Source organism: Apodemus sylvaticus, chromosome X (genome assembly GCF_947179515.1).
Source record: "Apodemus sylvaticus chromosome X, mApoSyl1.1, whole genome shotgun sequence".
Lineage (NCBI taxonomy): Eukaryota > Metazoa > Chordata > Mammalia > Rodentia > Muridae > Apodemus > Apodemus sylvaticus.
The window spans coordinates 133227976-133372154 of NC_067495.1; the positions used below are offsets into that span (position 1 = coordinate 133227976).

Sequence of the window (144179 nt, forward strand, 5' to 3'; positions counted from 1 at the left end):
TATTTGTTTTTGTCATGAAAAACCTTGCTTTCTCCTTTTATGGCAATTGAGTCTAACTTCTTGAGTTCTTTATATATATTGGATATTAGCCCCCTATCTGATGTAGGATTGGTGAAGATCTTTTCCCAATTTGTTGGTTGCCGATTTGTCCTTTTGATGGTGTCCTTTGCCGTACAGAAACTTTGTAATTTTATGAGGTCCCATTTGTCAATTCTTGATCTTAGAGCATATGCTATTGGTGTTCTGTTCAGGAACTTTATCCCTGTACCGATGTCCTCAAGGGTCTTCCCCAGTTTCTTTTCTATTAGCTTCAGAGTGTCTGGCTTTATGTGGAGGTCCCTGATCCATTTGGAGTTGAGCTTAGTACAAGGAGACAAGGATGGATCAATTCCCATTCTTCTGCATGCTGACCTCCAGTTGAACCAGCACCATTTGTTGAAAAGGCAATCGTTTTTCCATTGGATGTTTTCAGCCCCTCTGTCGAGGATCAAGTGGCCATAGGTGTGTGGGTTCATTTCTGGATCTTCAATCCTGTTCCATTGATCCGCCTGCCTGTCACTGTACCAGTACCATGCAGTTTTTAACACTATTGCTCTGTAGTATTGCTTGAGGTCAAGGATACTGATTCCGCCAGAATTTCTTTTGTTGTTGAGAATAGTTTTAGCTATCCTGGGTTTTTTGTTGTTCCAGATGAATTTGAGAATTGCTCTTTCTAACTCTGTGAAGAATTGAGTTGGGATTTTGATGGGTATTGCATTGAATCTGTATATTGCTTTTGGCAAAATGGTCATTTTAACTATATTGATCCGGCCGATCCATGAGCATGGGAGTTTTTCCCATTTTTTGAGGTCTTCTTCCATTTCCTTCTTCAGAGTCTTGAAGTTCTTGTCATAGAGATCTTTCACATGTTTGGTAAGAGTCACCCCAAGGTACTTTATACTTGTTGGCAGCCGCCTGTACCTCACCCAAAGATGGCACCGGTTTCCTGTGCATGAGTCAGCAGGACATGTCTATTGTCCATCCCAAAGGACACAGTGCGCATGACCCAAGTACGTTACAGCCCACTCTCGGGGCATGTTAATAAGGCATTGAGGCCTGCACCAATCAGGTAGCGACATGAGTCTCCTAGCATATATAAGCTGTGCCTTTTCCTCCCTCGGGGTCCCTGCTCAGAAAAGCTGTACAATAAAAGAGTGTCCACAGAAGAATCCTGTTGCCCTGCGTTATTCTTGCCGGCGAGACAATAGGCACGCGACATGTACTGTTTGTGGCTATTGTGAAGGGGGTCATTTCCATAATTTCTTTCTCAGCCTGCTTATCTTTTGAGTATAGGAAGGCCTCTGATTTGCTGGATATAGCACTTTGGGTTGGCATTTGTGTTCCCTTAGGTTCTGCATGATGTCTGCCCAGGCTCTTCTGGCTTTCGTAGTCTCTGATGAGAAATCTGGTGTAATTCTGATAGGTCTACCTTTATATGTTACTTGAACTTTTTCCTTTACTGATTTTAATATCGTTTCATTTTTTAGTACATTTGCTGTTTTAATTATCATATGAAGGGATGAATTTCTTTTCTGGTGGAATCTATTTGGAGTTCTGTTGGCTTCCTTTATGTTCATGGGCATCTCTTTCTTTAGGTTAGAGAAGTTTTCTTCTATAATTTTGTTGAAGACATTTACTGGCCCTTTCAGTTGGAGATCTTCACTCTTTTCTATGCCTATAATCCTTAGGTTTGGTCTTCACATTGTGTCATGTATTTCCTGGATATTTAGGGTCAGGAGACTTCTGCATTTTCATTTTCTTTGACTATTGTATCAATGCTTTCTATAGTATCTTCTGCATCTGAGATTCTCTCTTCTATCTCTTGTATTCTGTTATTGATGCTTGGATCCATGACTCCTGACTTCTTTTCTAGGTTTTCTATGTCCCAAGTTGTCTCCCTTTGTGATTTTGTTAGTGTTTCTACCTCCTTCTTTCGATCCGGGATTCCTTAATATCTCTTAACATCAATGGACTCAATTCCCCAATAAAAAGGCATAGACTAACAGACTGGATTCGTAAACAAGACCCAACATTTTGCTGCCTACAGGAAACATATCTCAGTGTCAAAGACAAACACTACCTAAGAGTAAAAGGCTGGAAAACACTTCTCCAAGCAAAAGGTCCCAGGAAACAAGCTGGAGTCGCCATTCTAATATCAGATAAAATAGACTTTCAATCAAAAGTCATCAAAAAAGATACAGAAGGCCACTTTATATTCATCAAAGGAAAAATCTACCAGGAAGAACTCTCAATTTTGAACATCTCCAGTACAAAGGCACCTGCATTTATAATGGAATCCTTACTAAAGCTTAAAGCATACATTGCACTCCACACAATAATTGTGGGGGACTTAAACACCCCACTTTTTCCAATGGACAGATCAGGGAAACTCAAAATAAACAGAGTCACAGTGAAATGAACAGAAGTTTTGGACCAAATGGACTTAATAGATATCTATAGAACATTTCATCCTAAATCAAAAGGATACACCTTCTTCTCGGCACCACATGGTACCTGCTCCAAAATTGAGCATATAATTGGTCACAAAACAGACCTCAACAGATTTAAGAGGATGGAACTAATTCCATATCTCCTATCAGATCACTATGGAATAAGGGTTGTCCTCATTAACAACAACAACAACAAAAGCCCACACACACATGGAAGCTTCACAATTCTATACTCAATGATACCTTGGTCAAGGTAGAAATAAGGAAAGAAATCAAAGACTTTTTAGAACTTACTGAAAATGAAGGCACAACATACCCAAATTTATGGGACACAATGAAAGAAGTGCTAAGAGGAAAATTCTTAGCTCTGAGTGCCTACAAAAAGAAGCTGGAGAGAGCATACACTAGCAGATTCACAGAACACCTGAAAGCTTTAGAACAAAAAGAAGCTAATTCCACGTCTCCTATCAGATCACTATGGAATAAGGGTTGTCTTCAATAGCAACAACAACAACAAAGAACCAAAAAGCCCACATACACATGGAAGCTTAACAATTCTCTACTCAATGATACCTTGGTCAAGGGAGAAATAAGGAAAGAAATCAAAGACTGTGGGAAATCGTCCCGAGCTATTCGGACTTATGGTTCCTGGAAACAAGCTTTAGTAGACATTCTAATTTCAAATAAAATGACTTTCAACCAAAGTCATCAAAAAAGGTAAGAAAGGACAGTTCATATTCATCAAAGGAGAATACCACCAAGAAGAACTTTCAAATCTGAACATCTATGCTCCAAATGCAAGGGCACTCTCATTCCTAAAAGAAACTTTACTAAAGCTCAAAGCAAATATTGCACCTAACACAATAATTGTGGGTGACTTCAACACTGCACTTTCCTCAATGGACCAATCAGGAAAACAGAAAGTGAACAGGGACACAGTGAAACTAATTGAAGCTTTGGACCAATTAGATTTAATAGATATATATATAGAACATTCTATCCCAAAGGAAAAGAATATACCTTTTTCTCAGCACCTCATGGTACCTTCTCCAAAATCAACCATATAATTGGTCACAAGACAGACCTCGACAAATATAAGAAGATCGAACTAATCCCATGCCTCCTATCAGAACACTATGGAGTAAAAGTGGTCTTCAATAGCAACAAAAACAACAGAAAACCCACATACACGTGGAAACGGAACAATATTCTACTCAATGATACCTTGGTCAAGGAAGAAATAAAAAAAGAAATTAAAGACTTTTTAGAACTCAATAAAAATGAAGGCACAACATACCCAAATCTATGGAACACAATGAAAGCAGTGCTAAGAGGAAAACTCATAGCCCTGAGTGCCTCCAAAAAGAAAATGGAGAGAGCATACACTAACAGCTTAATGACACACCTGAAAGCCCTGGAACAAAAAGAAGCTATTTGACCCAGGAGGAGTAGAAGGCAGGAAATCATCAAACTCAGAGCTGAAATCAATCAAGTAGAAACAAAGAGAGCCATACAAAGAATCAACAAAACCAGGAGCTGGTTCTTTGAGAAAATCAACAAGATAGATAAACCCTTAGCCAGACTAACCAAAGGGCACAGAGAAAGTATCCAGATTAACAAACTTAGAAATGAAAAGGGAGATATAACAACAGAAACTGAGGAAATTCAAAACATTATAAGATCCTACTACAAAAGCCAATACTCAACACAACTGGAGAATCTGGAGGAAATGGACAGTTTCCTAGACAGATATCCAACACCAAAACTAAATCAGGATCAAATAGATCATCTAAACCATCCCATAACACCTGAAGAAATGAAAAGGATCATAGAAAGGCTCCCAACCAAGAAAAGCAAGGGACCAGATGGCTTCAGTGCAGAATTCTATCAGACCTTCATAGAAGACCTAACACCAATATTCTCCAAACTATTCCACAAAATAGAAACAGAAGGAACTCTACACAATTCGTTCTATGAAGCCACAAATACACTGATACCAAAACCACAGAAATATCTAACAAAGAGAACTTCAGGACAATTTCCCTTAGGAATATTGATGTAAAAATACTTAATAAAATTCTTGCTAAGCGAATCCAAGAACACATCCAAACGATCATCCGCCATGATCAAGTAGGTTTCATCCCAGGGATGCAGGGATGGTTCAATATAAGGAAATCCATCAATGCAATCCATTACATAAACAAACTCAAAGAAAAAACCATATGATCAGCTCATTAGATGCAGAAAAAGCATTTGACAAAATTCAGCATCCTTTCATGCTAAAAGTCTTGGAAAGAACAGGAATTCAAGGCCCATCCATAAACATCGTTAAAGCAATGTACAGCAAACTGGTAGCCAACATCAAACTAAACAGAGAGAAACTTGAAGCAATCCCACTAAAATCAGGGACTAGACAAGGCTGCCCTCTCTCTCCATATCTTTTCAATATAGTACTTGAAGTTCTAGTTAGAGCAATTAGACAACATAAGGAGGTCAAGGGGATACAAATTGGAAAGGAAGAAGTCAAATTATCACTATTTGCAAATAACATGATAGTCTACTTAAGTGAACCGAAGACCTCCACTAGTGAACACTTACAGCTGATAAACAACTTCAGCAAAGTGGCTGGTTATAAAATCAACTCAAGCAAATCAGTAGCCTTCGTATACTCAAAGGATAAGCAGGCTGAGAAAGAAGTTAGGGAAATGACACCCTTCACAATAGCCACAAACAATATAAAGTATCTTGGTGTGACTCTAACCAAACAAGTGAAAGATCTATACGACAAGAACTTCAGGTCTCTGAAGAAGGAAATCGAAGAAGACTTCAGAAAATAGAAAAATCTTCCATGTTCGTGGATTGGCAGGAGTAATAAAGTTAAAATGGCCATCTTGCCAAAAACAATATACAGATTCAATGCAATCCCCATCAAAATCCCAACTCAGTTCTTCATACAGTTAGAAAGAACAATTCTCAAATTCATCTGGAATAGCAAAAAACCCAGGATAGCTAAAACTATTCTCAACAGTAAAAGAACTTCTGGGGAAATCAATATCCCAGACCTCAAGCAATACTACAGAGCAACAGTGACCAAAACTGCATGGTATAGGTACAATGTCAGGCAAGTGGACCAATGTAATAGAACTGAAGACCCTGAAATGCATCCACACACCTATGGCCACTTCATCTTTCACAAAGGAGCTGAAAACATCTAGTGGAAAAAAAAGATAGCCTTTTCAACAAATGGTGCTGGACCAACTGGAGGTCAGCATGCAGAAGAATGTGAATTGATCCATTCTTATCTCCCTGTACTAAGCTCAACTCCAAGTGGATCAAGGACATCCACATCAAACCAGTCACACTGAAACTAATAGAAAAGAAACTGGGGTAAAACCCTTGAGGACATAGGCACAGGGGAAAAGTTCCTGAACAGAACACCAATGCTCTAAGATCAATAATTGACAAAAGGGACCTGATAAAATTACAAAGTTTCTGTCAGGCAAAGGACAACAAAAAAAGGGCAAAACATCAACCAACAAATTGGGAAAAGATCTTCACCAAACCTAGATCCGATAGAGGGCTAATATTCAATATATACAAAGAACTCAAGCAGATAGACACCAGGGAAACAAGTAAACCTATTAAAAAATGAGGTACACACCTAAACAAAGAATTTTCACCTGAAGAAATTCAGATGGCCAAGAAGCACCTTAAGAAATGCTCAACATCATTAGCCATTAGGGAAATGCAAATCAAAACAACCCTGAGATTTCACCTCACACCAGTCAGAATGGCTAAGGTTAAAAACTCAGGAGACAGCAGTTGTTGGTGAGGATGTGGAGAAAGAGGAACACTCCTTCACTGCTGGTGGGATTGTAAGATGGTACAACCACTCTGGATAATCATTCTGGCGGTTCCTCAGAAAACTGGGCATGACACTTCTGGAGGACTGTCACGTCCACCCTCGCTGGCAAGGAATGACGCAACACAGGAAGATCTTCTTCAAGCAGTTTACTCAGGACCCACAGGAAGATCTTCTTCAAGCAGTTTACTCAGGACCCTTGTACTTCTCCTTCTTCTCCTTCTTCTGACCCCGAGAGAATCAGCCCAGCCCTTAAATACTAATAGCCAGCCAATCAGGCTTAGCCATGTGGGCATTGCTGATAGGTTGTATCCACGTGGAAGGCGCAAGACTCAACAGGCTCCACCCAAATAAGGACTTGTTAACAGTTAACGACAGTTAGCGACAGTTAACGGGCAAGCAGCTCCCTACAGTGGACCCTGTTATACCTTTCCTGGTCATATACCCAGAGGATTCCCCAGCATGCAATAAGGTCACATGCTCCACTATGTTCATAGCAGCCTTATTTATAATAGCCAGAGGCTGGAAAGATCCCAGATATCCCTCAGTGGAGGAATGGAATCAGAAAATGTGGTGTATATACACAATGGAGTACTATTCAGCAATTAAAAACATTGAATTCATGAATTTTTTAGGCAAATGGATGGAACTGGAAAATATCATCCTAAGCGAGGTAACACAATCACAAAAGAATACACATGGAATGCAATCATTGATAAGTGGATATTAATTAGCCCTGAAGCTCTGAATACTGAAGATACAATTAGCATATCAAATGATTCCCATGAAGAAGGAAGAAGAGGGCCCTAATCCTGGAAAAGCTTGATCCAGCATTGTAGGGGAGTACCAGGACAGAGAAAAGGGAGGGGGAAAGATAGGAGAATGGATGGAGAAAAGGGGACTTATGGGACATATGGGAGGTGGGGGAACTGGGAAAGGGGAAACCTTTTGGATTGTAAACAAAGAATATAGAAAATAAAAATATATAGCAAAAAATAAAAATAAAGAAATGAAAATGTAAATAAAGAATATATCGCATTAAAAAAACAAGCAATATATGTCTATTCAGACATAGTTTAGGCAGATAGATGGTCATCAAACAATTCAGAAATCTGCAGAACATGATATTTAAGATGTTTTAATGACATAAAGCTTTTCATCACAGTGAGACAGAAACATCAGATCCTGGCAGCACCCCCATACTACTTCAGGCACATGAAGTTAGTTTGTTTGTGGCAAAGTTGCCACCGGGCAAAAAGCTGTCCTTACCTCTACAGCTGACAGCATGCTGTTCAAACTGTGGACATGCAGGACACTGATGAACTTTGCAAAAGCAAGCTAGGTCTGTCCTTCAGTAATTTCTGTTTCACAGACAAGTCTGTCAGATATTCTGGACCCAGATGACTCCACCTTTCTGTCTGCCTGGATGTCCCAATGTTGTAGAGAATTCCTTGGTGCCTGTTTAGGTGTCCAGCAGTCTCTAAAATTTCTATAGTTGTGGAAGCTGCGTGCTCTATACTTTGTGTTTACTCAGGCAGTATTTATCCTTCTCAGGTCTTTTGTGGAGTTGAAGACTACATAATTATAGTCCATTTAGCTTAAGCTGTTTAGTATTTAAGAAATAGTTTTAAGGTCTAAGAATACATTTTTAGGTTGATAAATGCAAATAGAAAGTGATTTAGGTAGAGAACTTTGAACTCCCCAACAGAGGATAGATAATGGAGTACTTTCTCCAAGGTTGCCAAATACATGTGAACGGGGCATTGTGAATACAGTTCTTGCATGATGGTTCTCATAAGTATTCTTAATGTATATAATTTATTGATGATAGAGAAAGTACATTTTATTGGACTAAAAGGGAGAGCAGTCTGGATAACATTTTTGCATACTATGTAAAGGTGTGTCTCTGTCACTCTTCACCTGCCTAAGGCATCCTCTGATTGGCTTTAAGGAAGATATGGTAGCCTATAACTTGGCAGGAGAGGAGAGGCAGGACTTTCTGGCAGAGACAGGAACTATGGGAGATAGGCACAGGAGGTTCATCAGCCAGACATGGAGGAAGGAACAGATGTCAGGACCGAAGGATAATGGGTCATGTGGGAAAAGTGGATTAGTATAAAATGGGTTATTGAGTTCTACATGCTAGTTGTAAGACTAAGCATTCATAAATAATTATGTGTCTGTGTCCTTGTTGGAAATTGGTGGAGACAGTCCAGAGATACTACATTATTGTGCGAACATTAAGGAAAGAGTTTTTACATGTGTAAATGGGAAAATGAGAAAAAGACCCCCAGATAAAAGGTCACAAAATAACAAAGAAAAGGATATTTGTCTCCAGTGTGTGTGCGTGTACGTCTGGGTGTGTGTGTGTGTGTGTGTGTGTGTGTGTCTAGACATTGCCGAGTGTTCATTGGACTTAGATGACTCCATCTTTCTGTCTTTGTGGAGGATAATTATAGGAACTGCTTCAACCCTGAAACAATACCCTACAGTTTGTTGGAGTCACTGAGGAAAGAAGATTATATGCAATGGGGCATGATGTGAAGAACATACCATATCAAACCTATCTACACCCTATTGGCCTAATAGCTCAGGTGGATAAACTTCTGGTTGCCTTTAAAAGTTCCTTGGTCTACATGCTCAGGGTAATACTTGAGTCCACAAGTGTGGCTGCCCGCAACCACAGGTGAGCTGGAGACCTGGAAGAGAATTCTGGGGATAAATGGGGAGGAAACGAAACAGAAATGTTTCAGGACTTCATTTGCCGATTAAGACCGAACTTTACTATTATTCTAGTCAATATATAGCCTTTAAAGTATAACCCTGCCGCCCCCTCTTCTCAGTTGGGGTTAAAGGACTTCATGTCTCACAAGTCCCAGGATGTTTCCAGGTGAGACTGCCCTGAGGCAGCCTTGATTTCCAGGAGAAAGCAGCTGTATTGTTCTCAGAAGAACTAAGGCCAGGGATAACACAAGCAGAAGGCTGGGGGTGGTGACCAGGAATGTAGCAGGTGATGGGATGGGCTGAGAAGTCCAGCTCAGTGCTGTGGGGGAAGGGACACACAAGTCCCTTAGTGTAGTCCTGGCTGTCCAAAATAAAATCTTTCAATTGGCTATAAATTGTTTCTCTTTTTTCCAAGCCTAACTGTACCCAGCTTTAGTAAAGATACTTTTCACAAACAATCATGGGATTTCAGGCAGGACATGGGCAGAAATTAACAATATACAAGAATTTCACATTCCCTTCTTGCATAGACTACCAAAATCAGAAAGCCACTATAAAGCCCAGTGAAGTCTCCATTCAATGTTTTGAAAAGGGGAAAGTAGCTAAGATTGAGAGTTGACATTTCACATTAAGTTTAACAACTTTTCACAAGCTGACCCTGACTTTCAGGAAACAAACATCACAGAATTATCAATCTGAAGACCCACAATAATTAAATAAAGGAACCAGAACTCTTCGGGAGATATTTGATGAAGTCACTGCAAAGTTCACATCCCCCAGAAGACTGGAAAACCAATTTTGGGGGCCAGGTTCCACAGGTCTCTGGTTTTAAGTGAATTAATCTTTGTTGATGGTATAGGGGAAGAGGATATAAAAATGTATTTGGAGCTTTCCCAGACCACAAGGCATTTTGTGCCTTGGTGGCCACCTTTGTCAAGACCAGGATGTCTCTCCTGGGAGCCAACAGGAGCCTTTCAAAATTATCAGGGAAAGAGGATGTCTGTCCTCGATCCAGCTTGAGAGATATTTTGTTTGTGACACAGGATCCTTCCATCCCAATAATGAAGCGTTCTGCGTGCTAACAATATAGCTTTACAAAAAAAAAAAAAAAAAAAAGAGGAAAAACAAAATTCTGCATTTTTATAAAACATGTAAAAATAGTAATTCAAAGGGTACAGTGACCAGAAGGACATAGTTATAAAAAATGCACATGTCACATGGCATCTCCAGCACCTTAAACTTCCTTCCTGTGTCAGGTCTGTTTTGGAGTCTCCATTTTCTGCAGGATGATGCGCATCCTTACCTGTGTCAGCCTTTCCCTTCTTCCCCTGGGTACCTGCTCTCCCTTCTTCGCAGGGGCCATATTAGGCTTGGGCTCTGGCTTTGGAGGAGCAGGTTTAGCAGACAACCATGCTGATCTTCTCTTTGACTCGTCCTTCACCTTGGCTTTGTATCCTTTAGCGCCCCTTCAGCCTTTCTTCTGGTCATGCAGGCGCCAGTGGATGTCTGAGCTGAACAAGGGTTTACATTCTCTCTTGGGTTTGGTCTGTCTGGGGGTCATCCTCGATGCTTCTTGCTATAAATTGTTTCTAATTTATCATCTTTGGTGGGTTCACTGTAACACTCATAGACAGGCCTGTGCCAGGCAGCAAATTATTGGTCATATGGGCTTTTCCAGCTAAGTAATCCTTTTCCTGCTCGATGATGTCTACTATGAGCCTGAAGAACAACACATTGAAATAAGGCAGGATGCCTTTCCCATGCAAGAGCAGATATTTGGAATTTCCAGGGGTCAAAGTTTTTTGTATCCTGTGCTATACAGAGGAACTTTTTAGGGACTGTTATCAAACTTGGGGGTTACAACCTGAGCTTCAAGTCAGCTACAGCTAATCATCCTCAAATAAACCAATTAAAAGAACCACCCTAAAAGTAGAAAAATGATTTATTTAGTGGAGCCATATGGGGAGTAGGACAAAGATATCCAAAGATATCTCCCAGGTCCATTTTCAGGGCCTGGAAGTGAGATACAAGTTTAGATACAAGTCTCAAGATATGTACATCTAAGCAGTCCCAGTCAAGATTTGGGCCTGCATACTACTGACCCATCACTGTCTAGGCTTTAGTATTATTGTCCTGTGAAGTAGGTGGCCAAAATGTTGGAACTGAGAAATCCCTGACTGGGAGATAACATCCCACTCTGGATGGGGCCATTTTCTTCTCTCAGCATGAGATTCCTGGGAAAATTCCCATTTGGGGGGAGTTCATTGTTTCCACTGTCTGATAGTCAGACAAAGAGACACAAGTATCCTGTTAGAATATCTTCACTTCTGCCAGGCCAGTTATAGACTTTATATTTTGGCCTCAGTACAGCTCTGGTGGTCTGGTTCCCTCCTCAATCAATAATCTAAGCATGTATCCCAAAAGAATTTTACTTCACCTTGGGAAGATAGCCTAACTTACAATGTTTTACCCTCTGTCTGTGAGTATTGGCATGTGTACCAAAGAACTAGGAAAACAACTCTACTTCAAATTATAAAGTGAATCATATTAAACAATAGGAATGCAATCTCTAAAATGTTTTATTTCTCTCCCCCACCTCTCTGACACACACTATTATTGGAATCTAACAACGGTGGCTAGTGCTTTTAAAAATTATTTTATATGTACACATAAGGTTTTGTTTTTTTGTTGTTGTTTTGCTTTGTCTTGTTTTGTTGTGATAGGGTCTCACTGTGAAGTTTTGTCTGGCTTACAACTTGGTATGTAGACAAGGCAAGCCTCAGACACATAGATACCTCTTGCCCCTGTCTCCAGAGAGCTGCCATTAACAGCACTGATGGCATGAGCCACCATTTTCTGCTTGTATATGTGTGTTTTGCACCACTCGAATTCCTGGTATGGGATAGGCCAGAAGAGGGCGTTGGAACAAATATAACTAGAATTTAGAGAGTTGTGAGCTGCCTTGTGGTTGCTAGGGACTGAACAGGGGCCTTCGCTAAAGGCAAAAAAAGTGCCTTAACTAGCCAGCCTCCTGGCTACTGCTTATATCCACCACCAAGCACTATTTTTAGTGGGCAGAGCAGGGACACCAGTTTCTGCTACACTTCCTAAGACAAATTCCTGACTCTCTCATGAAAATGTAGAAAACAGCCAGCCCCTTAAAACCAAACTGAATACCCAAGGGCACAATTGCAAGTGGCTTTTCCAGAGAACTTCCTGTTGGTGCCCTCATAATGGGTGGGCAGGACTGAGCGCCCTTCCCTGGTGCCTCTCATTGGCTAGAGGCAATGACATAAGCAGTGATGTAAACACACCGTTGTTTCTCATTGGCTGGCCAGTGGAAAGAGGTGGGCTCTCCCTGGAGACGGAGGTTTAAGGGAAGCTGGCAGGGACCAGGGAGGCACACTGTCCCTGGCTTTCCTGAGAGCCTCCCTTTAGCCATATACTTTCATCTCACAGAGGCTAGGGAAGAGGACCATATACCAAGAGTCAGAAAAAGGAAGCCTGCTGAGTCATCTGTAAGCCTTCGGCATTGCCCAAGCTGATGGTGATACCACCATGCTTAAACTTCTACGGTGGGCATCTGCATTCTTTCTAAGGAGGAACATGTCTGAAGAAACATCACAGGAACAGCCTCTAGGTAATCTGGGAACCACCTCCACAATACACCCACTCAAGGAGATTCCTCATAAAGGCTATCCTCCATCTTAAGGTGCAAATAGCCGAGGGGGACCCTGGGTGGCCGTTCATCGTGAGGATGTGCCTGAGTTTCCACATTAGGCCAGCACTTAACTGTGTGCCAAGCTCCTCCCGTATGCCAAAGCCGGAGGGTGTTTGCACACACTCACAGAACAGGTGACACAGGCTTTGTGGGCTGTCCTGTCTCTGCCTTCGCATCTTGTCCTCGAAAGTGCCTCTGTCTATCCCCCAGAGAAGGGGGACCTCTCACTTTGAGAGGGAATTTAGCCTTGTTTTTCAGGCACACAAGTATCTGAAGCAGCCAGGAGGCAGGGTTGTAAGGGGGCCACCATAAAGGACGGTGGCCGGCTGTCCCAGCAGGGTACTGGAGCCACATCCCCAAACATCACTTACCCATTATTCACGTGAAGCACACAAGAAAGTTTGGCCAAGCGTCCTGACATCTGCAGGCGTCTTTTAGTGCTTTGTCAGAGGGAGGTTGGAGGATCTAGAGCTCCGGCTCCACACGTGCTCCTGCTGCCGACTCAGGCGTATGCATACTAGGCATAGTATACCAGTTTAAAGGGGCTTCCTGAGCAGGTGGATAAACACACGTTACAGTCTCACTGGGACAGGTCACCCACAGCAGAAAGAGATGACACGGAGGTGCCATTCAGCAGTCACAACCTTAGGATGCAGGGATGGCTGTTGTCTACTGGTCAGAGAAGTGATGCTGTGTGCTCATTATCTACAGGGGTGGTGAGAGTAGAACTTGTGTGTAGGGGATGCTTGCATTTGACATGGACCAGTGTGACCTTGTTTTCCTGTGTCGTAGATAACTCCAAGTTTAAGTCCGTTCAGGGTGTTGTAACCTCTCTGTGTATGGACTACGGCTGGATTAATGAAACCATCCTCTTCAATATGGACGTAATCAGTGACAACACACCTCTGCAAATCGGGACAAATGTCCTTGCACTTGTGGGAGAAAACCAAAGAACTCATATCCCGAAAGCAATCAAGGTATGGCTGAGGTTCTGTAGAGGCTCTTACTGTATTGCTTGCTGTTGTGTTGCTGTGATAAAATGCCGTGACCAGAGTAACTTACGGAAGAGTGTTTTACTTGCGCTTATGGTTCTAGAAAAGTAAGAGATCATCATGACCGAGAGGCATAGGGGAAAGCAGCAGGTATGGTGACAGAAACAGGAAGCTGAGTGCTCACCTCTTCAAATACAATTACAAAGCACAGAAGCAGAACTAGAAATGTTGCTAATCTCTAAAATTCTCAATTTTTTTCCAGCAAGCTCACACCTCCTAAACCTCACTTAACAGTGTCTCCAACTGGGAACCAAGGGTTCAAATATCTGAGCTTGTTAGGCAAGTCCTACATTGGGTGAGCATGGTGGTGCATGGCATTAATCCCAGCACTCCAGAGTCAGAAGCAGGTGACTTTCTATGAGTTTGAGCCCAGCCTTGTCTACATAGTTCCATGCCAACCAGAGTTACAAGGGGAAAACCTAATTTTTTAAAAAAGATTCCAACAATGTTGGTATATGGTCAAAGTTGACAACCCACTTCTCTGAGAGTAATGGATTTAATTTTCTAATATTTAAATGCAGTGATGCTTCTTTGCTTACTAGATATTTTGTCTTCTGTTAACATTTCAACAATATGTAAATGATGATTCTGTATAATCCAGCAACTTCTATCATATAGTGACCAGCTATTTTCTATTCAATGTCCAAACTACCAGAATTAATGTGACAGTATATCTTATACACTTTTCCATGTCAGCTAAAGTGTGCATCATTGATTAATTTTTAGATTTATGTTTATTTATGTGTGTGAGTGTTTGGCCTGCATCTGTCTTCCACATGTGGGCCTCTTGGCAGAAGAGGTAGGAAGCCTCCAAGTAGATGCAGTGTTTTTTACCTGGGTCCCTTGCAACAACACCAAGTGCTCTTCAACACTGAGCTAACTTTCTATCCCTGAAATAAAGTATATTCAACATAAATCAAACTTTTAAATACTACTATAAGTTTTGGAAGGCTAACAATTCTGTATCACTTCAGTTCTGCTATTTATATATTGATGGCTATTGTCAAATTATTTTTAGTTATACTGTCTCAATTGAGAGTCTCAAAGGCAGGCAACAGAAGATCCCTTTGCAAGTATTTTTAAACAGACATTATTATTATTATTATTATTATTATTATTATTATTATTATTTATGGTAAGATTGAAAACAGAAGCAGAGTCTAATATTATTTTGATTTTTAACATCTAAATGATACAGTTATAATTTTTACATCTTGTTCTTCTTATAAATAGATTCCCGATAGGTCTTTCCATAATCACAAAAATATATTTACTAGGAAATTAGTTATGTGTTCTCTCACAACTTTTTTAATCTAGGTTTTTGCTTTCTGAATATTTTGGAAATATCAATTCTGCCATAAGTGCACTCTGTCAGGAACATAGGAAAACACTCATGCTTACCCACAAAGTCAGAATTTGTCGAATAACAATAGATTGGTAAAACAGTGATTTCTATTTTAATGAATATTTTATTCGATATATTTTTTATTACATTTCAAATGATTTCCCCTTTTCTGGCCCCCCACTCCCCGAAAGTCACATAAGTCCCCTTCCCTCCCCCTGTTGTCCCATATACACCTTCCCACTTCCCTGTTCTGGTTTTGCCTTATACTGTTACACTGAGTCTTTCCAGAACTCCTCCATCATTCTTGTACCTCATTTGATGTGTGGATTAGGTTTTGGGTATTCCAATTTTCTAGGTTAATATCCACTTATTAGTGAGTGCATACCATGATTGAGCTTTGAGACTGGGTTACCTCACTTAAAATCAGTGATTTCAATGGTGGCAGTTTACCAGAAAATCCTGCTTTCTTTGGTAATCTGGACAAGAATATACAGCTTCTTTTATTACAATCTTAATCACTATCCATTTTTTATGATTTATTTATGTATGAGTACACTGTTGCTGTCTTCAGACACACCAGAAGAGGACATCAACCCTAATTACAGATGGTTGTGAGGTACCATGTAGTTGCTGGGATTTGAACTCAGAACCTATGGAAGAAAGAGCAGTCAGTGCTCTTAACTGCTGAGTCATCTCTCCAGCCCCCTTAATCACTATTCCTAAATCTCATCACAATCAATATGTAAAGGAACAAAAACTACAGGTTACATAATGCACACACAGGGTTAAAGAGGCCTCAGGAGATTGTCAGGAACATTCAGAAATAGGATGATAACAATGTAAATAGAGTCTTCGTTGATGAGATTAGAAACTGAAACAGACTGTAGTAAAGGAACTGCTTCTGTAGAGTCAGGTGCTGTGGATCATCATCATACAGATCTATGTCCAGATGCAGAGCCAAAGAGCAGGACTTTCTCCACGGTCAGGAACGGGTGGGCTGATTGAATGAGGGCCACAGGGGTAATCTACAGGACTGGAAAAAGCAGGTAAATAGAACTTATCAGCAACAAGGAATGAGCTCAGGTGAAGAGCCAGGACCATTCTTTGCTTGTCCCTGACAATCTTTAACTAAACCATCATCTGTCAGAAAACAGGTCACTGGGGGCCATTGCCATCAAAGTGATAGTTGTACACCTCTTTATGAGGTTAAAATGAGGGAGTTGCACATCACCTGGGTCTGGTGTGTCTGACAAGGTCGTAGGCCTGGTTTTCCTGTTTACTTAAAAATGTCTTCATAACCTGTAGATTTGATGCACTTCAATACAGATATGATAGCACCCCTTCTATGCCCAGGAGTAGATGCTATTGTTTTGATGGGGAATCCATGGTAAGGGTGCAATCACCTGTGTGTAATTTTTATTTCACCTGCAGTCATTGTCTTCTCTTATAGGTGAAAGCTATGAATGATCTTCCTGAAGGCAGTGAACCATCAAAACTTGGCAGAAAACTTTGCATTAGCTGTGTCACCTCAGTAACTGAAGAAGATGTGTACATAAGCAAAGAAAAGTGCTTCCCATTGTACATGTTTTCAGGAGGTAGGAGTTATAGCTTTAAAAACAGAGCAAGAAATATAAGTATTGAGCTTGGGTTTTAAGCTGGAAAGAGTGTGGGAGTGTCCTTGAAATTGAAAGTAAGTTACAATACAGGGGGAAATGCCAGCATTTTAAACATTGCCTATAGATCCTGTCCCCTGTGACCACCATCACCACGTGACCTTGTGGTTTTCCTGCCTCAGTCGATTGATGGCTGAGTGATTTTTTAATTTTGGTTTTTCACATACGGTTCCTCAAAACTACTGGAAACTCACATGTAACAGAGCATTGCCCATGAGAGTAGGAAACCCATCCATTGCATTTCTGAATGCAGAGAGTCTAATCTTTGTGTCACTGCCCAAGGATACATTCAAAATCTAATCAATGATGGCACTGCGTAAGTGTAAGTGATGTATCTTGAAAATACTTGCACCACACATGTCTTTCTCAGTGCCTGACAAAAGCATCATTGTAAAAGAACCAGTGTTTACAGGGCTTTCTTCTTTTCTTCCTCTAGGAAGAAGTTTAAGTTGATTAAGTATTTGGGAAATTACTTTACACGCAGGAAAAGTTACTCAACTTATGGAAGTGAGGAAGGACATAGGATATGTGATGTGACCAGACTGTATTAATACTGAATCATTCTCACTTTCTTGGCTGTTTTAGCATTTAAGCCTTTCAAAGGAGACTTACTGCTTGTTGAGTATTCCACCAATCCAGGAACGTCAAAGATCAATATCCACTCTGTGAGCCCCCTAAACACTCAATATATGGAAGAGGTAATTCACCTCCATGTTGTCTTGTCATGGGTAGGCAGCTGCCTCTCCTTCTTTCTTTTCTTGTCCAGGATTTTGTTTAGTATGTTTGGCAGTATGTCCCCTGCCAGAGTGGACACCTGTGTTCACTGACTGAAAAGGAAATAAGCAGAGAACAATGTAGTGTGTGTGTGTGTGTGTGTGTGTGTGTGTGTGTGTGTGTTTGTGTGTGTGTGAGTGTGTGTTTTTAATTCCTAAATGTGTGCTTAATTCTAAGTTGTGTGTTTTCCTTGATGTTAGGCTGTGCTGTTGACAACAGTTAGAAAATCATCTTGGCTATGAGGAAATTGTGGGGAAACATTCAGTGCTTTGGGTTTGTTCAGCCTACTGATTAAGGCAGGTCAGACCTTGGTTAGGACAGCCTGAGACTGAGTTGTAAAGTCAGGGAGGTAGAGTGTGAGGTCATGATGTGGTGAGAGACCTGCTGATTGGAGCTGGGAGTCTGGGGGTGTGGAGGGCCATCTGTGGTGGGTTACATTGCTTCCCCAGACTCACTACCATTGTTTCTCATCATAGGTTTATGTTACTAGCATTGATGGAAGAAATGGCATGGTGGAATCCAGCATATTTTTTACCCTTGATTCTCTCCATATGCCTTCTGGGTATACACCCAGATTAAACAACATAGTGGACGTGGTCACTGTGGAAAGTATACAACCACAATGTTCATGGAGAGCTGTGTCAATGACCCCGGTGGAAACTGAGAATTAAGGAGACCTTGTAATTCATTTCGACCTTATGTCTAAGGTTCTGGTGTATTAAAATAATATTGACAGGTAATCCAAAGTTCTGTGTGCTATGACTCTTTTTTTTTTTTTTTTGAACACCCTGGTAATTTCATTGACAACCTGACTCACTTTAGGCAGGTAGCTTGTCAGTTCAAAAACATGTGCTATTGGATAGTGATTTAACAAGCAAACACCCCCAATGTCAGGTAAATGCATTATTCTCATAAACCGGAGCAGATTCTCTACTGCCAATGGCCTTTGGGCATCCAAGCACCACGTGGGAGAAATGTATTTAGCTCAATATCCCAGGAGTGAGCAGGCAAATGTAACCAGGTATGATTTCACCTTTCAGCTTGCCTTCCAATTTGTGTGTCTTTGAGCCTTTCCAAAGTTTATTTCTCAATGAAAATTTTCATTCACTACCAGCACTTCATTTGGTAAATATTGTGCTTATCTATAGATCCCCTTCCTATGGTAGTGTACAAAATAGTCAATTCAGAGGAATGAAAGATCAAACTCAGCTTTACTGTAAACAGAAAGATGGAACAAACTTTTATTAGGCTCAGAGGTGGTGCCACAAGTATTGATTTCATGTTGTTGTTCTTGTCTGAAGTTAGCTTTCTTTCCTTCATCATTTTCTGGCCTTCAGAAAGAATTCTGGACCTGGCCACCAGAGGAAGATTTAGGGTTGCCTGCACTGAAGACCAAGGCCACCTGAAAAGTTGCTTTATGTCAGTACTGGGTATGGCCCTTCACCCCCATGACAGGGTTCAATTCCATGCCCTTTAGGAATCCACTTTTATACTACCCTTTCATAGTTTCAACCATGCCAAAGCCAGGTAGATGATCAAGATACAGAACATCCACTGTATACCCTTTCTTCTGGGTATGACCATCCCCACCCTCAGAATCCAGAAACCCAAGCTCCAATGTTTGTTTTATATTCTTCTGGCCACCCAAAGAAAGCTCATACCAAAGCTGCTATTGGATCCATTGACCACAGACCACTAGAGGAGATCTCTCACCTCAGATGGCTTAAGGTCCAGATGCCTTGAAGACTTCTGTTGCTCTTATTCCTGTTGTATCAATCTCCAAGGTCAGCCAGTCTCCAGAAAGATGGGATTCGCAGACTAATCCCAGTCCCATAAGTTTATCAGCCATTCACCACTGTTGATATCCCTAACTATTGACATCATACCGTACCATACGCAGAGCAGCCATAAGTTGTGATCAACTTTCTGGCCACCATTATGCTTAGCCACCACCCTATTTGAGACAACTGTCAACAACTCCTGACTGCCCCCCTTTTTATTACTGCAGATGAAGTATATATGATCTTACGGGCAGCAACTGCTTGCTTGGTCATTAAAGCACCACACACACACACAGACACACACACACACACACACACACTACTAATGTAGAGTGATTTACTGATATCTTCAGTACTGAATGTCCCGAATGTAACCCCAACACACCAAAAGGTCTCCAGGCCTTTCTCAGAATGAGAAAAGTCATCCCGGAGGAGTTCAGGATGGAGATTTTGCAAGTCACAAATCTTTTCATAATTTCAGAAGTCACTCAGGAGTCCCCAAACAATTCCAGGATCCGCGTGGTGACACTTAAAGATAGGATACACATTTTGACCCAGAAGCCCATGTGCATTGGTCAATAGTCAACACAGCTTTGCCCAACAGTTGGCACTTGATGTTATCTGAAAGCTCTAAAAGCAAAAGTGATTCACACTAATGAATACTGAACAGGACATCAACATCACCATCAAAGTAGTTGCTAACATGGAAGAGGCTAAAAATAAACAGAAATGTAATTAGAGAAAAAAGCTAAAAAGGATGGTGTTCACATTGGCTATTGGAGAAAATTTAGACACTCAGCAACCTAAAAGATAAGGAGATCACCAGATGCTATTACAGGGGGACAAATGTTCTTACTGCAAGGAAGAAGGACACTAGAACAATGACTATCACAGAAAGAGAGAACCAGGAGCCAAAGATAAAACCCCGCAAGGAAAAAAAGGCCCCTGCACCAGCCACAGAGAAACAAAAGGCCCCACAGTGGGCTGAAGCTGCCACTTGGGATATAGACTCAGATTGAAAGTTAAGAGACTCCATTGAGATCAACCCTCAGGAGCCTGTGGTCAAAATAGATGTTGAGGGCTAAACAGTGTACTTTATCTCAGATGGAGAAGCAGTCATGTCCATGGTAACTTCTCCCACAGGGAAACTCATTAAAGAATCTCTGAACAATGTTGGAGCCATAGGTAGCATTAAATATTGATTCTTCAAGCCCTTTGGCTGCTCTGCGGGAGGGCACAGTGGTAAGCACCAATCTTTATATGTGCCAGTATTCCCAGGCCCCCTCCTTAGAAGACACTTATCAAAACCTGAAAACAGTGTGATGATCATCTTTAATCCCAAGGGCGTCTGCTGATGTGTCTGGAGGAGGGATGGTGGCCTCACTTTGAATCCATGGATTGAAGTACCAATAGAGCAGCTCCCCTTAAATAGTTCATAGAGTGGTTTCCTCATGGTTGGACACTTGAGGAGAAACCAGAATACCATAAGGAATGACACCCCCTAAGACTGCACCATACTGCAGTAGAAGGATGATCTTTTACTGGCTGCCCCATCATAGAGAAATAGAGAAAACTGCAGGTTTAAAAGGCTAGCATGTGTCTATTTGGGAGAAGAATATAGATTCTAGACAAATCAACTAGAGATAGCAAGAAAATTATTAGATGGCTGTTAGACAATGTAGATTGCTAGCTAATTGTCAAAATAAATCAGGTCCAAAGTCAAAACCAAAAGACCTTAGTGGGTTAGTCCTGAGCCTCCTGAGGCCTTGGCTGCCCTTCCTGGGCTGACCATTGACTCTTTTTCTCCTGATCTTATTGTTTGGTCCATGCCGTTTAAATCTTGCACCACCAGAAACAGTATAGAAGCAGTTAGTCTTCAGTTCTTCCACCAGCATAAGAAGATTCCTTTAGAAGGGTTATAAAGGTTTCTGACAAAGAGGAGAGAATGTGGTATAAATTCCCCAAAGTGCTACATATCAAACAAAGAAAATTCCCCAGTGCCACAGTTACTGTAACTTCAAGAAAGATAGGTACTGTAGGATAGTGTGATTTCCCCCTGCCCATCCACTGTCATTTATAGCCACATATATGCTGTTGTCCTTGTACTTACCCTTTGCTCAATTCTCCTCCTCCAATTATAAAATGCTTCTGAACTTGAGGCTGCTGAACTTGGAGTACAAGGTAATGTACTCCACTACATGTGGACGCGGTACACGTTCCTTTCCTGGACTGAAAATAGGGTCATTATTCAGATTCCCAGAAATTCCAACAATTGGCTTCCATGTGAAGGTTGAAAGTGACTGACTCTTTTTGCATCAGGGAGCCGAGAGACTCCATAGCCTTCTGTGCACAGCCTGCAAGAAGAGATCACAAGAAATCTGGCAGCAGCACTTTCACTTCTGAGCCCAGAGGTGAGATCTCCACCTTCTCTCTGGAGGGGACCAGCTAGGAGCATACAGGGCATAAGATCAGTGGAGCAGCTAGGATGGAAGCCTTTCCACCACTATTTGCACCAGGGAGCCAGGAAACTCCACAGCCTTCTGTGCATAGCCAACCAGGAGAGGGAGAGAGAGATCTCCCAGCAGGGCTCAGAGGAGTAAGGACACAGGCTTGCAGGCCCACAGAAGGAACAAACTCCAGCCAGAGACAACAATACCAACTAGCACCAGAGATAACCAGATGGTGAAAGCAAACACAAGAACCCTACCAACAGAAAGCAAGGCCACATGGCAGCATTCGAACTCAGTTCTCCCACCATAGCAAGTCCCCAACACACCAGGAAAAAAAGGGTTAGGGTTAGGGTTAGGGTTATGGTTATGGTTATGGTTAGGGTTAGGGTTAGGGTTAGGGTTAGGTGTTTGGGTTAGGGTTAGGGTTAGTGTTAGGGGTTAGGGTTAGGATTAGGGTTAGTGTTTAGGGTTAGGGTTAGGGTTAGGGTTAGGGTTAGGGGTTAGGTGTTTGGGTTAGGGTTAGGGTTAGGGTTAGGTGTTTGGGTTTGGGTTAGGGTTAAGGTTAGGGTTAGGATTAGGGTTAGGGGTTAGGATTAGGGTTAGGGTTAGGGTTAGGGTTTAGGGTTTAGGGTTAGGGTTAGTGTTAGGGTTAGGGTTAGGGTTTGGGAAACGCTACAGTTGGATTTAAAAACCTATCTCATAATGATGATAGAGAGCTTCAAGAAAGACTTAAATAACCCCCTTGAAAAACACAGGGGAGCATGGCTCAACAGGTCAAAGCCCTTAAAGAGGAAACACAAAAATCTCTTAAAGAAATAAAGGAAAACACACAAGGTAAATTGGTCTGAAGTTCTCTTTCTTTGATGGATCTTTGGATGGTTTTGGTATCAGTGTAATTGTGGCTTCATAGAAGGAGTTGTTTAGTGTTCCTTTTGTTTCTATTTTGTGGAATAGTTTGAAGAATATTGATGTTAGGTCATCTTTGAAAGTCTGATAGTATTCTGCACTGAAACCATCTAGTCCTGTGCCTTCTTTGATTGGAAGACTTTCTATGACTACTTCTATTTCTTTAAGGATTATGGGACTGTTTAGATGATCTAAATGATCCTGATTTAATTTTGGTATTTGAAATTGTCCATTTCCTACAGATTCTCCAGTTGTGTTGAGTATAGGCTTTTGTAGTAGGATGTGATAATTTTTTTTTAAATTTTCTCCATCTGTGGTGATTGAGAGTTTTGCTGGGTATAGTTGTCTTGGCTGACATTTGTGTTCTCTTAGAGTCTGCATGAGATCTGCCCAGTATCTTCCAGCTTTCATCGTCTCTGGTGAGAAGTCTGGTGTGATTCTGATAGACCTGTCTTTATATGTTACTTGCCCTGTTTCTCTTATTGCCTTTAATATTCTTTCTTTATTTAGTACATTGGGCATTTTGATTATTATGTGACAGGAGGTATTTCTGCTCAGGTCCAGTCTGTTTGGAGTTCTGTAGGCTTCTTGTATATTCACGGGCATCTCTGTCTTTAGGTTAGGGAAGTTTTCTTCCATAATTTTGTTGGAGATATTTGCTGGCCCATTCAGTTGTAAATCTTCACTCTCATCTATACCTATAATCTTGATCTTCTCATTGTGTCCTCGATTTCCTGGGGATTTTGCGCTACAAGCTTTTCGCATTTTACATTTTCATTGACTGTTGAGTCCGTGATTTCTGTGGTCTCGGCAGCATCTTCTGTCTCTTGTATTTTGTTGTTGATATTTGCATCTATGGCCCCTGAATTCTTCCCAAGATTTTCTATCTCCTAAGTTGTCTCCCTTTGTGATTTCTTAGTTGTTTCTACTTCTGTTTTTAGATCCAGGATGGTTTTGCTCAGTTCCTTCATTAGTTTGTTTGAGTTTTCCTTTAATTCTTTAAGAGATTTTTGTGTTTCCTCTTTCTTGACTTCAGCCTGTTGACTTCACAATAGCCACAGACAATATAAAGTACCTTGGTGTGACTCTCATCGAACAAGAGATAGATCTGTATGACAAGAACTTCAAGTCTCTGAAGAAGGAAATGGAAGTCCTCAGAAAATGGAAAAATCTGACATGCTCATGGATTGGTAGGATTAATATAGTTAAAATGGCCATCTTGCCAAAAGCAATATACAGATTCAATGCAATACCCATCAAAATCCCATCTCAGTTCTTCATAGAGTTAGAAAGAGCAATTCTCAAATTCATCTGGAATAAAAAAAACCCAGGATAGCTAAAACTATTCTCAACAACAAAAGAAATTCTGGGGGAATCAGCATCCCGGACATCAAGCAATACTACAGAGCAATAGTGTTAAAAACTGCATGGTATTGGTACAGTGACAGACAGTCATATCAATGCAATAGGATTGAAGATCCAGAAATGAACCCACACACCTAGGGCCACTTAATCTTCGACAAGGGAGATGAAAGTATCCAGTGGAAAAAAAAGATAGCCTTTTCATCAAATGGTGCTGGTTCAACTGGAGGTCAGCATGCAGAAGAATGAGAATTGATCCATCCTTGTCTCCTTGCAGTAAGCTCAACTCCAAGTGGATCAAGGACCTCCACGTAAATCAGACACACAGAAACTAATAGAAAAGAAACTGGGGAAGACCCTTGAGGACATGGGCACAGGGGAATACTTCCTGAACAGAAAATCAATAACTTATGATCTAAGATCAAGAATTGACAAGTGGGACCTCATAAAATTACAAAGATTCTGTAGGGCAAAGGACACCATCAAAAGGACAAATCGGCAACCAACAAATTGGGAAAAGATCTTCACCAACCCTACATCTGACAGAGGCCTACTATCCAATATACACAAAGAACTCAAGAAGTTAGACCCCAGAAAACCAAATAACCTTATTAAAAATGGGGTACAGAGGTAAACAAAGAATTTTCACCTGAAGAACTTCAGATGGTTGAGAAACATCTTAAAAAATGCTCAACATCATTAGTCATTAGGGAAATGCAAATCAAAAAAAACCTGAGATTTCGCCTCACAACAGTCAGAATGGCTAAGATCAAAAACTCAGGAAAAAACAGGGCCTGGTGAGGATGTGGAGAAAGAGGAATACACTCCTCCACCTCTGGTGGTGTTGCAAATTGGTCCAACCACTCTGGAAATCAGTCTGGCAGTTCCTCAGAAAACTGGGCACATCACTTCCTGAGGACACTGCTATACCACTCCTGAGTATATACCCAGAGTATTCCCCAGCATGTAATAAGGATACATGCACCACTATGTTCATAGCAGCCCTATTTATAATAGCCTGAAGCTGGAAAGAACCCAGATGACCCTCAACAGAGTAATGTAGTATATATACACAATGGAGTACTATTCAGCCATTAAAACAATGAATGCATGAAATTTTTAGACAAATGGATGGAGCTGGAGAACATCATACTAAGTAAGGTAACCCAGTCTCAAAAGATCAATCATGGTATGCATTCACTAATAAGTGGATATTGGCCTAGAAACATTGAATACACAAAACATAATCCACATGTCAAATGATGTCCAAGAAGAAAGGAGGAGTGGCCCCTGGTTCTGGAAAAACTCGGTGCAGCAATATAGGGCAATACCAGAACAGGGAAATGGGAAGGGGTGGATGGGGGAACAGGGGGAGGGAAAAGACCTTATGTGACTTTCGGGGAGGGGGGAGCCAGGAAAGGGGAAATCATTTGAAATGTAAATAAAACATGTATTGAATAAAAAATAAACACAGGAGATCATAGGTCAACTGGCAGAAGCCCTTAAAGAAGTAAAACAAAAATCCCTTAAAGCATTATAGGAAAAAGCATGGAGATGGTGGCACACGCCTTTAATCCCAGCACTTGGGAGGCAGAGGCAAGTGAATTTCTGAGTTCTAGGCCAGCCTGGTCTACAGAGTAAGTTCCAGGACAGCCAGGGCTACACAAAGAAGCCCTGTCTCTAAAAAAAGCCAAAAAAGCCAAAAAAAAAAAAAAAAAAAAAAAAAAAAAAAAAAAAAAAAGAATTACCTGAAAACATAAACAATCAAGTGAAGGAACTGAACAAAACCATCTAGGATCTAAAAGTAGAAGTAAAAACAATAATGAAATCACAAAGTGAGACTTCTCTGGAGATAGAAAAACTTGGGTAGAATTCAGGAGCCATGGATGCAAGCAAGCATCAACAACAGAATACCAGGGATAGAAGAAAGAACCTCAGGTGCTGATGAAACCATAGAAAACATTGACTCAACAGGCCAAGAAAATGCAAAATGCATAAAGCTGGTAACCCAAAACATCCAGGAACTCCAGGACACAATGAGAAGACCAAACCTAAGGATTATAGGTATAGACAAGAGTGAAGATATCCAACTTAAAAGGCCAGTAAATATCTTCAACAAAGTTATGGAAGAAAACTTCCCTAACCTAGAGAAGAGATGTCCATGAACATACAAGAAGCCTTCAGACTGTTAGTCTATGTCTTTTTATTGGGGAATTGAGTCCATTGATGTTAAGAGATATTAAGGATTAGTGAGTGTTGGTTCTTGCTGTATTTTATGTAATTTTTATGTTTGCGTGGTTATCTTATTTTGGGTTTGGTAAAAGGAGATTACGTTCTTGCATTTTCTTGTGTGTAGTTTCCCTCCCTTTGTTGGTGTTTTCCATTCATTATTCTTTGAAGGGCTGAGTTTGTGGAAAGATACTGTGTATATTTGTTTTTGTCATGAAAAACCTTGCTTTCTCCTTTTATGGCAATTGAGTCTAACTTCTTGAGTTCTTTATATATATTGGATATTAGCCCCCTATCTGATGTAGGATTGGTGAAGATCTTTTCCCAATTTGTTGGTTGCCGATTTGTCCTTTTGATGGTGTCCTTTGCCGTACAGAAACTTTGTAATTTTATGAGGTCCCATTTGTCAATTCTTGATCTTAGAGCATATGCTATTGGTGTTCTGTTCAGGAACTTTATCCCTGTACCGATGTCCTCAAGGGTCTTCCCCAGTTTCTTTTCTATTAGCTTCAGAGTGTCTGGCTTTATGTGGAGGTCCCTGATCCATTTGGAGTTGAGCTTAGTACAAGGAGACAAGGATGGATCAATTCCCATTCTTCTGCATGCTGACCTCCAGTTGAACCAGCACCATTTGTTGAAAAGGCAATCGTTTTTCCATTGGATGTTTTCAGCCCCTCTGTCGAGGATCAAGTGGCCATAGGTGTGTGGGTTCATTTCTGGATCTTCAATCCTGTTCCATTGATCCGCCTGCCTGTCACTGTACCAGTACCATGCAGTTTTTAACACTATTGCTCTGTAGTATTGCTTGAGGTCAAGGATACTGATTCCGCCAGAATTTCTTTTGTTGTTGAGAATAGTTTTAGCTATCCTGGGTTTTTTGTTGTTCCAGATGAATTTGAGAATTGCTCTTTCTAACTCTGTGAAGAATTGAGTTGGGATTTTGATGGGTATTGCATTGAATCTGTATATTGCTTTTGGCAAAATGGTCATTTTAACTATATTGATTCTACCGATCCATGAGCATGGGAGTTTTTCCCATTTTTTGAGGTCTTCTTCCATTTCCTTCTTCAGAGTCTTGAAGTTCTTGTCATAGAGATCTTTCACATGTTTGGTAAGAGTCACCCCAAGGTACTTTATACTTGTTGGCAGCCGCCTGTACCTCACCCAAAGATGGCACCGGTTTCCTGTGCATGAGTCAGCAGGACATGTCTATTGTCCATCCCAAAGGACACAGTGCGCATGACCCAAGTACGTTACAGCCCACTCTCGGGGCATGTTAATAAGGCATTGAGGCCTGCACCAATCAGGTAGCGACATGAGTCTCCTAGCATATATAAGCTGTGCCTTTTCCTCCCTCGGGGTCCCTGCTCAGAAAAGCTGTACAATAAAAGAGTGTCCACAGAAGAATCCTGTTGCCCTGCGTTATTCTTGCCGGCGAGACAATAGGCACGCGACATGTACTGTTTGTGGCTATTGTGAAGGGGGTCATTTCCATAATTTCTTTCTCAGCCTGCTTATCTTTTGAGTATAGGAAGGCCTCTGATTTGCTGGATATAGCACTTTGGGTTGGCATTTGTGTTCCCTTAGGTTCTGCATGATGTCTGCCCAGGCTCTTCTGGCTTTCGTAGTCTCTGATGAGAAATCTGGTGTAATTCTGATAGGTCTACCTTTATATGTTACTTGAACTTTTTCCTTTACTGATTTTAATATCGTTTCATTTTTTAGTACATTTGCTGTTTTAATTATCATATGAAGGGATGAATTTCTTTTCTGGTGGAATCTATTTGGAGTTCTGTTGGCTTCCTTTATGTTCATGGGCATCTCTTTCTTTAGGTTAGAGAAGTTTTCTTCTATAATTTTGTTGAAGACATTTACTGGCCCTTTCAGTTGGAGATCTTCACTCTTTTCTATGCCTATAATCCTTAGGTTTGGTCTTCACATTGTGTCATGTATTTCCTGGATATTTAGGGTCAGGAGACTTCTGCATTTTCATTTTCTTTGACTATTGTATCAATGCTTTCTATAGTATCTTCTGCATCTGAGATTCTCTCTTCTATCTCTTGTATTCTGTTATTGATGCTTGGATCCATGACTCCTGACTTCTTTTCTAGGTTTTCTATGTCCCAAGTTGTCTCCCTTTGTGATTTTGTTAGTGTTTCTACCTCCTTCTTTCGATCCGGGATTCCTTAATATCTCTTAACATCAATGGACTCAATTCCCCAATAAAAAGGCATAGACTAACAGACTGGATTCGTAAACAAGACCCAACATTTTGCTGCCTACAGGAAACATATCTCAGTGTCAAAGACAAACACTACCTAAGAGTAAAAGGCTGGAAAACACTTCTCCAAGCAAAAGGTCCCAGGAAACAAGCTGGAGTCGCCATTCTAATATCAGATAAAATAGACTTTCAATCAAAAGTCATCAAAAAAGATACAGAAGGCCACTTTATATTCATCAAAGGAAAAATCTACCAGGAAGAACTCTCAATTTTGAACATCTCCAGTACAAAGGCACCTGCATTTATAATGGAATCCTTACTAAAGCTTAAAGCATACATTGCACTCCACACAATAATTGTGGGGGACTTAAACACCCCACTTTTTCCAATGGACAGATCAGGGAAACTCAAAATAAACAGAGTCACAGTGAAATGAACAGAAGTTTTGGACCAAATGGACTTAATAGATATCTATAGAACATTTCATCCTAAATCAAAAGGATACACCTTCTTCTCGGCACCACATGGTACCTGCTCCAAAATTGAGCATATAATTGGTCACAAAACAGACCTCAACAGATTTAAGAGGATGGAACTAATTCCATATCTCCTATCAGATCACTATGGAATAAGGGTTGTCCTCATTAACAACAACAACAACAAAAGCCCACACACACATGGAAGCTTCACAATTCTATACTCAATGATACCTTGGTCAAGGTAGAAATAAGGAAAGAAATCAAAGACTTTTTAGAACTTACTGAAAATGAAGGCACAACATACCCAAATTTATGGGACACAATGAAAGAAGTGCTAAGAGGAAAATTCTTAGCTCTGAGTGCCTACAAAAAGAAGCTGGAGAGAGCATACACTAGCAGATTCACAGAACACCTGAAAGCTTTAGAACAAAAAGAAGCTAATTCCACGTCTCCTATCAGATCACTATGGAATAAGGGTTGTCTTCAATAGCAACAACAACAACAAAGAACCAAAAAGCCCACATACACATGGAAGCTTAACAATTCTCTACTCAATGATACCTTGGTCAAGGGAGAAATAAGGAAAGAAATCAAAGACTGTGGGAAATCGTCGAGCTATTCGGACTTATGGTTCCTGGAAACAAGCTTTAGTAGACATTCTAATTTCAAATAAAATGACTTTCAACCAAAGTCATCAAAAAAGGTAAGAAAGGACAGTTCATATTCATCAAAGGAGAATACCACCAAGAAGAACTTTCAAATCTGAACATCTATGCTCCAAATGCAAGGGCACTCTCATTCCTAAAAGAAACTTTACTAAAGCTCAAAGCAAATATTGCACCTAACACAATAATTGTGGGTGACTTCAACACTGCACTTTCCTCAATGGACCAATCAGGAAAACAGAAAGTGAACAGGGACACAGTGAAACTAATTGAAGCTTTGGACCAATTAGATTTAATAGATATATATATAGAACATTCTATCCCAAAGGAAAAGAATATACCTTTTTCTCAGCACCTCATGGTACCTTCTCCAAAATCAACCATATAATTGGTCACAAGACAGACCTCGACAAATATAAGAAGATCGAACTAATCCCATGCCTCCTATCAGAACACTATGGAGTAAAAGTGGTCTTCAATAGCAACAAAAACAACAGAAAACCCACATACACGTGGAAACGGAACAATATTCTACTCAATGATACCTTGGTCAAGGAAGAAATAAAAAAAGAAATTAAAGACTTTTTAGAACTCAATAAAAATGAAGGCACAACATACCCAAATCTATGGAACACAATGAAAGCAGTGCTAAGAGGAAAACTCATAGCCCTGAGTGCCTCCAAAAAGAAAATGGAGAGAGCATACACTAACAGCTTAATGACACACCTGAAAGCCCTGGAACAAAAAGAAGCTATTTGACCCAGGAGGAGTAGAAGGCAGGAAATCATCAAACTCAGAGCTGAAATCAATCAAGTAGAAACAAAGAGAGCCATACAAAGAATCAACAAAACCAGGAGCTGGTTCTTTGAGAAAATCAACAAGATAGATAAACCCTTAGCCAGACTAACCAAAGGGCACAGAGAAAGTATCCAGATTAACAAACTTAGAAATGAAAAGGGAGATATAACAACAGAAACTGAGGAAATTCAAAACATTATAAGATCCTACTACAAAAGCCAATACTCAACACAACTGGAGAATCTGGAGGAAATGGACAGTTTCCTAGACAGATATCCAACACCAAAACTAAATCAGGATCAAATAGATCATCTAAACCATCCCATAACACCTGAAGAAATGAAAAGGATCATAGAAAGGCTCCCAACCAAGAAAAGCAAGGGACCAGATGGCTTCAGTGCAGAATTCTATCAGACCTTCATAGAAGACCTAACACCAATATTCTCCAAACTATTCCACAAAATAGAAACAGAAGGAACTCTACACAATTCGTTCTATGAAGCCACAAATACACTGATACCAAAACCACAGAAATATCTAACAAAGAGAACTTCAGGACAATTTCCCTTATGAATATTGATGTAAAAATACTTAATAAAATTCTTGCTAAGCGAATCCAAGAACACATCCAAACGATCATCCGCCATGATCAAGTAGGTTTCATCCCAGGGATGCAGGGATGGTTCAATATAAGGAAATCCATCAATGCAATCCATTACATAAACAAACTCAAAGAAAAAACCATATGATCAGCTCATTAGATGCAGAAAAAGCATTTGACAAAATTCAGCATCCTTTCATGCTAAAAGTCTTGGAAAGAACAGGAATTCAAGGCCCATCCATAAACATCGTTAAAGCAATGTACAGCAAACTGGTAGCCAACATCAAACTAAACAGAGAGAAACTTGAAGCAATCCCACTAAAATCAGGGACTAGACAAGGCTGCCCTCTCTCTCCATATCTTTTCAATATAGTACTTGAAGTTCTAGTTAGAGCAATTAGACAACATAAGGAGGTCAAGGGGATACAAATTGGAAAGGAAGAAGTCAAATTATCACTATTTGCAAATAACATGATAGTCTACTTAAGTGAACCGAAGACCTCCACTAGTGAACACTTACAGCTGATAAACAACTTCAGCAAAGTGGCTGGTTATAAAATCAACTCAAGCAAATCAGTAGCCTTCGTATACTCAAAGGATAAGCAGGCTGAGAAAGAAGTTAGGGAAATGACACCCTTCACAATAGCCACAAACAATATAAAGTATCTTGGTGTGACTCTAACCAAACAAGTGAAAGATCTATACGACAAGAACTTCAGGTCTCTGAAGAAGGAAATCGAAGAAGACTTCAGAAAATAGAAAAATCTTCCATGTTCGTGGATTGGCAGGAGTAATAAAGTTAAAATGGCCATCTTGCCAAAAACAATATACAGATTCAATGCAATCCCCATCAAAATCCCAACTCAGTTCTTCATACAGTTAGAAAGAACAATTCTCAAATTCATCTGGAATAGCAAAAAACCCAGGATAGCTAAAACTATTCTCAACAGTAAAAGAACTTCTGGGGAAATCAATATCCCAGACCTCAAGCAATACTACAGAGCAACAGTGACCAAAACTGCATGGTATAGGTACAATGTCAGGCAAGTGGACCAATGTAATAGAACTGAAGACCCTGAAATGCATCCACACACCTATGGCCACTTCATCTTTCACAAAGGAGCTGAAAACATCTAGTGGAAAAAAAAGATAGCCTTTTCAACAAATGGTGCTGGACCAACTGGAGGTCAGCATGCAGAAGAATGTGAATTGATCCATTCTTATCTCCCTGTACTAAGCTCAACTCCAAGTGGATCAAGGACATCCACATCAAACCAGTCACACTGAAACTAATAGAAAAGAAACTGGGGTAAAACCCTTGAGGACATAGGCACAGGGGAAAAGTTCCTGAACAGAACACCAATGCTCTAAGATCAATAATTGACAAAAGGGACCTGATAAAATTACAAAGTTTCTGTCAGGCAAAGGACAACAAAAAAAGGGCAAAACATCAACCAACAAATTGGGAAAAGATCTTCACCAAACCTAGATCCGATAGAGGGCTAATATTCAATATATACAAAGAACTCAAGCAGATAGACACCAGGGAAACAAGTAAACCTATTAAAAAATGAGGTACACACCTAAACAAAGAATTTTCACCTGAAGAAATTCAGATGGCCAAGAAGCACCTTAAGAAATGCTCAACATCATTAGCCATTAGGGAAATGCAAATCAAAACAACCCTGAGATTTCACCTCACACCAGTCAGAATGGCTAAGGTTAAAAACTCAGGAGACAGCAGTTGTTGGTGAGGATGTGGAGAAAGAGGAACACTCCTTCACTGCTGGTGGGATTGTAAGATGGTACAACCACTCTGGATAATCATTCTGGCGGTTCCTCAGAAAACTGGGCATGACACTTCTGGAGGACTGTCACGTCCACCCTCGCTGGCAAGGAATGACGCAACACAGGAAGATCTTCTTCAAGCAGTTTACTCAGGACCCACAGGAAGATCTTCTTCAAGCAGTTTACTCAGGACCCTTGTACTTCTCCTTCTTCTCCTTCTTCTGACCCCGAGAGAATCAGCCCAGCCCTTAAATACTAATAGCCAGCCAATCAGGCTTAGCCATGTGGGCATTGCTGATAGGTTGTATCCACGTGGAAGGCGCAAGACTCAACAGGCTCCACCCAAATAAGGACTTGTTAACAGTTAACGACAGTTAGCGACAGTTAACGGGCAAGCAGCTCCCTACAGTGGACCCTGTTATACCTTTCCTGGTCATATACCCAGAGGATTCCCCAGCATGCAATAAGGTCACATGCTCCACTATGTTCATAGCAGCCTTATTTATAATAGCCAGAGGCTGGAAAGATCCCAGATATCCCTCAGTGGAGGAATGGAATCAGAAAATGTGGTGTATATACACAATGGAGTACTATTCAGCAATTAAAAACATTGAATTCATGAATTTTTTAGGCAAATGGATGGAACTGGAAAATATCATCCTAAGCGAGGTAACACAATCACAAAAGAATACACATGGAATGCAATCATTGATAAGTGGATATTAATTAGCCCTGAAGCTCTGAATACTGAAGATACAATTAGCATATCAAATGATTCCCATGAAGAAGGAAGAAGAGGGCCCTAATCCTGGAAAAGCTTGATCCAGCATTGTAGGGGAGTACCAGGACAGAGAAAAGGGAGGGGGAAAGATAGGAGAATGGATGGAGAAAAGGGGACTTATGGGACATATGGGAGGTGGGGGAACTGGGAAAGGGGAAACCTTTTGGATTGTAAACAAAGAATATAGAAAATAAAAATATATAGCAAAAAATAAAAATAAAGAAATGAAAATGTAAATAAAGAATATATCGCATTAAAAAAACAAGCAATATATGTCTATTCAGACATAGTTTAGGCAGATAGATGGTCATCAAACAATTCAGAAATCTGCAGAACATGATATTTAAGATGTTTTAATGACATAAAGCTTTTCATCACAGTGAGACAGAAACATCAGATCCTGGCAGCACCCCCATACTACTTCAGGCACATGAAGTTAGTTTGTTTGTGGCAAAGTTGCCACCGGGCAAAAAGCTGTCCTTACCTCTACAGCTGACAGCATGCTGTTCAAACTGTGGACATGCAGGACACTGATGAACTTTGCAAAAGCAAGCTAGGTCTGTCCTTCAGTAATTTCTGTTTCACAGACAAGTCTGTCAGATATTCTGGACCCAGATGACTCCACCTTTCTGTCTGCCTGGATGTCCCAATGTTGTAGAGAATTCCTTGGTGCCTGTTTAGGTGTCCAGCAGTCTCTAAAATTTCTATAGTTGTGGAAGCTGCGTGCTCTATACTTTGTGTTTACTCAGGCAGTATTTATCCTTCTCAGGTCTTTTGTGGAGTTGAAGACTACATAATTATAGTCCATTTAGCTTAAGCTGTTTAGTATTTAAGAAATAGTTTTAAGGTCTAAGAATACATTTTTAGGTTGATAAATGCAAATAGAAAGTGATTTAGGTAGAGAACTTTGAACTCCCCAACAGAGGATAGATAATGGAGTACTTTCTCCAAGGTTGCCAAATACATGTGAACGGGGCATTGTGAATACAGTTCTTGCATGATGGTTCTCATAAGTATTCTTAATGTATATAATTTATTGATGATAGAGAAAGTACATTTTATTGGACTAAAAGGGAGAGCAGTCTGGATAACATTTTTGCATACTATGTAAAGGTGTGTCTCTGTCACTCTTCACCTGCCTAAGGCATCCTCTGATTGGCTTTAAGGAAGATATGGTAGCCTATAACTTGGCAGGAGAGGAGAGGCAGGACTTTCTGGCAGAGACAGGAACTATGGGAGATAGGCACAGGAGGTTCATCAGCCAGACATGGAGGAAGGAACAGATGTCAGGACCGAAGGATAATGGGTCATGTGGGAAAAGTGGATTAGTATAAAATGGGTTATTGAGTTCTACATGCTAGTTGTAAGACTAAGCATTCATAAATAATTATGTGTCTGTGTCCTTGTTGGAAATTGGTGGAGACAGTCCAGAGATACTACATTATTGTGCGAACATTAAGGAAAGAGTTTTTACATGTGTAAATGGGAAAATGAGAAAAAGACCCCCAGATAAAAGGTCACAAAATAACAAAGAAAAGGATATTTGTCTCCAGTGTGTGTGCGTGTACGTCTGGGTGTGTGTGTGTGTGTGTGTGTGTGTGTGTCTAGACATTGCCGAGTGTTCATTGGACTTAGATGACTCCATCTTTCTGTCTTTGTGGAGGATAATTATAGGAACTGCTTCAACCCTGAAACAATACCCTACAGTTTGTTGGAGTCACTGAGGAAAGAAGATTATATGCAATGGGGCATGATGTGAAGAACATACCATATCAAACCTATCTACACCCTATTGGCCTAATAGCTCAGGTGGATAAACTTCTGGTTGCCTTTAAAAGTTCCTTGGTCTACATGCTCAGGGTAATACTTGAGTCCACAAGTGTGGCTGCCCGCAACCACAGGTGAGCTGGAGACCTGGAAGAGAATTCTGGGGATAAATGGGGAGGAAACGAAACAGAAATGTTTCAGGACTTCATTTGCCGATTAAGACCGAACTTTACTATTATTCTAGTCAATATATAGCCTTTAAAGTATAACCCTGCCGCCCCCTCTTCTCAGTTGGGGTTAAAGGACTTCATGTCTCACAAGTCCCAGGATGTTTCCAGGTGAGACTGCCCTGAGGCAGCCTTGATTTCCAGGAGAAAGCAGCTGTATTGTTCTCAGAAGAACTAAGGCCAGGGATAACACAAGCAGAAGGCTGGGGGTGGTGACCAGGAATGTAGCAGGTGATGGGATGGGCTGAGAAGTCCAGCTCAGTGCTGTGGGGGAAGGGACACACAAGTCCCTTAGTGTAGTCCTGGCTGTCCAAAATAAAATCTTTCAATTGGCTATAAATTGTTTCTCTTTTTTCCAAGCCTAACTGTACCCAGCTTTAGTAAAGATACTTTTCACAAACAATCATGGGATTTCAGGCAGGACATGGGCAGAAATTAACAATATACAAGAATTTCACATTCCCTTCTTGCATAGACTACCAAAATCAGAAAGCCACTATAAAGCCCAGTGAAGTCTCCATTCAATGTTTTGAAAAGGGGAAAGTAGCTAAGATTGAGAGTTGACATTTCACATTAAGTTTAACAACTTTTCACAAGCTGACCCTGACTTTCAGGAAACAAACATCACAGAATTATCAATCTGAAGACCCACAATAATTAAATAAAGGAACCAGAACTCTTCGGGAGATATTTGATGAAGTCACTGCAAAGTTCACATCCCCCAGAAGACTGGAAAACCAATTTTGGGGGCCAGGTTCCACAGGTCTCTGGTTTTAAGTGAATTAATCTTTGTTGATGGTATAGGGGAAGAGGATATAAAAATGTATTTGGAGCTTTCCCAGACCACAAGGCATTTTGTGCCTTGGTGGCCACCTTTGTCAAGACCAGGATGTCTCTCCTGGGAGCCAACAGGAGCCTTTCAAAATTATCAGGGAAAGAGGATGTCTGTCCTCGATCCAGCTTGAGAGATATTTTGTTTGTGACACAGGATCCTTCCATCCCAATAATGAAGCGTTCTGCGTGCTAACAATATAGCTTTACAAAAAAAAAAAAAAAAAAAGAGGAAAAACAAAATTCTGCATTTTTATAAAACATGTAAAAATAGTAATTCAAAGGGTACAGTGACCAGAAGGACATAGTTATAAAAAATGCACACGTCACATGGCATCTCCAGCACCTTAAACTTCCTTCCTGTGTCAGGTCTGTTTTGGAGTCTCCATTTTCTGCAGGATGATGCGCATCCTTACCTGTGTCAGCCTTTCCCTTCTTCCCCTGGGTACCTGCTCTCCCTTCTTCGCAGGGGCCATATTAGGCTTGGGCTCTGGCTTTGGAGGAGCAGGTTTAGCAGACAACCATGCTGATCTTCTCTTTGACTCGTCCTTCACCTTGGCTTTGTATCCTTTAGCGCCCCTTCAGCCTTTCTTCTGGTCATGCAGGCGCCAGTGGATGTCTGAGCTGAACAAGGGTTTACATTCTCTCTTGGGTTTGGTCTGTCTGGGGGTCATCCTCGATGCTTCTTGCTATAAATTGTTTCTAATTTATCATCTTTGGTGGGTTCACTGTAACACTCATAGACAGGCCTGTGCCAGGCAGCAAATTATTGGTCATATGGGCTTTTCCAGCTAAGTAATCCTTTTCCTGCTCGATGATGTCTACTATGAGCCTGAAGAACAACACATTGAAATAAGGCAGGATGCCTTTCCCATGCAAGAGCAGATATTTGGAATTTCCAGGGGTCAAAGTTTTTTGTATCCTGTGCTATACAGAGGAACTTTTTAGGGACTGTTATCAAACTTGGGGGTTACAACCTGAGCTTCAAGTCAGCTACAGCTAATCATCCTCAAATAAACCAATTAAAAGAACCACCCTAAAAGTAGAAAAATGATTTATTTAGTGGAGCCATATGGGGAGTAGGACAAAGATATCCAAAGATATCTCCCAGGTCCATTTTCAGGGCCTGGAAGTGAGATACAAGTTTAGATACAAGTCTCAAGATATGTACATCTAAGCAGTCCCAGTCAAGATTTGGGCCTGCATACTACTGACCCATCACTGTCTAGGCTTTAGTATTATTGTCCTGTGAAGTAGGTGGCCAAAATGTTGGAACTGAGAAATCCCTGACTGGGAGATAACATCCCACTCTGGATGGGGCCATTTTCTTCTCTCAGCATGAGATTCCTGGGAAAATTCCCATTTGGGGGGAGTTCATTGTTTCCACTGTCTGATAGTCAGACAAAGAGACACAAGTATCCTGTTAGAATATCTTCACTTCTGCCAGGCCAGTTATAGACTTTATATTTTGGCCTCAGTACAGCTCTGGTGGTCTGGTTCCCTCCTCAATCAATAATCTAAGCATGTATCCCAAAAGAATTTTACTTCACCTTGGGAAGATAGCCTAACTTACAATGTTTTACCCTCTGTCTGTGAGTATTGGCATGTGTACCAAAGAACTAGGAAAACAACTCTACTTCAAATTATAAAGTGAATCATATTAAACAATAGGAATGCAATCTCTAAAATGTTTTATTTCTCTCCCCCACCTCTCTGACACACACTATTATTGGAATCTAACAACGGTGGCTAGTGCTTTTAAAAATTATTTTATATGTACACATAAGGTTTTGTTTTTTTGTTGTTGTTTTGCTTTGTCTTGTTTTGTTGTGATAGGGTCTCACTGTGAAGTTTTGTCTGGCTTACAACTTGGTATGTAGACAAGGCAAGCCTCAGACACATAGATACCTCTTGCCCCTGTCTCCAGAGAGCTGCCATTAACAGCACTGATGGCATGAGCCACCATTTTCTGCTTGTATATGTGTGTTTTGCACCACTCGAATTCCTGGTATGGGATAGGCCAGAAGAGGGCGTTGGAACAAATATAACTAGAATTTAGAGAGTTGTGAGCTGCCTTGTGGTTGCTAGGGACTGAACAGGGGCCTTCGCTAAAGGCAAAAAAAGTGCCTTAACTAGCCAGCCTCCTGGCTACTGCTTATATCCACCACCAAGCACTATTTTTAGTGGGCAGAGCAGGGACACCAGTTTCTGCTACACTTCCTAAGACAAATTCCTGACTCTCTCATGAAAATGTAGAAAACAGCCAGCCCCTTAAAACCAAACTGAATACCCAAGGGCACAATTGCAAGTGGCTTTTCCAGAGAACTTCCTGTTGGTGCCCTCATAATGGGTGGGCAGGACTGAGCGCCCTTCCCTGGTGCCTCTCATTGGCTAGAGGCAATGACATAAGCAGTGATGTAAACACACCGTTGTTTCTCATTGGCTGGCCAGTGGAAAGAGGTGGGCTCTCCCTGGAGACGGAGGTTTAAGGGAAGCTGGCAGGGACCAGGGAGGCACACTGTCCCTGGCTTTCCTGAGAGCCTCCCTTTAGCCATATACTTTCATCTCACAGAGGCTAGGGAAGAGGACCATATACCAAGAGTCAGAAAAAGGAAGCCTGCTGAGTCATCTGTAAGCCTTCGGCATTGCCCAAGCTGATGGTGATACCACCATGCTTAAACTTCTACGGTGGGCATCTGCATTCTTTCTAAGGAGGAACATGTCTGAAGAAACATCACAGGAACAGCCTCTAGGTAATCTGGGAACCACCTCCACAATACACCCACTCAAGGAGATTCCTCATAAAGGCTATCCTCCATCTTAAGGTGCAAATAGCCGAGGGGGACCCTGGGTGGCCGTTCATCGTGAGGATGTGCCTGAGTTTCCACATTAGGCCAGCACTTAACTGTGTGCCAAGCTCCTCCCGTATGCCAAAGCCGGAGGGTGTTTGCACACACTCACAGAACAGGTGACACAGGCTTTGTGGGCTGTCCTGTCTCTGCCTTCGCATCTTGTCCTCGAAAGTGCCTCTGTCTATCCCCCAGAGAAGGGGGACCTCTCACTTTGAGAGGGAATTTAGCCTTGTTTTTCAGGCACACAAGTATCTGAAGCAGCCAGGAGGCAGGGTTGTAAGGGGGCCACCATAAAGGACGGTGGCCGGCTGTCCCAGCAGGGTACTGGAGCCACATCCCCAAACATCACTTACCCATTATTCACGTGAAGCACACAAGAAAGTTTGGCCAAGCGTCCTGACATCTGCAGGCGTCTTTTAGTGCTTTGTCAGAGGGAGGTTGGAGGATCTAGAGCTCCGGCTCCACACGTGCTCCTGCTGCCGACTCAGGCGTATGCATACTAGGCATAGTATACCAGTTTAAAGGGGCTTCCTGAGCAGGTGGATGAACACACGTTACAGTCTCACTGGGACAGGTCACCCACAGCAGAAAGAGATGACACGGAGGTGCCATTCAGCAGTCACAACCTTAGGATGCAGGGATGGCTGTTGTCTACTGGTCAGAGAAGTGATGCTGTGTGCTCATTATCTACAGGGGTGGTGAGAGTAGAACTTGTGTGTAGGGGATGCTTGCATTTGACATGGACCAGTGTGACCTTGTTTTCCTGTGTCGTAGATAACTCCAAGTTTAAGTCCGTTCAGGGTGTTGTAACCTCTCTGTGTATGGACTACGGCTGGATTAATGAAACCATCCTCTTCAATATGGACGTAATCAGTGACAACACACCTCTGCAAATCGGGACAAATGTCCTTGCACTTGTGGGAGAAAACCAAAGAACTCATATCCCGAAAGCAATCAAGGTATGGCTGAGGTTCTGTAGAGGCTCTTACTGTATTGCTTGCTGTTGTGTTGCTGTGATAAAATGCCGTGACCAGAGTAACTTACGGAAGAGTGTTTTACTTGCGCTTATGGTTCTAGAAAAGTAAGAGATCATCATGACCGAGAGGCATAGGGGAAAGCAGCAGGTATGGTGACAGAAACAGGAAGCTGAGTGCTCACCTCTTCAAATACAATTACAAAGCACAGAAGCAGAACTAGAAATGTTGCTAATCTCTAAAATTCTCAATTTTTTTCCAGCAAGCTCACACCTCCTAAACCTCACTTAACAGTGTCTCCAACTGGGAACCAAGGGTTCAAATATCTGAGCTTGTTAGGCAAGTCCTACATTGGGTGAGCATGGTGGTGCATGGCATTAATCCCAGCACTCCAGAGTCAGAAGCAGGTGACTTTCTATGAGTTTGAGCCCAGCCTTGTCTACATAGTTCCATGCCAACCAGAGTTACAAGGGGAAAACCTAATTTTTTAAAAAAGATTCCAACAATGTTGGTATATGGTCAAAGTTGACAACCCACTTCTCTGAGAGTAATGGATTTAATTTTCTAATATTTAAATGCAGTGATGCTTCTTTGCTTACTAGATATTTTGTCTTCTGTTAACATTTCAACAATATGTAAATGATGATTCTGTATAATCCAGCAACTTCTATCATATAGTGACCAGCTATTTTCTATTCAATGTCCAAACTACCAGAATTAATGTGACAGTATATCTTATACACTTTTCCATGTCAGCTAAAGTGTGCATCATTGATTAATTTTTAGATTTATGTTTATTTATGTGTGTGAGTGTTTGGCCTGCATCTGTCTTCCACATGTGGGCCTCTTGGCAGAAGAGGTAGGAAGCCTCCAAGTAGATGCAGTGTTTTTTACCTGGGTCCCTTGCAACAACACCAAGTGCTCTTCAACACTGAGCTAACTTTCTATCCCTGAAATAAAGTATATTCAACATAAATCAAACTTTTAAATACTACTATAAGTTTTGGAAGGCTAACAATTCTGTATCACTTCAGTTCTGCTATTTATATATTGATGGCTATTGTCAAATTATTTTTAGTTATACTGTCTCAATTGAGAGTCTCAAAGGCAGGCAACAGAAGATCCCTTTGCAAGTATTTTTAAACAGACATTATTATTATTATTATTATTATTATTATTATTATTATTATTATTTATGGTAAGATTGAAAACAGAAGCAGAGTCTAATATTATTTTGATTTTTAACATCTAAATGATACAGTTATAATTTTTACATCTTGTTCTTCTTATAAATAGATTCCCGATAGGTCTTTCCATAATCACAAAAATATATTTACTAGGAAATTAGTTATGTGTTCTCTCACAACTTTTTTAATCTAGGTTTTTGCTTTCTGAATATTTTGGAAATATCAATTCTGCCATAAGTGCACTCTGTCAGGAACATAGGAAAACACTCATGCTTACCCACAAAGTCAGAATTTGTCGAATAACAATAGATTGGTAAAACAGTGATTTCTATTTTAATGAATATTTTATTCGATATATTTTTTATTACATTTCAAATGATTTCCCCTTTTCTGGCCCCCCACTCCCCGAAAGTCACATAAGTCCCCTTCCCTCCCCCTGTTGTCCCATATACACCTTCCCACTTCCCTGTTCTGGTTTTGCCTTATACTGTTACACTGAGTCTTTCCAGAACTCCTCCATCATTCTTGTACCTCATTTGATGTGTGGATTAGGTTTTGGGTATTCCAATTTTCTAGGTTAATATCCACTTATTAGTGAGTGCATACCATGATTGAGCTTTGAGACTGGGTTACCTCACTTAAAATCAGTGATTTCAATGGTGGCAGTTTACCAGAAAATCCTGCTTTCTTTGGTAATCTGGACAAGAATATACAGCTTCTTTTATTACAATCTTAATCACTATCCATTTTTTATGATTTATTTATGTATGAGTACACTGTTGCTGTCTTCAGACACACCAGAAGAGGACATCAACCCTAATTACAGATGGTTGTGAGGTACCATGTAGTTGCTGGGATTTGAACTCAGAACCTATGGAAGAAAGAGCAGTCAGTGCTCTTAACTGCTGAGTCATCTCTCCAGCCCCCTTAATCACTATTCCTAAATCTCATCACAATCAATATGTAAAGGAACAAAAACTACAGGTTACATAATGCACACACAGGGTTAAAGAGGCCTCAGGAGATTGTCAGGAACATTCAGAAATAGGATGATAACAATGTAAATAGAGTCTTCGTTGATGAGATTAGAAACTGAAACAGACTGTAGTAAAGGAACTGCTTCTGTAGAGTCAGGTGCTGTGGATCATCATCATACAGATCTATGTCCAGATGCAGAGCCAAAGAGCAGGACTTTCTCCACGGTCAGGAACGGGTGGGCTGATTGAATGAGGGCCACAGGGGTAATCTACAGGACTGGAAAAAGCAGGTAAATAGAACTTATCAGCAACAAGGAATGAGCTCAGGTGAAGAGCCAGGACCATTCTTTGCTTGTCCCTGACAATCTTTAACTAAACCATCATCTGTCAGAAAACAGGTCACTGGGGGCCATTGCCATCAAAGTGATAGTTGTACACCTCTTTATGAGGTTAAAATGAGGGAGTTGCACATCACCTGGGTCTGGTGTGTCTGACAAGGTCGTAGGCCTGGTTTTCCTGTTTACTTAAAAATGTCTTCATAACCTGTAGATTTGATGCACTTCAATACAGATATGATAGCACCCCTTCTATGCCCAGGAGTAGATGCTATTGTTTTGATGGGGAATCCATGGTAAGGGTGCAATCACCTGTGTGTAATTTTTATTTCACCTGCAGTCATTGTCTTCTCTTATAGGTGAAAGCTATGAATGATCTTCCTGAAGGCAGTGAACCATCAAAACTTGGCAGAAAACTTTGCATTAGCTGTGTCACCTCAGTAACTGAAGAAGATGTGTACATAAGCAAAGAAAAGTGCTTCCCATTGTACATGTTTTCAGGAGGTAGGAGTTATAGCTTTAAAAACAGAGCAAGAAATATAAGTATTGAGCTTGGGTTTTAAGCTGGAAAGAGTGTGGGAGTGTCCTTGAAATTGAAAGTAAGTTACAATACAGGGGGAAATGCCAGCATTTTAAACATTGCCTATAGATCCTGTCCCCTGTGACCACCATCACCACGTGACCTTGTGGTTTTCCTGCCTCAGTCGATTGATGGCTGAGTGATTTTTTAATTTTGGTTTTTCACATACGGTTCCTCAAAACTACTGGAAACTCACATGTAACAGAGCATTGCCCATGAGAGTAGGAAACCCATCCATTGCATTTCTGAATGCAGAGAGTCTAATCTTTGTGTCACTGCCCAAGGATACATTCAAAATCTAATCAATGATGGCACTGCGTAAGTGTAAGTGATGTATCTTGAAAATACTTGCACCACACATGTCTTTCTCAGTGCCTGACAAAAGCATCATTGTAAAAGAACCAGTGTTTACAGGGCTTTCTTCTTTTCTTCCTCTAGGAAGAAGTTTAAGTTGATTAAGTATTTGGGAAATTACTTTACACGCAGGAAAAGTTACTCAACTTATGGAAGTGAGGAAGGACATAGGATATGTGATGTGACCAGACTGTATTAATACTGAATCATTCTCACTTTCTTGGCTGTTTTAGCATTTAAGCCTTTCAAAGGAGACTTACTGCTTGTTGAGTATTCCACCAATCCAGGAACGTCAAAGATCAATATCCACTCTGTGAGCCCCCTAAACACTCAATATATGGAAGAGGTAATTCACCTCCATGTTGTCTTGTCATGGGTAGGCAGCTGCCTCTCCTTCTTTCTTTTCTTGTCCAGGATTTTGTTTAGTATGTTTGGCAGTATGTCCCCTGCCAGAGTGGACACCTGTGTTCACTGACTGAAAAGGAAATAAGCAGAGAACAATGTAGTGTGTGTGTGTGTGTGTGTGTGTGTGTGTGTGTGTGTGTGTGTGTGTGTGTTTGTGTGTGTGTGAGTGTGTGTTTTTAATTCCTAAATGTGTGCTTAATTCTAAGTTGTGTGTTTTCCTTGATGTTAGGCTGTGCTGTTGACAACAGTTAGAAAATCATCTTGGCTATGAGGAAATTGTGGGGAAACATTCAGTGCTTTGGGTTTGTTCAGCCTACTGATTAAGGCAGGTCAGACCTTGGTTAGGACAGCCTGAGACTGAGTTGTAAAGTCAGGGAGGTAGAGTGTGAGGTCATGATGTGGTGAGAGACCTGCTGATTGGAGCTGGGAGTCTGGGGGTGTGGAGGGCCGTCTGTGGTGGGTTACATTGCTTCCCCAGACTCACTACCATTGTTTCTCATCATAGGTTTATGTTACTAGCATTGATGGAAGAAATGGCATGGTGGAATCCAGCATATTTTTTACCCTTGATTCTCTCCATATGCCTTCTGGGTATACACCCAGATTAAACAACATAGTGGACGTGGTCACTGTGGAAAGTATACAACCACAATGTTCATGGAGAGCTGTGTCAATGACCCCGGTGGAAACTGAGAATTAAGGAGACCTTGTAATTCATTTCGACCTTATGTCTAAGGTTCTGGTGTATTAAAATAATATTGACAGGTAATCCAAAGTTCTGTGTGCTATGACTCTTTTTTTTTTTTTTTTTGAACACCCTGGTAATTTCATTGACAACCTGACTCACTTTAGGCAGGTAGCTTGTCAGTTCAAAAACATGTGCTATTGGATAGTGATTTAACAAGCAAACACCCCCAATGTCAGGTAAATGCATTATTCTCATAAACCGGAGCAGATTCTCTACTGCCAATGGCCTTTGGGCATCCAAGCACCACGTGGGAGAAATGTATTTAGCTCAATATCCCAGGAGTGAGCAGGCAAATGTAACCAGGTATGATTTCACCTTTCAGCTTGCCTTCCAATTTGTGTGTCTTTGAGCCTTTCCAAAGTTTATTTCTCAATGAAAATTTTCATTCACTACCAGCACTTCATTTGGTAAATATTGTGCTTATCTATAGATCCCCTTCCTATGGTAGTGTACAAAATAGTCAATTCAGAGGAATGAAAGATCAAACTCAGCTTTACTGTAAACAGAAAGATGGAACAAACTTTTATTAGGCTCAGAGGTGGTGCCACAAGTATTGATTTCATGTTGTTGTTCTTGTATGAAGTTGGCTTTCTTTCCTTCATCATTTTCTGGGCTTCAGAAAGAATTCTGGACCTGGCCACCAGAGGAAGATTTAGGGTTGCCTGCACTGAAGACCAAGGCCACCTGAAAAGTTGCTTTATGTCAGTACTGGGTATGGCCCTTCAACCCCATGACAGGGTTCAATTCCATGCCCTTTAGGAATCCACTTTTATACTACCCTTTCATAGTTTCAACCATGCCAAAGCCAGGTAGATGATCAAGATACAGAACATCCACTGTATACCCTTTCTTCTGGGTGTGACCATCCCCACCCTCAGAATCCAGAAACCCAAGCTCCAATGTTTGTTTGATATTCTTCTGGCCACCCAAAGAAAGCTCATACCAAAGCTGCTATTGGATCCATTGACCACAGACCACTAGAGGAGATCTCTCACCTCAGATGGCTTAAGGTCCAGATGCCTTGAAGACTTCTGTTGCTCTTATTCCTGTTGTATCAATCTCCAAGGTCAGCCAGTCTCCAGAAAGATGGGATTCGCAGACTAATCCCAGTCCCATAAGTTTATCAGCCATTCACCACTGTTGACATCCCTAACTATTGACATCATACCGTACCATACGCAGAGCAGCCATAAGTTGTGATCAACTTTCTGGCCACCATTATGCTTAGGCACCACCCTATTTGAGACAACTGTCAACAACTCCTGACTGCCCCCCTTTTTATTACTATAGGTGAAGAGTATATGATCTTACGGGCAGCAACTGCTTGCTTGGTCATTAAAGCACCACACACACACAGAGAGACACACACACACACACACACACTAATAATGTAGAGTGATTTACTGATATCTTCAGTACTGAATGTCCCGAATGTAACCCCAACACACCAAAAGGTCTCCAGGCCTTTCTCAGAATGAGAAAAGTCATCCCGGAGGAGTTCAGGATGGAGATTTTGCAAGTCACAAATCTTGTCATAATTTCAGAAGTCACTCAGGAGTCCCCAAACAATTCCAGGATCCGCGTGGTGACACTTAAAGATAGGATACGCATTTTGACCCAGAAGCCCATGTGCATTGGTCAATAGTCAACACAGCTTTGCCCAACAGTTGGCACTTGATGTTATCTGAAAGCTCTAAAAGCAAAAGTGATTCACACTAATGAATACTGAACAGGACATCAACATCACCATCAAAGTGGTTGCTAACATGGAAGAGGCTGAAAATAAACAGAAAAGTAATTAGAGAGAAAAGCTAAAAAGGATGGTGTTCACATTGGCTATTGGAGAAAATTTAGACACTCAGCAACCTAAAAGATAAGGAGATCACCAGATGCTATTACAGGGGGACAAATGTTCTTACTGCAAGGAAGAAGGACACTAGAACAATGACTATCACAGAAAGAGAGAACCAGGAGCCAAAGATAAAACCCCGCAAGGAAAAAAAGGCCCCTGCACCAGCCACAGAGAAACAAAAGGCCCCACAGTGGGCTGAAGCTGCCACTTGGGATATAGACTCAGATTGAAAGTTAAGAGACTCCATTGAGATCAACCCTCAGGAGCCTGTGGTCAAAATAGATGTTGAGGGCTAAACAGTGTACTTTATCTCAGATGGAGAAGCAGTCATGTCCATGGTAACTTCTCCCACAGGGAAACTCATTAAAGAATCTCTGAACAATGTTGGAGCCATAGGTAGCATTAAGAAATATTGATTCTTCAAGCCCTTTGGCTGCTCTGCGGGAGGGCACAGTGGTAAGCACCAATCTTTATATGTGCCAGTATTCCCAGGCCCCCTCCTTAGAAGACACTTATCAAAACCTGAAAACAGTGTGATGATCATCTTTAATCCCAAGGGCGTCTGCTGATGTGTCTGGAGGAGGGATGGTGGCCTCACTTTGAATCCATGGATTGAAGTACCAATAGAGCAGCTCCCCTTAAATAGTTCATAGAGTGGTTTCCTCATGGTTGGACACTTGAGGAGAAACCAGAATACCATAAGGAATGACACCCCCTAAGACTGCACCATACTGCAGTAGAAGGATGATCTTTACTGGCTGCCCCATCATAGAGAAATAGAGAAAACTGCAGGTTTAAAAGGCTAGCATGTGTCTATTTGGGAGAAGAATATAGATTCTAGACAAATCAACTAGAGATAGCAAGAAAATTATTAGATGGCTGTTAGACAATGTAGATTGCTAGCTAATTGTCAAAATAAATCAGGTCCAAAGTCAAAACCAAAAGACCTTAGTGGGTTAGTCCTGAGCCTCCTGAAGGCCTTGGCTGCCCTTCCTGGGCTGACCATTGACTCTTTTTCTCCTGATCTTATTGTTTGGTCCATGCCGTTTAAATCTTGCACCACCAGAAACAGTATAGAAGCAGTTAGTCTTCAGTTCTTCCACCAGCATAAGAAGATTCCTTTAGAAGGGTTATAAAGGTTTCTGACAAAGAGGAGAGAATGTGGTATAAATTCCCCAAAGTGCTACATATCAAACAAAGAAAATTCCCCAGTGCCACAGTTACTGTAACTTCAAGAAAGATAGGTACTGTAGGATAGTGTGATTTCCTCCTGCCCATCCACTGTCATTTATAGCCACATATATGCTGTTGTCCTTGTACTTACCCTTTGCTCAATTCTCCTCCTCCAATTATAAAATGCTTCTGAACTTGAGGCTGCTGAACTTGGAGTACAAGGTAATGTACTCCACTACATGTGGACGCGGTACACGTTCCTTTCCTGGACTGAAAATAGGGTCATTATTCAGATTCCCAGAAATTCCAACAATTGGCTTCCATGTGAAGGTTGAAAGTGACTGACTCTTTTTGCATCAGGGAGCCGAGAGACTCCATAGCCTTCTGTGCACAGCCTGCAAGAAGAGATCACAAGAAATCTGGCAGCAGCACTTTCACTTCTGAGCCCAGAGGTGAGATCTCCACCTTCTCTCTGGAGGGGACCAGCTAGGAGCATACAGGGCATAAGATCAGTGGAGCAGCTAGGATGGAAGCCTTTCCACCACTATTTGCACCAGGGAGCCAGGAAACTCCACAGCCTTCTGTGCATAGCCAACCAGGAGAGGGAGAGAGAGATCTCCCAGCAGGGCTCAGAGGAGTAAGGACACAGGCTTGCAGGCCCACAGAAGGAACAAACTCCAGCCAGAGACAACAATACCAACTAGCACCAGAGATAACCAGATGGTGAAAGCAAACACAAGAACCCTACCAACAGAAAGCAAGGCCACATGGCAGCATTCGAACTCAGTTCTCCCACCATAGCAAGTCCCCAACACACCAGGAAAAAAAGGGTTAGGGTTAGGGTTAGGGTTAGGGTTAGGGTTAGGGTTAGGGTTAGGTGTTTGGGTTAGGGTTAGGGTTAGGGTTAGGGGTTAGGGTTAGGATTAGGGTTAGGGTTAGGGTTTAGGGTTAGGGTTAGGGTTAGGGTTAGGGTTAGGGGTTAGGGTTAGGGTTAGGGTTAGGGTTAGGGTTAGGTGTTTGGGTTTGGGTTAGGGTTAGGGTTAGGGGTTAGAGTTAGGATTAGGGTTAGGGTAGGGTTAGGGTTTAGGGTTAGGGTTAGGGTTAGTGTTAGGGTTAGGGTTAGGGTTTGGGAAACGCTACAGTTGGATTTAAAAACCTATCTCATAATGATGATAGAGAGCTTCAAGAAAGACTTAAATAACCCCCTTGAAAAACACAGGGGAGCATGGCTCAACAGGTCAAAGCCCTTAAAGAGGAAACACAAAAATCTCTTAAAGAAATACAGGAAAACACATAAGGTAAATTGGTCTGAAGTTCTCTTTCTTTGATGGATCTTTGGGTGGTTTTGGTATCAGTGTAATTGTGGCTTCATAGAAGGAGTTGTGTAGTGTTCCTTTTGTTTCTATTTTGTGGAATAGTTTGGAGAATATTGATGTTAGGTCATCTTTGAAAGTCTGATAGTATTCTGCACTGAAACCATCTAGTCCTGTGCCTTCTTTGATTGGAAGACTTTCTATGACTACTTCTATTTCTTTAAGGATTATGGGACTGTTTAGATGATCTAAATGATCCTGATTTAATTTTGGTATTTGAAATTGTCCATTTCCTACAGATTCTCCAGTTGTGTTGAGTATAGGCTTTTGTAGTAGGATGTGATAATTATTTTTTAAATTTTCTCAGTTTCTGTTCTTATATCCCCCTTTTCATTTCTCAGTTTGTTAATCTGGATACTGTCTCTGTGCCCTTTGGTTAGTCTGGCTAAGGGTTTATCTATCTTGTTGATTTTCTCAAAGAACCAGATCCTGGTTTTTTTTTGATTCTTTGTATGGTTCTCTTTGTTTCCACTTGATTGATTTCAGCCCTGAGTTTGATGATTTCCTGTCTTCTACTCCTCTTGGGTGAATTAGCTTCTTTTTGTCCCAGAGCTTTCACGTGTGCCTAAAAGCTGCTAATGTAAACTCTCTCTATTTTCTTTTTGGAGGCACTCAGGGCTATGAGTTTTCCTCTTAGCACTGCTTTCATTGTGTTCCATAGATTTGGGTATGTTATGCCTTCATTTTCATTAAATTCTACAAAGTCTTTGATTTCTTTCTTATTTCTTCTTTGGCCCAAGTATCATTGAGTAGAGTATTGTTCAGCCTCCATGTGTATGTGAGCTTTCTGTTGTTTTTGTTGCTATTGAAGAGCACTCTTACTCCATAGTGATCTGATAGGAGTCATGGGATAATTTTGATTTTTTTCATATTTGTTGAGATCTGTCTTGTTACCTATTGTCAATTTTGGAGATTGTACTATGAGGTGCTCAGAAAAAGGTATATTCTTTTGCTTTGGGATGAAAAATTCTATAAATATCTGTTAAATCCAATTGGTCCAAAGCTTCAATCTTACTGTGTCCCTGTGTAGTTTATGTTTTCCTGATAGGTCTATTGAGGATAATGGAGTGTTGAAGTCACCCACAATTATTGTGTTAGGTACAATGTGTGCTTTGAACTTTAGAAGAGTTTTTTTTTTTTTTTTTATGAATGAGGGTGCCATTGCATTTGGAGCATAGGTATTCAGAATTTAGAGTGCTTCTTGGTGGATTTTCTCTTTGACCAGCAAGAAGTGTCCTTCCGTGTCTCTTTCGATGACTTTAGGTTGAAAGCCAATTTTATCTGATATTGGAATGGCAACTCAGGCGAGATTCCTGGGACCATTGGCTTGTAAAATTGTCTTCCAGCCTTTTACTCTGACTTAGTTTTTTTCTTTGACACTGAGGTGTGTTTCCTGTATGCAGCAAAATGCAGGTTCCTGTTTCTTTATCCAGTCTGTTAGTCTATGTCTTTTTATTGGGGAACTGAGTCCATTGATGTTTAGAGATATTAAGGAATAGTGATTATTACTTCCTGTCATTTTTGATGTTACTTTTATATTTGAGTGGTTATCTTCTTTGGGTTTTATGAAAGAAGGTAACTATATTGTTTTTTCCAGAGTGTAGTTTCCCTTCTTGTATTGGAGTTTTCCTCCTATTGTTCTTTGCAGAGCTGGATTTGTGGAAAGATATTGTGTATATTTGGTTTGTCATGGAATATCTTGGTTTCTCCATCTGTGGTGATTGAGAGTTTTGCTGGGTATAGTTGTCTTGACTGACATTTGTGTTCTCTTAGAGTCTGCATGAGATCTGCCCAGTATCTTCCAGCTTTCATCGTCTCTGGTGAGAAGTCTGGTGTGATTCTGATAGACCTGTCTTTATATGTTACTTGCCCTGTTTCTCTTACTGCCTTTAATATTCTTTCTTTATTTAGTACATTGGGCATTTTGATTATTATGTGACAGGAGGTATTTCTGCTCAGGTCCAGTCTGTTTGGAGTTCTGTAGGCATCTTGTATATTCACGGGCATCTCTGTCTTTAGGTTAGGGAAGTTTTCTTCCATAATTTTGTTGGAGATATTTGCTGGCCCATTCAGTTGTAAATCTTCACTCTCATCTATACCTATAATCTTGATCTTCTCATTGTGTCCTCGATTTCCTGGGGATTTTGCGCTACAAGCTTTTCGCATTTTACATTTTCATTGACTGTTGAGTCCGTGATTTCTGTGGTCTCGGCAGCATCTTCTGTCTCTTGTATTTTGTTGTTGATATTTGCATCTATGGCCCCTGAATTCTTCCCAAGATTTTCTATCTCCTAAGTTGTTTCCCTTTGTGATTTCTTAGTTGTTTCTACTTCTGTTTTTAGATCCAGGATGGTTTTGCTCAGTTCCTTCATTAGTTTGTTTGAGTTTTCCTTTAATTCTTTAAGAGATTTTTGTGTTTCCTCTTTCTTGACTTCAGCCTGTTGACTTCACAATAGCCACAGACAATATAAAGTACCTTGGTGTGACTCTCATCGAACAAGAGATAGATCTGTATGACAAGAACTTCAAGTCTCTGAAGAAGGAAATGGAAGTCCTCAGAAAATGGAAAAATCTGACATGCTCATGGATTGGTAGGATTAATATAGTTAAAATGGCCATCTTGCCAAAAGCAATATACAGATTCAATGCAATACCCATCAAAATCCCATCTCAGTTCTTCATAGAGTTAGAAAGAGCAATTCTCAAATTCATCTGGAATAAAAAAAACCCAGGATAGCTAAAACTATTCTCAACAACAAAAGAAATTCTGGGGGAATCAGCATCCCGGACATCAAGCAATACTACAGAGCAATAGTGTTAAAAACTGCATGGTATTGGTACAGTGACAGACAGTCATATCAATGCAATAGGATTGAAGATCCAGAAATGAACCCACACACCTATGGCCACTTAATCTTCGACAAGGGAGATGAAAGTATCCAGTGGAAAAAAAGATAGCCTTTTCATCAAATGGTGCTGGTTCAACTGGAGGTCAGCATGCAGAAGAATGAGAATTGATCCATCTTGTCTCCTTGCAGTAAGCTCAACTCCAAGTGGATCAAGGACCTCCACGTAAATCAGACACACAGAAACTAATAGAAAAGAAACTGGGGAAGACCCTTGAGGACATGGGCACAGGGGAATACTTCCTGAACAGAAAACCAATAACTTATGATCTAAGATCAAGAATTGACAAGTGGGACCTCATAAAATTACAAAGATTCTGTAGGGCAAAGGACACCATCAAAAGGACAAATCGGCAACCAACAAATTGGGAAAAGATCTTCACCAACCCTACATCTGACAGAGGCCTACTATCCAATATACACAAAGAACTCAAGAAGTTAGACCCCAGAAAACCAAATAACCTTATTAAAAATGGGGTACAGAGGTAAACAAAGAATTTTCACCTGAAGAACATCAGATGGTTGAGAAACATCTTAAAAAATGCTCAACATCATTAGTCATTAGGGAAATGCAAATCAAAAAAACCCTGAGATTTCGCCTCACAACAGTCAGAATGGCTAAGATCAAAAACTCAGGAGAAAACAGGGCCTGGTGAGGATGTGGAGAAAGAGGAACACACTCCTCCACTGCTGGTGGTGTTGCAAATTGGTCCAACCACTCTGGAAATCAGTCTGGCAGTTCCTCAGAAAACTGGGCACATCACTTCCTGAGGACACTGCTATACCACTCCTGAGTATATACCCAGAGTATTCCCCAGCATGTAATAAGGATACATGCACCACTATGTTCATAGCAGCCCTATTTATAATAGCCTGAAGCTGGAAAGAACCCAGATGACCCTCAACAGAGTAATGTAGTATATATACACAATGGAGTACTATTCAGCCATTAAAACAATGAATGCATGAAATTTTTAGACAAATGGATGGAGCTGGAGAACATCATACTAAGTAAGGTAACCCAGTCTCAAAAGATCAATCATGGTATGCATTCACTAATAAGTGGATATTGGCCTAGAAACATTGAATACACAAAACATAATCCACATGTCAAATGATGTCCAAGAAGAAAGGAGAAACTGGTTCTGGAAAAACTCGGTGCAGCAATATAGGGCAATACCAGAACAGGGAAATGGGAAGGGGTGGATGGGGGAACAGGGGGAGGGAAAAGAGCTTATGTGACTTTCGGGGAGGGGGGAGCCAGGAAAGGGGAAATCATTTGAAATGTAAATAAAACATGTATTGAATAAAAAATAAACACAGGAGATCATAGGTCAACTGTCAGAAGCCCTTAAAGAAGTAAAACAAAAATCCCTTAAAGCATTATAGGAAAAAGCATGGAGATGGTGGCACACGCCTTTAATCCCAGCACTTGGGAGGCAGAGGCAGGTGAATTTCTGAGTTCTAGACCAGCCTGGTCTACAGAGTAAGTTCCAGGACAGCCAGGGCTACACAAAAAAGCCCTGTCTCTAAAAAAAGCCAAAAAAGCCAAAAAAAAAAAAAAAAAAAAAAAAAAAAGAATTACCTGAAAACATAAACAATCAAGTGAAGGAACTGAACAAAACCATCTAGGATCTAAAAGTAGAAGTAAAAACAATAATGAAATCACAAAGTGAGACTTCTCTGGAGATAGAAAAACTTGGGTAGAATTCAGGAGCCATGGATGCAAGCAAGCATCAACAACAGAATACCAGGGATAGAAGAAAGAACCTCAGGTGCTGATGAAACCATAGAAAACATTGACTCAACAGGCCAAGAAAATGCAAAATGCATAAAGCTGGTAACCCAAAACATCCAGGAACTCCAGGACACAATGAGAAGACCAAACCTAAGGATTATAGGTATAGACAAGAGTGAAGATATCCAACTTAAAAGGCCAGTAAATATCTTCAACAAAGTTATGGAAGAAAACTTCCCTAACCTAGAGAAGAGATGTCCATGAACATACAAGAAGCCTTCAGACTGTTAGTCTATGTCTTTTTATTGGGGAATTGAGTCCATTGATGTTAAGAGATATTAAGGATTAGTGAGTGTTGGTTCTTGCTGTTTTTGATGTAATTTTTATGTTTGCGTGGTTATCTTATTTTGGGTTTGGTAAAAGGAGATTACGTTCTTGCATTTTCTTGTGTGTAGTTTCCCTCCCTTTGTTGGTGTTTTCCATTCATTATTCTTTGAAGGGCTGAGTTTGTGGAAAGATACTGTGTATATTTGTTTTTGTCATGAAAAACCTTGCTTTCTCCTTTTATGGCAAATGAGTCTAACTTCTTGAGTTCTTTATATATATTGGATATTAGCCCCCTATCTGATGTAGGATTGGTGAAGATCTTTTCCCAATTTGTTGGTTGCCGATTTGTCCTTTTGATGGTGTCCTTTGCCGTACAGAAACTTTGTAATTTTATGAGGTCCCATTTGTCAATTCTTGATCTTAGAACATATGCTATTGGTGTTCTGTTCAGGAACTTTATCCCTGTACCGATGTCCTCAAGGGTCTTCCCCAGTTTCTTTTCTATTAGCTTCAGAGTGTCTGGCTTTATGTGGAGGTCCCTGATCCATTTGGAGTTGAGCTTAGTACAAGGAGACAAGGATGGATCAATTCCCATTCTTCTGCATGCTGACCTCCAGTTGAACCAGCACCATTTGTTGAAAAGGCAATCGTTTTTCCATTGGATGTTTTCAGCCCCTCTGTCGAGGATCAAGTGGCCATAGGTGTGTGGGTTCATTTCTGGATCTTCAATCCTGTTCCATTGATCCGCCTGCCTGTCACTGTACCAGTACCATGCAGTTTTTAACACTATTGCTCTGTAGTATTGCTTGAGGTCAAGGATACTGATTCCCCCAGAATTTCTTTTGTTGTTGAGAATAGTTTTAGCTATCCTGGGTTTTTTGTTGTTCCAGATGAATTTGAGAATTGCTCTTTCTAACTCTGTGAAGAATTGAGTTGGGATTTTGATGGGTATTGCATTGAATCTGTATATTGCTTTTGGCAAAATGGTCATTTTAACTATATTGATCCGGCCGATCCATGAGCATGGGAGTTTTTCCCATTTTTTGAGGTCTTCTTCCATTTCCTTCTTCAGAGTCTTGAAGTTCTTGTCATAGAGATCTTTCACATGTTTGGTAAGAGTCACCCCAAGGTACTTTATACTTGTTGGCAGCCGCCTGTACCTCACCCAAAGATGGCACCGGTTTCCTGTGCATGAGTCAGCAGGACATGTCTATTGTCCATCCCAAAGGACACAGTGCGCATGACCCAAGTACGTTACAGCCCACTCTCGGGGCATGTTAATAAGGCATTGAGGCCTGCACCAATCAGGTAGCGACATGAGTCTCCTAGCATATATAAGCTGTGCCTTTTCCTCCCTCGGGGTCCCTGCTCAGAAAAGCTGTACAATAAAAGAGTGTCCACAGAAGAATCCTGTTGCCCTGCGTTATTCTTGCCGGCGAGACAATAGGCACGCGACATGTACTGTTTGTGGCTATTGTGAAGGGGGTCATTTCCATAATTTCTTTCTCAGCCTGCTTATCTTTTGAGTATAGGAAGGCCTCTGATTTGCTGGATATAGCACTTTGGGTTGGCATTTGTGTTCCCTTAGGTTCTGCATGATGTCTGCCCAGGCTCTTCTGGCTTTCGTAGTCTCTGATGAGAAATCTGGTGTAATTCTGATAGGTCTACCTTTATATGTTACTTGAACTTTTTCCTTTACTGATTTTAATATCGTTTCATTTTTTAGTACATTTGCTGTTTTAATTATTATATGAAGGAATGAATTTCTTTTCTGGTGGAATCTATTTGGAGTTCTGTTGGCTTCCTTTATGTTCATGGGCATCTCTTTCTTTAGGTTAGAGAAGTTTTCTTCTATAATTTTGTTGAAGACATTTACTGGCCCTTTCAGTTGGAGATCTTCACTCTTTTCTATGCCTATAATCCTTAGGTTTGGTCTTCACATTGTGTCATGTATTTCCTGGATATTTAGGGTCAGGAGACTTCTGCATTTTCATTTTCTTTGACTATTGTATCAATGCTTTCTATAGTATCTTATGCATCTGAGATTCTCTCTTCTATCTCTTGTATTCTGTTATTGATGCTTGGATCCATGACTCCTGACTTCTTTTCTAGGTTTTCTATGTCCCAAGTTGTCTCCCTTTGTGATTTTGTTATTGGTTCTACCTCCTTCTTTCGATCCGGAATTCCTTAATATCTCTTAACATCAATGGACTCAATTCCCCAATAAAAAGGCATAGACTAACAGACTGGATTCGTAAACAAGACCCAACATTTTGCTGCCTACAGGAAACATATCTCAGTGTCAAAGACAAACACTACATAAGAGTAAAAGGCTGGAAAACACTTCTCCAAGCAAAAGGTCCCAGGAAACAAGCTGGAGTAGCCATTCTAATATCAGATAAAATAGACTTTCAATCAAAAGTCATCAAAAAAGATACAGAAGGCCACTTTATATTCATCAAAGGAAAAATCTACCAGGAAGAACTCTCAATTTTGAACATCTCCAGTACAAAGGCACCTGCATTTATAATGGAATCCTTACTAAAGCTTAAAGCATACATTGCACTCCACACAATAATTGTGGGGGACTTAAACACCCCACTTTTTCCAATGGACAGATCAGGGAAACTCAAAATAAACAGAGTCACAGTGAAATGAACAGAAGTTTTGGACCAAATGGACTTAATAGATATCTATAGAACATTTCATCCTAAATCAAAAGGATACACCTTCTTCTCGGCACCACATGGTACCTGCTCCAAAATTGACCATATAATTGGTCACAAAACAGACCTCAACAGATATAAGAGGATGGAACTAATTCCATATCTCCTATCAGATCACTATGGAATAAGGGTTGTCCTCAATAGCAACAACAACAACAAAAGCCCACACACACATGGAAGCTTCACAATTCTATACTCAATGATACCTTGGTCAAGGTAGAAATAAGGAAAGAAATCAAAGACTTTTTAGAACTTACTGAAAATGAAGGCACAACATACCCAAATTTATGGGACACAATGAAAGCAGTGCTAAGAGGAAAATTCATAGCTCTGAGTGCCTACAAAAAGAAGCTGGAGAGAGCATACACTAGCAGATTCACAGAACACCTGAAAGCTTTAGAACAAAAAGAAGCTAATTCCACGTCTCCTATCAGATCACTATGGAATAAGGGTTGTCTTCAATAGCAACAACAACAACAAAAACAACAAAGAACCAAAAAGCCCACATACACATGGAAGCTTAACAATTCTCTACTCAATGATACCTTGGTCAAGGGAGAAATAAGGAAAGAAATCAAAGACTGTGGGAAATCGTCCCGAGCTATTCGGACTTATGGTTCCTGGAAACAAGCTTTAGTAGACATTCTAATTTCAAATAAAATGACTTTCAACCAAAGTCATCAAAAAAGGTAAGAAAGGACAGTTCATATTCATCAAAGGAGAATACCACCAAGAAGAACTTTCAAATCTGAACATCTATGCTCCAAATGCAAGGGCACTCTCATTCCTAAAAGAAACTTTACTAAAGCTCAAAGCAAATATTGCACCTAACACAATAATTGTGGGTGACTTCAACACTGCACTTTCCTCAATGGACCAATCAGGAAAACAGAAAGTGAACAGGGACACAGTGAAACTAATTGAAGCTTTGGACCAATTAGATTTAGTAGATATATATATAGAACATTCTATCCCAAAGGAAAAGAATATACCTTTTTCTCAGCAACTCATGGTACCTTCTCCAAAATCAACCATATAATTGGTCACAAGACAGACCTCGACAAATATAAGAAGATCGAACTAATCCCATGCCTCCTATCAGAACACTATGGAGTAAAAGTGGTCTTCAATAGCAACAAAAACAACAGAAAACCCACATACACGTGGAAACGGAACAATATTCTACTCAATGATACCTTGGTCAAGGAAGAAATAAAGAAAGAAATTAAAGACTTTTTAGAACTCAATGAAAATGAAGGCACAACATACCCAAATCTATGGAACACAATGAAAGCAGTGCTAAGAGGAAAACTCATAGCCCTGAGTGCCTCCAAAAAGAAAATGGAGAGAGCATACACTAACAGCTTAATGACACACCTGAAAGCCCTGGAACAAAAAGAAGCTATTTCACCCAGGAGGAGTAGAAGGCAGGAAATCATCAAACTCAGAGCTGAAATCAATCAAGTAGAAACAAAGAGAACCATACAAAGAATCAACAAAACCAGGAGCTGGTTCTTTGAGAAAATCAACAAGATAGATAAACCCTTAGCCAGACTAACCAAAGGGCACAGAGAAAGTATCCAGATTAACAAACTTAGAAATGAAAAGGGAGATATAACAACAGAAACTGAGGAAATTCAAAACATTATAAGATCCTACTACAAAAGCCTATACTCAACACAACTGGAGAATCTGGAGGAAATGGACAGTTTCCTAGACAGATATCCAACACCAAAACTAAATCAGGATCAAATAGATCATCTAAACCATCCCATAACACCTGAAGAAATGAAAAGGATCATAGAAAGGCTCCCAACCAAGAAAAGCACGGGACCAGATGGCTTCAGTGCAGAATTCTATCAGACCTTCATAGAAGACCTAACACCAATATTCTCCAAACTATTCCACAAAATAGAAACAGAAGGAACTCTACACAATTCGTTCTATGAAGCCACAAATACACTGATACCAAAACCACAGAAATGTCTAACAAAGAGAACTTCAGGACAATTTCCCTTATGAATATTGATGTAAAAATACTTAATAAAATTCTTGCTAAGCGAATCCAAGAACACATCCAAACAATCATCCGCCATGATCAAGTAGGTTTCATCCCAGGGATGCAGGGATGGTTCAATATAAGGAAATCCATCAATGCAATCCATTACATAAACAAACTCAAAGAAAAAACCATATGATCAGCTCATTAGATGCAGAAAAAGCATTTGACAAAATTCAGCATCCTTTCATGCTAAAAGTCTTGGAAAGAACAGGAATTCAAGGCCCATCCATAAACATCGTTAAAGCAATGTACAGCAAACTGGTAGCCAACATCAAACTAAACAGAGAGAAACTTGAAGCAATCCCACTAAAATCAGGGACTAGACAAGGCTGCCCTCTCTCTCCATATCTTTTCAATATAGTACTTGAAGTTCTAGTTAGAGCAATTAGACAACATAAGGAGGTCAAGGGGATACAAATTGGAAAGGAAGAAGTCAAATTATCACTATTTGCAAATAACATGATAGTCTACTTAAGTGAACCGAAGACCTCCACTAGTGAACACTTACAGCTGATAAACAACTTCAGCAAAGTGGCTGGTTATAAAATCAACTCAAGCAAATCAGTAGCCTTCGTATACTCAAAGGATAAGCAGGCTGAGAAAGAAGTTAGGGAAATGACACCCTTCACAATAGCCACAAACAATATAAAGTATCTTGGTGTGACTCTAACCAAACAAGTGAAAGATCTATACGACAAGAACTTCAGGTCTCTGAAGAAGGAAATCGAAGAAGACTTCAGAAAATAGAAAAATCTTCCATGTTCGTGGATTGGCAGGAGTAATAAAGTTAAAATGGCCATCTTGCCAAAAACAATATACAGATTCAATGCAATCCCCATCAAAATCCCAACTCAGTTCTTCATACAGTTAGAAAGAACAATTCTCAAATTCATCTGGAATAGCAAAAAACCCAGGATAGCTAAAACTATTCTCAACAGTAAAAGAACTTCTGGGGAAATCAATATCCCAGACCTCAAGCAATACTACAGAGCAACAGTGACCAAAACTGCATGGTATAGGTACAATGTCAGGCAAGTGGACCAATGTAATAGAACTGAAGACCCTGAAATGCATCCACACACCTATGGCCACTTCATCTTTCACAAAGGAGCTGAAAACATCTAGTGGAAAAAAAAGATAGCCTTTTCAACAAATGGTGCTGGACCAACTGGAGGTCAGCATGCAGAAGAATGTGAATTGATCCATTCTTATCTCCCTGTACTAAGCTCAACTCCAAGTGGATCAAGGACATCCACATCAAACCAGTCACACTGAAACTAATAGAAAAGAAACTGGGGTAAAACCCTTGAGGACATAGGCACAGGGGAAAAGTTCCTGAACAGAACACCAATGCTCTAAGATCAATAATTGACAAAAGGGACCTGATAAAATTACAAAGTTTCTGTCAGGCAAAGGACAACAAAAAAAGGGCAAAACATGAACCAACAAATTGGGAAAAGATCTTCACCAAACCTAGATCCGATAGAGGGCTAATATTCAATATATACAAAGAACTCAAGCAGATAGACACCAGGGAAACAAGTAAACCTATTAAAAAATGAGGTACACACCTAAACAAAGAATTTTCACCTGAAGAAATTCAGATGGCCAAGAAGCACCTTAAGAAATGCTCAACATCATTAGCCATTAGGGAAATGCAAATCAAAACAACCCTGAGATTTCACCTCACACCAGTCAGAATGGCTAAGGTTAAAAACTCAGGAGACAGCAGTTGTTGGTGAGGATGTGGAGAAAGAGGAACACTCCTTCACTGCTGGTGGGATTGTAAGATGGTACAACCACTCTGGATAATCATTCTGGCGGTTCCTCAGAAAACTGGGCATGACACTTCTGGAGGACTGTCGCGTCCACCCTCGCTGGCAAGGAATGACGCAACACAGGAAGATCTTCTTCAAGCAGTTTACTCAGGACCCTTGTACTTCTCCTTCTTCTCCTTCTTCTGACCCCGAGAGAATCAGCCCAGCCCTTAAATACTAATAGCCAGCCAATCAGGCTTAGCCATGTGGGCATTGCTGATAGGTTGTATCCACGTGGAAGGCGCAAGACTCAACAGGCTCCACCCAAATAAGGACTTGTTAACAGTTAACGACAGTTAACGACAGTTAACGGGCAAGCAGCTCCCTACAGTGGACCCTGTTTTACCTTTCCTGGTCATATACCCAGAGGATTCCCCAGCATGCAATAAGGTCACATGCTCCACTATGTTCATAGCAGCCTTATTTATAATAGCCAGAGGCTGGAAAGATCCCAGATATCCCTCAGTGGAGGAATGGAATCAGAAAATGTGGTGTATATACACAATGGAGTACTATTCAGCAATTAAAAACATTGAATTCATGAATTTTTTAGGCAAATGGATGGAACTGGAAAATATCATCCTAAGCAAGGTAACACAATCACAAAAGAATACACATGGAATGCAATCATTGATAAGTGGATATTAATTAGCCCTGAAGCTCTGAATACTGAAGATACAATTAGCATATCAAATGATTCCCATGAAGAAGGAAGAAGAGGGCCCTAATCCTGGAAAGGCTTGATCCAGCATTGTAGGGGAGTACCAGGACAGAGAAAAGGGAGGGGGAAAGATAGGAGAATGGATGGAGAAAAGGGGACTTATGGGACAAATGGGAGGTGGGGGAACTGGGAAAGGGGAAACCTTTTGGATTGTAAACAAAGAATATAGAAAATAAAAATATATAGTAAAAAATAAAAATAAAGAAATGAAAATGTAAATAAAGAATATATAGAATTAAAAAAACAAGCAATATATGTCTATTCAGACTAGTTTAGGCAGATAGGTGGTCATCAAACAATTCAGAAATCTGCAGAACATGATATTTAAGATGTTTTAATGACATAAAGCTTTTCATCACAGTGAGACAGAAACATCAGATCCTGGCAGCACCCCCATACTACTTCAGGCACATGAAGTTAGTTTGTTTGTGGCAAAGTTGCCACCGGGCAAAAAGCTGTCCTTACCTCTACAGCTGACAGCATGCTGTCCAAACTGTGGACATGCAGGACACTGATGAACTTTGCAAAAGCAAGCTAGGTCTGTCCTTCAGTAATTTCTGTTTCACAGACAAGTCTGTCAGATATTCTGGACCCAGATGACTCCACCTTTCTGTCTGCCTGGATGTCCCAATGTTGTAGAGAATTCCTCGGTGCCTGTTTAGGTGTCCAGCAGTCTCTAAAATTTCTATAGTTGTGGAAGCTGCGTGCTCTATACTTTGTGTTTACTCAGGCAGTATTTATCCTTCTCAGGTCTTTTGTGGAGTTGAAGACTACATAATTATAGTCCATTTAGCTTAAGCTGTTTAGTATTTAAGAAATAGTTTTAAGGTCTAAGAATACATTTTTAGGTTGATAAATGCAAATAGAAAGTGATTTAGGTAGAGAACTTTGAACTCCCCAACAGAGGATAGATAATGGAGTACTTTCTCCAAGGTTGCCAAATACATGTGAACTGGGCATTGTGAATACAGTTCTTGCATGATGGTTCTCATAAGTATTCTTAATGTATATAATTTATTGATGATAGAGAAAGTACATTTTATGGGACTAAAAGGGAGAGCTGTCTGGATAACATTTTTGCATACTATGTAAAGGTGTGTCTCTGTCACTCTTCACCTGCCTAAGGCATCCTCTGATTGGCTTTAAGGAAGATATGGTAGCCTATAACTTGGCAGGAGAGGAGAGGCAGGACTTTCTGGCAGAGACAGGAACTATGGGAGATAGGCACAGGAGGTTCATCAGCCAGACATGGAGGAAGGAACAGATGTCAGGACCGAAGGATAATGGGTCATGTGGGAAAAGTGGATTAGTATAAAATGGGTTATTGAGTTCTACATGCTAGTTGTAAGACTAAGCATTCATAAATAATTATGTGTCTGTGTCCTTGTTGGAAATTGGTGGAGACAGTCCAGAGATACTACCATATTGTGGGAACATTAAGGAAAGAGTTTTTACATATGTAAATGGGAAAATGAGAAAAAGACCCCCAGATAAAAGGTCACAAAATAACAAAGAAAAGGATATTTGTCTCCAGTGTGTGTGTGTGTGTGTGTGTGTGTGTGTGTGTGTGTGTGTGTCTAGACATTGCCGAGTGTTCATTGGACTTAGATGACTCCATCTTTCTGCCTTTGTGGAGGATAATTATAGGAACTGCTTCAACCCTGAAACAATACCCTACAGTTTGTTGGAGTCACTGAGGAAAGAAGATTATATGCAATGGGGCATGATGTGAAGAACATACCATATCAAACCTATCTACACCCTATTGGCCTAATAGCTCAGGTGGATAAACTTCTGGTTGCCTTTAAAAGTTCCTTGGTCTACATGCTCAGGGTAATACTTGAGTCCACAAGTGTGGCTGCCCGCAACCACAGGTGAGCTGGAGACCTGGAAGAGAATTCTGGGGATAAATGGGGAGGAAACGAAACAGAAATGTTTCAGGACTTCATTTGCCGATTAAGACCGAACTTTACTATTATTCTAGTCAATATATAGCCTTTAAAGTATAACCCTGCCGCCCCCTCTTCTCAGTTGGGGTTAAAGGACTTCATGTCTCACAAGTCCCAGGATGTTTCCAGGTGAGACTGCCCTGAGGCAGCCTTGATTTCCAGGAGAAAGCAGCTGTATTGTTCTCAGAAGAACTAAGGCCAGGGATAACACAAGCAGAAGGCTGGGGGTGGTGACCAGGAATGTAGCAGCTGATGGGATGGGCTGAGAAGTCCAGCTCAGTGCTGTGGGGGAAGGGACACACAAGTACCTTAGTGTAGTCCTGGCTGTCCAAAATAAAATCTTTCAATTGGCTATAAATTGTTTCTCTTTTTTCCAAGCCTAACTGTACCCAGCTTTAGTAAAGATACTTTTCACAAACAATCATGGGATTTCAGGCAGGACATGGGCAGAAATTAACAATATACAAGAATTTCACATTCCCTTCTTGCATAGACTACCAAAATCAGAAAGCCACTATAAAGCCCAGTGAAGTCTCGATTCAATGTTTTGAAAAGGGGAAAGTAGCTAAGATTGAGAGTTGACATTTCACATTAAGTTTAACAACTTTTCACAAGCTGACCCTGACTTTCAGGAAACAAACATCGCAGAATTATCAATCTGAAGACCCACAATAATTAAATAAAGGAACCAGAACTCTTCGGGAGATATTTGATGAAGTCACTGCAAAGTTCACATCCCCCAGAAGACTGGAAAACCAATTTTGGGGGCCAGGTTCCACAGGTCTCTGGTTTTAAGTGAATTAATCTTTGTTGATGGTATAGGGGAAGAGGATATAAAAATGTATTTGGAGCTTTCCCAGACCACAAGGCATTTTGTGCCTTGGTGGCCACCTTTGTCAAGACCAGGATGTCTCTCCTGGGAGCCAACAGGAGCCTTTCAAAATTATCAGGGAAAGAGGATGTCTGTCCTCGATCCAGCTTGAGAGATATTTTGTTTGTGACACAGGATCCTTCCATCCCAATAATGAAGCGTTCTGCGTGCTAACAATATAGCTTTACAAAAAAAAAAAAAGAGGAAAAACAAAATTCTTCATTTTTTTTTCAAGTTTTTTTTTATTCGATATAATTTATTTACATTTCAAATGATTTCCCCTTTTCTATCTGCCCCCACTCCCCGAAAGTCCTGTAAGCCCCCTTCTCTTCCCCTGTCCTCCCTCCCACCCCTTCCCAGTTCCCCGTTCTGGTTTTGCCAAATACTGTTTCACTGAGTCTTTCCAGAACCAGAGACCACTCCTGCTTTCTTCTTGTATCTCATTTGATGTGTGGATTATGTTTTGGGTATTCCAGTTTTCTAGGTTAATAACCACTTATTAGTGAGTGCATACCATGATTCACCTTTTGAGTCTGGGTTACCTCACTTAGTATGATGTTCTCTAGCTCCATCCATACAACCACTCTGGAAACTAATCTGGCGGTTCCTCCGAAAACTGGGCACCTCACTTCCAGAAGATCCTGCTATACCACTCCTGGGCATATACCCAGAGGATTCCCCACCATGTAATAAGGATACATGCTCTACTATGTTCATAGCAGCCCTATTTATAATTGCCAGATGCTGGAAAGAACCCAGGTATCCCTCAACAGAAGAGTGGATGCAAAAAATTCTGCATTTTTATAAAACATGTAAAAATAGTAATTCAAAGGGTACAGTGACCAGAAGGACATAGTTATAAAAAATGCACACACGTCACATGGCATCTCCAGCACCTTAAACTTCCTTCCTGTGTCAGGTCTGTTTTGGAGTCTCCATTTTCTGCAGGATGATGCGCATCCTTACCTGTGTCAGCCTTTCCCTTCTTCCCCTGGGTACCTGCTCTCCCTTCTTCGCAGGGGCCATATTAGGCTTGGGCTCTGGCTTTGGAGGAGCAGGTTTAGCAGACAACCATGCAGATCTTCTCTTTGACTCGTCCTTCACCTTGGCTTTGTATCCTTTAGCGCCCCTTCAGCCTTTCTTCTGGTCATGCAGGCGCCAGTGGATGTCTGAGCTGAACAAGGGTTTACATTCTCTCTTGGGTTTGGTCTGTCTGGGGGTCATCCTCGATGCTTCTTGCTATAAATTGTTTCTAATTTATCATTATTGGTGGGTTCACTGTAACACTCATAGACAGGCCTGTGCCAGGCAGCAAATTATTGGTCATATGGGCTTTTCCAGCAAAGTAATCCTTTTCCTGCTCAATGATGTCTACTATGAGCCTGAAGAACAACACATTGAAATAAGGCAGGATGCCTTTCCCATGCAAGAGCAGATATTTGGAATTTCCAGGGGTCAAAGTTTTTTGTATCCTGTGCTATACAGAGGAACTTTTTAGGGACTGTTATCAAACTTGGGGGTTACAACCTGAGCTTCAAGTCAGCTACAGCTAATCATCCTCAAATAAACCAATTAAAAGAACCACCCTAAAAGTAGAAAAAATGATTTATTTAGTGGAGCCATATGGGGAGCAGGACAAAGATATCCAAAGATATCTCCCAGGTCTATTTTCAGGGCCTGGAAGTGAGATACAAGTTTAGATACAAGTCTCAAGATATGTACATCTAAGCAGTCCCAGTCAAGATTTGGGCCTGCATACTACTGACCCATCACTGTCTAGGCTTTAGTATTATTGTCCTGTGAAGTAGGTGGCCAAAATGTTGGAACTGAGAAATCCCTGACTGGAAGATAACATCCCACTCTGGATGGGGCCATTTTCTTCTCTCAGCATGAGATTCCTGGGAAAATTCCCATTTGGGGGGAGTTCATTGTTTCCACTGTCTGATAGTCAGACAAAGAGACACAAGTATCCTGTTAGAATATCTTCACTTCTGCCAGGCCAGTTATAGACTTTATATTTTGGCCTCAGTACAGCTCTGGTGGTCTGGTTCCCTCCTCAATCAATAATCTAAGCATGTATCCCAAAAGAATTTTACTTCACCTTGGGAAGATAGCCTAATTTACAATGTTTTACCCTCTGTCTGTGAATATTGGCATGTGTACCAAAGAACTAGGAAAACAACTCTACTTCAAATTATAAAGTGAATCATATTAAACAATAGGAATGCAATCTCTAAAATGTTTTATTTCTCTCCCCCACCTCTCTGACACACACTATTATTGGAATCTAACAACGGTGGCTAGTGCTTTTAAAAATTATTTTATATGTACACATAAGGTTTTGTTTTTTTGTTGTTGTTTTGCTTTGTCTTGTTTTGTTGTGATAGGGTCTCACTGTGAAGTTTTGTCTGGCTTACAACTTGGTATGTAGACAAGGCAAGCCTCAGACACATAGATACCTCTTGCCCCTGTCTCCAGAGAGCTGCCATTAACAGCACTGATGGCATGAGCCACCATTTTCTGCTTGTATATGTGTGTTTTGCACCACTCGAATTCCTGGTATGGGATAGGCCAGAAGAGGGCGTTGGAACAAATATAACTAGAATTTAGAGAGTTGTGAGCTGCCTTGTGGTTGCTAGGGACTGAACAGGGGCCTTCGCTAAAGGCAAAAAAAGTGCCTTAACTAGCCAGCCTCCTGGCTACTGCTTATATCCACCACCAAGCACTATTTTTAGTGGGCAGAGCAGGGACACCAGTTTCTGCTACACTTCCTAAGACAAATTCCTGACTCTCTCATGAAAATGTAGAAAACAGCCAGCCCCTTAAAACCAAACTGAATACCCAAGGGCACAATTGCAAGTGGCTTTTCCAGAGAACTTCCTGTTGGTGCCCTCATAATGGGTGGGCAGGACTGAGCGCCCTTCCCTGGTGCCTCTCATTGGCTAGAGGCAATGACATAAGCAGTGATGTAAACACACCGTTGTTTCTCATTGGCTGGCCAGTGGAAAGAGGTGGGCTCTCCCTGGAGACGGAGGTTTAAGGGAAGCTGGCAGGGACCAGGGAGGCACACTGTCCCTGGCTTTCCTGAGAGCCTCCCTTTAGCCATATACTTTCATCTCACAGAGGCTAGGGAAGAGGACCATATACCAAGAGTCAGAAAAAGGAAGCCTGCTGAGTCATCTGTAAGCCTTCGGCATTGCCCAAGCTGATGGTGATACCACCATGCTTAAACTTCTACGGTGGGCATCTGCATTCTTTCTAAGGAGGAACATGTCTGAAGAAACATCACAGGAACAGCCTCTAGGTAATCTGGGAACCACCTCCACAATACACCCACTCAAGGAGATTCCTCATAAAGGCTATCCTCCATCTTAAGGTGCAAATAGCCGAGGGGGACCCTGGGTGGCCGTTCATCGTGAGGATGTGCCTGAGTTTCCACATTAGGCCAGCACTTAACTGTGTGCCAAGCTCCTCCCGTATGCCAAAGCCGGAGGGTGTTTGCACACACTCACAGAACAGGTGACACAGGCTTTGTGGGCTGTCCTGTCTCTGCCTTCGCATCTTGTCCTCGAAAGTGCCTCTGTCTATCCCCCAGAGAAGGGGGACCTCTCACTTTGAGAGGGAATTTAGCCTTGTTTTTCAGGCACACAAGTATCTGAAGCAGCCACGAGGCAGGGTTGTAAGGGGGCCACCATAAAGGACGGTGGCCGGCTGTCCCAGCAGGGTACTGGAGCCACATCCCCAAACATCACTTACCCATTATTCACGTGAAGCACACAAGAAAGTTTTGCCAAGCGTCCTGACATCTGCAGGCGTCTTTTAGTGCTTTGTCAGAGGGAGGTTGGAGGATCTAGAGCTCCGGCTCCACACGTGCTCCTGCTGCCGACTCAGGCGTATGCATACTAGGCATAGTATACCAGTTTAAAGGGGCTTCCTGAGCAGGTGGATGAACACACGTTACAGTCTCACTGGGACAGGTCACCCACAGCAGAAAGAGATGACACGGAGGTGCCATTCAGCAGTCACAACCTTAGGATGCAGGGATGGCTGTTGTCTAGTGGTCAGAGAAGTGATGCTGTGTGCTCATTATCTACAGGGGTGGTGAGAGTAGAACTTGTGTGTAGGGGATGCTTGCATTTGACATGGACCAGTGTGACCTTGTTTTCCTGTGTCGTAGATAACTCCAAGTTTAAGTCCGTTCAGGGTGTTGTAACCTCTCTGTGTATGGACTACGGCTGGATTAATGAAACCATCCTCTTCAATATGGACGTAATCAGTGACAACACACCTCTGCAAATCGGGACAAATGTCCTTGCACTTGTGGGAGAAAACCAAAGAACTCATATCCCGAAAGCAATCAAGGTATGGCTGAGGTTCTGTAGAGGCTCTTACTGTATTGCTTGCTGTTGTGTTGCTGTGATAAAATGCCGTGACCAGAGTAACTTAAGGAAGAGTGTTTTACTTGCGCTTATGGTTCTAGAAAAGTAAGAGATCATCATGACCGAGAGGCATAGGGGAAAGCAGCAGGTATGGTGACAGAAACAGGAAGCTGAGTGCTCACCTCTTCAAATACAATTACAAAGCACAGAAGCAGAACTAGAAATGTTGCTAATCTCTAAAATTCTCAATTTTTTTCCAGCAAGCTCACACCTCCTAAACCTCACTTAACAGTGTCTCCAACTGGGGACCAAGGGTTCAAATATCTGAGCTTGTTAGGCAAGTCCTACATTGGGTGAGCATGGTGGTGCATGGCATTAATCCCAGCACTCCAGAGTCAGAAGCAGGTGACTTTCTATGAGTTTGAGCCCAGCCTTGTCTACATAGTTCCATGCCAACCAGAGTTACAAGGGGAAAACCTAATTTTTTAAAAAAGATTCCAACAATGTTGGTATATGGTCAAAGTTGACAACCCACTTCTCTGAGAGTAATGGATTTAATTTTCTAATATTTAAATGCAGTGATGCTTCTTTGCTTACTAGATATTTTGTCTTCTGTTAATATTTCAACAATATGTAAATGATGATTCTGTATAATCCAGTAACTTCTATCATATAGTGACCAGCTATTTTCTATTCAACGTCCAAACTACCAGAATTAATGTGACAGTATATCTTATACACTTTTCCATGTCAGCTAAAGTGTGCATCATTGATTAATTTTTAGATTTATGTTTATTTATGTGTGTGAGTGTTTGGCCTGCATCTGTCTTCCACATGTGGGCCTCTTGGCAGAAGAGGTAGGAAGCCTCCAAGTAGATGCAGTGTTTTTTACCTGGGTCCCTTGCAACAACACCAAGTGCTCTTCAACACTGAGCTAACTTTCTATCCCTGAAATAAAGTATATTCAACATAAATCAAACTTTTAAATACTACTATAAGTTTTGGAAGGCTAACAATTCTGTATCACTTCAGTTCTGCTATTTATATATTGATGGCTATTGTCAAATTATTTTTAGTTATACTGTCTCAATTGAGAGTCTCAAAGGCAGGCAACAGAAGATCCCTTTGCAAGTATTTTTAAACAGACATTATTATTATTATTATTATTATTATTATTATTATTATTTATGGTAAGATTGAAAACAGAAGCAGAGTCTAATATTATTTTGATTTTTAACATCTAAATGATACAGTTATAATTTTTACATCTTGTTCTTCTTATAAATAGATTCCCGATAGGTCTTTCCATAATCACAAAAATATATTTACTAGGAAATTAGTTATGTGTTCTCTCACAACTTTTTTAATCTAGGTTTTTGTTTTCCAAATATTTTTAAAATATCAATTCTGCCATAAGTGCACTCTGTCAGGAACATAGGAAAACACTCATGCTTACCCACAAAGTCAGAATTTGTCGAATAACAATAGATTGATAAAACAGTGACTTCTATTTTAATGAATACTTTATTCGATATATTTTTTATTACATTTCAAATGATTTCCCCTTTTCTGGCCCCCCACTCCCCGAAAGTCACATAAGTCCCCTTCCCTCCCCCTGTTGTCCCATATACACCTTCCCACTTCCCTGTTCTGGTTTTGCCTTATACTGTTACACTGAGTCTTTCCAGAACTCCTCCATCATTCTTGTACCTCATTTGATGTGTGGATTAGGTTTTGGGTATTCCAATTTTCTAGGTTAATATCCACTTATTAGTGAGTGCATACCATGATTGAGCTTTGAGACTGGGTTACCTCACTTAAAATCAGTGATTTCAATGGTGGCAGTTTACCAGAAAATCCTGCTTTCTTTGGTAATCTGGACAAGAATATACAGCTTCTTTTATTACAATCTTAATCACTATCCATTTTTTATGATTTATTTATGTATGAGTACACTGTTGCTGTCTTCAGACACACCAGAAGAGGACATCAACCCTAATTACAGATGGTTGTGAGGTACCATGTAGTTGCTGGGATTTGAACTCAGAACCTATGGAAGAAAGAGCAGTCAGTGCTCTTAACTGCTGAGTCATCTCTCCAGCCCCCTTAATCACTATTCCTAAATCTCATCACAATCAATATGTAAAGGAACAAAAACTACAGGTTACATAATGCACACACATGGTTAAAGAGGCCTCAGGAGATTGTCAGGAACATTCAGAAATAGGATGATAACAATGTAAATAGAGTCTTCATTGATGAGATTAGAAACTGAAACAGACTGTAGTAAAGGAACTGCTTCTGTAGAGTCAGGTGCTGTGGATCATCATCATACAGATCTATGTCCAGATGCAGAGCCAAAGAGCAGGACTTTCTCCACGGTCAGGAACGGGTGGGCTGATTGAATGAGGGCCACAGGGGTAATCTACAGGACTGGAAAAAGCAGGTAAATAGAACTTATCAGCAACAAGGAATGAGCTCAGGTGAAGAGCCAGGACCATTCTTTGCTTGTCCCTGACAATCTTTAACTAAACCATCATGTGTCAGAAAATAGGTCACTGGGGGCCATTGCCATCAAAGTGATAGTTGTACACCTCTTTATGAGGTTAAAATGAGGGAGTTGCACATCACCTGGGTCTGGTGTGTCTGACAAGGACGTAGGCCTGGTTTTCCTGTTTACTTAAAAATGTCTTCATAACCTGTAGATTTGATGCACTTCAATACAGATATGATAGCACCCCTTCTATGCCCAGGAGTAGATGCTATTGTTTTGATGGGGAATCCGTGGTAAGGGTGCAATCACCTGTGTGTAATTTTTATTTTACCTGCAGTCATTGTCTTCTCTTATAGGTGAAAGCTATGAATGATCTTCCTGAAGGCAGTGAACCATCAAAACTTGGCAGAAAACTTTGCATTAGCTGTGTCACCTCAGTAACTGAAGAAGATGTGTACATAAGCAAAGAAAAGTGCTTCCCATTGTACATGTTTTCAGGAGGTAGGAGTTATAGCTTTAAAAACAGAGCAAGAAATATAAGTATTGAGCTTGGGTTTTAAGCTGGAAAGAGTGTGGGAGTGTCCTTGAAATTGAAAGTAAGTTACAATACAGGGGGAAATGCCAGCATTTTAAACATTGCCTATAGATCCTGTCCCCTGTGACCACCATCACCACGTGACCTTGTGGTTTTCCTGCCTCAGTCGATTGATGGCTGAGTGATTTTTTAATTTTGGTTTTTCACATACGGTTCCTCAAAACTACTGGAAACTCACATGTAACAGAGCATTGCCCATGAGAGTAGGAAACCCATCCATTGCATTTCTGAATGCAGAGAGTCTAATCTTTGTGTCACTGCCCAAGGATACATTCAAAATCTAATCAATGATGGCACTGCGTAAGTGTAAGTGATGTATCTTGAAAATACTTGCACCACACATGTCTTTCTCACTGCCTGACAAAAGCATCATTGTAAAAGAACCAGTGTTTACAGGGCTTTCTTCTTTTCTTCCTCTAGGAAGAAGTTTAAGTTGATTAAGTATTTGGGAAATTACTTTACACGCAGGAAAAGTTACTCAACTTATGGAAGTGAGGAAGGACATAGGATATGTGATGTGACCAGACTGTATTAATACTGAATCATTCTCACTTTCTTGGCTGTTTTAGCATTTAAGCCTTTCAAAGGAGACTTACTGCTTGTTGAGTATTCCACCAATCCAGGAACGTCAAAGATCAATATCCACTCTGTGAGCCCCCTAAACACTCAATATATGGAAGAGGTAATTCACCTCCATGTTGTCTTGTCATGGGTAGGCAGCTGCCTCTCCTTCTTTCTTTTCTTGTCCAGGATTTTGTTTAGTATGTTTGGCAGTATGTCCCCTGCCAGAGTGGACACCTGTGTTCACTGACTGAAAAGGAAATAAGCAGAGAACAATGTAGTGTGTGTGTGTGTGTGTGTGTGTGTGTTTGTGTGTGTGTGAGTGTGTGTTTTTAATTCCTAAATGTGTGCTTAATTCTAAGTTGTGTGTTTTCCTTGATGTTAGGCTGTGCTGTTGACAACAGTTAGAAAATCATCTTGGCTATGAGGAAATTGTGGGGAAACATTCAGTGCTTTGGGTTTGTTCAGCCTACTGATTAAGGCAGGTCAGACCTTGGTTAGGACAGCCTGAGACTGAGTTGTAAAGTCAGGGAGGTAGAGTGTGAGGTCATGATGTGGTGAGAGACCTGCTGATTGGAGCTGGGAGTCTGGGGGTGTGGAGGGCCGTCTGTGGTGGGTTACATTGCTTCCCCAGACTCACTACCATTGTTTCTCATCATAGGTTTATGTTACTAGCATTGATGGAAGAAATGGCATGGTGGAATCCAGCATATTTTTTACCCTTGATTCTCTCCATATGCCTTCTGGGTATACACCCAGATTAAACAACATAGTGGACCTGGTCACTGTGGAAAGTATACAACCACAATGTTCATGGAGAGCTGTGTCAATGACCCCGGTGGAAACTGAGAATTAAGGAGACCTTGTAATTCATTTCGACCTTATGTCTAAGGTTCTGGTGTATTAAAATAATATTGACAGGTAATCCAAAGTTCTGTGTGCTATGACTCTTTTTTTTTTTTTTTGAACACCCTGGTAATTTCATTGACAACCTGACTCACTTTAGGCAGGTAGCTTGTCAGTTCAAAAACATGTGCTATTGGATAGTGATTTAACAAGCAAACACCCCCAATGTCAGGTAAATGCATTATTCTCATAAACCGGAGCAGATTCTCTACTGCCAATGGCCTTTGGGCATCCAAGCACCACGTGGGAGAAATGTATTTAGCTCAATATCCCAGGAGTGAGCAGGCAAATGTAACCAGGTATGATTTCACCTTTCAGCTTGCCTCCAATTTGTGTGTCTTTGAGCCTTTCCAAAGTTTATTTCTCAATGAAAATTTTCATTCACTACCAGCACTTCATTTGGTAAATATTGTGTTTATCTATAGATCCCCTTCCTATGGTAGTGTACAAAATAGTCAATTCAGAGGAATGAAAGATCAAACTCAGCTTTACTGTAAACAGAAAGATGGAACAAACTTTTATTAGGCTCAGAGGTGGTGCCACAAGTATTGATTTCATGTTGTTGTTCTTGTCTGAAGTTAGCTTTCTTTCCTTCATCATTTTCTGGCCTTCAGAAAGAATTCTGGACCTGGCCACCAGAGGAAGATTTAGGGTTGCCTGCACTGAAGACCAAGGCCACCTGAAAAGTTGCTTTATGTCAGTACTGGGTATGGCCCTTCACCCCCATGACAGGGTTCAATTCCATGCCCTTTAGGAATCCACTTTTATACTACCCTTTCATAGTTTCAACCATGCCAAAGCCAGGTAGATGATCAAGATACAGAACATCCACTGTATACCCTTTCTTCTGGGTGTGACCATCCCCACCCTCAGAATCCAGAAACCCAAGCTCCAATGTTTGTTTTATATTCTTCTGGCCACCCAAAGAAAGCTCATACCAAAGCTGCTATTGGATCCATTGACCACAGACCACTAGAGGAGATCTCTCACCTCAGATGGCTTAAGGTCCAGATGCCTTGAAGACTTCTGTTGCTCTTATTCCTGTTGTATCAATCTCCAAGGTCAGCCAGTCTCCAGAAAGATGGGATTCGCAGACTAATCCCAGTCCCATAAGTTTATCAGCCATTCACCACTGTTGACATCCCTAACTATTGACATCATACCGTACCATACGCAGAGCAGCCATAAGTTGTGATCAACTTTCTGGCCACCATTATGCTTAGCCACCACCCTACTTGAGACAACTGTCAACAACTCCTGACTGCCCCCCTTTTTATTACTATAGGTGAAGAGTATATGATCTTACGGGCAGCAACTGCTTGCTTGGTCATTAAAGCACCACACACACACAGAGAGACACACACACACACACACACTAATAATGTAGAGTGATTTACTGATATCTTCAGTACTGAATGTCCCGAATGTAACCCCAACACACCAAAAGGTCTCCAGGCCTTTCTCAGAATGAGAAAAGTCATCCCGGAGGAGTTCAGGATGGAGATTTTGCAAGTCACAAATCTTGTCATAATTTCAGAAGTCACTCAGGAGTCCCCAAACAATTCCAGGATCCGCGTGGTGACACTTAAAGATAGGATACGCATTTTGACCCAGAAGCCCATGTGCATTGGTCAATAGTCAACACAGCTTTGCCCAACAGTTGGCACTTGATGTTATCTGAAAGCTCTAAAAGCAAAAGTGATTCACACTAATGAATACTGAACAGGACATCAACATCACCATCAAAGTGGTTGCTAACATGGAAGAGGCTGAAAATAAACAGAAAAGTAATTAGAGAGAAAAGCTAAAAAGGATGGTGTTCACATTGGCTATTGGAGAAAATTTAGACACTCGGCAACCTAAAAGATAAGGAGATCACCAGATGCTATTACAGGGGGACAAATGTTCTTACTGCAAGGAAGAAGGACACTAGAACAATGACTATCACAGAAAGAGAGAACCAGGAGCCAAAGATAAAACCCCGCAAGGAAAAAAAGGCCCCTGCACCAGCCACAGAGAAACAAAAGGCCCCACAGTGGGCTGAAGCTGCCACTTGGGATATAGACTCAGATTGAAAGTTAAGAGACTCCATTGAGATCAACCCTCAGGAGCCTGTGGTCAAAATAGATGTTGAGGGCTAAACAGTGTACTTTATCTCAGATGGAGAAGCAGTCATGTCCATGGTAACTTCTCCCACAGGGAAACTCATTAAAGAATCTCTGAACAATGTTGGAGCCATAGGTAGCATTAAGAAATATTGATTCTTCAAGCCCTTTGGCTGCTCTGCGGGAGGGCACAGTGGTAAGCACCAATCTTTATATGTGCCAGTATTCCCAGGCCCCCTCCTTAGAAGACACTTATCAAAACCTGAAAACAGTGTGATGATCATCTTTAATCCCAAGGGCGTCTGCTGATGTGTCTGGAGGAGGGATGGTGGCCTCACTTTGAATCCATGGATTGAAGTACCAATAGAGCAGCTCCCCTTAAATAGTTCATAGAGTGGTTTCCTCATGGTTGGACACTTGAGGAGAAACCAGAATACCATAAGGAATGACACCCCCTAAGACTGCACCATACTGCAGTAGAAGGATGATCTTTTACTGGCTGCCCCATCATAGAGAAATAGAGAAAACTGCAGGTTTAAAAGGCTAGCATGTGTCTATTTGGGAGAAGAATATAGATTCTAGACAAATCAACTAGAGATAGCAAGAAAATTATTAGATGGCTGTTAGACAATGTAGATTGCTAGCTAATTGTCAAAATAAATCAGGTCCAATGTCAAAACCAAAAGACCTTAGTGGGTTAGTCCTGAGCCTCCTGAAGGCCTTGGCTGCCCTTCCTGGGCTGACCATTGACTCTTTTTCTCCTGATCTTATTGTTTGGTCCATGCCGTTTAAATCTTGCACCACCAGAAACAGTATAGAAGCAGTTAGTCTTCAGTTCTTCCACCAGCATAAGAAGATTCCTTTAGAAGGGTTATAAAGGTTTCTGACAAAGAGGAGAGAATGTGGTATAAATTCCCCAAAGTGCTACATATCAAACAAAGAAAATTCCCCAGTGCCACAGTTACTGTAACTTCAAGAAAGATAGGTACTGTAGGATAGTGTGATTTCCCCCTGCCCATCCACTGTCATTTATAGCCACATATATGCTGTTGTCCTTGTACTTACCCTTTGCTCAATTCTCCTCCTCCAATTATAAAATGCTTCTGAACTTGAGGCTGCTGAACTTGGAGTACAAGGTAATGTACTCCACTACATGTGGACGCGGTACACGTTCCTTTCCAGGACTGAAAATAGGGTCATTATTCAGATTCCCAGAAATTCCAACAATTGGCTTCCATGTGAAGGTTGAAAGTGACTGACTCTTTTTGCATCAGGGAGCCGAGAGACTCCATAGCCTTCTGTGCACAGCCTGCAAGAAGAGATCACAAGAAATCTGGCAGCAGCACTTTCACTTCTGAGCCCAGAGGTGAGATCTCCACCTTCTCTCTGGAGGGGACCAGCTAGGAGCATACAGGGCATAAGATCAGTTTTGCATCTGGGATGGAAGCCTTTCCACCACTATTTGCACCAGGGAGCCAGGAAACTCCACAGCCTTCTGTGCATAGCCAACCAGGAGAGGGAGAGAGAGATCTCCCAGCAGGGCTCAGAGGAGTAAGGACACAGGCTTGCAGGCCCACAGAAGGAACAAACTCCAGCCAGAGACTACAATACCAACTAGCACCAGAGATAACCAGATGGTGAAAGCAAACACAAGAACCCTACCAACAGAAAGCAAGGCCACATGGCAGCATTCGAACTCAGTTCTCCCACCATAGCAAGTCCCCAACACACCAGGAAAAAAAGGGTTAGGGTTAGGGTTAGGGTTAGGGTTAGGGTTAGGGTTAGGGTTAGGGTTAGGGGTTAGGTGTTTGGGTTAGGGTTAGGGTTAGGGTTAGGGTTAGGGGTTAGGGTTAGGATTAGGGTTAGGGTTAGGGTTAGGGTTAGGTGTTTGGGTTTGGGTTAGGGTTAGGGTTAGGGGTTAGGGTTAGGATTAGGGTTAGGGTTAGGGTTTAGGGTTTAGGGTTAGGGTTAGGGTTAGTGTTAGGGTTAGGGTTAGGGTTTGGGAAACGCTACAGTTGGATTTAAAAACCTATCTCATAATGATGATAGAGAGCTTCAAGAAAGACTTAAATAACCCCCTTGAAAAACACAGGGGAGCATGGCTCAACAGGTCAAAGCCCTTAAAGAGGAAACACAAAAATCTCTTAAAGAAATACAGGAAAACACATAAGGTAAATTGGTCTGAAGTTCTCTTTCTTTGATGGATCTTTGGGTGGTTATGGTATCAGTGTAATTGTGGCTTCATAGAAGGAGTTGGGTAGTGTTCCTTCTGTTTCTATTTTGTGGAATAGTTTGAAGAGTATTGATGTTAGGTCATCTTTGAAAGTCTGATAGTATTCTGCACTGAAACCATCTAGTCCTGTGCCTTCTTTGATTGGAAGACTTTCTATGACTACTTCTATTTCTTTAAGGATTATGGGACTGTTTAGATGATCTAAATGATCCTGATTTAATTTTGGTATTTGAAATTGTCCATTTCCTACAGATTCTCCAGTTGTGTTGAGTATAGGCTTTTGTAGTAGGATGTGATAATTTTTTTTTAATTTTCTCAGTTTCTTTTCTTATATCCCCCTTTTCATTTCTAATTTTGATAATCTGGATACTGTCTCTGTGCCCTTTGGTTAGTCTGGCTAAGGGTTTATCTATCTTGTTGATTTTCTCAAAGAACCAGATCCTGGTTTTTTTTTTTGATTCTTTGTATGGTTCTCTTTGTTTCCACTTGATTGATTTCAGCCCTGAGTTTGATGATTTCCTGTCTTCTACTCCTCTTGGGTGAATTAGCTTCTTTTTGTCCCAGAGCTTTCACGTGTGCCTAAAAGCTGCTAATGTAAACTCTCTCTATTTTCTTTTTGGAGGCACTCAGGGCTATGAGTTTCCTCTTAGCACTGCTTTCATTGTGTTCCATAGATTTGGGTATGTTATGCCTTCATTTTCATTAAATTCTACAAAGTATTTGATTTCTTTCTTTATTTCTTCTTTGGCCAAAGTATCATTGAGTAGAGTATTGTTCAGCCTCCATGTGTATGTGAGCTTTCTGTTGTTTTTGTTGCTATTGAGGACAACTCTTACTCCATAGTGATCTGATAGGAGTCATGGGATAATTTTGATTTTTTTTATATTTGTTGAGATCTGTCTTGTGACCTATTGTCGATTTTGGAGAGTGTACTATGAGGTGCTCAGAAAAAGGTATATTCTTTTGCTTTGGGATGAAAAATTCTATAAATATCTGTTAAATCCAATTGGTCCAAAGCTTCAATCTTACTGTGTCCCTGTGTAGTTTATGTTTTCCTGATAGGTCTATTGAGGATAATGGAGTGTTGAAGTCACCCACAATTATTGTGTTAGGTACAATGTGTGCTTTGAGCTTTAGTAAAGTTTTTTTTTTATGAATGAGGGTGCCATTGCATTTGGAGCATAGGTATTCAGAATTTAGAGTGCTTCTTGGTGGATTTTCTCTTTGACCAGCAAGAAGTGTCCTTCCGTGTCTCTTTCGATGACTTTAGGTTGAAAGCCAATTTTATCTGATATTGGAATGGCAACTCAGGGTAGATTCCTGGGACCATTGGCTTGTAAAATTGTCTTCCAGCCTTTTACTCTGACTTAGTTTTTTTCTTTGACACTGAGGTGTGTTTCCTGTATGCAGCAAAATGCAGGTTCCTGTTTCTTTATCCAGTCTGTTAGTCTATGTCTTTTTATTGGGGAACTGAGTCCATTGATGTTTAGAGATATTAAGGAATAGTGATTATTACTTCCTGTCATTTTTGATGTTACTTTTATATTTGAGTGGTTATCTTCTTTGGGTTTTATGAAAGAAGGTAACTATATTGTTTTTTCCAGAGTGTAGTTTCCCTTCTTGTATTGGAGTTTTCCTCCTATTGTTCTTTGCAGAGCTGGGTTTGTGGAAAGATATTGTGTAAATTTGGTTTGTCATGGAATATCTTGGTTTCTCCATCTGTGGTGATTGAGAGTTTTGCTGGGTATAGTTGTCTTGGCTGACATTTGTGTTCTCTTAGAGTCTGCATGAGATCTGCCCAGTATCTTCCAGCTTTCATCGTCTCTGGTGAGAAGTCTGGTGTGATTCTGATAGACCTGTCTTTATATGTTACTTGCCCTGTTTCTCTTACTGCCTTTAATATTCTTTCTTTATTTAGTACATTGGGCATTTTGATTATTATGTGACAGGAGGTATTTCTGCTCAGGTCCAGTCTGTTTGGAGTTCTGTAGGCATCTTGTATATTCACGGGCATCTCTGTCTTTAGGTTAGGGAAGTTTTCTTCCATAATTTTGTTGGAGATATTTGCTGGCCCATTCAGTTGTAAATCTTCACTCTCATCTATACCTATAATCTTGATCTTCTCATTGTGTCCTCGATTTCCTGGGGATTTTGCGCTACAAGCTTTTCGCATTTTACATTTTCATTGACTGTTGAGTCCGTGATTTCTGTGGTCTCGGCAGCATCTTCTGTCTCTTGTATTTTGTTGTTGATATTTGCATCTATGGCCCCTGAATTCTTCCCAAGATTTTCTATCTCCTAAGTTGTCTCCCTTTGTGATTTCTTAGTTGTTTCTACTTCTGTTTTTAGATCCAGGATGGTTTTGCTCAGTTCCTTCATTAGTTTGTTTGAGTTTTCCTTTAATTCTTTAAGAGATTTTTGTGTTTCCTCTTTCTTGACTTCAGCCTGTTGACTTCACAATAGCCACAGACAATATAAAGTACCTTGGTGTGACTCTCATCGAACAAGAGATAGATCTGTATGACAAGAACTTCAAGTCTCTGAAGAAGGAAATGGAAGTCCTCAGAAAATGGAAAAATCTGACATGCTCATGGATTGGTAGGATTAATATAGTTAAAATGGCCATCTTGCCAAAAGCAATGTACAGATTCAATGCAATACCCATCAAAATCCCATCTCAGTTCTTCATAGAGTTAGAAAGAGCAATTCTCAAATTCATCTGGAATAAAAAAAACCCAGGATAGCTAAAACTATTCTCAACAACAAAAGAAATTCTGGGGGAATCAGCATCCCGGACATCAAGCAATACTACAGAGCAATAGTGTTAAAAACTGCATGGTATTGGTACAGTGACAGACAGTCATATCAATGCAATAGGATTGAAGATCCAGAAATGAACCCACACACCTAGGGCCACTTAATCTTCGACAAGGGAGATGAAAGTATCCAGTGGAAAAAAAGATAGCCTTTTCATCAAATGGTGCTGGTTCAACTGGAGGTCAGCATGCAGAAGAATGAGAATTGATCCATCCTTGTCTCCTTGCAGTAAGCTCAACTCCAAGTGGATCAAGGACCTCCACGTAAATCAGACACACAGAAACTAATAGAAAAGAAACTGGGGAAGACCCTTGAGGACATGGGCACAGGGGAATACTTCCTGAACAGAAAACCAATAACTTATGATCTAAGATCAAGAATTGACAAGTGGGACCTCATAAAATTACAAAGATTCTGTAGGGCAAAGGACACCATCAAAAGGACAAATCGGCAACCAACAAATTGGGAAAAGATCTTCACCAACCCTACATCTGACAGAGGCCTACTATCCAATATACACAAAGAACTCAAGAAGTTAGACCCCAGAAAACCAAATAACCTTATTAAAAATGGGGTACAGAGGTACACAAAGAATTTTCACCTGAAGAACTTCAGATGGTTGAGAAACATCTTAAAAAATGCTCAACATCATTAGTCATTAGGGAAATGCAAATCAAAAAAACCCTGAGATTTCGCCTCACAACAGTCAGAATGGCTAAGATCAAAAACTCAGGAGAAAACAGGGCCTGGTGAGGATGTGGAGAAAGAGGAACACACTCCTCCACTGCTGGTGGTGTTGCAAATTGGTCCAACCACTCTGGAAATCAGTCTGGCAGTTTCTCAGAAAACTGGGCACATCACTTCCTGAGGACACTGCTATACCACTCCTGAGTATATACCCAGAGTATTCCCCAGCATGTAATAAGGATACATGCACCACTATGTTCATAGCAGCCCTATTTATAATAGCCTGAAGCTGGAAAGAACCCAGATGACCCTCAACAGAGTAATGTAGTATATATACACAATGGAGTACTATTCAGCCATTAAAACAATGAATGCATGAAATTTTTAGACAAATGGATGGAGCTGGAGAACATCATACTAAGTAAGGTAACCCAGTCTCAAAAGATCAATCATGGTATGCATTCACTAATAAGTGGATATTAACCTAGAAACATTGAATACACAAAACATAATCCACATGTCAAATGATGTCCAAGAAGAAAGGAGGAGTGGCCCCTGGTTCTGGAAAAACTCGGTGCAGCAATATAGGGCAATACCAGAACAGGGAAATGGGAAGGGGTGGATGGGGGAACAGGGGGAGGGAAAAGAGCTTATGTGACTTTCGGGGAGGGGGGAGCCAGGAAAGGGGAAATCATTTGAAATGTAAATAAAACATGTATTGAATAAAAAATAAACACAGGAGATCATAGGTCAACTGGCAGAAGCCCTTAAAGAAGTAAAACAAAAATCCCTTAAAGCATTATAGGAAAAAGCATGGAGATGGTGGCACACGCCTTTAATCCCAGCACTTGGGAGGCAGAGGCAGGTGAATTTCTGAGTTCTAGGCCAGCCTGGTCTACAGAGTAAGTTCCAGGACAGCCAGGGCTACACAAAGAAGCCCTGTCTCTAAAAAAAAGCCAAAAAAGGCAAAAAAAAAAAAAAAAAAAAAAAAAAAGAATTACCTGAAAACATAAACAATCAAGTGAAGGAACTGAACAAAACCATCTAGGATCTAAAAGTAGAAGTAAAAACAATAATGAAATCACAAAGTGAGACTTCTCTGGAGATAGAAAAACTTGGGTAGAATTCAGGAGCCATGGATGCAAGCAAGCATCAACAACAGAATACCAGGGATAGAAGAAAGAACCTCAGGTGCTGATGAAACCATAGAAAACATTGACTCAACAGGCCAAGAAAATGCAAAATGCATAAAGCTGGTAACCCAAAACATCCAGGAACTCCAGGACACAATGAGAAGACCAAACCTAAGGATTATAGGTATAGACAAGAGTGAAGATATCCAACTTAAAAGGCCAGTAAATATCTTCAACAAAGTTATGGAAGAAAACTTCCCTAACCTAGAGAAGAGATGTCCATGAACATACAAGAAGCCTTCAGACTGTTAGTCTATGTCTTTTTATTGGGGAATTGAGTCCATTGATGTTAAGAGATATTAAGGATTAGTGAGTGTTGGTTCTTGCTGTTTTTGATGTAATTTTTATGTTTGCGTGGTTATCTTATTTTGGATTTGGTAAAAGGAGATTACGTTCTTGCATTTTCTTGTGTGTAGTTTCCCTCCCTTTGTTGGTGTTTTCCATTCATTATTCTTTGAAGGGCTGAGTTTGTGGAAAGATACTGTGTATATTTGTTTTTGTCATGAAAAACCTTGCTTTCTCCTTTTATGGCAATTGAGTCTAACTTCTTGAGTTCTTCATATATATTGGATATTAGCCCCCTATCTGATGTAGGATTGGTGAAGATCTTTTCCCAATTTGTTGGTTGCCGATTTGTCCTTTTGATGGTGTCCTTTGCCTTACAGAAACTTTGTAATTTTATGAGGTCCCATTTGTCAATTCTTGATCTTAGAACATATGCTATTGGTGTTCTGTTCAGGAACTTTATCCCTGTAACCGATGTCCTCAAGGGTCTTCCCCAGTTTCTTTTCTATTAGCTTCAGAGTGTCTGGCTTTATGTGGAGGTCCCTGATCCATTTGGAGTTGAGCTTAGTACAAGGAGACAAGGATGGATCAATTCCCATTCTTCTGCATGCTGACCTCAAGTTGAACCAGCACCATTTGTTGAAAAGGCTATCTTTTTTCCATTGGATGTTTTCAGCCCCTCTGTCGAGGATCAAGTGGCCATAGGTGTGTGGGTTCATTTCTGGATCTTCAATCCTGTTCCATTGATCCGCCTGCCTGTCACTGTACCAGTACCATGCAGTTTTTAACACTATTGCTCTGTAGTATTGCTTGAGGTCAAGGATACTGATTACCCCAGAATTTCTTTTGTTGTTGAGAATAGTTTTAGCTATCCTGGGTTTTTTGTCGTTCCAGATGAATTTGAGAATTGCTCTTTCTAACTCTGTGAAGAATTGAGTTGGGATTTTGATGGGTATTGCATTGAATCTGTATATTGCTTTTGGCAAAATGGTCATTTTAACTATATTGATCCGGCCGATCCATGAGCATGGGAGTTTTTCCCATTTTTTGAGGTCTTCTTCCATTTCCTTCTTCAGAGTCTTGAAGTTCTTGTCATAGAGATCTTTCACATGTTTGGTAAGAGTCACCCCAAGGTACTTTATACTTGTTGGCAGCCGCCTGTACCTCACCCAAAGATGGCACCGGTTTCCTGTGCATGAGTCAGCAGGACATGTCTATTGTCCATCCCAAAGGACACAGTGCGCATGACCCAAGTACGTTACAGCCCACTCTCGGGGCATGTTAATAAGGCATTGAGGCCTGCACCAATCAGGTAGCGACATGAGTCTCCTAGCATATATAAGCTGTGCCTTTTCCTCCCTCGGGGTCCCTGCTCAGAAAAGCTGTACAATAAAAGAGTGTCCACAGAAGAATCCTGTTGCCCTGCGTTATTCTTGCCGGCGAGACAATAGGCACGCGACATGTACTGTTTGTGGCTATTGTGAAGGGGGTCATTTCCATAATTTCTTTCTCAGCCTGCTTATCTTTTGAGTATAGGAAGGCCTCTGATTTGCTGGATATAGCACTTTGGGTTGGCATTTGTGTTCCCTTAGGTTCTGCATGATGTCTGCCCAGGCTCTTCTGGCTTTCGTAGTCTCTGATGAGAAATCTGGTGTAATTCTGATAGGTCTACCTTTATATGTTACTTGAACTTTTTCCTTTACTGATTTTAATATCGTTTCATTTTTTAGTACATTTGCTGTTTTAATTATCATATGAAGGGATGAATTTCTTTTCTGGTGGAATCTATTTGGAGTTCTGTTGGCTTCCTTTATGTTCATGGGCATCTCTTTCTTTAGGTTAGAGAAGTTTTCTTCTATAATTTTGTTGAAGACATTTACTGGCCCTTTCAGTTGGAGATCTTCACTCTTTTCTATGCCTATAATCCTTAGGTTTGGTCTTCACATTGTGTCATGTATTTCCTGGATATTTAGGGTCAGGAGACTTCTGCATTTTCATTTTCTTTGACTATTGTATCAATGCTTTCTATAGTATCTTCTGCATCTGAGATTCTCTCTTCTATCTCTTGTATTCTGTTATTGATGCTTGGATCCATGACTCCTGACTTCTTTTCTAGGTTTTCTATGTCCCAAGTTGTCTCCCTTTGTGATTTTGTTAGTGTTTCTACCTCCTTCTTTCGATCCGGGATTCCTTAATATCTCTTAACATCAATGGACTCAATTCCCCAATAAAAAGGCATAGACTAACAGACTGGATTCGTAAACAAGACCCAACATTTTGCTGCCTACAGGAAACATATCTCAGTGTCAAAGACAAACACTACCTAAGAGTAAAAGGCTGGAAAACACTTCTCCAAGCAAAAGGTCCCAGGAAACAAGCTGGAGTCGCCATTCTAATATCAGATAAAATAGACTTTCAATCAAAAGTCATCAAAAAAGATACAGAAGGCCACTTTATATTCATCAAAGGAAAAATCTACCAGGAAGAACTCTCAATTTTGAACATCTCCAGTACAAAGGCACCTGCATTTATAATGGAATCCTTACTAAAGCTTAAAGCATACATTGCACTCCACACAATAATTGTGGGGGACTTAAACACCCCACTTTTTCCAATGGACAGATCAGGGAAACTCAAAATAAACAGAGTCACAGTGAAATGAACAGAAGTTTTGGACCAAATGGACTTAATAGATATCTATAGAACATTTCATCCTAAATCAAAAGGATACACCTTCTTCTCGGCACCACATGGTACCTGCTCCAAAATTGAGCATATAATTGGTCACAAAACAGACCTCAACAGATTTAAGAGGATGGAACTAATTCCATATCTCCTATCAGATCACTATGGAATAAGGGTTGTCCTCATTAACAACAACAACAACAAAAGCCCACACACACATGGAAGCTTCACAATTCTATACTCAATGATACCTTGGTCAAGGTAGAAATAAGGAAAGAAATCAAAGACTTTTTAGAACTTACTGAAAATGAAGGCACAACATACCCAAATTTATGGGACACAATGAAAGAAGTGCTAAGAGGAAAATTCTTAGCTCTGAGTGCCTACAAAAAGAAGCTGGAGAGAGCATACACTAGCAGATTCACAGAACACCTGAAAGCTTTAGAACAAAAAGAAGCTAATTCCACGTCTCCTATCAGATCACTATGGAATAAGGGTTGTCTTCAATAGCAACAACAACAACAAAGAACCAAAAAGCCCACATACACATGGAAGCTTAACAATTCTCTACTCAATGATACCTTGGTCAAGGGAGAAATAAGGAAAGAAATCAAAGACTGTGGGAAATCGTCCCGAGCTATTCGGACTTATGGTTCCTGGAAACAAGCTTTAGTAGACATTCTAATTTCAAATAAAATGACTTTCAACCAAAGTCATCAAAAAAGGTAAGAAAGGACAGTTCATATTCATCAAAGGAGAATACCACCAAGAAGAACTTTCAAATCTGAACATCTATGCTCCAAATGCAAGGGCACTCTCATTCCTAAAAGAAACTTTACTAAAGCTCAAAGCAAATATTGCACCTAACACAATAATTGTGGGTGACTTCAACACTGCACTTTCCTCAATGGACCAATCAGGAAAAGAGAAAGTGAACAGGGACACAGTGAAACTAATTGAAGCTTTGGACCAATTAGATTTAATAGATATATATATAGAACATTCTATCCCAAAGGAAAAGAATATACCTTTTTCTCAGCACCTCATGGTACCTTCTCCAAAATCAACCATATAATTGGTCACAAGACAGACCTCGACAAATATAAGAAGATCGAACTAATCCCATGCCTCCTATCTGATCACTATGGAGTAAAAGTGGTCTTCAATAGCAACAAAAACAACAGAAAACCCACATACACGTGGAAACGGAACAATATTCTACTCAATGATACCTTGGTCAAGGAAGAAATAAAAAAAGAAATTAAAGACTTTTTAGAACTCAATAAAAATGAAGGCACAACATACCCAAATCTATGGAACACAATGAAAGCAGTGCTAAGAGGAAAACTCATAGCCCTGAGTGCCTCCAAAAAGAAAATGGAGAGAGCATACACTAACAGCTTAATGACACACCTGAAAGCCCTGGAACAAAAAGAAGCTATTTGACCCAGGAGGAGTAGAAGGCAGGAAATCATCAAACTCAGAGCTGAAATCAATCAAGTAGAAACAAAGAGAGCCATACAAAGAATCAACAAAACCAGGAGCTGGTTCTTTGAGAAAATCAACAAGATAGATAAACCCTTAGCCAGACTAACCAAAGGGCACAGAGAAAGTATCCAGATTAACAAACTTAGAAATGAAAAGGGAGATATAACAACAGAAACTGAGGAAATTCAAAACATTATAAGATCCTACTACAAAAGCCAATACTCAACACAACTGGAGAATCTGGAGGAAATGGACAGTTTCCTAGACAGATATCCAACACCAAAACTAAATCAGGATCAAATAGATCATCTAAACCATCCCATAACACCTGAAGAAATGAAAAGGATCATAGAAAGTCTCCCAACCAAGAAAAGCAAGGGACCAGATGGCTTCAGTGCAGAATTCTATCAGACCTTCATAGAAGACCTAACACCAATATTCTCCAAACTATTCCACAAAATAGAAACAGAAGGAACTCTACACAATTCGTTCTATGAAGCCACAAATACACTGATACCAAAACCACAGAAATGTCTAACAAAGAGAACTTCAGGACAATTTCCCTTATGAATATTGATGTAAAAATACTTAATAAAATTCTTGCTAAGCGAATCCAAGAACACATCCAAACGATCATCCGCCATGATCAAGTAGGTTTCATCCCAGGGATGCAGGGATGGTTCAATATAAGGAAATCCATCAATGCAATCCATTACATAAACAAACTCAAAGAAAAAACCATATGATCAGCTCATTAGATGCAGAAAAAGCATTTGACAAAATTCAGCATCCTTTCATGCTAAAAGTCTTGGAAAGAACAGGAATTCAAGGCCCATCCATAAACATCGTTAAAGCAATGTACAGCAAACTGGTAGCCAACATCAAACTAAACAGAGAGAAACTTGAAGCAATCCCACTAAAATCAGGGACTAGACAAGGCTGCCCTCTCTCTCCATATCTTTTCAATATAGTACTTGAAGTTCTAGTTAGAGCAATTAGACAACATAAGGAGGTCAAGGGGATACAAATTGGAAAGGAAGAAGTCAAATTATCACTATTTGCAAATAACATGATAGTCTACTTAAGTGAACCGAAGACCTCCACTAGTGAACACTTACAGCTGATAAACAACTTCAGCAAAGTGGCTGGTTATAAAATCAACTCAAGCAAATCAGTAGCCTTCGTATACTCAAAGGATAAGCAGGCTGAGAAAGAAGTTAGGGAAATGACACCCTTCACAATAGCCACAAACAATATAAAGTATCTTGGTGTGACTCTAACCAAACAAGTGAAAGATCTATACGACAAGAACTTCAGGTCTCTGAAGAAGGAAATCGAAGAAGACTTCAGAAAATAGAAAAATCTTCCATGTTCGTGGATTGGCAGGAGTAATAAAGTTAAAATGGCCATCTTGCCAAAAACAATATACAGATTCAATGCAATCCCCATCAAAATCCCAACTCAGTTCTTCATACAGTTAGAAAGAACAATTCTCAAATTCATCTGGAATAGCAAAAAACCCAGGATAGCTAAAACTATTCTCAACAGTAAAAGAACTTCTGGGGAAATCAATATCCCAGACCTCAAGCAATACTACAGAGCAACAGTGACCAAAACTGCATGGTATAGGTACAATGTCAGGCAAGTGGACCAATGTAATAGAACTGAAGACCCTGAAATGCATCCACACACCTATGGCCACTTCATCTTTCACAAAGGAGCTGAAAACATCTAGTGGAAAAAAAAGATAGCCTTTTCAACAAATGGTGCTGGACCAACTGGAGGTCAGCATGCAGAAGAATGTGAATTGATCCATTCTTATCTCCCTGTACTAAGCTCAACTCCAAGTGGATCAAGGACATCCACATCAAACCAGTCACACTGAAACTAATAGAAAAGAAACTGGGGTAAAACCCTTGAGGACATAGGCACAGGGGAAAAGTTCCTGAACAGAACACCAATGCTCTAAGATCAATAATTGACAAAAGGGACCTGATAAAATTACAAAGTTTCTGTCAGGCAAAGGACAACAAAAAAAGGGCAAAACATCAACCAACAAATTGGGAAAAGATCTTCACCAAACCTAGATCCGATAGAGGGCTAATATTCAATATATACAAAGAACTCAAGCAGATAGACACCAGGGAAACAAGTAAACCTATTAAAAAATGAGGTACACACCTAAACAAAGAATTTTCACCTGAAGAAATTCAGATGGCCAAGAAGCACCTTAAGAAATGCTCAACATCATTAGCCATTAGGGAAATGCAAATCAAAACAACCCTGAGATTTCACCTCACACCAGTCAGAATGGCTAAGGTTAAAAACTCAGGAGACAGCAGTTGTTGGTGAGGATGTGGAGAAAGAGGAACACTCCTTCACTGCTGGTGGGATTGTAAGATGGTACAACCACTCTGGATAATCATTCTGGCGGTTCCTCAGAAAACTGGGCATGACACTTCTGGAGGACTGTCGCGTCCACCCTCGCTGGCAAGGAATGACGCAACACAGGAAGATCTTCTTCAAGCAGTTTACTCAGGACCCTTGTACTTCTCCTTCTTCTCCTTCTTCTGACCCCGAGAGAATCAGCCCAGCCCTTAAATACTAATAGCCAGCCAATCAGGCTTAGCCATGTGGGCATTGCTGATAGGTTGTATCCACGTGGAAGGCGCAAGACTCAACAGGCTCCACCCAAATAAGGACTTGTTAACAGTTAACGACAGTTAACGACAGTTAACGGGCAAGCAGCTCCCTACAGTGGACCCTGTTTTACCTTTCCTGGTCATATACCCAGAGGATTCCCCAGCATGCAATAAGGTCACATGCTCCACTATGTTCATAGCAGCCTTATTTATAATAGCCAGAGGCTGGAAAGATCCCAGATATCCCTCAGTGGAGGAATGGAATCAGAAAATGTGGTGTATATACACAATGGAGTACTATTCAGCAATTAAAAACATTGAATTCATGAATTTTTTAGGCAAATGGATGGAACTGGAAAATATCATCCTAAGCAAGGTAACACAATCACAAAAGAATACACATGGAATGCAATCATTGATAAGTGGATATTAATTAGCCCTGAAGCTCTGAATACTGAAGATACAATTAGCATATCAAATGATTCCCATGAAGAAGGAAGAAGAGGGCCCTAATCCTGGAAAGGCTTGATCCAGCATTGTAGGGGAGTACCAGGACAGAGAAAAGGGAGGGGGAAAGATAGGAGAATGGATGGAGAAAAGGGGACTTATGGGACAAATGGGAGGTGGGGGAACTGGGAAAGGGGAAACCTTTTGGATTGTAAACAAAGAATATAGAAAATAAAAATATATAGTAAAAAATAAAAATAAAGAAATGAAAATGTAAATAAAGAATATATAGAATTAAAAAAACAAGCAATATATGTCTATTCAGACTAGTTTAGGCAGATAGGTGGTCATCAAACAATTCAGAAATCTGCAGAACATGATATTTAAGATGTTTTAATGACATAAAGCTTTTCATCACAGTGAGACAGAAACATCAGATCCTGGCAGCACCCCCATACTACTTCAGGCACATGAAGTTAGTTTGTTTGTGGCAAAGTTGCCACCGGGCAAAAAGCTGTCCTTACCTCTACAGCTGACAGCATGCTGTCCAAACTGTGGACATGCAGGACACTGATGAACTTTGCAAAAGCAAGCTAGGTCTGTCCTTCAGTAATTTCTGTTTCACAGACAAGTCTGTCAGATATTCTGGACCCAGATGACTCCACCTTTCTGTCTGCCTGGATGTCCCAATGTTGTAGAGAATTCCTCGGTGCCTGTTTAGGTGTCCAGCAGTCTCTAAAATTTCTATAGTTGTGGAAGCTGCGTGCTCTATACTTTGTGTTTACTCAGGCAGTATTTATCCTTCTCAGGTCTTTTGTGGAGTTGAAGACTACATAATTATAGTCCATTTAGCTTAAGCTGTTTAGTATTTAAGAAATAGTTTTAAGGTCTAAGAATACATTTTTAGGTTGATAAATGCAAATAGAAAGTGATTTAGGTAGAGAACTTTGAACTCCCCAACAGAGGATAGATAATGGAGTACTTTCTCCAAGGTTGCCAAATACATGTGAACTGGGCATTGTGAATACAGTTCTTGCATGATGGTTCTCATAAGTATTCTTAATGTATATAATTTATTGATGATAGAGAAAGTACATTTTATGGGACTAAAAGGGAGAGCTGTCTGGATAACATTTTTGCATACTATGTAAAGGTGTGTCTCTGTCACTCTTCACCTGCCTAAGGCATCCTCTGATTGGCTTTAAGGAAGATATGGTAGCCTATAACTTGGCAGGAGAGGAGAGGCAGGACTTTCTGGCAGAGACAGGAACTATGGGAGATAGGCACAGGAGGTTCATCAGCCAGACATGGAGGAAGGAACAGATGTCAGGACCGAAGGATAATGGGTCATGTGGGAAAAGTGGATTAGTATAAAATGGGTTATTGAGTTCTACATGCTAGTTGTAAGACTAAGCATTCATAAATAATTATGTGTCTGTGTCCTTGTTGGAAATTGGTGGAGACAGTCCAGAGATACTACCATATTGTGGGAACATTAAGGAAAGAGTTTTTACATATGTAAATGGGAAAATGAGAAAAAGACCCCCAGATAAAAGGTCACAAAATAACAAAGAAAAGGATATTTGTCTCCAGTGTGTGTGTGTGTGTGTGTGTGTGTGTGTGTGTGTGTGTGTGTGTGTGTCTAGACATTGCCGAGTGTTCATTGGACTTAGATGACTCCATCTTTCTGCCTTTGTGGAGGATAATTATAGGAACTGCTTCAACCCTGAAACAATACCCTACAGTTTGTTGGAGTCACTGAGGAAAGAAGATTATATGCAATGGGGCATGATGTGAAGAACATACCATATCAAACCTATCTACACCCTATTGGCCTAATAGCTCAGGTGGATAAACTTCTGGTTGCCTTTAAAAGTTCCTTGGTCTACATGCTCAGGGTAATACTTGAGTCCACAAGTGTGGCTGCCCGCAACCACAGGTGAGCTGGAGACCTGGAAGAGAATTCTGGGGATAAATGGGGAGGAAACGAAACAGAAATGTTTCAGGACTTCATTTGCCGATTAAGACCGAACTTTACTATTATTCTAGTCAATATATAGCCTTTAAAGTATAACCCTGCCGCCCCCTCTTCTCAGTTGGGGTTAAAGGACTTCATGTCTCACAAGTCCCAGGATGTTTCCAGGTGAGACTGCCCTGAGGCAGCCTTGATTTCCAGGAGAAAGCAGCTGTATTGTTCTCAGAAGAACTAAGGCCAGGGATAACACAAGCAGAAGGCTGGGGGTGGTGACCAGGAATGTAGCAGCTGATGGGATGGGCTGAGAAGTCCAGCTCAGTGCTGTGGGGGAAGGGACACACAAGTACCTTAGTGTAGTCCTGGCTGTCCAAAATAAAATCTTTCAATTGGCTATAAATTGTTTCTCTTTTTTCCAAGCCTAACTGTACCCAGCTTTAGTAAAGATACTTTTCACAAACAATCATGGGATTTCAGGCAGGACATGGGCAGAAATTAACAATATACAAGAATTTCACATTCCCTTCTTGCATAGACTACCAAAATCAGAAAGCCACTATAAAGCCCAGTGAAGTCTCGATTCAATGTTTTGAAAAGGGGAAAGTAGCTAAGATTGAGAGTTGACATTTCACATTAAGTTTAACAACTTTTCACAAGCTGACCCTGACTTTCAGGAAACAAACATCGCAGAATTATCAATCTGAAGACCCACAATAATTAAATAAAGGAACCAGAACTCTTCGGGAGATATTTGATGAAGTCACTGCAAAGTTCACATCCCCCAGAAGACTGGAAAACCAATTTTGGGGGCCAGGTTCCACAGGTCTCTGGTTTTAAGTGAATTAATCTTTGTTGATGGTATAGGGGAAGAGGATATAAAAATGTATTTGGAGCTTTCCCAGACCACAAGGCATTTTGTGCCTTGGTGGCCACCTTTGTCAAGACCAGGATGTCTCTCCTGGGAGCCAACAGGAGCCTTTCAAAATTATCAGGGAAAGAGGATGTCTGTCCTCGATCCAGCTTGAGAGATATTTTGTTTGTGACACAGGATCCTTCCATCCCAATAATGAAGCGTTCTGCGTGCTAACAATATAGCTTTACAAAAAAAAAAAAAAAGAGGAAAAACAAAATTCTTCATTTTTTTTTCAAGTTTTTTTTTATTCGATATAATTTATTTACATTTCAAATGATTTCCCCTTTTCTATCTGCCCCCACTCCCCGAAAGTCCTGTAAGCCCCCTTCTCTTCCCCTGTCCTCCCTCCCACCCCTTCCCAGTTCCCCGTTCTGGTTTTGCCAAATACTGTTTCACTGAGTCTTTCCAGAACCAGAGACCACTCCTGCTTTCTTCTTGTATCTCATTTGATGTGTGGATTATGTTTTGGGTATTCCAGTTTTCTAGGTTAATAACCACTTATTAGTGAGTGCATACCATGATTCACCTTTTGAGTCTGGGTTACCTCACTTAGTATGATGTTCTCTAGCTCCATCCATACAACCACTCTGGAAACTAATCTGGCGGTTCCTCCGAAAACTGGGCACCTCACTTCCAGAAGATCCTGCTATACCACTCCTGGGCATATACCCAGAGGATTCCCCACCATGTAATAAGGATACATGCTCTACTATGTTCATAGCAGCCCTATTTATAATTGCCAGATGCTGGAAAGAACCCAGGTATCCCTCAACAGAAGAGTGGATGCAAAAAATTCTGCATTTTTATAAAACATGTAAAAATAGTAATTCAAAGGGTACAGTGACCAGAAGGACATAGTTATAAAAAATGCACACACGTCACATGGCATCTCCAGCACCTTAAACTTCCTTCCTGTGTCAGGTCTGTTTTGGAGTCTCCATTTTCTGCAGGATGATGCGCATCCTTACCTGTGTCAGCCTTTCCCTTCTTCCCCTGGGTACCTGCTCTCCCTTCTTCGCAGGGGCCATATTAGGCTTGGGCTCTGGCTTTGGAGGAGCAGGTTTAGCAGACAACCATGCAGATCTTCTCTTTGACTCGTCCTTCACCTTGGCTTTGTATCCTTTAGCGCCCCTTCAGCCTTTCTTCTGGTCATGCAGGCGCCAGTGGATGTCTGAGCTGAACAAGGGTTTACATTCTCTCTTGGGTTTGGTCTGTCTGGGGGTCATCCTCGATGCTTCTTGCTATAAATTGTTTCTAATTTATCATTATTGGTGGGTTCACTGTAACACTCATAGACAGGCCTGTGCCAGGCAGCAAATTATTGGTCATATGGGCTTTTCCAGCAAAGTAATCCTTTTCCTGCTCAATGATGTCTACTATGAGCCTGAAGAACAACACATTGAAATAAGGCAGGATGCCTTTCCCATGCAAGAGCAGATATTTGGAATTTCCAGGGGTCAAAGTTTTTTGTATCCTGTGCTATACAGAGGAACTTTTTAGGGACTGTTATCAAACTTGGGGGTTACAACCTGAGCTTCAAGTCAGCTACAGCTAATCATCCTCAAATAAACCAATTAAAAGAACCACCCTAAAAGTAGAAAAAATGATTTATTTAGTGGAGCCATATGGGGAGCAGGACAAAGATATCCAAAGATATCTCCCAGGTCTATTTTCAGGGCCTGGAAGTGAGATACAAGTTTAGATACAAGTCTCAAGATATGTACATCTAAGCAGTCCCAGTCAAGATTTGGGCCTGCATACTACTGACCCATCACTGTCTAGGCTTTAGTATTATTGTCCTGTGAAGTAGGTGGCCAAAATGTTGGAACTGAGAAATCCCTGACTGGGAGATAACATCCCACTCTGGATGGGGCCATTTTCTTCTCTCAGCATGAGATTCCTGGGAAAATTCCCATTTGGGGGGAGTTCATTGTTTCCACTGTCTGATAGTCAGACAAAGAGACACAAGTATCCTGTTAGAATATCTTCACTTCTGCCAGGCCAGTTATAGACTTTATATTTTGGCCTCAGTACAGCTCTGGTGGTCTGGTTCCCTCCTCAATCAATAATCTAAGCATGTATCCCAAAAGAATTTTACTTCACCTTGGGAAGATAGCCTAATTTACAATGTTTTACCCTCTGTCTGTGAATATTGGCATGTGTACCAAAGAACTAGGAAAACAACTCTACTTCAAATTATAAAGTGAATCATATTAAACAATAGGAATGCAATCTCTAAAATGTTTTATTTCTCTCCCCCACCTCTCTGACACACACTATTATTGGAATCTAACAACGGTGGCTAGTGCTTTTAAAAATTATTTTATATGTACACATAAGGTTTTGTTTTTTTGTTGTTGTTTTGCTTTGTCTTGTTTTGTTGTGATAGGGTCTCACTGTGAAGTTTTGTCTGGCTTACAACTTGGTATGTAGACAAGGCAAGCCTCAGACACATAGATACCTCTTGCCCCTGTCTCCAGAGAGCTGCCATTAACAGCACTGATGGCATGAGCCACCATTTTCTGCTTGTATATGTGTGTTTTGCACCACTCGAATTCCTGGTATGGGATAGGCCAGAAGAGGGCGTTGGAACAAATATAACTAGAATTTAGAGAGTTGTGAGCTGCCTTGTGGTTGCTAGGGACTGAACAGGGGCCTTCGCTAAAGGCAAAAAAAGTGCCTTAACTAGCCAGCCTCCTGGCTACTGCTTATATCCACCACCAAGCACTATTTTTAGTGGGCAGAGCAGGGACACCAGTTTCTGCTACACTTCCTAAGACAAATTCCTGACTCTCTCATGAAAATGTAGAAAACAGCCAGCCCCTTAAAACCAAACTGAATACCCAAGGGCACAATTGCAAGTGGCTTTTCCAGAGAACTTCCTGTTGGTGCCCTCATAATGGGTGGGCAGGACTGAGCGCCCTTCCCTGGTGCCTCTCATTGGCTAGAGGCAATGACATAAGCAGTGATGTAAACACACCGTTGTTTCTCATTGGCTGGCCAGTGGAAAGAGGTGGGCTCTCCCTGGAGACGGAGGTTTAAGGGAAGCTGGCAGGGACCAGGGAGGCACACTGTCCCTGGCTTTCCTGAGAGCCTCCCTTTAGCCATATACTTTCATCTCACAGAGGCTAGGGAAGAGGACCATATACCAAGAGTCAGAAAAAGGAAGCCTGCTGAGTCATCTGTAAGCCTTCGGCATTGCCCAAGCTGATGGTGATACCACCATGCTTAAACTTCTACGGTGGGCATCTGCATTCTTTCTAAGGAGGAACATGTCTGAAGAAACATCACAGGAACAGCCTCTAGGTAATCTGGGAACCACCTCCACAATACACCCACTCAAGGAGATTCCTCATAAAGGCTATCCTCCATCTTAAGGTGCAAATAGCCGAGGGGGACCCTGGGTGGCCGTTCATCGTGAGGATGTGCCTGAGTTTCCACATTAGGCCAGCACTTAACTGTGTGCCAAGCTCCTCCCGTATGCCAAAGCCGGAGGGTGTTTGCACACACTCACAGAACAGGTGACACAGGCTTTGTGGGCTGTCCTGTCTCTGCCTTCGCATCTTGTCCTCGAAAGTGCCTCTGTCTATCCCCCAGAGAAGGGGGACCTCTCACTTTGAGAGGGAATTTAGCCTTGTTTTTCAGGCACACAAGTATCTGAAGCAGCCACGAGGCAGGGTTGTAAGGGGGCCACCATAAAGGACGGTGGCCGGCTGTCCCAGCAGGGTACTGGAGCCACATCCCCAAACATCACTTACCCATTATTCACGTGAAGCACACAAGAAAGTTTTGCCAAGCGTCCTGACATCTGCAGGCGTCTTTTAGTGCTTTGTCAGAGGGAGGTTGGAGGATCTAGAGCTCCGGCTCCACACGTGCTCCTGCTGCCGACTCAGGCGTATGCATACTAGGCATAGTATACCAGTTTAAAGGGGCTTCCTGAGCAGGTGGATGAACACACGTTACAGTCTCACTGGGACAGGTCACCCACAGCAGAAAGAGATGACACGGAGGTGCCATTCAGCAGTCACAACCTTAGGATGCAGGGATGGCTGTTGTCTAGTGGTCAGAGAAGTGATGCTGTGTGCTCATTATCTACAGGGGTGGTGAGAGTAGAACTTGTGTGTAGGGGATGCTTGCATTTGACATGGACCAGTGTGACCTTGTTTTCCTGTGTCGTAGATAACTCCAAGTTTAAGTCCGTTCAGGGTGTTGTAACCTCTCTGTGTATGGACTACGGCTGGATTAATGAAACCATCCTCTTCAATATGGACGTAATCAGTGACAACACACCTCTGCAAATCGGGACAAATGTCCTTGCACTTGTGGGAGAAAACCAAAGAACTCATATCCCGAAAGCAATCAAGGTATGGCTGAGGTTCTGTAGAGGCTCTTACTGTATTGCTTGCTGTTGTGTTGCTGTGATAAAATGCCGTGACCAGAGTAACTTACGGAAGAGTGTTTTACTTGCGCTTATGGTTCTAGAAAAGTAAGAGATCATCATGACCGAGAGGCATAGGGGAAAGCAGCAGGTATGGTGACAGAAACAGGAAGCTGAGTGCTCACCTCTTCAAATACAATTACAAAGCACAGAAGCAGAACTAGAAATGTTGCTAATCTCTAAAATTCTCAATTTTTTTCCAGCAAGCTCACACCTCCTAAACCTCACTTAACAGTGTCTCCAACTGGGAACCAAGGGTTCAAATATCTGAGCTTGTTAGGCAAGTCCTACATTGGGTGAGCATGGTGGTGCATGGCATTAATCCCAGCACTCCAGAGTCAGAAGCAGGTGACTTTCTATGAGTTTGAGCCCAGCCTTGTCTACATAGTTCCATGCCAACCAGAGTTACAAGGGGAAAACCTAATTTTTTAAAAAAGATTCCAACAATGTTGGTATATGGTCAAAGTTGACAACCCACTTCTCTGAGAGTAATGGATTTAATTTTCTAATATTTAAATGCAGTGATGCTTCTTTGCTTACTAGATATTTTGTCTTCTGTTAACATTTCAACAATATGTAAATGATGATTCTGTATAATCCAGCAACTTCTATCATATAGTGACCAGCTATTTTCTATTCAATGTCCAAACTACCAGAATTAATGTGACAGTATATCTTATACACTTTTCCATGTCAGCTAAAGTGTGCATCATTGATTAATTTTTAGATTTATGTTTATTTATGTGTGTGAGTGTTTGGCCTGCATCTGTCTTCCACATGTGGGCCTCTTGGCAGAAGAGGTAGGAAGCCTCCAAGTAGATGCAGTGTTTTTTACCTGGGTCCCTTGCAACAACACCAAGTGCTCTTCAACACTGAGCTAACTTTCTATCCCTGAAATAAAGTATATTCAACATAAATCAAACTTTTAAATACTACTATAAGTTTTGGAAGGCTAACAATTCTGTATCACTTCAGTTCTGCTATTTATATATTGATGGCTATTGTCAAATTATTTTTAGTTATACTGTCTCAATTGAGAGTCTCAAAGGCAGGCAACAGAAGATCCCTTTGCAAGTATTTTTAAACAGACATTATTATTATTATTATTATTATTATTATTATTATTATTTATGGTAAGATTGAAAACAGAAGCAGAGTCTAATATTATTTTGATTTTTAACATCTAAATGATACAGTTATAATTTTTACATCTTGTTCTTCTTATAAATAGATTCCCGATAGGTCTTTCCATAATCACAAAAATATATTTACTAGGAAATTAGTTATGTGTTCTCTCACAACTTTTTTAATCTAGGTTTTTCTTTTCCAAATATGTTTAAAATATCAATTCTGCCATAAGTGCACTCTGTCAGGAACATAGGAAAACACTCATGCTTACCCACAAAGTCAGAATTTGTCGAATAACAATAGATTGATAAAACAGTGACTTCTATTTTAATGAATACTTTATTCGATATATTTTTTATTACATTTCAAATGATTTCCCCTTTTCTGGCCCCCCACTCCCCGAAAGTCACATAAGTCCCCTTCCCTCCCCCTGTTGTCCCATATACACCTTCCCACTTCCCTGTTCTGGTTTTGCCTTATACTGTTACACTGAGTCTTTCCAGAACTCCTCCATCATTCTTGTACCTCATTTGATGTGTGGATTAGGTTTTGGGTATTCCAATTTTCTAGGTTAATATCCACTTATTAGTGAGTGCATACCATGATTGAGCTTTGAGACTGGGTTACCTCACTTAAAATCAGTGATTTCAATGGTGGCAGTTTACCAGAAAATCCTGCTTTCTTTGGTAATCTGGACAAGAATATACAGCTTCTTTTATTACAATCTTAATCACTATCCATTTTTTATGATTTATTTATGTATGAGTACACTGTTGCTGTCTTCAGACACACCAGAAGAGGACATCAACCCTAATTACAGATGGTTGTGAGGTACCATGTAGTTGCTGGGATTTGAACTCAGAACCTATGGAAGAAAGAGCAGTCAGTGCTCTTAACTGCTGAGTCATCTCTCCAGCCCCCTTAATCACTATTCCTAAATCTCATCACAATCAATATGTAAAGGAACAAAAACTACAGGTTACATAATGCACACACATGGTTAAAGAGGCCTCAGGAGATTGTCAGGAACATTCAGAAATAGGATGATAACAATGTAAATAGAGTCTTCATTGATGAGATTAGAAACTGAAACAGACTGTAGTAAAGGAACTGCTTCTGTAGAGTCAGGTGCTGTGGATCATCATCATACAGATCTATGTCCAGATGCAGAGCCAAAGAGCAGGACTTTCTCCACGGTCAGGAACGGGTGGGCTGATTGAATGAGGGCCACAGGGGTAATCTACAGGACTGGAAAAAGCAGGTAAATAGAACTTATCAGCAACAAGGAATGAGCTCAGGTGAAGAGCCAGGACCATTCTTTGCTTGTCCCTGACAATCTTTAACTAAACCATCATGTGTCAGAAAATAGGTCACTGGGGGCCATTGCCATCAAAGTGATAGTTGTACACCTCTTTATGAGGTTAAAATGAGGGAGTTGCACATCACCTGGGTCTGGTGTGTCTGACAAGGACGTAGGCCTGGTTTTCCTGTTTACTTAAAAATGTCTTCATAACCTGTAGATTTGATGCACTTCAATACAGATATGATAGCACCCCTTCTATGCCCAGGAGTAGATGCTATTGTTTTGATGGGGAATCCGTGGTAAGGGTGCAATCACCTGTGTGTAATTTTTATTTTACCTGCAGTCATTGTCTTCTCTTATAGGTGAAAGCTATGAATGATCTTCCTGAAGGCAGTGAACCATCAAAACTTGGCAGAAAACTTTGCATTAGCTGTGTCACCTCAGTAACTGAAGAAGATGTGTACATAAGCAAAGAAAAGTGCTTCCCATTGTACATGTTTTCAGGAGGTAGGAGTTATAGCTTTAAAAACAGAGCAAGAAATATAAGTATTGAGCTTGGGTTTTAAGCTGGAAAGAGTGTGGGAGTGTCCTTGAAATTGAAAGTAAGTTACAATACAGGGGGAAATGCCAGCATTTTAAACATTGCCTATAGATCCTGTCCCCTGTGACCACCATCACCACGTGACCTTGTGGTTTTCCTGCCTCAGTCGATTGATGGCTGAGTGATTTTTTAATTTTGGTTTTTCACATACGGTTCCTCAAAACTACTGGAAACTCACATGTAACAGAGCATTGCCCATGAGAGTAGGAAACCCATCCATTGCATTTCTGAATGCAGAGAGTCTAATCTTTGTGTCACTGCCCAAGGATACATTCAAAATCTAATCAATGATGGCACTGCGTAAGTGTAAGTGATGTATCTTGAAAATACTTGCACCACACATGTCTTTCTCACTGCCTGACAAAAGCATCATTGTAAAAGAACCAGTGTTTACAGGGCTTTCTTCTTTTCTTCCTCTAGGAAGAAGTTTAAGTTGATTAAGTATTTGGGAAATTACTTTACACGCAGGAAAAGTTACTCAACTTATGGAAGTGAGGAAGGACATAGGATATGTGATGTGACCAGACTGTATTAATACTGAATCATTCTCACTTTCTTGGCTGTTTTAGCATTTAAGCCTTTCAAAGGAGACTTACTGCTTGTTGAGTATTCCACCAATCCAGGAACGTCAAAGATCAATATCCACTCTGTGAGCCCCCTAAACACTCAATATATGGAAGAGGTAATTCACCTCCATGTTGTCTTGTCATGGGTAGGCAGCTGCCTCTCCTTCTTTCTTTTCTTGTCCAGGATTTTGTTTAGTATGTTTGGCAGTATGTCCCCTGCCAGAGTGGACACCTGTGTTCACTGACTGAAAAGGAAATAAGCAGAGAACAATGTAGTGTGTGTGTGTGTGTGTGTGTTTGTGTGTGTGTGAGTGTGTGTTTTTAATTCCTAAATGTGTGCTTAATTCTAAGTTGTGTGTTTTCCTTGATGTTAGGCTGTGCTGTTGACAACAGTTAGAAAATCATCTTGGCTATGAGGAAATTGTGGGGAAACATTCAGTGCTTTGGGTTTGTTCAGCCTACTGATTAAGGCAGGTCAGACCTTGGTTAGGACAGCCTGAGACTGAGTTGTAAAGTCAGGGAGGTAGAGTGTGAGGTCATGATGTGGTGAGAGACCTGCTGATTGGAGCTGGGAGTCTGGGGGTGTGGAGGGCCGTCTGTGGTGGGTTACATTGCTTCCCCAGACTCACTACCATTGTTTCTCATCATAGGTTTATGTTACTAGCATTGATGGAAGAAATGGCATGGTGGAATCCAGCATATTTTTTACCCTTGATTCTCTCCATATGCCTTCTGGGTATACACCCAGATTAAACAACATAGTGGACGTGGTCACTGTGGAAAGTATACAACCACAATGTTCATGGAGAGCTGTGTCAATGACCCCGGTGGAAACTGAGAATTAAGGAGACCTTGTAATTCATTTCGACCTTATGTCTAAGGTTCTGGTGTATTAAAATAATATTGACAGGTAATCCAAAGTTCTGTGTGCTATGACTCTTTTTTTTTTTTTTTGAACACCCTGGTAATTTCATTGACAACCTGACTCACTTTAGGCAGGTAGCTTGTCAGTTCAAAAACATGTGCTATTGGATAGTGATTTAACAAGCAAACACCCCCAATGTCAGGTAAATGCATTATTCTCATAAACCGGAGCAGATTCTCTACTGCCAATGGCCTTTGGGCATCCAAGCACCACGTGGGAGAAATGTATTTAGCTCAATATCCCAGGAGTGAGCAGGCAAATGTAACCAGGTATGATTTCACCTTTCAGCTTGCCTCCAATTTGTGTGTCTTTGAGCCTTTCCAAAGTTTATTTCTCAATGAAAATTTTCATTCACTACCAGCACTTCATTTGGTAAATATTGTGTTTATCTATAGATCCCCTTCCTATGGTAGTGTACAAAATAGTCAATTCAGAGGAATGAAAGATCAAACTCAGCTTTACTGTAAACAGAAAGATGGAACAAACTTTTATTAGGCTCAGAGGTGGTGCCACAAGTATTGATTTCATGTTGTTGTTCTTGTCTGAAGTTAGCTTTCTTTCCTTCATCATTTTCTGGCCTTCAGAAAGAATTCTGGACCTGGCCACCAGAGGAAGATTTAGGGTTGCCTGCACTGAAGACCAAGGCCACCTGAAAAGTTGCTTTATGTCAGTACTGGGTATGGCCCTTCACCCCCATGACAGGGTTCAATTCCATGCCCTTTAGGAATCCACTTTTATACTACCCTTTCATAGTTTCAACCATGCCAAAGCCAGGTAGATGATCAAGATACAGAACATCCACTGTATACCCTTTCTTCTGGGTGTGACCATCCCCACCCTCAGAATCCAGAAACCCAAGCTCCAATGTTTGTTTTATATTCTTCTGGCCACCCAAAGAAAGCTCATACCAAAGCTGCTATTGGATCCATTGACCACAGACCACTAGAGGAGATCTCTCACCTCAGATGGCTTAAGGTCCAGATGCCTTGAAGACTTCTGTTGCTCTTATTCCTGTTGTATCAGTCTCCAAGGTCAGCCAGTCTCCAGAAAGATGGGATTCGCAGACTAATCCCAGTCCCATAAGTTTATCAGCCATTCACCACTGTTGACATCCCTAACTATTGACATCATACCGTACCATACGCAGAGCAGCCATAAGTTGTGATCAACTTTCTGGCCACCATTATGCTTAGCCACCACCCTACTTGAGACAACTGTCAACAACTCCTGACTGCCCCCCTTTTTATTACTATAGGTGAAGAGTATATGATCTTACGGGCAGCAACTGCTTGCTTGGTCATTAAAGCACCACACACACACAGAGAGACACACACACACACACACACTAATAATGTAGAGTGATTTACTGATATCTTCAGTACTGAATGTCCCGAATGTAACCCCAACACACCAAAAGGTCTCCAGGCCTTTCTCAGAATGAGAAAAGTCATCCCGGAGGAGTTCAGGATGGAGATTTTGCAAGTCACAAATCTTGTCATAATTTCAGAAGTCACTCAGGAGTCCCCAAACAATTCCAGGATCCGCGTGGTGACACTTAAAGATAGGATACGCATTTTGACCCAGAAGCCCATGTGCATTGGTCAATAGTCAACACAGCTTTGCCCAACAGTTGGCACTTGATGTTATCTGAAAGCTCTAAAAGCAAAAGTGATTCACACTAATGAATACTGAACAGGACATCAACATCACCATCAAAGTGGTTGCTAACATGGAAGAGGCTGAAAATAAACAGAAAAGTAATTAGAGAGAAAAGCTAAAAAGGATGGTGTTCACATTGGCTATTGGAGAAAATTTAGACACTCGGCAACCTAAAAGATAAGGAGATCACCAGATGCTATTACAGGGGGACAAATGTTCTTACTGCAAGGAAGAAGGACACTAGAACAATGACTATCACAGAAAGAGAGAACCAGGAGCCAAAGATAAAACCCCGCAAGGAAAAAAAGGCCCCTGCACCAGCCACAGAGAAACAAAAGGCCCCACAGTGGGCTGAAGCTGCCACTTGGGATATAGACTCAGATTGAAAGTTAAGAGACTCCATTGAGATCAACCCTCAGGAGCCTGTGGTCAAAATAGATGTTGAGGGCTAAACAGTGTACTTTATCTCAGATGGAGAAGCAGTCATGTCCATGGTAACTTCTCCCACAGGGAAACTCATTAAAGAATCTCTGAACAATGTTGGAGCCATAGGTAGCATTAAGAAATATTGATTCTTCAAGCCCTTTGGCTGCTCTGCGGGAGGGCACAGTGGTAAGCACCAATCTTTATATGTGCCAGTATTCCCAGGCCCCCTCCTTAGAAGACACTTATCAAAACCTGAAAACAGTGTGATGATCATCTTTAATCCCAAGGGCGTCTGCTGATGTGTCTGGAGGAGGGATGGTGGCCTCACTTTGAATCCATGGATTGAAGTACCAATAGAGCAGCTCCCCTTAAATAGTTCATAGAGTGGTTTCCTCATGGTTGGACACTTGAGGAGAAACCAGAATACCATAAGGAATGACACCCCCTAAGACTGCACCATACTGCAGTAGAAGGATGATCTTTTACTGGCTGCCCCATCATAGAGAAATAGAGAAAACTGCAGGTTTAAAAGGCTAGCATGTGTCTATTTGGGAGAAGAATATAGATTCTAGACAAATCAACTAGAGATAGCAAGAAAATTATTAGATGGCTGTTAGACAATGTAGATTGCTAGCTAATTGTCAAAATAAATCAGGTCCAAAGTCAAAACCAAAAGACCTTAGTGGGTTAGTCCTGAGCCTCCTGAAGGCCTTGGCTGCCCTTCCTGGGCTGACCATTGACTCTTTTTCTCCTGATCTTATTGTTTGGTCCATGCCGTTTAAATCTTGCACCACCAGAAACAGTATAGAAGCAGTTAGTCTTCAGTTCTTCCACCAGCATAAGAAGATTCCTTTAGAAGGGTTATAAAGGTTTCTGACAAAGAGGAGAGAATGTGGTATAAATTCCCCAAAGTGCTACATATCAAACAAAGAAAATTCCCCAGTGCCACAGTTACTGTAACTTCAAGAAAGATAGGTACTGTAGGATAGTGTGATTTCCCCCTGCCCATCCACTGTCATTTATAGCCACATATATGCTGTTGTCCTTGTACTTACCCTTTGCTCAATTCTCCTCCTCCAATTATAAAATGCTTCTGAACTTGAGGCTGCTGAACTTGGAGTACAAGGTAATGTACTCCACTACATGTGGACGCGGTACACGTTCCTTTCCAGGACTGAAAATAGGGTCATTATTCAGATTCCCAGAAATTCCAACAATTGGCTTCCATGTGAAGGTTGAAAGTGACTGACTCTTTTTGCATCAGGGAGCCGAGAGACTCCATAGCCTTCTGTGCACAGCCTGCAAGAAGAGATCACAAGAAATCTGGCAGCAGCACTTTCACTTCTGAGCCCAGAGGTGAGATCTCCACCTTCTCTCTGGAGGGGACCAGCTAGGAGCATACAGGGCATAAGATCAGTTTTGCATCTGGGATGGAAGCCTTTCCACCACTATTTGCACCAGGGAGCCAGGAAACTCCACAGCCTTCTGTGCATAGCCAACCAGGAGAGGGAGAGAGAGATCTCCCAGCAGGGCTCAGAGGAGTAAGGACACAGGCTTGCAGGCCCACAGAAGGAACAAACTCCAGCCAGAGACTACAATACCAACTAGCACCAGAGATAACCAGATGGTGAAAGCAAACACAAGAACCCTACCAACAGAAAGCAAGGCCACATGGCAGCATTCGAACTCAGTTCTCCCACCATAGCAAGTCCCCAACACACCAGGAAAAAAAGGGTTAGGGTTAGGGTTAGGGTTAGGGTTAGGGTTAGGGTTAGGGTTAGGGTTAGGGGTTAGGTGTTTGGGTTAGGGTTAGGGTTAGGGTTAGGGTTAGGGGTTAGGGTTAGGATTAGGGTTAGGGTTAGGGTTAGGGTTAGGTGTTTGGGTTTGGGTTAGGGTTAGGGTTAGGGGTTAGGGTTAGGATTAGGGTTAGGGTTAGGGTTTAGGGTTTAGGGTTAGGGTTAGGGTTAGTGTTAGGGTTAGGGTTAGGGTTTGGGAAACGCTACAGTTGGATTTAAAAACCTATCTCATAATGATGATAGAGAGCTTCAAGAAAGACTTAAATAACCCCCTTGAAAAACACAGGGGAGCATGGCTCAACAGGTCAAAGCCCTTAAAGAGGAAACACAAAAATCTCTTAAAGAAATACAGGAAAACACATAAGGTAAATTGGTCTGAAGTTCTCTTTCTTTGATGGATCTTTGGGTGGTTATGGTATCAGTGTAATTGTGGCTTCATAGAAGGAGTTGGGTAGTGTTCCTTCTGTTTCTATTTTGTGGAATAGTTTGAAGAGTATTGATGTTAGGTCATCTTTGAAAGTCTGATAGTATTCTGCACTGAAACCATCTAGTCCTGTGCCTTCTTTGATTGGAAGACTTTCTATGACTACTTCTATTTCTTTAAGGATTATGGGACTGTTTAGATGATCTAAATGATCCTGATTTAATTTTGGTATTTGAAATTGTCCATTTCCTACAGATTCTCCAGTTGTGTTGAGTATAGGCTTTTGTAGTAGGATGTGATAATTTTTTTTTAATTTTCTCAGTTTCTTTTCTTATATCCCCCTTTTCATTTCTAATTTTGATAATCTGGATACTGTCTCTGTGCCCTTTGGTTAGTCTGGCTAAGGGTTTATCTATCTTGTTGATTTTCTCAAAGAACCAGATCCTGGTTTTTTTTTTTTTGATTCTTTGTATGGTTCTCTTTGTTTCCACTTGATTGATTTCAGCCCTGAGTTTGATGATTTCCTGTCTTCTACTCCTCTTGGGTGAATTAGCTTCTTTTTGTCCCAGAGCTTTCACGTGTGCCTAAAAGCTGCTAATGTAAACTCTCTCTATTTTCTTTTTGGAGGCACTCAGGGCTATGAGTTTCCTCTTAGCACTGCTTTCATTGTGTTCCATAGATTTGGGTATGTTATGCCTTCATTTTCATTAAATTCTACAAAGTATTTGATTTCTTTCTTTATTTCTTCTTTGGCCAAAGTATCATTGAGTAGAGTATTGTTCAGCCTCCATGTGTATGTGAGCTTTCTGTTGTTTTTGTTGCTATTGAGGACAACTCTTACTCCATAGTGATCTGATAGGAGTCATGGGATAATTTTGATTTTTTTTATATTTGTTGAGATCTGTCTTGTGACCTATTGTCGATTTTGGAGAGTGTACTATGAGGTGCTCAGAAAAAGGTATATTCTTTTGCTTTGGGATGAAAAATTCTATAAATATCTGTTAAATCCAATTGGTCCAAAGCTTCAATCTTACTGTGTCCCTGTGTAGTTTATGTTTTCCTGATAGGTCTATTGAGGATAATGGAGTGTTGAAGTCACCCACAATTATTGTGTTAGGTACAATGTGTGCTTTGAGCTTTAGTAAAGTTTTTTTTTTTATGAATGAGGGTGCCATTGCATTTGGAGCATAGGTATTCAGAATTTAGAGTGCTTCTTGGTGGATTTTCTCTTTGACCAGCAAGAAGTGTCCTTCCGTGTCTCTTTCGATGACTTTAGGTTGAAAGCCAATTTTATCTGATATTGGAATGGCAACTCAGGGTAGATTCCTGGGACCATTGGCTTGTAAAATTGTCTTCCAGCCTTTTACTCTGACTTAGTTTTTTTCTTTGACACTGAGGTGTGTTTCCTGTATGCAGCAAAATGCAGGTTCCTGTTTCTTTATCCAGTCTGTTAGTCTATGTCTTTTTATTGGGGAACTGAGTCCATTGATGTTTAGAGATATTAAGGAATAGTGATTATTACTTCCTGTCATTTTTGATGTTACTTTTATATTTGAGTGGTTATCTTCTTTGGGTTTTATGAAAGAAGGTAACTATATTGTTTTTTCCAGAGTGTAGTTTCCCTTCTTGTATTGGAGTTTTCCTCCTATTGTTCTTTGCAGAGCTGGGTTTGTGGAAAGATATTGTGTAAATTTGGTTTGTCATGGAATATCTTGGTTTCTCCATCTGTGGTGATTGAGAGTTTTGCTGGGTATAGTTGTCTTGGCTGACATTTGTGTTCTCTTAGAGTCTGCATGAGATCTGCCCAGTATCTTCCAGCTTTCATCGTCTCTGGTGAGAAGTCTGGTGTGATTCTGATAGACCTGTCTTTATATGTTACTTGCCCTGTTTCTCTTACTGCCTTTAATATTCTTTCTTTATTTAGTACATTGGGCATTTTGATTATTATGTGACAGGAGGTATTTCTGCTCAGGTCCAGTCTGTTTGGAGTTCTGTAGGCATCTTGTATATTCACGGGCATCTCTGTCTTTAGGTTAGGGAAGTTTTCTTCCATAATTTTGTTGGAGATATTTGCTGGCCCATTCAGTTGTAAATCTTCACTCTCATCTATACCTATAATCTTGATCTTCTCATTGTGTCCTCGATTTCCTGGGGATTTTGCGCTACAAGCTTTTCGCATTTTACATTTTCATTGACTGTTGAGTCCGTGATTTCTGTGGTCTCGGCAGCATCTTCTGTCTCTTGTATTTTGTTGTTGATATTTGCATCTATGGCCCCTGAATTCTTCCCAAGATTTTCTATCTCCTAAGTTGTCTCCCTTTGTGATTTCTTAGTTGTTTCTACTTCTGTTTTTAGATCCAGGATGGTTTTGCTCAGTTCCTTCATTAGTTTGTTTGAGTTTTCCTTTAATTCTTTAAGAGATTTTTGTGTTTCCTCTTTCTTGACTTCAGCCTGTTGACTTCACAATAGCCACAGACAATATAAAGTACCTTGGTGTGACTCTCATCGAACAAGAGATAGATCTGTATGACAAGAACTTCAAGTCTCTGAAGAAGGAAATGGAAGTCCTCAGAAAATGGAAAAATCTGACATGCTCATGGATTGGTAGGATTAATATAGTTAAAATGGCCATCTTGCCAAAAGCAATGTACAGATTCAATGCAATACCCATCAAAATCCCATCTCAGTTCTTCATAGAGTTAGAAAGAGCAATTCTCAAATTCATCTGGAATAAAAAAAACCCAGGATAGCTAAAACTATTCTCAACAACAAAAGAAATTCTGGGGGAATCAGCATCCCGGACATCAAGCAATACTACAGAGCAATAGTGTTAAAAACTGCATGGTATTGGTACAGTGACAGACAGTCATATCAATGCAATAGGATTGAAGATCCAGAAATGAACCCACACACCTAGGGCCACTTAATCTTCGACAAGGGAGATGAAAGTATCCAGTGGAAAAAAAGATAGCCTTTTCATCAAATGGTGCTGGTTCAACTGGAGGTCAGCATGCAGAAGAATGAGAATTGATCCATCCTTGTCTCCTTGCAGTAAGCTCAACTCCAAGTGGATCAAGGACCTCCACGTAAATCAGACACACAGAAACTAATAGAAAAGAAACTGGGGAAGACCCTTGAGGACATGGGCACAGGGGAATACTTCCTGAACAGAAAACCAATAACTTATGATCTAAGATCAAGAATTGACAAGTGGGACCTCATAAAATTACAAAGATTCTGTAGGGCAAAGGACACCATCAAAAGGACAAATCGGCAACCAACAAATTGGGAAAAGATCTTCACCAACCCTACATCTGACAGAGGCCTACTATCCAATATACACAAAGAACTCAAGAAGTTAGACCCCAGAAAACCAAATAACCTTATTAAAAATGGGGTACAGAGGTACACAAAGAATTTTCACCTGAAGAACTTCAGATGGTTGAGAAACATCTTAAAAAATGCTCAACATCATTAGTCATTAGGGAAATGCAAATCAAAAAAACCCTGAGATTTCGCCTCACAACAGTCAGAATGGCTAAGATCAAAAACTCAGGAGAAAACAGGGCCTGGTGAGGATGTGGAGAAAGAGGAACACACTCCTCCACTGCTGGTGGTGTTGCAAATTGGTCCAACCACTCTGGAAATCAGTCTGGCAGTTTCTCAGAAAACTGGGCACATCACTTCCTGAGGACACTGCTATACCACTCCTGAGTATATACCCAGAGTATTCCCCAGCATGTAATAAGGATACATGCACCACTATGTTCATAGCAGCCCTATTTATAATAGCCTGAAGCTGGAAAGAACCCAGATGACCCTCAACAGAGTAATGTAGTATATATACACAATGGAGTACTATTCAGCCATTAAAACAATGAATGCATGAAATTTTTAGACAAATGGATGGAGCTGGAGAACATCATACTAAGTAAGGTAACCCAGTCTCAAAAGATCAATCATGGTATGCATTCACTAATAAGTGGATATTAACCTAGAAACATTGAATACACAAAACATAATCCACATGTCAAATGATGTCCAAGAAGAAAGGAGGAGTGGCCCCTGGTTCTGGAAAAACTCGGTGCAGCAATATAGGGCAATACCAGAACAGGGAAATGGGAAGGGGTGGATGGGGGAACAGGGGGAGGGAAAAGAGCTTATGTGACTTTCGGGGAGGGGGGAGCCAGGAAAGGGGAAATCATTTGAAATGTAAATAAAACATGTATTGAATAAAAAATAAACACAGGAGATCATAGGTCAACTGGCAGAAGCCCTTAAAGAAGTAAAACAAAAATCCCTTAAAGCATTATAGGAAAAAGCATGGAGATGGTGGCACACGCCTTTAATCCCAGCACTTGGGAGGCAGAGGCAGGTGAATTTCTGAGTTCTAGGCCAGCCTGGTCTACAGAGTAAGTTCCAGGACAGCCAGGGCTACACAAAGAAGCCCTGTCTCTAAAAAAAAGCCAAAAAAGGCAAAAAAAAAAAAAAAAAAAAAAAAAAAGAATTACCTGAAAACATAAACAATCAAGTGAAGGAACTGAACAAAACCATCTAGGATCTAAAAGTAGAAGTAAAAACAATAATGAAATCACAAAGTGAGACTTCTCTGGAGATAGAAAAACTTGGGTAGAATTCAGGAGCCATGGATGCAAGCAAGCATCAACAACAGAATACCAGGGATAGAAGAAAGAACCTCAGGTGCTGATGAAACCATAGAAAACATTGACTCAACAGGCCAAGAAAATGCAAAATGCATAAAGCTGGTAACCCAAAACATCCAGGAACTCCAGGACACAATGAGAAGACCAAACCTAAGGATTATAGGTATAGACAAGAGTGAAGATATCCAACTTAAAAGGCCAGTAAATATCTTCAACAAAGTTATGGAAGAAAACTTCCCTAACCTAGAGAAGAGATGTCCATGAACATACAAGAAGCCTTCAGACTGTTAGTCTATGTCTTTTTATTGGGGAATTGAGTCCATTGATGTTAAGAGATATTAAGGATTAGTGAGTGTTGGTTCTTGCTGTTTTTGATGTAATTTTTATGTTTGCGTGGTTATCTTATTTTGGATTTGGTAAAAGGAGATTACGTTCTTGCATTTTCTTGTGTGTAGTTTCCCTCCCTTTGTTGGTGTTTTCCATTCATTATTCTTTGAAGGGCTGAGTTTGTGGAAAGATACTGTGTATATTTGTTTTTGTCATGAAAAACCTTGCTTTCTCCTTTTATGGCAATTGAGTCTAACTTCTTGAGTTCTTCATATATATTGGATATTAGCCCCCTATCTGATGTAGGATTGGTGAAGATCTTTTCCCAATTTGTTGGTTGCCGATTTGTCCTTTTGATGGTGTCCTTTGCCTTACAGAAACTTTGTAATTTTATGAGGTCCCATTTGTCAATTCTTGATCTTAGAACATATGCTATTGGTGTTCTGTTCAGGAACTTTATCCCTGTAACCGATGTCCTCAAGGGTCTTCCCCAGTTTTTTTTCTATTAGCTTCAGAGTGTCTGGCTTTATGTGGAGGTCCCTGATCCATTTGGAGTTGAGCTTAGTACAAGGAGACAAGGATGGATCAATTCGCATTCTTCTGCATGCTGACCTCCAGTTGAACCAGCACCATTTGTTGAAAAGGCAATCTTTTTTCCATTGGATGTTTTCAGCCCCTCTGTCGAGGATCAAGTGGCCATAGGTGTGTGGGTTCATTTCTGGATCTTCAATCCTGTTCCATTGATCCGCCTGCCTGTCACTGTACCAGTACCATGCAGTTTTTAACACTATTGCTCTGTAGTATTGCTTGAGGTCAAGGATACTGATTCCCCCAGAATTTCTTTTGTTGTTGAGAATAGTTTTAGCTATCCTGGGTTTTTTGTTGTTCCAGATGAATTTGAGAATTGCTCTTTCTAACTCTGTGAAGAATTGAGTTGGGATTTTGATGGGTATTGCATTGAATCTGTATATTGCTTTTGGCAAAATGGTCATTTTAACTATATTGATCCTGCCGATCCATGAGCATGGGAGTTTTTCCCATTTTTTGAGGTCTTCTTCCATTTCCTTCTTCAGAGTCTTGAAGTTCTTGTCATAGAGATCTTTCACATGTTTGGTAAGAGTCACCCCAAGGTACTTTATACTTGTTGGCAGCCGCCTGTACCTCACCCAAAGATGGCACCGGTTTCCTGTGCATGAGTCAGCAGGACATGTCTATTGTCCATCCCAAAGGACACAGTGCGCATGACCCAAGTACGTTACAGCCCACTCTCGGGGCATGTTAATAAGGCATTGAGGCCTGCACCAATCAGGTAGCGACATGAGTCTCCTAGCATATATAAGCTGTGCCTTTTCCTCCCTCGGGGTCCCTGCTCAGAAAAGCTGTACAATAAAAGAGTGTCCACAGAAGAATCCTGTTGCCCTGCGTTATTCTTGCCGGCGAGACAATAGGCACGCGACATGTACTGTTTGTGGCTATTGTGAAGGGGGTCATTTCCATAATTTCTTTCTCAGCCTGCTTATCTTTTGAGTATAGGAAGGCCTCTGATTTGCTGGATATAGCACTTTGGGTTGGCATTTGTGTTCCCTTAGGTTCTGCATGATGTCTGCCCAGGCTCTTCTGGCTTTCGTAGTCTCTGATGAGAAATCTGGTGTAATTCTGATAGGTCTACCTTTATATGTTACTTGAACTTTTTCCTTTTCTGATTTTAATATCGTTTCATTTTTTAGTACATTTGGTGTTTTAATTATTATATGAAGGGATGAATTTCTTTTCTGGTGGAATCTATTTGGAGTTCTGTTGGCTTCCTTTATGTTCATGGGCATCTCTTTCTTTAGGTTAGAGAAGTTTTCTTCTATAATTTTGTTGAAGACATTTACTGGCCCTTTCAGTTGGACATCTTCACTCTTTTCTATGCCGATAATCCTTAGGTTTGGTCTTCACATTGTGTCATGTATTTCCTGGATATTTAGGGTCAGGAGACTTCTGCATTTTCATTTTCTTTGACTATTGTATCAATGCTTTCTATAGTATCTTCTGCATCTGAGATTCTCTCTTCTATCTCTTGTATTCTGTTATTGATGCTTGGATCCATGACTCCTGACTTCTTTTCTAGGTTTTCTATGTCCCAAGTTGTCTCCCTTTGTGATATTGTTATTGTTTCTACCTCCTTCTTTCGATCCGGGATTCCTTAATATCTCTTAACATCAATGGACTCAATTCCCCAATAAAAAGGCATAGACTAACAGACTGGATTCGTAAACAAGACCCAACATTTTGCTGCCTACAGGAAACATATCTCAGTGTCAAAGACAAACACTACCTAAGAGTAAAAGGCTGGAAAACACTTCTCCAAGCAAAAGGTCCCAGGAAACAAGCTGGAGTCGCCATTCTAATATCAGATAAAATAGACTTTCAATCAAAAGTCATCAAAAAAGATACAGAAGGCCACTTTATATTCATCAAAGGAAAAATCTACCAGGAAGAACTCTCAATTTTGAACATCTCCAGTACAAAGGCACCTGCATTTATAATGGAATCCTTACTAAAGCTTAAAGCATACATTGCACTCCACACAATAATTGTGGGGGACTTAAACACCCCACTTTTTCCAATGGACAGATCAGGGAAACTCAAAATAAACAGAGTCACAATGAAATGAACAGAAGTTTTGGACCAAATGGACTTAATAGATATCTATAGAACATTTCATCCTAAATCAAAAGGATACACCTTCTTCTCGGCACCACATGGTACCTGCTCCAAAATTGACCATATAATTGGTCACAAAACAGACCTCAACAGATATAAGAGGATGGAACTAATTCCATATCTCCTATCAGATCACTATGGAATAAGGGTTGTCCTCAATAGCAACAACAACAACAAAAGCCCACACACACATGGGAGCTTCACAATTCTATACTCAATGATACCTTGGTCAAGGTAGAAATAAGGAAAGAAATCAAAGACTTTTTAGAACTTACTGAAAATGAAGGCACAACATACCCAAATTTATGGGACACAATGAAAGCAGTGCTAAGAGGAAAATTCATAGCTCTGAGTGCCTACAAAAAGAAGCTGGAGAGAGCATACACTAGCAGATTCACAGAACACCTGAAAGCTTTAGAACAAAAAGAAGCTAATTCCACGTCTCCTATCAGATCACTATGGAATAAGGGTTGTCTTCAATAGCAACAACAACAACAAAGAACCAAAAAGCCCACATACACATGGAAGCTTAACAATTCTCTACTCAATGATACCTTGGTCAAGGGAGAAATAAGGAAAGAAATCAAAGACTGTGGGAAATCGTCCCGAGCTATTCGGACTTATGGTTCCTGGAAACAAGCTTTAGTAGACATTCTAATTTCAAATAAAATGACTTTCAACCAAAGTCATCAAAAAAGGTAAGAAAGGACAGTTCATATTCATCAAAGGAGAATACCACCAAGAAGAACTTTCAAATCTGAACATCTATGCTCCAAATGCAAGGGCACTCTCATTCCTAAAAGAAACTTTACTAAAGCTCAAAGCAAATATTGCACCTAACACAATAATTGTGGGTGACTTCAACACTGCACTTTCCTCAATGGACCAATCATGAAAACAGAAAGTGAACAGGGACACAGTGAAACTAATTGAAGCTTTGGACCAATTAGATTTAGTAGATATATATATATAGAACATTCTATCCCAAAGGAAAAGAATATACCTTTTTCTCAGCACCTCATGGTACCTTCTCCAAAATCAACCATATAATTGGTCACAAGACAGACCTCGACAAATATAAGAAGATCGAACTAATCCCATGCCTCCTATCAGAACACTATGGAGTAAAAGTGGTCTTCAATAGCAACAAAAACAACAGAAAACACACATACACGTGGAAACGGAACAATATTCTACTCAATGATACCTTGGTCAAGGAAGAAATAAAGAAAGAAATTAAAGACTTTTTAGAACTCAATGAAAATGAAGGCACAACATACCCAAATCTATGGAACACAATGAAAGCAGTGCTAAGAGGAAAACTCATAGCCCTGAGTGCCTCCAAAAAGAAAATGGAGAGAGCATACACTAACAGCTTAATGACACACCTGAAAGCCCTGGAACAAAAAGAAGCTATTTCACCCAGGAGGAGTAGAAGGCAGGAAATCATCAAACTCAGAGCTGAAATCAATCAAGTAGAAACAAAGAGAACCATACAAAGAATCAACAAAACCAGGAGCTGGTTCTTTGAGAAAATCAACAAGATAGATAAACCCTTAGCCAGACTAACCAAAGGGCACAGAGAAAGTATCCAGATTAACAAACTTAGAAATGAAAAGGGAGATATAACAACAGAAACTGAGGAAATTCAAAACATTATAAGATCCTACTACAAAAGCCTATACTCAACACAACTGGAGAATCTGGAGGAAATGGACAGTTTCCTAGACAGATATCCAACACCAAAACTAAATCAGGATCAAATAGATCATCTAAACCATCCCATAACACCTGAAGAAATGAAAAGGATCATAGAAAGTCTCCCAACCAAGAAAAGCACGGGACCAGATGGCTTCAGTGCAGAATTCTATCAGACCTTCATAGAAGACCTAACACCAATATTCTCCAAACTATTCCACAAAATAGAAACAGAAGGAACTCTACACAATTCGTTCTATGAAGCCACAAATACACTGATACCAAAACCACAGAAATGTCTAACAAAGAGAACTTCAGGACAATTTCCCTTATGAATATTGATGTAAAAATACTTAATAAAATTCTTGCTAAGCGAATCCAAGAACACATCCAAACGATCATCTGCCATGATCAAGTAGGTTTCATCCCAGGGATGCAGGGATGGTTCAATATAAGGAAATCCATCAATGCAATCCATTACATAAACAAACTCAAAGAAAAAACCATATGATCAGCTCATTAGATGCAGAAAAAGCATTTGACAAAATTCAGCATCCTTTCATGCTAAAAGTCTTGGAAAGAACAGGAATTCAAGGCCCATACATAAACATCGTTAAAGCAATGTACAGCAAACTGGTAGCCAACATCAAACTAAACAGAGAGAAACTTGAAGCAATCCCACTAAAATCAGGGACTAGACAAGGCTGCCCTCTCTCTCCATATCTTTTCAATATAGTACTTGAAGTTCTAGTTAGAGCAATTAGACAACATAAGGAGGTCAAGGGGATACAAATTGGAAAGGAAGAAGTCAAATTATCACTATTTGCAAATAACATGATAGTCTACTTAAGTGAACCGAAGACCTCCACTAGTGAACACTTACAGCTGATAAACAACTTCAGCAAAGTGGCTGGTTATAAAATCAACTCAAGCAAATCAGTAGCCTTCGTATACTCAAAGGATAAGCAGGCTGAGAAAGAAGTTAGGGAAATGACACCCTTCACAATAGCCACAAACAATATAAAGTATCTTGGTGTGACTCTAACCAAACAAGTGAAAGATCTATACAACAAGAACTTCAGGTCTCTGAAGAAGGAAATCGAAGAAGACTTCAGAAAATAGAAAAATCTTCCATGTTCGTGGATTGGCAGGATTAATAAAGTTAAAATGGCCATCTTGCCAAAAACAATATACAGATTCAATGCAATCCCCATCAAAATCCCAACTCAGTTCTTCATACAGTTAGAAAGAACAATTCTCAAATTCATCTGGAATAGCAAAAAACCCAGGATAGCTAAAACTATTCTCAACAGTAAAAGAACTTCTGGGGGAATCAATATCCCAGACCTCAAGCAATACAACAGAGCAACAGTGACAAAAACTGCATGGTATAGGTACAATGTCAGGCAAGTGGACCAATGTAATAGAACTGAAGACCCTGAAATGCATCCACACACCTATGGCCACTTCATCTTTCACAAAGGAGCTGAAAACATCTAGTGGAAAAAAAAGATAGCCTTTTCAACAAATGGTGCTGGACCAACTGGAGGTCAGCATGCAGAAGAATGTGAATTGATCCATTCTTATCTCCCTGTACTAAGCTCAACTCCAAGTGGATCAAGGACATCCACATCAAACCAGTCACACTGAAACTAATAGAAAAGAAACTGGGGTAAAACCCTTGAGGACATAGGCACACGGGAAAAGTTCCTGAACAGAACACCAATGCTCTAAGATCAATAATTGACAAAAGGGACCTGATAAAATTACAAAGTTTCTGTCAGGCAAAGGACAACAAAAAAAGGGCAAAACATCAACCAACAACTTGGGAAAAGATCTTCACCAAACCTACATCCGATAGAGGGCTAATATCCAATATATACAAAGAACTCAAGCAGATAGACACCAGGGAAACAAGTAAACCTATTAAAAAAATGAGGTACACACCTAAACAAAGAATTTTCACCTGAAGAAATTCAGATGGCCAAGAAGCACCTTAAGAAATGCTCAACATCATTAATCATTAGGGAAATGCAAATCAAAACAACCCTGAGATTTCACCTCACACCAGTCAGAATGGCTAAGGTTAAAAACTCAGGAGACAGCAGTTGTTGGTGAGGATGTGGAGATAGAGGAACACTCCTTCACTGCTGGTGGGATTGTAAGATGGTACAACCACTCTGGATAATCATTCTGGCGGTTCCTCAGAAAACTGGGCATGACACTTCTGGAGGACTGTCGCGTCCACCCTCGCTGGCAAGGAATGACGCAACACAGGAAGATCTTCTTCAAGCAGTTTACTCAGGACCCTTGTACTTCTTCTCCTTCTTCTCCTTCTTCTGACCCCGAGAGAATCAGCCCAGCCCTTAAATACTAATAGCCAGCCAATCAGGCTTAGCCATGTGGGCATTGCTGATAGGTTGTATCCACGTGGAAGGCGCAAGACTCAACAGGCTCCACCCAAATAAGGACTTGTTAACAGTTAACGACAGTTAACGACAGTTAACAGGCAAGCAGCTCCCTACAGTGGACCCTGTTATACCTTTCCTGGTCATATACCCAGAGGATTCCCCAGCATGCAATAAGGTCACATGCTCCACTATGTTCATAGCAGCCTTATTTATAATAGCCAGAGGCTGGAAAGATCCCAGATATCCCTCAGTGGAGGAATGGAATCAGAAACTGTGGTGTATATACACAATGGAGTACTATTCAGCAATTAAAAACATTGAATTCATGAATTTTTTAGGCAAATGGATGGAACTGGAAAATATCATCCTAAGCGAGGTAACACATTCACAAAAGAATAAATACACATGGAATGCATTCATTGATAAGTGGAAATTAATTAGCCCTGAAGCTCTGAATACTGAAGATACAATTAGCATATCAAATGATTCCCATGAAGAAGGAAGAAGAGGGCCCTAATCCTGGAAAGGCTTGATCCAGCATTGTAGGGGAGTACCAGGACAGAGAAAAGGGAGGGGGAAAGATAGGAGAATGGATGGAGAAAAGGGGACTTATGGGACAAATGGGAGGTGGGGGAACTGGGAAAGGGGAAACCTTTTGGATTGTAAACAAAGAATATAGAAAATAAAAATATATAGTAAAAAATAAAAATAAAGAAATGAAAATGTAAATAAAGAATATATCGAATTAAAAAAACAAGCAATATATGTCTATTCAGACATAGTTTAGGCAGATAGATGGTCATCAAACAATTCAGAAATCTGCAGAACATGATATTTAAGATGTTTTAATGACATAAAGCTTTTCATCACAGTGAGACAGAAACATCAGATCCTGGCAGCACCCCCATGCTACTTCAGGCACATGAAGTTAGTTTGTTTGTGGCAAAGTAGCCACTGGGCAAAAAGCTGTCCTGACCTCTACAGCTGACAGCATGCTGTCCAAACTGTGGACATGCAGGACACTGATGAACTTTGCAAAAGCAAGCTAGGTCTGTCCTTCAGTAATTTCTGTTTCACAGACAAGTCTGTCAGATATTCTGGACCCAGATGACTCCACCTTTCTGTCTGCCTGGATGTCCCAATGTTGTAGAGAATTCCTCGGTGCCTGTTTAGGTGTCCAGCAGTCTCTAAAATTTCTATAGTTGTGGAAGCTGCGTGCTCTATACTTTGTGTTTACTCAGGCAGTATTTATCCTTCTCAGGTCTTTTGTGGAGTTGAAGACTACATAATTATAGTCCATTTAGCTTAAGCTGTTTAGTATTTAAGAAATAGTTTTAAGGTCTAAGAATACATTTTTAGGTTGATAAATGCAAATAGAAAGTGATTTAGGTAGAGAACTTTGAACTCCCCAACAGAGGATAGATAATGGAGTACTTTCTCCAAGGTTGCCAAATACATGTGAACGGGGCATTGTGAATACAGTTCTTGCATGATGGTTCTCATAAGTATTCTTAATGTATATAATTTATTGATGATAGAGAAAGTACATTTTATTGGACTAAAAGGGAGAGCTGTCTGGATAACATTTTTGCATACTATGTAAAGGTGTGTCTCTGTCACTCTTCACCTGCCTAAGGCATCCTCTGATTGGCTTTAAGGAAGATATGGTAGCCTATAACTTGGCAGGAGAGGAGAGGCAGGACTTTCTGGCAGAGACAGGAACTGTGGGAGATAGGCACAGGAGGTTCATCAGCCAGACATGGAGGAAGGAACAGATGTCAGGACCGAAGGATAATGGGTCATGTGGGAAAAGTGGATTAGTATAAAATGGGTTATTGAGTTCTACATGCTAGTTGTAAGACTAAGCATTCATAAATAATTATGTGTCTGTGTCCTTGTTGGAAATTGGTGGAGACAGTCCAGAGATACTACCATATTGTGGGAACATTAAGGAAAGAGTTTTTACATATGTAAATGGGAAAATGAGAAAAAGCCCCCAGATAAAAGGTCACAAAATAACAAAGAAAAGGATATTTCTCTTCTGTGTGTGTGCGTGTACGTCTGTGTGTGTGTGTGTGTGTGTGTGTGTGTGTGTGTCTAGACATTGCCGAGTGTTCATTGGACTTAGATGACTCCATCTTTCTGTCTTTGTGGAGGACAATTATAGGAATTGCTTCAACCCTGTAACAATACCCTACAGTTTGTTGGATCCACTGAGGAAAGAAGATTATATGCAATGGGGCATGATGTGAAGAACATACCATATCAAACCTATCTACACCCTATTGGCCTAATAGCTCAGGTGGATAAACTTCTGGTTGCCTTTAAAAGTTCCTTGGTCTACATGCTCAGGGTAATACTTGAGTCCACAAGTGTGGCTGCCCGCAACCACAGGTGAGCTGGAGACCTGGAAGAGAATTCTGGGGATAAATGGGGAGTAAAAGAAACAGAAATGAGTCAGGACTACATTTGCCGATTAAGACCGAACTTTACTATTATTCTAGTCAATATATAGCCTTTAAAGTATAACCCTGCGGCCCCCTCTTCTCAGTTGGGGTTAAAGGACTTCATGTCTCACAAGTCCCAGGATGTTTCCAGGTGAGACTGCCCTGAGGCAGCCTTGATTTCCAGGAGAAAGCAGCTGTATTGTTCTCAGAAGAGCTAAGGCCAGGGATAACACAAGCAGAAGGCTGGGGGTGGTGGCCAGGAATGTAGCAGCTGATGGGATGGGCTGAGAAGTCCAGCTCAGTGCTGTGGGGGAAGGGACACACAAGTCCCTTAGTGTAGTCCTGGCTGTCCAAAATAAAATCTTTCAATTGGCTATAAATTGTTTCTCTTTTTTCCAAGCCTAACTGTACCCAGCTTTAGTAAAGATACTTTTCACAAACAATCATGGGATTTCAGGCAGGACATGGGCAGAAATTAACAATACACAAGAATTTCACATTCCCTTCTTGCATAGACTACCAAAATCAGAAAGCCACTATAAAGCCCAGTGAAGTCTCCATTCAATGTTTTGAAAAGGGGAAAGTAGCTAAGATTGAGAGTTGACATTTCACATTAAGTTTAACAACTTTTCACAAGCTGACCCTGACTTTCAGGAAACAAACATCGCAGAATTATCAATCTGAAGACCCACAATAATTGAATAAAGAAACCAGAGCTCTTTGGGGGATATTTGATGAAGTCACTGCAAAGTTCACATCTCCCAGAAGACTGGAAAACCAATTTTGGGGGCCAGGTTCCACAGGTCTCTGGTTTTAAGTGAATTAATCTTTGTTGATGGTATAGGGGAAGAGGATATAAAAATGTATTTGGAGCTTTCCCACACCACAAGGCATTTTGTGCCTTGGTGGCCACCTGTGACGAGACCAGGAGGTCTCTCCTGGGAGCCAACAGGAGCCTTTCAAAATTATCAGGGAAAGAGGATGTCTGTCCTCAATCCAGCTTGAGAGATATTTTGTTTGTGACACAGGATCCTTCCATCCCAATAATGAAGCGTTCTGTGTGCTAACAATATAGCTTTGCAAAAAAAAGAGGAATAAAAATTCTGCATTTTTATAAAACATGTAAAAATAGTAATTCAAAGGGTACAGTGACCAGAAGGACATAGTTATAAAAAATGCACACATGTCACATGGCATCTCCAGCACCTTAAACTTCCTTCCTGTGTCAGGTCTGTTTTGGAGTCTCCATTTTCTGCAGGATGATGCGCATCCTTACCTGTGTCAGCCTTTCCCTTCTTCCCCTGGGTACCTGCTCTCCCTTCTTCGCAGGGGCCATATTAGGCTTGGGCTCTGGCTTTGGAGGAGCAGGTTTAGCAGACAACCATGCTGATCTTCTCTTTGACTCCTCCTTCACCTTGGCTTTGTATCCTTTAGCGCCCCTTCAGCCTTTCTTCTGGTCATGCAGGCGCCAGTGGATGTCTGAGCTGAACAAGGGTTTACATTCTCTCTTGGGTTTGGTCTGTCTGGGGGTCATCCTCGATGCTTCTTGCTATAAATTGTTTCTAATTTATCATCTTTGGTGGGTTCACTGTAACACTCATAGACAGGCCTGTGCCAGGCAGCAAATTATTGGTCATATGGGCTTTTCCAGCTAAGTAATCCTTTCCCTGCTCGATGATGTCTACTATGAGCCTGAAGAACAACACATTGAAATAAGGCAGGATGCCTTTCCCATGCAAGAGCAGATATTTGGAATTTCCAGGGGTCAAAGTTTTTTGTATCCTGTGCTATACAGAGGAACTTTTTAGGGACTGTTATCAAACTTGGGGGTTACAACCTGAGCTTCAAGTCAGCTACAGCTAATCATCCTCAAATAAACCAATTAAAAGAACCACCCTAAAAGTAGAAAAATGATTTATTTAGTGGAGCCATATGGGGAGTAGGACAAAGATATCCAAAGATATCTCCCAGGTCCATTTTCAGGGCCTGGAAGTGAGATACAAGTTTAGATACAAGTCTCAAGATATGTACATCTAAGCAGTCCCAGTCAAGATTTGGGCCTGCATACTACTGACCCATCACTATCTAGGCTTTAGTATTATTGTCCTGTGAAGTAGGTGGCCAAAATGTTGGAACTGAGAAATCCCTGACTGGGAGATAACATCCCACTCTGGATGGGGCCATTTTCTTCTCTCAGCATGAGATTCCTGGGAAAATTCCCATTTGGGGGGAGTTCATTGTTTCCACTGTCTGATAGTCAGACAAAGAGACACAAGTATCCTGTTAGAATATCTTCACTTCTGCCAGGCCAGTTATAGACTTTATATTTTGGCCTCAGTACAGCTCTGGTGGTCTGGTTCATTCCTCAATCAATAATCTAAGCATGTATCCCAAAAGAATTTTACTTCACCTTGGGAAGATAGCCTAACTTACAATGTTTTACCCTCTGTCTGTGAGTATTGGCATGTGTACCAAAGAACTAGGAAAACAACTCTACTTCAAATTATAAAGTGAATCATATTAAACAATAGGAATGCAATCTCTAAAATGTTTTATTTCTCTCCCCCACCTCTCTGACACACACTATTATTGGAATCTAACAACGGTGGCTAGTGCTTTTAAAAATTATTTTATATGTACACATAAGGTTTTGTTTTTTTGTTGTTGTTTTGCTTTGTCTTGTTTTGTTGTGATAGGGTCTCACTGTGAAGTTTTGTCTGGCTTACAACTTGGTATGTAGACAAGGCAAGCCTCAGACACATAGATACCTCTTGCCCCTGTCTCCAGAGAGCTGCCATTAACAGCACTGATGGCATGAGCCACCATTTTCTGCTTGTATATGTGTGTTTTGCACCACTCGAATTCCTGGTATGGGATAGGCCAGAAGAGGGCGTTGGAACAAATATAACTAGAATTTAGAGAGTTGTGAGCTGCCTTGTGGTTGCTAGGGACTGAACAGGGGCCTTCGCTAAAGGCAAAAAAAGTGCCTTAACTAGCCAGCCTCCTGGCTACTGCTTATATCCACCACCAAGCACTATTTTTAGTGGGCAGAGCAGGGACACCAGTTTCTGCTACACTTCCTAAGACAAATTCCTGACTCTCTCATGAAAATGTAGAAAACAGCCAGCCCCTTAAAACCAAACTGAATACCCAAGGGCACAATTGCAAGTGGCTTTTCCAGAGAACTTCCTGTTGGTGCCCTCATAATGGGTGGGCAGGACTGAGCGCCCTTCCCTGGTGCCTCTCATTGGCTAGAGGCAATGACATAAGCAGTGATGTAAACACACCGTTGTTTCTCATTGGCTGGCCAGTGGAAAGAGGTGGGCTCTCCCTGGAGACGGAGGTTTAAGGGAAGCTGGCAGGGACCAGGGAGGCACACTGTCCCTGGCTTTCCTGAGAGCCTCCCTTTAGCCATATACTTTCATCTCACAGAGGCTAGGGAAGAGGACCATATACCAAGAGTCAGAAAAAGGAAGCCTGCTGAGTCATCTGTAAGCCTTCGGCATTGCCCAAGCTGATGGTGATACCACCATGCTTAAACTTCTACGGTGGGCATCTGCATTCTTTCTAAGGAGGAACATGTCTGAAGAAACATCACAGGAACAGCCTCTAGGTAATCTGGGAACCACCTCCACAATACACCCACTCAAGGAGATTCCTCATAAAGGCTATCCTCCATCTTAAGGTGCAAATAGCCGAGGGGGACCCTGGGTGGCCGTTCATCGTGAGGATGTGCCTGAGTTTCCACATTAGGCCAGCACTTAACTGTGTGCCAAGCTCCTCCCGTATGCCAAAGCCGGAGGGTGTTTGCACACACTCACAGAACAGGTGACACAGGCTTTGTGGGCTGTCCTGTCTCTGCCTTCGCATCTTGTCCTCGAAAGTGCCTCTGTCTATCCCCCAGAGAAGGGGGACCTCTCACTTTGAGAGGGAATTTAGCCTTGTTTTTCAGGCACACAAGTATCTGAAGCAGCCAGGAGGCAGGGTTGTAAGGGGGCCACCATAAAGGACGGTGGCTGGCTGTCCCAGCAGGGTACTGGAGCCACATCCCCAAACATCACTTACCCATTATTCACGTGAAGCACACAAGAAAGTTTTGCCAAGCGTCCTGACATCTGCAGGCGTCTTTTAGTGCTTTGTCAGAGGGAGGTTGGAGGATCTAGAGCTCCGGCTCCACACGTGCTCCTGCTGCCGACTCAGGCGTATGTATACTAGGCATAGTATACCAGTTTAAAGGGGCTTCCTGAGCAGGTGGATGAACACACGTTACAGTCTCACTGGGACAGGTCACCCACAGCAGAAAGAGATGACACGGAGGTGCCATTCAGCAGTCACAACCTTAGGATGCAGGGATGGCTGTTGTCTAGTGGTCAGAGAAGTGATGCTGTGTGCTCATTATCTACAGGGGTGGTGAGAGTAGAACTTGTGTGTAGGGGATGCTTGCATTTGACATGGACCTGTGTGACCTTGTTTTCCTGTGTCGTAGATAACTCCAAGTTTAAGTCCGTTCAGGGTGTTGTAACCTCTCTGTGTATGGACTACGGCTGGATTAATGAAACCATCCTCTTCAATATGGACGTAATCAGTGACAACACACCTCTGCAAATCGGGACAAATGTCCTTGCACTTGTGGGAGAAAACCAAAGAACTCATATCCCGAAAGCAATCAAGGTATGGCTGAGGTTCTGTAGAGGCTCTTACTGTATTGCTTGCTGTTGTGTTGCTGTGATAAAATGCCGTGACCAGAGTAACTTACGGAAGAGTGTTTTACTTGCGCTTATGGTTCTAGAAAAGTAAGAGATCATCATGACCGAGAGGCATAGGGGAAAGCAGCAGGTATGGTGACAGAAACAGGAAGCTGAGTGCTCACCTCTTCAAATACAATTACAAAGCACAGAAGCAGAACTAGAAATGTTGCTAATCTCTAAAATTCTCAATTTTTTTCCAGCAAGCTCACACCTCCTAAACCTCACTTAACAGTGTCTCCAACTGGGGACCAAGGGTTCAAATATCTGAGCTTGTTAGGCAAGTCCTACATTGGGTGAGCATGGTGGTGCATGGCATTAATCCCAGCACTCCAGAGTCAGAAGCAGGTGACTTTCTATGAGTTTGAGCCCAGCCTTGTCTACATAGTTCCATGCCAACCAGAGTTACAAGGGGGAAAACCTAATTTTTTAAAAAAGATTCCAACAATGTTGGTATATGGTCAAAGTTGACAACCCACTTCTCTGAGAGTAATGGATTTAATTTTCTAATATTTAAATGCAGTGATGCTTCTTTGCTTACTAGATATTTTGTCTTCTGTTAACATTTCAACAATATGTAAATGATGATTCTGTATAATCCAGCAACTTCTATCATATAGTGACCAGCTATTTTCTATTCAACGTCCAAACTACCAGAATTAATGTGACAGTATATCTTATACACTTTTCCATGTCAGCTAAAGTGTGCATCATTGATTAATTTTTAGATTTATGTTTATTTATGTGTGTGAGTGTTTGGCCTGCATCTGTCTTCCACATGTGGGCCTCTTGGCAGAAGAGGTAGGAAGCCTCCAAGTAGATGCAGTGTTTTTTACCTGGGTCCCTTGCAACAACACCAAGTGCTCTTCAACACTGAGCTAACTTTCTATCCCTGAAATAAAGTATATTCAACATAAATCAAACTTTTAAATACTACTATAAGTTTTGGAAGGCTAACAATTCTGTATCACTTCAGTTCTGCTATTTATATATTGATGGCTATTGTCAAATTATTTTTAGTTATACTGTCTCAATTGAGAGTCTCAAAGGCAGGCAACAGAAGATCCCTTTGCAAGTATTTTTAAACAGACATTATTATTATTATTATTATTATTATTATTATTATTATTTATGGTAAGATTGAAAACAGAAGCAGAGTCTAATATTATTTTGATTTTTAACATCTAAATGATACAGTTATAATTTTTACATCTTGTTCTTCTTATAAATAGATTCCCGATAGGTCTTTCCATAATCACAAAAATATATTTACTAGGAAATTAGTTATGTGTTCTCTCACAACTTTTTTAATCTAGGTTTTTCTTTTCCAAATATTTTTAAAATATCAATTCTGCCATAAGTGCACTCTGTCAGGAACATAGGAAAACACTCATGCTTACCCACAAAGTCAGAATTTGTCGAATAACAATAGATTGATAAAACAGTGATTTCTATTTTAATGAATACTTTATTCGATATATTTTTTATTACATTTCAAATGATTTCCCCTTTTCTGGCCCCCCCACTCCCCGAAAGTCACATAAGTCCCCTTCCCTCCCCCTGTTGTCCCATATACACCTTCCCACTTCCCTGTTCTGGTTTTGCCTTATACTGTTACACTGAGTCTTTCCAGAACTCCTCCATCATTCTTGTACCTCATTTGATGTGTGGATTAGGTTTTGGGTATTCCAATTTTCTAGGTTAATATCCACTTATTAGTGAGTGCATACCATGATTGAGCTTTGAGACTGGGTTACCTCACTTAAAATCAGTGATTTCAATGGTGGCAGTTTACCAGAAAATCCTGCTTTCTTTGGTAATCTGGACAAGAATATACAGCTTCTTTTATTACAATCTTAATCACTATCCATTTTTTATGATTTATTTATGTATGAGTACACTGTTGCTGTCTTCAGACACACCAGAAGAGGACATCAACCCTAATTACAGATGGTTGTGAGGTACCATGTAGTTGCTGGGATTTGAACTCAGAACCTATGGAAGAAAGAGCAGTCAGTGCTCTTAACTGCTGAGTCATCTCTCCAGCCCCCTTAATCACTATTCCTAAATCTCATCACAATCAATATGTAAAGGAACAAAAACTACAGGTTACATAATGCACACACAGGGTTAAAGAGGCCTCAGGAGATTGTCAGGAACATTCAGAAATAGGATGATAACAATGTAAATAGAGTCTTCATTGATGAGATTAGAAACTGAAACAGACTGTAGTAAAGGAACTGCTTCTGTAGAGTCAGGTGCTGTGGATCATCATCATACAGATCTATGTCCAGATGCAGAGCCAAAGAGCAGGACTTTCTCCATGGTCAGGAACGGGTGGGCTGATTGAATGAGGGCCACAGGGGTAATCTTCAGGACTGGAAAAAGCAGGTAAATAGAACTTATCAGCAACAAGGAATGAGCTCAGGTGAAGAGCCAGGACCATTCTTTGCTTGTCCCTGACAATCTTTAACTAAACCATCATCTGTCAGAAAACAGGTCACTGGGGGCCATTGCCATCAAAGTGATAGTTGTACACCTCTTTATGAGGTTAAAATGAGGGAGTTGCACATCACCTGGGTCTGGTGTGTCTGACAAGGTCGTAGGCCTGGTTTTCCTGTTTACTTAAAAATGTCTTCATAACCTGTAGATTTGATGCACTTCAATACAGATATGATAGCACCCCTTCTATGCCCAGGAGTAGATGCTATTGTTTTGATGGGGAATCCGTGGTAAGGGTGCAATCACCTGTGTGTAATTTTTATTTCACCTGCAGTCATTGTCTTCTCTTATAGGTGAAAGCTATGAATGATCTTCCTGAAGGCAGTGAACCATCAAAACTTGGCAGAAAACTTTGCATTAGCTGTGTCACCTCAGTAACTGAAGAAGATGTGTACATAAGCAAAGAAAAGTGCTTCCCATTGTACATGTTTTCAGGAGGTAGGAGTTATAGCTTTAAAAACAGAGCAAGAAATATAAGTATTGAGCTTGGGTTTTAAGCTGGAAAGAGTGTGGGAGTGTCCTTGAAATTGAAAGTAAGTTACAATACAGGGGAAAATGCCAGCATTTTAAACATTGCCTATAGATCCTGTCCCCTGTGACCACCATCACCACGTGACCTTGTGGTTTTCCTGCCTCAGTCGATTGATGGCTGAGTGATTTTTTAATTTTGGTTTTTCACATACGGTTCCTCAAAACTACTGGAAACTCACATGTAACAGAGCATTGCCCATGAGAGTAGGAAACCCATCCATTGCATTTCTGAATGCAGAGAGTCTAATCTTTGTGTCACTGCCCAAGGATACATTCAAAATCTAATCAATGATGGCACTGCGTAAGTGTAAGTGATGTATCTTGAAAATACTTGCACCACACATGTCTTTCTCACTGCCTGACAAAAGCATCATTGTAAAAGAACCAGTGTTTACAGGGCTTTCTTCTTTTCTTCCTCTAGGAAGAAGTTTAAGTTGATTAAGTATTTGGGAAATTACTTTACACACAGGAAAAGTTACTCAACTTATGGAACTGAGGAATGGCATAGGATATGTGATGTGACCAGACTGTATTAATACTTAATTATTCTCACTTTCTTGGCTGTTTTAGCATTTAAGCCTTTCAAAGGAGACTTACTGCTCGTTGAGTATTCCAACAATCCAGGAACGTCAAAGATCAATATCCACTCTGTGAGCCCCCTAAACACTCAATATATGGAAGAGGTAATTCACCTCCGTGTTGTCCTGTCATGGGTAGGCAGATGCCTCTCCTTCTTTCTTTTCTTGTCCAGGATTTTGTTTAGTATGTTTGGCAGTATGTCCCCTGCCAGAGTGGACACCTGTGTTCACTGACTGAAAAGGAAATAAGCAGAGAACAATGTAGTGTGTGTGTGTGTGTAGGCTGTGCTGCGGACAACAGTTAGAAAATCATCTTGGGTATGAGGAAATTGTGGGGAAACATTCAGTGCTTTGGGTTTGTTCAGCCTACTGATTAAGGCAGGTCAGACCTTGGTTAGGACAGCCTGAGACTGAGTTGTAAAGTCAGGGAGGTAGATTATGAGGTCATGATGTGGTGAGAGACCTGCTGATTGGAGCTGGGAGTCTGGGGGTGTGGAGGGCCGTCTGTGGTGGGTTACATTGCTTTCCCAGACTCACTACCATTGTTTCTCATCATAGGTTTATGTTACTAGCATTGATGGAAGAAATGGCATGGTGGAATCCAGCATATTTTTTACCCTTGATTCTCTCGATATGCCTTCCGGGTATACACCTAAATTAAACAACATAGTGGATGTGGTCGCTGTGGACAGTATACAACCACAATGTTCATGGAGAGCTGTGTCAATGACCCCGGTGGAAACTGAGAATTAAGGAGACCTTGTAATTCATTTCGACCTTATGTCTAAGGTTCTGGTGTATTAAAATAATATTGACAGGTAATCCATAGTTCTGTGTGCTATGACTCTTTTTTTTTGTTTGTTTGAACACCCTGGTAATTTCATTGACAACCTGACTCACTTTAGGCAGGTAGCTTGTCAGTTCAAAAACATGTGCTATTGGATAGTGATTTAACAAGCAAACACCCCCAATGTCAGGTAAATGCATTATTCTCATAAACCGGAGCAGATTCTCTACTGCCAATGGCCTTTGGGCATCCAAGCACCACGTGGGAGAAATGTATTTAGCTCAATATCCCAGGAGTGAGCAGGCAAATGTAACCAGGTATGATTTCACCTTTCAGCTTGCCTTCCAATTTGTGTGTCTTTGAGCCTTTCCAAAGTTTATTTCTCAATGAAAATTTTCATTCACTACCAGCACTTCATTTGGTAAATATTGTGCTTATCTATAGATCCCCTTCCTATGGTAGTGTACAAAATAGTCAATTCAGAGGAATGAAAGATCAAACTCAGCTTTACTGTAAACAGAAAGATGGAACAAACTTTTATTAGGCTCAGAGGTGGTGCCACAAGTATTTATTTCATGTTGTTGTTCTTGTGTGAAGTTGGCTTTCTTTCCTTCATCATTTTCTGGCCTTCAGAAAGAATTCTGGACCTGGCCACCAGAGGAAGATTTAGGGTTGCCTGCACTGAAGACCAAGGCCACCTGAAAAGTTGCTTTATGTCAGTACTGGGTATGGCCCTTCACCCCCATGACAGGGTTCAATTCCATGCCCTTTAGGAATCCACTTTTATACTACCCTTTCATAGTTTCAACCATGCCAAAGCCAGGTAGATGATCAAGATACAGAACATCCACTGTATACCCTTTCTTCTGGGTGTGATCATCCCCACCCTCAGAATCCAGAAACCCAAGCTCCAATGTTTGTTTGATATTCTTCTGGCCACCCAAAGAAAGCTCATACCAAAGCTGCTATTGGATCCATTGACCACAGACCACTAGAGGAGATCTCTCACCTCAGATGGCTTAAGGTCCAGATGCCTTGAAGACTTCTGTTGCTCTTATTCCTGTTGTATCAATCTCCAAGGTCAGCCAGTCTCCAGAAAGATGGGATTCGCAGACTAATCCCAGTCCCATAAGTTTATCAGCCATTCACCACTGTTGATATCCCTAACTATTGACATCATACCGTACCATACGCAGAGCAGCCATAAGTTGTGATCAACTTTCTGGCCACCATTATGCTTAGCCACCACCCTACTTGAGACAACTGTCAACAACTCCTGACTGCCCCCCTTTTTATTACTGCAGATGAAGTATATATGATCTTACGGGCAGCAACTGCTTGCTTGGTCATTAAAGCACCACACACACACACAGACACACACACACACACACACACACTACTAATGTAGAGTGATTTACTGATATCTTCAGTACTGAATGTCCCGAATGTAACCCCAACACACCAAAAGGTCTCCAGGCCTTTCTCAGAATGAGAAAAGTCATCCCGGAGGAGTTCAGGATGGAGATTTTGCAAGTCACAAATCTTGTCATAATTTCAGAAGTCACTCAGGAGTCCCCAAACAATTCCAGGATCCGCGTGGTGACACTTAAAGATAGGATACGCATTTTGACCCAGAAGCCCATGTGCATTGGTCAATAGTCAACACAGCTTTGCCCAACAGTTGGCACTTGATGTTATCTGAAAGCTCTAAAAGCAAAAGTGATTCACACTAATGAATACTGAACAGGGCATCAACATCACCATCAAAGTGGTTGCTAACATGGAAGAGGCTGAAAATAAACAGAAAAGTAATTAGAGAAAAAAGCTAAAAAGGATGGTGTTCACATTGGCTATTGGAGAAAATTTAGACACTCAGCAACCTAAAAGATAAGGAGATCACCAGATGCTATTACAGGGGGACAAATGTTCTTACTGCAAGGAAGAAGGACACTAGAACAATGACTATCACAGAAAGAGAGAACCAGGAGCCAAAGATAAAACCCCGCAAGGAAAAAAAGGCCCCTGCACCAGCCACATAGAAACAAAAGGCCCCACAGTGGGCTGAAGCTGCCACTTGGGATATAGACTCAGATTGAAAGTTAAGAGACTCCATTGAGATCAACCCTCAGGAGCCTGTGGTCAAAATAGATGTTGAGGGCTAAACAGTGTACTTTATCTCAGATGGAGAAGCAGTCATGTCCATGGTAACTTCTCCCACAGGGAAACTCATTAAAGAATCTCTGAACAAAGTTGGAGCCATAGGTAGCATTAAGAAATATTGATTCTTCAAGCCCTTTGGCTGCTCTGCGGGAGGGCACAGTGGTAAGCACCAATCTTTATATGTGCCAGTATTCCCAGGCCCCCTCCTTAGAAGACACTTATCAAAACCTGAAAACAGTGTGATGATCATCTTTAATCCCAAGGGCGTCTGCTGATGTGTCTGGAGGAGGGATGGTGGCCTCACTTTGAATCCATGGATTGAAGTACCAATAGAGCAGCTCCCCTTAAATAGTTCATAGAGTGGTTTCCTCATGGTTGGACACTTGAGGAGAAACCAGAATACCATAAGGAATGACACCCCCTAAGACTGCACCATACTGCAGTAGAAGGATGATCTTTACTGGCTGCCCCATCATAGAGAAATAGAGAAAACTGCAGGTTTAAAAGGCTAGCATGTGTCTATTTGGGAGAAGAATATAGATTCTAGACAAATCAACTAGAGATTGCAAGAAAATTATTAGATGGCTGTTAGACAATGTAGATTGCTAGCTAATTGTCAAAATAAATCAGGTCCAAAGTCAAAACCAAAAGACCTTAGTGGGTTAGTCCTGAGCCTCCTGAAGGCCTTGGCTGCCCTTCCTGGGCTGACCATTGACTCTTTTTCTCCTGATCTTATTGTTTGGTCCATGCCGTTTAAATCTTGCACCACCAGAAACAGTATAGAAGCAGTTAGTCTTCAGTTCTTCCACCAGCATAAGAAGATTCCTTTAGAAGGGTTATAAAGGTTTCTGACAAAGAGGAGAGAATGTGGTATAAATTCCCCAAAGTGCTACATATCAAACAAAGAAAATTCCCCAGTGCCACAGTTACTGTAACTTCAAGAAAGATAGGTACTGTAGGATAGTGTGATTTCCCCCTGCCCATCCACTGTCATTTATAGCCACATATATGCTGTTGTCCTTGTACTTACCCTTTGCTCAATTCTCCTCCTCCAATTATAAAATGCTTCTGAACTTGAGGCTGCTGAACTTGGAGTACAAGGTAATGTACTCCACTACATGTGGACGCGGTACACGTTCCTTTCCAGGACTGAAAATAGGGTCATTATTCAGATTCCCAGAAATTCCAACAATTGGCTTCCATGTGAAGGTTGAAAGTGACTGACTCTTTTTGCATCAGGGAGCCGAGAGACTCCATAGCCTTCTGTGCACAGTCTGCAAGAAGAGATCACAAGAAATCTGGCAGCAGCACTTTCACTTCTGAGCCCAGAGGTGAGATCTCCACCTTCTCTCTGGAGGGGACCAGCTAGGAGCATACAGGGCATAAGATCAGTTTTGCATCTGGGATGGAAGCCTTTCCACCACTATTTGCACCAGGGAGCCAGGAAACTCCACAGCCTTCTGTGCATAGCCAACCAGGAGAGGGAGAGAGAGATCTCCCAGCAGGGCTCAGAGGAGTAAGGACACAGGCTTGCAGGCCCACAGAAGGAACAAACTCCAGCCAGAGACAACAATACCAACTAGCACCAGAGATAACCAGATGGTGAAAGCAAACACAAGAACCCTACCAACAGAAAGCAAGGCCACATGGCAGCATTCGAACTCAGTTCTCCCACCATAGCAAGTCCCCAACACACCAGGAAAAAAAGGGTTAGGGTTAGGGTTAGGGTTAGGATTAGGGTTAGGGTTTAGGGTTAGGGTTAGGTTTAGGGTTAGGGTTAGGGTTATGGTTATGGTTAGGGTTAGGGTTAGGGTTAGGGTTAGGGTTAGGGTTAGGGTTAGGGTTAGGTGTTTGGGTTTGGGTTAGGGTTAGGGTTAGGGGTTAGGGTTAGGATTAGGGTTAGGGTAGGGTTAGGGTTTAGGGTTAGGGTTAGGGTTAGTGTTAGGGTTAGGGTTAGGGTTTGGGAAACGCTACAGTTGGATTTAAAAACCTATCTCATAATGATGATAGAGAGCTTCAAGAAAGACTTAAATAACCCCCTTGAAAAACACAGGGGAGCATGGCTCAACAGGTCAAAGCCCTTAAAGAGGAAACACAAAAATCTCTTAAAGAAATACAGGAAAACACATAAGGTAAATTGGTCTGAAGTTCTCTTTCTTTGATGGATCTTTGGGTGGTTATGGTATCAGTGTAATTGTGGCTTCATAGAAGGAGTTGGGTAGTGTTCCTTCTGTTTCTATTTTGTGGAATAGTTTGAAGAGTATTGATGTTAGGTCATCTTTGAAAGTCAGATAGTATTCTGCACTGAAACCATCTAGTCCTGTGCCTTCTTTGATTGGAAGACTTTCTATGACTACTTCTATTTCTTTAAGGATTATGGGACTGTTTAGATGATCTAAATGATCCTGATTTAATTTTGGTATTTGAAATTGGCCATTTCCTACAGATTCTCCAGTTGTGTTGAGTATAGGCTTTTGTAGTAGGATGTGATTTTTTTTTTAATTTTCTCAGTTTCTGTTCTTATATCCCCCTTTTCATTTCTAATTTTGATAATCTGGATACTGTCTCTGTGCCCTTTGGTTAGTCTGGCTATAAGGGTTTATCTATCTTGTTGATTTTCTCAAAGAACCAGATCCTGGTTTTTTTTTTTTTTTATTCTTTGTATGGTTGGTTCTCTTTGTTTCCACTTGATTGATTTTAGCTCTAATTTTGATGATTTCCTGTCTTCTACTCCTCCTGGGTGAATTAGCTTGTTTTTGTTTCAGGGCTTTCAGGTTTGTTCCAGAGCTTTCACGTGTGCCTTTAATCTGCTAGTGTAAGCTCTCTCCATTTTCTTTTTGAGGCACTCAGGGCTGTGAGTTTTCCTCTTAGCACTGCTTTCATTGTGTTCCATAGATTTGGGTATGTTATGCCTTCATTTTCATTAAATTCTACAAAGTCTTTGATTTCTTTCTTTATTTCTTCTTTGGCCCAAGTATCATTGAGTAGAGTATTGTTCATCCTCCATGTGTATGTGAGCTTTCTGTTGTTTTTGTTTGTATTGAAGACCACTTTTACTCCATAGTGATCTGATAGGAGTCATGGGATAATTTTGATTTTTTTTATATTTGTTGAGATCTGTCTTGTGACCTATTATATTGTCGATTTTGGAGATTGTACCATGTGGTGCTCAGAAAAAGGTATATTCTTTTGCTTTGGGATGAAAAGTTCTATAAATATCTGTTAAATCCAATTGGTCCAAAGCTTCGATTTTACTGTGTCCCTGTGTAATTTATGTTTTCCTGATAGGTCTATTGAGGATAATGGAGTGTTGAAGTCACCTACAATTATTGTGTTAGGTACAATGTGTGCTTTGAGCTTTAGTAAAGTTTTTTTACGAATGAGGGTGCCATTGCATTTGGAGCATATATATTTAGAATTTAGAGTGCTTCTTGGTGGATTTTCTCTTTGACCAGCAAGAAGTGTCCTTCCGTGTCTCTTTGGATGACCTTAGGTTGAAAGTCAGTTTTATCTGATATTGAAATGGCAACTCAGGCTAGTTTCCTGGGACCATTGGCTTGTAAAATTGTCTTCCAGCCTTTTACTCTAAGGTAGTTTTTGTCTTTGACACTGAGGTGTGTTTCCTGTATGCAGCAAAATTCAGGTTCCTGTTTCTTTATCCAGTCTGTTAGTCTATGTCTTTTTATTGGGGACTTGAGTCCGTTGATGTTAAGAGATATTAAGGAATAGTGATTATTACTTCCTGTCGTTTTTGATGTTACTTTTATATTTGAGTGGTTATCTTCTTTGGGTTTGATGAAAGAAGGTAACTATATTGTTTTTTCCAGAGTGCATTTTCCCTCCTTGTATTGGAGTTTTCCTCCTATTGTTCTTTGCAGAGCTGGGTTTGTGGAAATATGTTGGGTTCCATAGCTGCCTGCAACTATTACGAAGTGGGATTCTGGGACAGAAGCTGAGGGATGGATAGGGAAGGGGCAAAAAGAAAAATGGCCAAGACAATATTCACTGATCAAAGCCGGAAACTTTAATGGCGCCAGACCTTTTAACAGTTTGGGCAAACGCTTCCCCCCAGACTCCAGGCTGAGTTCTGGAGGAAGTTGTCTAGCTTCTCTTGGAGGTCCTCATCTTGACTGCTACAGCAGCTGGGTGGGTCACCTGCTTAATTCTGGAATTCCTAGACCTGGAGGAACAATAAACTTAACCTTTACTTTGACCACTCCACCCTAGGTGGAGCAGGATCCTGGCTATCTGGGAGATGTTAACCTTGACCATAGTCAAGTACACTCTTAGCACTCCACCCAAGGATAAAAATTCCTGCTTTAACCTACTTCCCTATTATGTCCTTACAGCAGATTCCTGCCCGAAGCCAGGGATTGTCCTTGACCAAAGTCAAACCCCTACCAAGTGCATGACTGCCCTAATATGGCTCTGTACAGAAAGATATTGTGTAAATTTGGTTTGTCATGGAATATCTTGGTTTCTCCATCTGTGGTGATTGAGAGTTTTGCTGGGTATTGTTGTCTTGGCTGACATTTCTGTTCTCTTAGAGTCTGCCTGAGATCTGCCCAGGATCTTCCAGCTTTCATGGTCTCTGGTGAGAAGTCTGGTGTGATTCTGATAGGTCTTCCTTCATATGTTACTTGCCCTTTTTCTCTTACTGCCTTTAATATTCTTTCTTTATTTAGTACATTGGGCATTTTGATTATTATGTGACAGGAGATATTTCTGCTCAGGTCCAGTCTGTTTGTAGTTCTGTAGGCTTCTTGTATATTCACAGGCATCTCTGTCTTTAGGTTAGGGAAGTTTTCTTCCATAATTTTGTTGGAGATATTTGCTGGCCCTTTCAGTTGTAAATCTTCACTCTCATCTATACCTATAATCTTGATCTTCTCATTGTGTCCTGGATTTCCTGGGGTTTTGGGGCTACAAGCTTTTCGCATTTTACATTTTCATTGACTGTTGAGTCCGTGATTTCTGTGGTCTCGGCAGCATCTTCTGTCTCTTGTATTCTGTTGTTGATATTTGCATCTATGGCCCCTGAATTCTTCCCAAGGTTTTCTATCTCCTAAGTTGTTTCCCTTTGTGATTTCTTAGTTGTTTCTACTTCTGTTTGTAGATCCAGGATGGTTTTGCTCAGTTCCTTCATTAGTTTGTTTGAGTTTTCCTTTAATTCTTTAAGAGATTTTTGTGTTTCCTCTTTCTTGACTTCTGCCTGTTGACTTCACAATAGCCACAGACAATATAATATACCTTGGTGTGACTCTGAACGAACAAGAGAAAGATCTGTATGACAAGAACTTCAAGTCTCTGAAGAAGGAAATGGAAGTCCTCAGAAAATGGAAAAATCTGACATGCTCATGGATTGGTAGGATTAATATAGTTAAAATAGCCATCTTGTCAAAAGCAATATACAGATTCAACGCAATACCTATCAAAATCCCAACTCAGTTCTTCACAGAGTTAGAAAGAGCAATTCTCAAATTCATCTGGAATAACAAAAAACCCAGGATAGCTAAAACTATTCTCAACAACAAAAGAAATTCTGGGGGAATCATTATCCCGGACATCAAGCAATACTACAGAGCAATAGTATTAAAAACTGCATGGTATTGGGACAGTGACAGGCAGGCGGATCAATGCAATAGGATTGAAGATCCAGAAATGAACCCTCATACCTATGGCCACTTAATCTTCGACAAGGGAGATGAAAGTATCCAGTGGAAAAAAAAGATAGCCTTTTCATCAAATGGTGCTGGTTCAATTGGAGGTCAGCATGCAGAAGAATGAGAATTGATCCATCCTTGTCTCCTTGCAGTAAGCTCAACTCCAAGTGGATCAAGGACCTCCACGTAAATCAGACACACAGAAACTAATAGAAAAGAAACTGGGGAAGACCCTTGAAGACATGGGCACAGGGGAATACTTCCTGAACAGAAAACCAATAACTTATGCTCTAAGATCCAGAATTGACAAGTGGGACCTCATAAAATTACAAAGATTCTGTAGGGCAAAGGACACCATCGAAAGGACAAATCGGCAACCAACAAATTGGGAAAAGATCTTCACCAACCCTACATCTGACAGAGGCCTACTATCCAATATACACAAAGAACTCAAGAAGTTAGACCCCAGAAAACCAAATAACCTTATTAAAAATGGGGTACAGAGGTAAACAAATCATTTTTACCTGAAGAACTTCGGATGGCTGAGAAACATCTTAAAAAATGCTCAACATATTACTCATTAGGGAATTGCAAATCAAAACAACCCTGAGATTTCACCTCACAACAGTCAGAATGGCTAAGATCAAAAACTCAGGAGAAAACAGGGCCTGGTGAGGATGTGGAGAAATAGAAACACACCCTCTCCTTTGAGATGCCCCTCAAAGGAGGAATGGATACAGAAAATGTGGTATATTTACACAATGGAATACTACTCAGCAATTAGAAACAATGAATTCACAAAATTTTTAGGCAAATGATTTGATCTGGAAAATATCATCCTAGGTGAGGTAACCCAATCACAAAAGAATACACATGGAATGCGATCTCTGATAAGTGGATATTAATTAGCCCAGAAGACCTGAATACCCAAGGCACAAATCACACAACAAATGACTCCCATGAAGAAGTATGGAGAGGCTCCTTATCCTGGAAAGGATTGATCTAGCATTGGAGGGGAATATAAGGACAGAGAAAAAGGGGGAGGTGATTGGAGAATGGATGGAGAGAAGAAGGTTTATGGGACATATGGGGAGGGGGAATCCAGGAAAGGGGAAATCATTTGGAATGTAAACAAAGAATATAGAAAATAAAAATATAAAAATAAATAAAAATAAATAAAATAAAATAGTGATTGATATAAAAGACTGCTTTTTTTTCTATCCCCCTTCACCCTGAGGATTGTGCTTGCTTTGCCTTTTCTATCCCTATTATTAATCATAAGGTCCCAATCCCAGCTTTCAATGGCGTGCATTACCACAAGGGATGGCTAACAGTCCTACCTTGTGCCAACATTATGTGGCACAGACTATAGATCCAGTATGGATATGCCATCCAATGGCCTATATCATTCATTACATGGATGATTTGCTGGTTTCATCAGCTGACCTGTCAGAAACCCAACAGATAGCCCAAGAATTGGTTCTTGCCTTAAAACAGAGGGGCTTTGTTATAGCTCCTGAGAAAATTCAAACACAGTTTCCCTTCTTGTTCCTGGGATTTCAACTGGGGCCCACCTCTGTCTGCTCTCAAAAGTTAACAATCAGAAGATCGCGATTGCAGACCTTAAATGATTTTCAAAAACTTTGGGGTGATATTAATTGGCTCAGACCTTACCTAAAATTGATCACTGGTGATCTTAAACCCCTCTTTGATACCCTAAAAGGCAGTGCTGATCCCTCCTCCCCTAGAGCTTTGATCTAAGAGGCTGAAAAATCCTTGCAATTGGTAGAACAGGCTATTGCTCAACAATTTATAGCATATTTTGACCCATCCAAAAATCTTTTTTTAATTATCTTTGCAACAAGGTTTACACCAACAGGCCTTATGGCAAAATGGGCAGCCACTTATGTGGGTGCACATATCAGCCACTCACCCTAAAATACTCCCTACCTATCCTTCCCTAGTTTGCCAGGCCAAAACTCTTGGACTCAAAACAGCTGTTCATTATTTCGGCCGTGATCCAGAGATAATTATCTCACCCTATTGACAAGAACAACTCGCTTGGCTACAACAGAGAGATGATGAATGGACTGTCTTGTTGTCCAGTTATCAAGGGAAGTTTGATACCCACCTACCAGGAGATAAATTGATACAATTTCTCCAAAACACTCCTTTTGTTTTTCCAAATGCTACTCAATTAAAACCTATAAAGGATGCTTTAACTGTCTTTATAGATGGATTTAAAAATGGAAGGGCTTCCTTTGTCATTGGAAACCAGGCCTTTTATATTAACACGCCCTATGCTTCTACTCAATTAGTGGAATTGCGAGGTGCCCTTGAGGTATTTAAAACTATCGATGAGAGTTTTAATCTTTATTCAGATAGCTATTATGTAGTCAGAGCCTCCCTCGTTACTTCTCAACAAAATCGACAGCACTATTACACGCTCAGTGCTACCATTGATAAGGATCTGGCTGAACTCAGAGATGGCTTAGCCAACTTAAAAGATTCTGTGGCCTCCTTGTCAGAGGTAGTTTTGCAGAATAGAAGAGGTCTTGATCTGCCCTTCCTTCAACAAGGAGGGCTCTGCGCAGCCCTCAGAGAAGAATGCTGTGTTTATGTTGATAAAACAGGACTGGTAGAGGACAGTCTGAGGAGAGTAAAAGAAAGTTTAGAAAAATGCAAAAAGGAAAGGGAACAACACGAGTCCTGGTATAAAAACTGGTTCTCCACGTCCCTGTGGCTCTCCACCCTATTACCCTCTATCCTTGGGCCTTTTATAGGCCTATTGCTATTGGTTTCCTTTGGCCCCTGGGCCTTTCAACTGCTAACCCGCTTCATTAAATCACAAATAGATTCTACCCTGCCTAAGAATTATCTTTCAGTACAATACTATCACCTGTAGACTGGAGAGGCCAAGGATCCGAAGGCACTGAGTTACAGGGAAGAAGCCTCCTCTACACCGACCTCAGAGAGGCTCGATTTTCATAATCTTCTAAAATAAAGCACTTGGTTCCCATTTTTCATCCTTGGGCTTGTCTGGAGGTCAGTTGATTCTGCCAAGGTAGCCTTCTCAATGACGGGTAGCTTCCTCTGCCCCTGACCAACCTAAGACATGGGGCCTTGAGGATGACAAGGTAACCCTACGACAGGTAAGGCTGGGGACCCAGAGGTAGATCCTAAGACATAGTGGGCTACATATTTACGGCCTGGACACCCTTCACCCAGCCATCTCCCCCCAGGACCACTTGGTCTCTTAAAAAGAATTGACGGGGAGACGTGGGAAACTGTCCTGAGCTATTCGGACTTATGCTTACTCACAGCCCTAAGGTGGTGAATGCCGAGAAGGAAGAACAATTAACTAGAGCCTTCTCCTTGAGCTGTTGGTGTGAAAAGATTCTGAGAATACCACAAGATGTTCCTGCCCTAACCGCTGAATGTTCCTGCCGGCATTAACTCCGGGTGTCCCCACCGGATGACCTCCTCGCTTCCTGCTTCGATCACTAGGGGTGTCTCCACCCTTCCCTCCTTTGTTCTAGTGTGAAGGTCAATTCCTTCTCTGTGAGCCTTAAAACTAGTTTACCTCCCCTGACATTAAATGAGGCCTTGACACAACCCAGACTGACTCTATCTTTGTTAGTGTGCTTGGGCTCCCTTCTCTCTTCCCCCCATTTTTGACCCTCAGGTAGTGCCTCTTCAGGACCCTGGAATAACTGGACCTGCTGGGCGGGTCAAAAGACTTTTTTAGAACTTAATGAAAATGAAGGCACAACATACCCAAATTTATGGGACACAATGAAAGCAGTGCTAAGAGGAAAATTCATAGCTCTGAGTGCCAACAAAAAGAAGCTGGAGAGAGCATACACTAGGAGATTCACAGAACACCTGAAAGCTTTAGAACAAAAAGAAACTAATGCACCCAAGAGGAGTAGGCAGGAAATCATGAAACTCAGGGCTGAAATGAACCAAGTTGAAACAACAAAAAAACTATGCAAAGAATCAACAAAAGTAGGAGCTGGTTCTTTGAGAAAATCAACAAGATAAATAAACCTTTAGCCAGACTAACGAGGGGGCACAGAAACAGTACCCAAATTAACAAAATCAGAAATTAAAAGGGTGATATAACAAAAGAATCTGAGGAAATCCAAAAATTATCATATCCTACTACAAAAGCCTATACTCAAGAAAACTGGAAAATCTGGATGAAATGAAGAATTTCCTAGACAGATACCAATTACCAAAATTTAATCAGGATCAGATAGACCATCTAAACTTACCCATAACCCCTAAAGAAATAGAAGTGGTTGGGCTGGAGAGATGGCTCAGCCATTAAAGGCTAGGCTCACAACCATAAAATATAAAATATGAGAGTTTGGTTCCTAGAAATAGAAGAGGTCATTGACAGTCTCCCAAAAAAACAAAAAACAAAAAAACAAAAAAAAAAAAAAAACAAAAAAAAAAACAGGACCAGATGGCCTTAGTGCAAAATTCTATCAGACATCCAAAGGAGAACTAATGTCAATACTCTTCAAACTATTTCACAAAATAGAAACAGAAGGAACACTACCCAACTAGGTCTATGAAGCCACAATTTCACTGATGCCAAAAACCACACAAAGATTCAACAAAAAAAAGAGAAACTTAGACCAATTTCCCTTAGGAATATCAATGCAAAATCTTCAATAAAATATTGCCAACTGAATCCAAGAGCACATCAAAACAATTATTCACCAGGATAAAGTAGGCTTCATCCCAGGGATGCAGGGATGGTTCAATATAAGGAAATCCATCAATGCAAACCACTACATAAACAAACTCAAAGAAAGAAAACCACATGGACATTTCATTAGATGCTGCAAAAGCATTTGATAAACTTCAGCATCCATTCGTGTTAAAGGTTTTGGAAAGAACAGGAATTCAAGGCCCATACATAAACATAGTTAAAGCAATATACAGCACACCGGTAGCCAACATCAAACTAAATGGAGAGAAACTTGAAGCAATCCACTAAAATAGGGGCCTAGACAAGGCTGCCCTCTCTCTCCATATATCTTCAATGTGGTACTTGAAGTTCTAGCTAGAGCAATTAGACAGCACAAGGAGGTCAAAGGGATACAAATTGGAAAGGAAGTAGTCAAACTATCACTATTTGCAGATGATATGATAGTATAATTAAGTGACCCAAAAAGCTCCACCAGAGAATTCCTACAGCTGATAAACAATTTCGGCAAGATGGCTGGTTATAAAATTAACTCAAGCAAATTAGTAGACTTCCTATACTCGAAGGATAGGCAGACTGAGAAAGAAGTTACAGAAAGGAAACCCTTCACAATATCCACAAACAATATAAAGCATCTTGGAGTAACTGTAACCAAACAAGTGAAAGATCTCTAGGACAAGAACTTCAGGTCTCTGAAGAAGGAAATCGAAGAAGACTTCAGAAAATAGAAAAATCTTCCATGTTCGTGGATTGGCAGGATTAATAAAGTTAAAATGGCCATCTTGCCAAAAACAATATACAGATTCCATGCAATCCCCATCAAAATCCCAACTCAGTTCTTCATACAGTTAGAAAGAACAATTCTCAAATTGATCTGGAATAGCAAAAAACCCAGGATAGCTAAAACTATTCTCAACATTAAGAGAACTTCTGGGGGAATCAATATCCCAGACCTCAAGCAATACTACAGAGCAACAGTGATAAAACCTGCATGGTATAGGTACAATGACAGGCAAGTGGACCAATGTAATAGAACTGAGGACCCTGAAATACATCCACACACCTATGGCCACTTCATCTTTCACAAAGGAGCTGAAAACATCCAGTGGAAAAAAAAAAGATAGCCTTTTCAATAAATGGTGCTGGACCAACTGGAGGTCAGCATGCAGAAGAATGTGAATTGATCCATTCTTATCTCCTTGTACTAAGCTCAACTCCAAGTGGATCAAGGACATCCACATAAAACCAGTCACACTGAAACTAATAGAAAAGAAACTGGGGTAAAACCCTTGAGGACATAGGCACAGGGGAAAAGTTCCTGAACAGAACACCAATGCTCTAAGATCAAGAATTGACAAAAGGGACCTGATAAAATTACAAAGTTTCTGTCAGGCAAAGGACAACAAAAAAGGGCAAAACATCAACCAACAAATTGGGAAAAGATCTTCACCAAACCTACATCCGATAGAGGGCTAATAACCAATATATACAAAGAACTCAAGCAGACACCAGGGAAACAAGTAAACCTATTAAAAAATGAGGTACACACCTAAACAAAGAATTTTCACCTGAAGAAATTCAGATGGCCAAGAAGCAACTTAAGAAATGCTCAACATCATTACCATTAGGGAAATGCAAATCGAAACAACCCTGAGATTTCACCTCACACCAGTCAGAATGGCTAAGTTTAAAAACTCAGGAGACAGCAGGTGTTGGTGAGGATGTGTAGAAAGAGGAACACTCCTTCACTGCTGGTGGGATTGTAAGATGGTACAACCACTCTGGATAATCATTCTGGCGGGTCCTCAGAAAACTGGGCATGACACTTCTGGAGGACCCTGCTATACCTCTCCTGGGCATATACCCAGAGGATTCCCCAGCATGCAATAAGGTAACATGCTCCACTATGTTCATAGCAGCCTTATTTATAATAGCCAGAAACTGGAAAGAACCCAGATATCCCTCAATGGAGGAATGCATACAGAAAATGTGGTATATATACATAATGGAGTACTATCCAGCAATTAAAAACATTGAATTTATGAATTTTTTAGGCAAATGGATGGAACTGGAAAATATCATCCTAAGCGAGGTAACACATTCACAAAAGAATAAA

The 144179-nt window shown here is 40.8% G+C and overlaps 3 protein-coding genes across 3 annotated transcripts; all 3 read left to right on the plus strand.

Annotated features, from left to right (window-relative positions):
- The first annotated feature begins 39060 nt into the window (after window positions 1-39060).
- LOC127675543 (cancer/testis antigen 55-like) lies at window positions 39061-44927 on the plus strand. Its single transcript, XM_052171618.1, has 5 exons — window positions 39061-39279; window positions 40153-40337; window positions 43211-43355; window positions 44019-44131; window positions 44696-44927. Exons 1-5 carry the CDS (start codon window positions 39198-39200, stop codon window positions 44888-44890), a joined length of 720 nt encoding a protein of 239 aa, XP_052027578.1. The 5' UTR covers window positions 39061-39197; the 3' UTR covers window positions 44891-44927.
- Window positions 44928-67723: 22796 nt separating this feature from the next.
- On the plus strand, window positions 67724-101773 carry LOC127674693 (cancer/testis antigen 55-like). The gene is made up of 5 exons (XM_052170343.1): window positions 67724-67757; window positions 68631-68815; window positions 100087-100231; window positions 100895-101007; window positions 101542-101773. Exons 1-5 carry the CDS (start codon window positions 67724-67726, stop codon window positions 101734-101736), a joined length of 672 nt encoding a protein of 223 aa, XP_052026303.1. The 3' UTR covers window positions 101737-101773.
- Window positions 101774-123771: 21998 nt separating this feature from the next.
- Window positions 123772-129486, plus strand: LOC127674694 (cancer/testis antigen 55-like). Its single transcript, XM_052170344.1, has 5 exons — window positions 123772-123990; window positions 124864-125048; window positions 127918-128062; window positions 128726-128838; window positions 129292-129486. Exons 1-5 carry the CDS (start codon window positions 123909-123911, stop codon window positions 129484-129486), a joined length of 720 nt encoding a protein of 239 aa, XP_052026304.1. The 5' UTR covers window positions 123772-123908.
- The last annotated feature ends 14693 nt before the right edge of the window (window positions 129487-144179 follow it).

What these genes read in the sequence shown, in the direction of transcription:
- LOC127675543 (XM_052171618.1), top strand. Translation starts at nt 39,198, where the DNA reads ATGCTTAAACTTCTACGGTGGGCATCTGCATTCTTTCTAAGGAGGAAC. An exon ending in ATATCCCGAAAGCAATCAAG is followed by an intron (nt 40,338 to 43,210) that starts GTATGGCTGAGG and finishes CTTCTCTTATAG; the next exon opens with GTGAAAGCTATGAATGATCT. An exon ending in ATTGTACATGTTTTCAGGAG is followed by an intron (nt 43,356 to 44,018) that starts GTAGGAGTTATA and finishes TGGCTGTTTTAG; the next exon opens with CATTTAAGCCTTTCAAAGGA.
- LOC127674693 (XM_052170343.1), top strand. Translation starts at nt 67,724, where the DNA reads ATGTCTGAAGAAACATCACAGGAACAGCCTCTAG. An exon ending in ATATCCCGAAAGCAATCAAG is followed by an intron (nt 68,816 to 100,086) that starts GTATGGCTGAGG and finishes CTTCTCTTATAG; the next exon opens with GTGAAAGCTATGAATGATCT. An exon ending in ACACTCAATATATGGAAGAG is followed by an intron (nt 101,008 to 101,541) that starts GTAATTCACCTC and finishes TTCTCATCATAG; the next exon opens with GTTTATGTTACTAGCATTGA.
- LOC127674694 (XM_052170344.1), top strand. Translation starts at nt 123,909, where the DNA reads ATGCTTAAACTTCTACGGTGGGCATCTGCATTCTTTCTAAGGAGGAAC. An exon ending in ATATCCCGAAAGCAATCAAG is followed by an intron (nt 125,049 to 127,917) that starts GTATGGCTGAGG and finishes CTTCTCTTATAG; the next exon opens with GTGAAAGCTATGAATGATCT. An exon ending in ATTGTACATGTTTTCAGGAG is followed by an intron (nt 128,063 to 128,725) that starts GTAGGAGTTATA and finishes TGGCTGTTTTAG; the next exon opens with CATTTAAGCCTTTCAAAGGA.